This window comes from Coregonus clupeaformis, chromosome 16, assembly GCF_020615455.1.
Source record: "Coregonus clupeaformis isolate EN_2021a chromosome 16, ASM2061545v1, whole genome shotgun sequence".
Lineage (NCBI taxonomy): Eukaryota > Metazoa > Chordata > Actinopteri > Salmoniformes > Salmonidae > Coregonus > Coregonus clupeaformis.
Genome location: NC_059207.1, coordinates 8,035,235 through 8,179,413, shown reverse-complemented (window position 1 = coordinate 8,179,413; position 144,179 = coordinate 8,035,235). Strand labels below are relative to the sequence as shown.

The window sequence follows — 144,179 nt, the reverse complement described above, 5'->3', positions numbered from 1 at the left end:
TTGGGGATATATGGTTAAAACTAATGATGCTGTTGTTATGGTTACAAAGAAATGGTATTGAAATTCAGTTCTGTTAGATTCTGGCTCATACAGGAGTTAATGTAAATAATATAGTAGATATAATAGCAAAAAGAGCAGTGAAAAAGAATATTGTGGATTTACAGGTGCAGTTGGGTAGAGAGGAAATTAAAATATTGATTTGGAAAAATGGGTTAGATTGCTGGCAGAGACAATGGGATGAAAGTAGTAAGGGCAGACATTTTTATAGTACAAGGAAATCTGTACGGGAGACAGTGTCATAATGGGAACAGAAGGGAGGAGGTTATGCTGTGTAGGATGAGATTAGGGCATACAGGATTTAATTCATCTGAAATTCATCTGAAATTGAAATTGATAGGGAAACATGGTACTGGAATGTGTCATGGCTGTATGGTAGAGGAAACGGTTGAACACCTATTATTATTTTGTGAACTGTATGTTGTAGAAAGGGAGAGGTTGTTTGACAGGGTCAGAGAGGTTGTACGGGAATGGGGAGTGGGTGGTATTTTGGGTGGGGATGATGGGATAGTGAGGTTTGTAGGGAATTATTTTATTAGAAATGCAGGGTTAGTTAAGAGAATATAGGGATGTAGATAGGTCGTGACCGGCCTCACACTCCAGTACAGTAGTTGGCGGTGTATGCACCTACCAGTTGGTTGCGATTTGCCAAATAAAAGTTGAAGAAGAAGAAGACAATCCAGCAGACATTAGGCCCTCTATGGAATGACTTGGACACCCCTGGCCTACATGATGAGATTATTATGGACAAAACAGTACGATTATTTATATTTGTCGAACGGCAGCCAAGCATTGATCATCATGTCACCAGAATAAGACCCTCGATATTTATTGGAAAGGAGCATCAAGCTTATCACCTTGCCCTTTCACCACCCTGTGAAGTTCATCATAACTTATTTCATCTGTAGCCTAATAAACTGCATGCATTCCTGAGTCGTAGTGGGAGGACCACACAACATGTCATCCCGTGACTCCAAGTTTAGCCTACTTTGATATTATGGTTGTTATATCAATATTTGCTCGTAAAAGCGGTTCCACTAACATTTCTCGCATAATTAGTTTTACCAACACAAAAAGATCCCGCCTTGTCTAGCATATTTTGTTTTGTCGACATTTGGAAATGTCCATCAGGCCTGTTGTGAAGTTCTTTATCCAACGTACTTTACTCGCATAAAAACGTTGGATGGAAACCTGGTTAGTGGAGGGAAAGTGGACGAAAATGCGCTTGTATGAAATGACTCTCCTCCAATCACACGTCATCAGGCAAATGAAGTTTACAGAGTGGAATCCCTAAATGAATGTATAAAGTGATAAAACTAATTGAGCTAGTTGTGCAAGACATTTGATAGATAAAAGGATAAGTAGCATATCGTTTTTAAATGTTTGCATGCTTTTCTACTTCGAGAAACAGTAGCTGATTCAAAAGGGGTGTGGCAGATTTCAAAAATCTTCTGTAAAGGAGTCGGTTAGGATACGCTTGTGTTTCCTCGCCAAAAGGAGGCTACTAAATTAATTAACACACTCCTCGACCACCTATTGGTTTCAGGGTCACGGAGGAGAGAGCACGGACTTTTGCCCAAATGAGAAAACCCCAGGGAAGGAAGGCTCCAAGATGCTGCTCTTTTTTCCCTGCATGTCCTTCTTCTTCTGCTTCTTCTTCTGCTTCTTCTTCTTCTTCGTCTTCTTCTTCTTCTTCTTCTTCTTCTTCTTCTTCTTCTTCTTCTTCTTCTATGGTATTATGGCGGTCCGCAAACAAACGTAAGAGGTGCATGCCGCCACCTACTGTACAATTAATTATACTTGGTGATACAAAAAAACTATTAGCCCTAATAAAAAAACACCACCCCATTCCACTATTTAACCCTATCTAATCCTACATCAGGCCAACTGCCTGGGAGAACAGAACACTACCATTCAACACCCTCTGTAACTCTTCTGCAGTAAAATCTCGTAATCCCAAGTATTTCTCTGCAGCTGCCAGCACAACATCTATTTTCCATGACATACGTTCTATTTCTGTGGTACAGTTGATAACCAAGGCTATGAATGCTAAGAAGTCAGATTTACTGAAGCACATATTATTCCAGTCACTCTCTATTGGCCTCGGCCTACTCACAGGGATCCTCTCAGGATCCCTCGCCCTGGACCCATCTTCCTCTATTACTCTCTGCACTGCCTCAACATACAACACCTTCTGTATTACTCTGATCCTGGCAACCTCAACCTGTCTTTCTCTCACCGGACACTTCTGATCTCCAGCACCATGGGTACCGATACAATTAACACACACAACTTTTCCCACCGATACTACACATTCCTTTGCCTCATGCCCTCCTGCACACTTCTCACATCTAGGAATATCCCTCCTACACACTGCTGCTACATGACCATAAGCTTGGCACCTAAAACACTGTAATGGGTTCGGGACAACATCTCTCACGGGATCACTTGACACATCCTAACTTGACTTTGAAGACTCTGCATCAAAACTCAGCAGAACAGACAGTGTCTTCTCTTTTTCACCACGCTCTCCATCGGGTCTGCGTCGGACCAAACGGAGGGCATCACATACACCGGGAATCTTCCATTTCAGTTGATCCTCCTCAACACTTAACACTACTCCAGTTATCATTCCTTTCAATGGCGCCCTGCTCCGGAGAGCAAAGCAAGTCACACTTCTTGTCCCTAGGCATGTGGTTTGGAGCGCCCGCTCCCTCTGGACGGAAGAAATGTAAGAAATCATCACGAGTCCACTTGGAGTTACTTTCACCGACTCAACAGTCCCCAACCTCTTCTCCACCCAACCTGACATCACATATGGATCCGCCAGAAGGCAATGATACATTCTCTCCAAAAATGTCACTCCCACTGGGCCAGAATCCTCTTTATCATCATTGGGAAGAGGCTTGACCTAGGCCATCTTCACCACACCTGCCACCGCAGGCAATTCATCCTCACTCTTGTCAGATTAAGTGTTGTGATTTATCCAACGTCCTCTCTTTGAATGAGAGGTTCCCTCTCCAAGTGGTACAACTAACTCCTTTCTCCTTCCTCCTCAGTAAGCCCTTTAAACTAAATTCCTGTATCCCCTTCTCCCTCATACTGGATCTCAGTCTCTCTCTTTCCCTCTCATACTGCCCACACTGTATCAGTCTCTCTCTTTCCCTCTCATACTGCCCACACTGTCTCAGTCTCTCTCTTTCCCTCTCATACTGCCCACACTGTCTCAGTCTCTCTCTTTCCCTCTCATACTGCCCACACTGTATCAGTCTCTCTCTTTCCCTCTCATACTGCCCACACTGTATCAGTCCATGCTCCACTGTCTTTATTTCCTTGCAGTAATCACACCTTCCGGTTGGATGCTTTCCTGTCACTGCAAGGCTCCTCCTTCCTCCCTGCATGACTTGAGTGAAGCCAATGCAGCCGCCAGCCGCTAAGGGCGCAAGTATTTACAACACATCAACACAGGGAAGGAAGGCTCCAAGATGCTCCTCCCTCCTGAAACCAATGTAGCCCAGCTGGTAAGGGTACAAGTAGCTCAGAAGTAGCTCCTCATAAAGAATGATAGAGGCCTCTAGTGGCCAAAAGGCTGTGTTAGCATGGGCAGGGCCATTAAGGGCTTCCACCATTTTAATGTAGTCAACTGGGTGGGACTTCCAACTTCATTGGCTGAAGAGGAGGGATCAGCCAATCGTGAAGAAGAAGAAGGAAATTGACTACTTCAAAATGGAGATAGCCTCAATGGCGCTGCCCATGCTGTCATGGACGCTATAATGGCACGGATACAAAGATGAGTCCTCTATGTCTATGCTCCTCCTCCATCTCTCGCCTCCTCTTTCCTCCCCGCTCCTACTTCTTCCTCCCCGTGGGAGCTGAGTGAACCCAACGCTGCCGCTATGTGTGCCAGCAGCTCACTACACATCAACACAGGGAAGGAAGGCTCCAAGATGCTGCTACTCTCTCCCTGCGCAAGTCTTTCCTCTAATGACATTCTAATTCAATATTTGATTGCTCAATAAATTAAATTGAGAGACTGTAAAATACACAGAATTACAAAAACCTTTACATAGAGATTGACAGATTCATAGTTTTTAAACAGTAAATGACATACAATCCTGACAAAAATTATAAAGGAGACAGACTAACGTAACCAAGTTGACCAACACAATCAGTGACAGCACAAAAATCAGCCCCACCTTTAGTGGACAGCGGCCACATTACATAGTTTATTTTGATCATATCAGGATGGGGAATTAAGCACATACTGGCTGCATTTAGTAAAATAAAAATGCATTAGATTATTGCTGTTAATAAATAAAAGCTGCTCCCTGCTGAAGTTCCGGTAGTTAATACAAGAGTGCACTCTACTGGCCAAAAAGCTTACAGCACCTGGTATTTCCAGGCGGTCTCCAATCACAGCAGGCCCTACTAACCAGGCTCCAATTTCTGGCATATTCAGCCTGGTATGGCCGTAAACAAAGGGGCAACTCTTGGTACACTATATAAAGTCAATATGTTACCCACCACTTTGTAACACAGTTAGACTTATATTTCCAGGGCATATGCCTTTAAATTGGAATCTTTTGAAAACAGAAAGGGCATATGGAGGGTCGGACAATGATGGATGTGTAAACCTAGTAGTGGAAGCCTAAAGCGCAGCCTGAGACCTAGAAGTAGGCCTACTGTTGCCCCGGATCCAGAAATGCCTTGGTTTTTCTTGGTCAGTGGTAGACCTATTGATGATGCTTCTTGAGTGGGCCTATGCTGAGGGTTATGAGTTTGCGCCTCTGCTTTGCAGAACTTCCACTTTACCACAGATGGAATAATGTTTGTGCACACTGCACTGTCAGGCCTCATGCTATGACATTGTTTTCATAGGCCTATTATTATTTTTTATTTTTTTAGGCAAACAGTCTTCATGTAGGCCTAGCTAGTGTTCTTCAAGCCTGCCCCGAGGAATAGGGATGCAGGCTTTTGTTGCAGCATAAAGTTAACAAACCGGATTCAACTAAACAAAACAACGGATTCCCAACAACACAACACACTTCATTCCACCATCACCCATAACCAGGGGTGGAAATGGAAACAGGGATCTGGGAATGAAAACCCCTGGGAAATCATTCAAAGAGTGACATTTAGTGAAATAATTTTAACATAAAAAAATGCGCTGAATTCAAGGATTTTACATTGGAGGATTCCCAGATAGTTTCCCCCACTATTTACATCCCTGGCCATAACGTTTGCTTTTCTTGTCTCCTTTACCTTGCGACCTTTGATCTGAAAGGACACATTCCATGACTTTTAGTAGATGACTGCGAGGGACATGAGGTCAAACAGTGCCATAGTCATTATTTATGGCCAGAGATGCAGTTGAATAAAATAGATTGCAGGTTTGTTTGTGTAGTGCCACACAGTGGTGATTCCTTCAAACTTGGCATTTCGTTTTGGCGCCGATGGAGGTCACTTCGACGGCGGCACTTCCGGTCGGCATTTTGTTCTGCGAGAGGAGTCTCACCGCAACAATCGTCATATTTTTTTCCACATACAGGCGAAATTGGCCACAGTTTTATCCATGTCGGTTTAGACCGACAGAAACTCCACCGAACGAATGTTTCCCAATATACTTCCGTTCAAACATTTACCCGCGTATGACGGAAGAAAGAATCTGCCCAACCCAGATTATTGTTGACTGCTAGTTTAGCTGGACAGCTAACGTTAGCTGGCAAGTCAAGAACGGAGTTCTGTTGGAGGAGCAGCGAGAGAGAAGAAAGGGGGAGCTAGAGAGACACAGACCAGGACAACCTAGCGTAGCTAAAATCACAAGGTAAATGTAGATGTTGTAAACTATGAACAATGTTTGATGTTTATAAACCAATTCTCAAACAAAAGTCGCGTTGTTTGTTCACGGAGTTCGCTAGCTAGCTAGCTAACTGACGTAGCCAGTTAACGTTAGCTAGCGTCTCTTGTCATGTTTATCATTACAGCTTCCTAGCATGCTACTGTACGTTTTGCTCGTTGGGTAGGTAGGCCTCGAGCCCGAGTACTAGGTAGTTAACTAGCTAGCTATCGTTATACCCGAATGATCAAATCGCTTGTCTGGTAAGATAGTGAACTATGTCGAGATACTAGGCCAGCGCAACGGCCAAATGGTTAACAAACTAGCTAGTTAGCTAGTAAGGACTTTACTGATGTTATGTTTAGCTAACTAGCTAAATACGTTAGCTAAAGTTAGCGTAGTTGATAAACGTAGCGAATAACTAACTGCTAACCAAAATAGCACCGACTATCGTTTGCTAAATAGCTAGCAAACGTTAATCCGACCTGCCTCAAGTAAGGATAAATAGCTAACTAGTTAGCTAGGCTAACGTAATCTAACCCGATTATTTAATTGATTAGCTAGCTAGATAGTTGACTAACGATAGATCAACAACATTGAGTTGGATAATATTTTGGGGGTTGGTTAGCGTTAGAACAGAACGTTAACTTAGCTAGTTAGCTAACGTAAAATATGTTAAATACTGAGGATGATTTTATTTAGCCACTCAGACATGTTTTCAATGCGTAACGTTAGCTAACGTTACTCCTTTATAAAGTTCACCTTTGAAATGTGTGCAATTAGCTAGCTACTAGTAAGTTAGTTTGATAGCCAATGTTTGGTGAACATCAGCTAACGCGGTACTGTTAGCTAGTTATCTATCATTCATAAACATGACATATGAGCGAAAATATGTCCATTGATTTTGTTATAGTTTTCATGCATAACTAAAAATCCCCTTAAGTTTTTCAAGCACTATTGCGTGTTCACGTAATATTGATGATGACACCTCTTCCCCCCACCCCCCCATCACCACTGTGCATCTGTTCCTTTGTGCTCTGGTCTGTCAGTCTCCCAGCTGTCAGTAATATGGCAGGTTACTGATGACTGTCACACTGTGTGTGTAGGGAAGCTAGGAGCAAATAGTGTTTATTTTTAGTGTGATTTCAATATTACGCTATCAAAAATATTTGTTTCAGTCAAATCATGTCAGTATCTTCTTAGGCTTTACCAAACATTATTTTCTTAGAATAAATGTTTCGAGTTTGAAAACAAGCTTTCTAAATCCAAAATCCCTCAAGAAACAGTGTTGGACCAAATAAATAATATATTGAATTAAGTCAAGGAGGAGCCCAGAGATATTCCCTACTGTTATTGTGGATGAATCATGACAGATAGTTTGGTAGTGCAGCACAATCCTGGACTCCAGTAGATGTGACTTCAGTTCTAGATCTACTTATCGAAGTAAGAAAAAGCTTAATAGATTTAGCATAGTCTGTTTGTAAATAGACAAATCAGTGATGTGTTGCATTTGTTTTGGTCTGATGGGTTTCTCAGCTCTGGACTGTGAATGCTTTGATGAGTGGGTGGCATTATGACTCAACACCTGAGCTAACATTGGGCCATTCATTGAGCTGTTCTGTTGATAATGAGAAGGCCATGTGTTGTTGTGATTAGAATGTAGCCTATGACTGCAGTTTATTAGCAAACACAGCCAAAATTCCCACCAACACCACACTTAAAGATATAGATACATTTTACCACTATTAGTTTTAACATGAACTGCAACATAATGCCAAGTAGGAGTTTTGGAACTAGTTTTACATTTAAATCACTATAATTTTTAAGCTGCATTTTTCAATACATTTTTCTATAAAATGTTATTCCTATTTTTTCCCCCACAGACTTGAGGACTTCTTCCTGAAATGTCCTTGGTTTCAATCCAGACAGAACAGTGCCCTACAGAAAGGTATTTCAAATGGACTGCATTGATACGGGTTGGGAGTCATACGTGTGGTCTATTTCTCGTTTTGGGTTTAGGATTATGTTTTTCAGCCTCTCCTGTGTTTTGAAGTAGCCTACAGTGAATCCCTCTTGTCTTTTTCTCTACCAGGACAAAGGAGATGTGAGTACTGGTCTGGCGGCTGCGACGCTGAGCAACCTGTGTATCGCCACACTGCCCCGCCCCCACCTTCAGCATGAATGGGGATATGCCTCATGTTCCCATCACCACTCTCGCTGGGATTGCTAGCCTTACAGACTGTAAGTCCTCCTGCTCTATTTCACTTCCACATAGAATGTACCACAATATTAGTCATTTCCAGCTGAAACGGCATGTGATGAACGGTCTTCTTTCTCTGTTGCAGTGTTGAATCAGCTGCCCCTGCCGTCTCCTCTCCCAGCCACCACCACCAAAAGCCTGCTGTACAATGGGAGGATCGCAGAGGAGGTCAACTGCCTGCTGGCCTGCCGGGACGAGAACCTGGTCTCCCAGCTGGCCCACGGTCTTAACCAGGTTTCCACAGAGCACATGTGAGTATTCAACTCTGAGTCATTAATTGTTGAACGATGCACATATTTTGTCTGTTTTTCTGTGAGCACACGTTTGACATGACCCTCTGCCTTGCCCCCACAGAGAGCTGAAGGACAACCTGGGCAGTGATGAGCCAGAGGGCGACGTGCCGGCGCTGCTGCAGACAGTACTGTCCAGGAACCCTGGGATCTTCAGGGAGAAAAGTACGCACACACTTTGAAGGGCACTTTGTTTTGGAAACAAAGCTTACTCGAAACAAACTGAAGACAGCCAGCTGATATGGATTGAGTGAGCAAGGAAAGAAGACAAACCTTGCCCTCAATCTTAAAGTGAAAGGCTAATTGGGTGCTTGCTTCAGCTGTGCCATTTACTGTTAGGGGAAAGCTGTCTTTTTCGTATCTTTATTTTCTTCAACAAATCAATTTCCTCTTTCTAAATCGTTATGGACGCTGTCGATAGACTAATGGATTAAAGCTGCAATATGTCACTTTTTTGGGCGACCTGACCAAATTCACAGAAATGTGAGTTATAGATCTTCATTATCATTGAAAGCAAGTATTTCTATGCGTCGCGTTCTTAAATGTCAGTTTTCTGGCTTTTACTTTCAGTTTTGTACACCAGCTTGAAACAGCTGAAAATACAATGTTTTGGGTTATGGAAAATATATTTCACAGCAGTTTAGATGATACAGTGATTCTCTACAGTATACTTGATTGTTTCGTCACATTAACTGAAATTAGGCAAACTATTTGAATTTTAGGAACCAGGAAATGGCGGAATGATTTCTGCATAGTGCACCTTTCATTTACTATTCAAACTCACCCTTAGTAGCTGCTGGTTGTCGACGCTGGATGTACCAATCTGTAAGAGGAACTGGGTGTAGAAATGTTGCCTTTAGTATAGCTCATCAAGACCTTTTCTTCAGGGGCAATTTGCGTTTTATACCCAAAACCCTACACACTGACTGGACCATTGAGCTCTTAGTTCACGTTACTTGGATACTTAGAATTCAATCGTATTGTCTCAAATTAACTGGTGTCTTAACTATTTATTTGGGTTTATTTGTTGTCCTTTTTGTTTGCAGATATCTTGCAGCAGCCGATGATGCAACAATACAAACCAATACAGAATTCCATGCGTGGCAGTCCAGCCCAGTCAGCAAACTTTCAGCAGGCTTCAATGTCTCCCAATCCATCCAGGTGAGTGATGTCTCTATACATTGGCGATTGTTATCTTGGATCCTATTCCAATGGTTTTCCCCCCCAACATGCCACAGACCTCAGATATATCCTAGCAAATGACATTCAATAGAATCTGATGTTCGGGCATGTTTTAGGTTGTCTTCGGATAGCTAGCGAATATCTGGTCATAAAATACACTGGCACACCATCTGAACCTGATCTCCTGTCTCCTGTCTCCTGGTCTCCTGTCTCCCATGGCAGCCGGGGATTTGTCTCCCCACAATCGAGCTCAGGGAGTCGGTTCATCCCCCAGCAGAACAGCCCTGTGCCCAGCCCGTACACTCCCCAGAGCCCAGCCGGGTTCATGCAGTACACCCAACCGCCCAGCTACAATCAGCACCAACAGATACAGCAAGGTAAGCCTCCTGTGTGTGTTTGGGGGGATTAAACACCATTGTTCAGACAGTTGATTGTATGCTGTTAGTAAATGTGACTGTAAGCCACAATAAATGCACCGATAATTGATACACGAACAAAGAAGACTCAAAAATAGTTCATTTGAATGTAATTCCGTCATAACAACACGGTTGAGTGATTGAACTGTCGCTTGTGTACTGTAGTGTCTGTAGCCAGCCCCATGGTCCCCGGGGGCATGAGGAACATCCATGAGAGCAAGGGACAGATGACCAACGCTGCCCACCACCACCCAGACAGACAGGAGGACTACATGAGTATAGTCCACAGACTGGGGAACGAGGTACCGCCTGCACTAGATCCTGAATGAATAGTAATGGGGGCATCATTTTACCCCACATTTCTGACTAAATGTTAGAGGGCACTTTTATAGTCCACAAAAAAAAAAGAACTTCATACAGATTTCCTCATGAAGTCATGCCCTGTCACTCACTCTGTCGTCTTCATCTGCAGGAGAGTGACCCCTCCATGAGAAACGCCTCGTTCCCTCTGAGGTCGCCTCAGCCTGGGTGCTCGCCCGCGGGAAGCGAAGGAACCCCCAAAGGTACGCAGGGACAGGCTCCAACTCCTTCCTTGGCAGCCCAACTCCCTTTCATGCTATTTACCACACCTCCAGATTCTCAGTTGCGATGCCTGATGCCTTTTCTTGTTTCTTACAGCCGTGCACTCTTCATTTCAAATTTAATTGCATAAATGTGAGCAGGACATTATTTTCTTGTCTTGTTTGCCATAGCGTGTTTTTTCACCTGGGCTCACTTTGTCTTTTCAGCTGGCTCTAGGCCGCCACTCATCCATCAGTCTCCTCTGCCGTACGCGTCTCCCCGGGAAGGCCCTCCAGACCTGCTGCTGGAGTCTCCCGACCAGAGGAAGAAACAGCAGAAGAAGAAGCTGGGGGGCAAAGAGGACAAAGATGCGTACGACATCGTCACCTCGCCCTCCAAGGACACCACCAAGCTGACGCTGAAGCTGTCACGGGTCAAGTTGGAGGAGGAGGACCCCTCGGGTGAGCTGCTGCCAGTCATGATGGACCAGAATTCTGACCTAGAGGGCGAGCTTGCCTACCAGCAGGTCCCTGTGCTGCAGAACATGGGGGCCACTAAGGGGCAGGAGGGCCCCCTCTCATCGCCTTTTGATGAGGCGGAGCTGGACGCCCTGGCGGAGATTGAGAGGATAGAGCGTGAGTCAGCCAGTGAGAGGGAGCGCTGCTCCAAAGAGGTGCAGGATAAAGGTGTGTATACTACCAGAAACCCCCCACCCTCTAAAGTACTTTTATAGAGTAACAGTAGACCCTACATCTAATAGCTTTCAGAGATCTCTAAGAGGAGCTATCGCACCTTAAAATGCATGGGAGTGTATTTGTCAGTTTATTTGAGTATATTCAAATGCATTCCCAGTGTATTTCCAAATACATTCCAATATCAACTACTTGTCTTTTCAAATAAAATTATTTATTCTAGTTGACTTCGTCTCATAGATTTGCTTCAGTGCTATTTATCTAACTTCATGCACATTTCCTCCATTTGTTTCTGACTGTTCTGTTTGTTTCAAGTATTGTATTTCTGGGGATTTTGTAGTTTAATGGAGTTGTGTACCTGTGATTGTTCGTTTCCAGACAAGCCCCTGAAGAAGCGAAAGCAAGACTCGTTTCCACTGGAGCCCGGAGCAGGGGGCACCGCAGGCACCACCGGTGCGCCAGGCAGCGGAGGAGGGGGCAATGCAGGCAAACTGACCCCCCAGGAGGCTACAGCGGCAGGAAACGGAGCTAGCAGACCAGCCCTCATGGTCAGCATCGACCTGCAACAGGCGGGCCGGGCCGACGGCCAGCTTGACCCTTGCATGGCTGCTCCAATCCCGGCCCTGGAGGCCCAACGCTGGCCAGAGGAGCCTGCCGAGGGCCCTGCAGCCGAGGGATCCGACACGGCCGGGGTGCTCCGGTTCAAAGCTGACGATCGACCCGAGGTCATCAAGAACAGCATGGACAAACACGACAACCACCGTGAGCCGTCCAGGCACCGGCATGACGGAAAGCAAGACCGGCGCCCTGACACACCTAAGTCCTCGAGCAGAGAGCACGAGCGGGACCGAGACAGAGACCGGGAGAGGCGGCATAGGAATGAAGACAGGCGCTCGCCAGAGGAGCGCTACCGGCCGGACAGCCCCAGGGTCAAACAGGAGGGCAGAGGAGGTGGCTTTGACCCCAGCGGGCGGCCGCGCAGCGACAGACCCGGCTTCAGGTCTCCCAGCGGAGGAGAGGCGGCCAGAAACCGCCCAGACGGACACAAACAGCAACAGCCTGAGAGCAAGTCAGAAGAGTTCCCTGCTTACCTGCTGGGGGGGCAAGGGTCTGGGGGTCTGAAGAACTTTGTGATCCCCAAGATGAAGCGGGACGGCGGGGCTGTGGACGTGGCAGAAGGCTGGGGCCAACCCCGGGTCAAGCTGGAGCGGCTGGGGGTTCGGGGGCTAGTGGATCACATAAGTAAGAGGCCCAAGCCTGTGGTGGTGCTGCAGAAGCTCTCCTTTGATGAGGTGCAGAGGATCATCAGGGTCAAGGACCGGCACAGCTCCAAGTCTGGCAAGAACAGGCTCCTCTCAGGAAAGTCGGACAAAGGTAAGATGGCTGCACTAGTGCACTCATTCTCTCAATGTGATCACCATGTTTGAATATTTAAACTCTGATACAGGTGAATAATAACCTGTAGTCAACACATCTACTGGTTAAAGGAATTCAGACTTAGCTTTGAGGTTATTCAGGGAATTACTTGCACGTCGACGGGCTATGGCTTGTCCCCCTGCCAGCCTCTTCTACAATAAGACCCTATGACACCGTCTCCCTGCAGGTGGACTAGACCAGTCGGTGCTGAACGAGCTGCCTCCTGAGCTGCTGGCGGAGATGGAGTCCACCATGCCGCTGTGCGAGAGGGTGAAGATGAACAAGCGCAAGCGAAGCACGGTCAAAGAGAAGCCCAAGTACACCGAGGTCGACTCAGACGACGATTCCAACGGGGAATGTGAGTAAACTACAGACAATATAATGGCCCAGTCTCAGTCAGGTTTCTCAGTCAACAACACCCCTCTATATAGAATAGTCCATAGTGACTCTTGAGTAAGCTGTACTGAGTTGACGGTGTGTGTCTGTCTGTCCACAGCTGCCAGGAAGCGCCAGAGGAAGGACCGCGGGGACAAGGCCTGGGAGTATGAACCGGAGCGGGAGAGGAGGGGCTCTGGGGAGCATAGGCGGAGTGGGGGCAGGGGCTTCCAAGAGGGACGCAGAGGCTCGGGCAGCCGCTACCGGGACTCTTCTGATGAGGAGTCGCCCCCACCCAGCATGAGCGACAGTGAGTTTCCCTCTCTCTCCAACCTGCATTGACTGACTTATGACTGCCAGTTTAGCTATTTGTAATTCTTAAATACACTGTCCCATACGCTTGTGGAATACAGTAGGAGCTGTATTCTCCCATCATGCAGTGCGTAGTAGCTTATGATGACGCGCTGCAAAAGAAGTGAGCTGGGGCAGAGGGGAATAGGCGACGCGTTGTCTAGCTAGCTAGCTGGATTCACTGTAGCTAGGTAGCTAATACAATCCCCAGCTACCCGCTTCGGATAGCTAACTAGCTAGCTAGCGACGATGCTATCACCAGCCAAGCACTGCTAGCTAGTTAGCAAGTTGGACAGCATTACACATAGCCTACTACATGGCATAATATCTTTGTTGGTTTGCTAGAAGTAGCTATCTATTCCATCTCCTCATACTCGTATTAGAAATTGTATCCTTTTTATCACACTTGATACTCTTAATCGGATTTACTCGTGATCTGAAAAAATTTGGAAGTGCGCTTTTAAATCCCGGTAAAGCCTATTCCTCAAGTGCACGTTACTGCGCTATCACTCAGAGCGCATCGTTATGTTCCTTCACTCATTCACACACATTGTTCAAAGGTAAACGACCCCGACAGATGAAAATGCATATGATTTACTTACTTAGTCCTATTCCATTATAAACGAATAATAAAGACTAAAGGCTAATATAGAGCCTAATTCTTGGCTGGTTATTACAGCCTGCAATTATTCCAGACAGATTTAGATGAAGGTAGGCTAATTCTCTTGCCCCCATATATTTGTTTCACTTTCGAGAGGAGCCAAACTTTTCTCTCCCGACACGTATGCTACAACATTTGTACAATCAAAAAAATAAACGTTCTACATTTGTCATTTTATTTTCTAATGATCTGTCGCTTGGTAAACATGCCTGGGCGAGAATAAATAATAGCAAGCAAGCATGGGCTTGGATCACGGCATAACGACAGACGTCGTTAGCAATGGAGTAATTATACGGGCAGACAAAGTAGCCTAAACAACACCTAGACGGACCAAAACAACCATATTTTACATTTTACATTTTAGTCATTTAGCAGACGCTCTTATCCAGAGCGACTTACAGTTAGTGAATACATATTTTTTTAAATACTTGCCCCCCGTGGGAATCAAACCCACAACCCTGGCATTGCAAACGCCATGCTCTATCAACTGAACTACATCCCTGCCGGCCATTCCCTCCCCTACCCTGGACGACGCTGGGCCAATTGTGCGCCGCCCATGAGTCTCCCGGTCGCGGCCGGCTGCGACAGAGCCTGGATTCGAACCAGGATCTCTAGTGGCACAGTTAGCACTGCGATGCAGTGCCTTAGACCACTGCGCCACTCAGCAAAGTCCACGGGAAATAACTAGATTGAACAACAATAACTAGCTACGGATTCTGATTCACACACAATGTTTGGAGAAGGGCTGACTTGTGCCCTGAGACGAGTTACTGTGAGTGAAACAGAGTCTCGTGTCTCTGTTTGGGCAAATGAGAGCAGAGGGAGAGTGCCTTGTTCTAATCCAGTCGTTGCAGCAGGCTCAACCGATACCCCGCCCATTTTTTTTTACAGACGGAAGAACTAGCCAGTAGTTGTTTAGAGCACGCTGTTTGTGCACTGGCAGCTGAATATTACTTTTTTTCCGGTGACAGATAATTACAAAAAATACATGTCATAATCGCATTTGGAAAATGTTCCTTAACCGTTATGATACTCGTTTTGTCTGAGGTACTTTGCACTCCCCTACTATCTATGTTCCTCCTTGTTCTCCAGGCAGGCAGCTGTTTAGCACGGTGCTTGGCTTGTGCTAATTTGCCACATCATTTTAGTTGCAAGCAAGCCACATAGTCCAGCCAAAGGTAGCTAGCTAGCTACTGCCTATAAGCCCGCCCGCAAGTTTGTTGAAACGTGAAATATAGCCAGCTGTCCTTCTAGCGTCGAACTGATTTACACATTAACTACATTTTAATAACTTATAGACATTTCATGTTTACATTAGGTTGATCAAGGGACATAACTTGCTAACTGTAGGCTACATAGTTAGCTACTGTAGCTAGCTAGATTTATGACTAAGCTTAAACTTGTAGGTATGCGCTTCAGTGAACATAAAAAAATAACGTTTGTTCAGGATTTCTAAAGACATGACTCTGGAAAGAGAAAAAATGTTTGTACAACATTTGGACGCTGACGGTAACGTTACCTAGCTATCAGCCAGCCGCAGTCTAGGCTGACCGTGGCCCTGCCCAGAGAGAGAGAGAGCATTGCATTGCATTATAACGACGAAATGAAACGTTCATGTTCACAAAAATATTGTTTTCACATAAAATGATTTGCATTATTTACCATTGATAATCATAGGAATTGGTTTTGTCTGAATGGTTCTTTGATATGGTCAGAGCATTAACATTGTTGAGGGTCTTTTATTAACTAAATATTGTTTGAAATGAAATGATGCTCTTTCTATCTCTTTCAGTTGCCAGGCAGATGAAGAAAAAAGAGAAGCAGAAAAAGAGGAAAGCGTATGAGCCCAAGCTCACTCACGAGGGTAAATGTTCAGTTGTTTTCCATTTGATTGCTGCTATCATGCCATACGACGAGTAATGATGATGACAGATGACATTTACTTTCTGCCTTTCAGAACTGATGGACTCGTCCACATTCAAAAGATTCTCCTCCAGCGTTGACAACATCCTAGAGAATCTGGAGGATGTGGACTTCACGCAAATGGGTAAGTTACATCTATTTGCTGTTTCTCTGTTGTTAATCTAACTTAATGACCGTAGCCAGTTCCCTGAGTGTAGAGCGCTATATATTTTAACCCCCTCCTCTCTGATCCTCCATCATTAGACGACGATGAGATCCCACAGGAGCTGCTACTGGGTAAACAGCAGCTGAATGAGCTGGGCAGCGAGTCGGCCAAGATCAAGGCCATGGGCATCACCTGCAGGGTAGGCCTTTTCAACTTGGCATGTTCATGAATTCGTGGCCCTGTTCGAATACCTTTTCAAATGTATCTCTCTTCCTTGGATCTCTTCCTTGAAATCGATTGATTCACAGATACCGTCCGATAAGCTGGTGAAGGTACTGAATATCCTGGAGAAAAACATCCAGGATGGGGCCAGGCTCTCGACCCTCATGAACCACGTGAGTGTCTTCTGTGGTCCTCTGTAGCTCAACTGGTAGAGCACGGCGCTTGAAACGCCAAGGTAGTGGGTTCGATCCCCGGGACCACCCATACACACAAATGTATGCACGCATGACTGTAAGTCGCTTTGGATAAAAGCGTCTGCTAAATGGCTTATTATTATTATTATTATTATTCCCACACTACTACATTACTACTTTGGGGATCATTTGTTCTCCACTAGCGATAAGCCTATACTTTGTAGCCATTTTGTTGTGATCGGTGGAACTCTGCCCCTCTCTGCTCACACGCAGGACAACGACGAGGATGAGGAGAAGCTGTGGCGTGACCTCATCATGGAGCGTGTGACCAAGTCGGCCGACGCCTGCCTAACGGCCCTCAACATCATGACGTCCGCCCACATGCCCAAGGCGGTGTACATCGAGGATGTGATCGAGAGGGTCCTCCAGTACACCAAGTTCCACCTGCAGAACACCCTCTACCCCCAGTATGATCCTGTCTATCGGGTGGATCCTCATGGAGGTCAGCTATCTTTATAACCCCAATTACCCCACACATAACACACACACACACGTTCGTCTGAAACGCCATCACCAATTTCCTCACCCATTATGCCTTTCTCGTGACAACTACGTAGTCGTAGAGAATGTGTTTTGCTGTTCACAAACAGCCTGTGGGTGACATTGAATGGAATTGTTTTCCATTCGATTTTCGATCGCAAATCAGTCGTACATTTACGAGATGTACATTTGAACACCAGAGGATGAACACATGAAAATATGAATGAAAACACTTATTTCCGAAGTGGTCTATTATTGGAATGCAATTTGTTCAAGACGGCAACGCATCACACTCTCGTTCCCCGCAACAGGTGGCCTGCTGAGCTCCAAGGCCAAGCGGGCCAAATGCTCCACCCACAAGCAGCGGGTCATTGTCATGCTGTACAACAAGGTGTGCGACATGGTCAGCAACATCTCAGAGCTGCTGGAGATCCAGCTGCTCACCGACACCACCATCCTCCAGGTAGCTCCTCCTCTTTTCTCCTTTTTAGATCATTGCATTCATCAGTAACCCACATTACGACCTAGACATTAGGACCTCAGCAATAATGGTATTTTCTTGTTATTTCTCTTCTTTTCTTTTTCTCTTTCTCTCCGCTGGCTCCTCTCTCTCTCTCTCTCTCTCTCTCTCTCTCTCTCCCTCCCCGCTGGCTCCTCTCTCTCCCCTCTCTCTCTCCCTCTCTCTCTCCCTCTCTCTCTCCACTGGCTCCTCTCTCTCTCCTCTCTCTCCGCTGGCTCCTCTCTCTCTCTCCTCTCTCTCTCTCTCCTCTCTCTCTCCTCCTCTCTCTCTCCGCTGGCTCCTCTCTCTCTCTCTCTCTCTCTCTCCCCACTGGCTCCTCTCTCTCTCTCTCCCCGCTGGCTCCTCTCAATTCAATTCAATTCAATTCAATTGACTTTATTGACATGGCAAGTAAAATTACTTACATTGTCAAAGTATACATATAACAAAAATGGTGGGACCATCAGCAATAATAATAGTAGTAGTGGAAATGGGATTACCATTAACAGCAACTACAACAACAATATTAATGAGAATAACAATACATTAAAGCAATAGTAGTCGACCAATCTCAACATGACTGAGAAGACACATTACATGCTATGAAAGCCAAAACAAAACAGGAAATATTATTGACATTAAATTACACTTTTCACTGGCTGTCCCTCAGGTTGTGGCAGGAGGACACATATTTGGCTGCCAAAACTGCACATTTGGGTTTTTAACCCAATAAATATTAGATTTTTTCTTCCTCTTTTATAGTTTCAAATTCTTTGTACTGAATGATAATTTTGGGAAAGAAAGATTCTCTTAGGTCTGAGTATTTGTCACAGTGTAATAGGAAATGCAGCTCTGTCTCTACCTCTCCCCGGTAGTTTTCTCAGTTTTCTATCAGTCACAGTGGTCAGATAGTCTGCCACCATGTACTGTCTGTTTAGAGCCAAATAGCATTGAAGTTTACTTAGATTTTTTGTGGTGTCTTTCCAATAGGTGATATATTTTTCTTTTTGCTTTGTGATGATTTGGTTGGGCCAGATTTTCTGAGTGCTGTCCTGAGGCTCTATGAGGTTGGTTTTGGTTAGTGAACTGAGCCTCAGAACCAGCTGGCTGAGGGGACTCTTCTCTTGTTTCATCTCTTGACATAGTAGAGCTGTGTGATGGAATGTTTTGGGGTCACTTGTTTTTAGATGGTTGTAAAATTTGATGGCTCTTTTTTCTATTCGAATAAGGAGGGGGTATTGGCCCAATTCTGCTCTACATGCGTTATTTGGAGTTTTTCTTTGCACTTGCAATACAGTCTTGCAAAACTCTGCATGCAGTATTTCGATTGGATGTTTGTCCCATTTGGTAAATTCAGTATTAGAGAGCGGACCCCATACTTCGCTGCCATATAGAGCAATTGGTTCTATAACTGATTGGAAAATTTTGAGCCAGATTCTTATTGGAATTTCGATTTTAATATTCCTTTTAATGGCATAGAATGCTCTTCTTGCTTTGTCTCTCAGCTCATTCACAGCCATGTGAAAGCTACCTGTGTTGCTGATATTTAGTCCTAGATATGTGTAATTTTTGGTGTGTTCTAATAGAACTGTGTGCAAATAGAATTTATATTTGTCATCCTGATTTCCGGACCTTTTTTGGAATATCATTATATTCGTTTTTTTTAGATTAACGGTCAGGGCCCAGGTCTGACAGAATCTGTGCAGATGATCTAGATGCTGCTGTAACCCCTCCTTAGTCCTCTCTCTCTCTCTCTCTCTCTCTCTCTCCGCTGGCTCCTCTCTCTCTCGCTCTGCTGGCTTCTCTCTCTCTCCGCTGGCTCCTCTCTCTCTCTCTCTCTCCGCTGGCTCCTCTCTCTCGCTCTCTCTCCGCTGGCTTCTCTCTCAATTCAATTCAATTCAATTTAAGGGCTTTATTGGCATGGGAAACTTATGTTAACATTGCCAAAGCAAGTGAAATAGATAGTAAACAAAAGTGAAATAAACAATAAATATTAACAGTAAACATTACACTCAGAAGTTCCAAAAGAATAAAGACATTTCAAATGTCATATTATGTCTATATACAGTGTTGTAACAATGTGCAAATAGTTAAAGTACAAATATATAAACATAAATATGGGTCTCTCTCGCTCTCTCGCTCTTTCTCTCTCTCGCTCTGCTGGCTCCTCTCTCTCTCTCGCTCTGCTGGCTCCTCTCTCGCTCTGCTGGCTCCTCTCTCGCTCTGCTGGCTCCTCTCTCGCTCTGCTGGCTCCTCTCTCGCTCTGCTGGCTCCTCTCTCTCTCGCTCTGCTGGCTCCTCTCGCTCTCTCTCTCTCTGCTGGCTCTTCTCTCGCTCTGCTGGCTCCTCTCTCTCGCTCTGCTGGCTCCTCTCTCTCTCTCTCTCTCTCTCTCTCTCTCTCTCTCTCTCTCTCTCTCTCTCTCTCTCTCTCTCTCTCTCTCTCTCTCTCTCTCTCACTCTCTCTCTCTCTTTCCCCACTGGCTTCTCTCTCTCTCTCGCTCTGCTGGCTCCTCTCGCTCTCTCTCTCTCTCTCTGCTGGCTCTTCTCTCGCTCTGCTGGCTCCTCTCTCTCGCTCTGCTGGCTCCCCTCTCTCTCTCTCTCTCTCTCTCTCTCTCTCTCGTTCCCCACTGGCTTCTCTCTCTCTCTCGCTCTGCTGGCTCCTCTCGCTCTCTCTCTCTCTCTCTGCTGGCTCTTCTCTCGCTCTGCTGGCTCCTCTCTCTCGCTCTGGCTCTCTCTCTCTCTCTCTCTCTCTCTCTCTCTCTCTCTCTCGCTCTCTCTCTCTCTCGCTCTCTCTCTCTCTCTCTCTCTCTCTTTCCCCACTGGCTTCTCTCTCTCTCGCTCTGCTGGCTCCTCTCGCTCTCTCTCTCTCTGCTGGCTCTTCTCTCGCTCTGCTGGCTCCTCTCTCTCGCTCTGCTGGCTCCCCTCTCTCTCTCTCTCTCTCTCTCTCTCTCGTTCCCCCACTGGCTTCTCTCTCTCTCGCTCTGCTGGCTCCTCTCGCTCTCTCTCTCTCTCTGCTGGCTCTTCTCTCGCTCTGCTGGCTCCTCTCTCTCGCTCTGCTGGCTCCCCTCTCTCTCTCTCTCTCTCTCTCTCTCTCTCTCTCTCTCTCTCTCTCTCTCTCTCTCTCTCTCTCTCTCTCTCTCTCTCTCTCTCTCTCTCTCTCTCTCTCTCTCTCTCTCTCTCTCTCTCTCTCTCTTTCCCCACTGGCTTCTCTCTCCCCCCCACTGGCTTCTCTCTCTCTCTCCGCTGGCTCTTCTCTCTCTCGCTCCTCTCTCTCTCTCTCTCTCTCCCCGCTGGCTGCTCTCGCTCTCTCTCCCACCGCTGGCTCCTCTCTCTCTCCACTCTCGCTGTAATTCAAGGGCTTTATTGGCATGTTAAAATATACAGTACATTCAGAAAGTATTCAGGCCGCTTCCCTTTTTCAACATTTTGTTACTTTACAGCCTTATTATAAAATTGATTAAATTCATTTTTCCTCATCAATCTACACACAATACCCCATAATGACAAAGCAAAAACAGGTTTTTTGAAATTTTATTTAAAAAAAAAACAGAAATAACTTAATTACATAAATATTCAGACCCTTTGCTATGAGACTCGAAATTGAGCTCAGGTGCATCCTGTTTCCGTTGATAATCCTTGATGTTTCTACAACTTGATTGGAGTCCACCTGTGGTAAATTCAATTAATTGGACATGATTTGGAAAGGCACACACCTGTCTATATAAGGACCCACAGATGTCCTACAGGTCCCCTGTAGCTCAGTTGGTAGAGCATGGCGCTTGCAACGCCAGGGTTGTGGGTTCGTTTCCCACGGGGGGCCAGTATGAAAAATGTATGCACTCACTAACTGTAAGTCGCTCTGGATAAGAGCATCTGCTAAACGACTAAAATGTAAATGTAAATATTTAGAGTGCATGTCAGAGCAAAAAACAAGCCGTGATGTTGAAGGAATTGTCCGTAGAGCTCCGAGACTGGATTGCGTCGTGGCACAGATCTGGGAAAGGGTACCAAAACGATTCTGCAGCATTGAAGGTCCCCAAGAACACAGTGGCTTCCATCATTCTTAAATGGAAGAAGTTTGGAACCACCAATACTTTTCCTAGAGCTGGCCGCCCGGCCAAACTGAGCAATCAGGGGAGAAGGGCCTTGGTCAGGGAGGTGTCCAAGAACCCAATGGTCACTCTGACAGAGCTCCAGAGCTCTTCTGTGGAGATGGAAGAACCTTCCAGAAGGACAACCATCTCTGCAGCACTCCACCAATCAGGTCGTTATGGTAGAGTGGCCAGAAGGATGCCACTCCTCAACAAAAGCCACATGACAGCCCACTTGGAGTTTGCCAAAAGTCACTTAAAGGACGTCTGGAGGAAACCTGACATCATCCCTACGGTGAAGCATGGTGGTGGCAGCATCATTCTGTGGGGATTTCTTCAGCGGCAGGGACTGGGAGACTAGTCAGCATTTAGGGAAAGATGAACGGAGCGAAGTACAGAGATCCTTGATGAAATCCTGCTCCAGAGCGCTTAGGACCTCAGGCTGGGGGCGAATGTTTACCTTCCAACAGAACAACGACCCTAAGCACACAGCCAAGACAACGCTGGAGTGGCTTCGGACAAATCTCTGAATGTCCTTGAGTGGCCCAGACAGAGCCCGGACTTGAACCGGATCGAACATCTCTGGAGAGACCTGAAAATAGCTGTGCAGCAACGATCCCCATCCAACCTGACAGATCTTGAAAAGATCTGCAGAGAAGAATGGGTGAAACTCTCCAAATACAGGAGTAGTGTCATACCCAAGAAGACTTGAGGCTGTAATCGCTGCCAAAGGTGCTTCAACAAAGTACTGAGTAAAGGGTCTGAAAGTTTGTTATATTTCAGTTTTTTATTTTGTCTACAAACCTGTTTTTGCTTTGTCATTATGGGGTATTGTGTGTAGATTGATGAGGGGAAAAAACTATTTAATCCATTTTAGAATACGGCTGTAACGTAACAACATTTTGAAAAAGTAAAGGGGTCTGAATACTTTCTGAATGCACTGTATGTTTACATTGCTAAAGCAAGTGAAATAAACAACAAACAAAACAATCTATTTCTCTCTCTCCCTCCCTGTGCTAGATCTCCTCCATGGGCATCACCCCTTTCTTTGTGGAGAGTGTCAGTGAGCTGCAGCTATGTGCCATCAAGCTGGTGACAGCGGTAAGTGCTTGTTCCCTTCCAAGGCTGCAGAGTGAGACCGTTATTTAATTTGTTTTATTGGTCACATCGGTGCGAGCTGTAAATTCTAGCAGGTCATCTCACTCAAAACATCATTTTGTGGGTGGCTAAAAGCATGATTTGTTCAAACAAAGTGTTAGATCAGGGATTCCCAAACTCTGTCCTCGGGACTCCAAGGGGTGCACGTTTCGGTTTTTTTGCCCTAGCACTACACAGCTGATTCAAATAATCAACTAATCATCAAGCTTTGATCATTTGAATCAGCTTTGTAATGTTAGTGCAAAAAACCCAAAACGTGCACCACTTGGGGTCCAGTGGACCGAGTTTGAGAAACACTGTGTTAGATTGACCTTAACCTTGTCTTCTGTCCGTGGCTAGGTCTTCTCCCGCTATGAGAAGCACAGACAGCTGATTCTGGAAGAGATCTTCACCTCTCTGGCCAGACTGCCCACCAGCAAACGCAGTCTCCGCAACTTCAGGTAAATAGAACCATAACCAAGCCCATATAACATAGGAAGGAGAGGCACAACAAAATGTAATAAAAACATTCCCCACTGTGTCAAAACCGTTCCAGTTAAAGGGAATGTGTCTTGAAAGACTTGGGGTGTATTCACTAGGAACCAAACGGAAGCAAACAGGGTGGGACATACCTGAACTTGTCCAATAAACGCTAAAATGCTTCTGTTGCCAACTGTTTCCGTTGCAAAGTGTTTTGCTACGGTGTGCGCTAATGAATGCACCCCTGGTTTAATAAAGGTATAAAATCAACTAATAACTCTGACAAATGCTATTGGTTGTTTGGGAAGGCTGAACAGCAGCGACAGGGACGGCGAGCCCATGTACATCCAGATGGTTACAGCCCTGGTGCTGCAGCTCATTCAGTGCGTGGTGCACCTCCCCAACGACCGCGACGCCATGGAGGACGAGTACGACAGCAAGGTACGCAAAGAAATGGTGCACTGACCATTGTAAACTTAGAATATAACGAGCTCAGATAGTGATCTTGAGGTCGGAGAAGTTGGAGCTCTAGAGTGGGAGCTCTAGGATGATGCCCGAGTGTCCGACTTGGGTTTGAACGGTTGGATGACCGTTCAAACTGATTTTCGGAGTCGGAGCTTGTTTATTTTTGAGTTCCCAGTTGTCTTGAATGCACCAAAACACACAGCCGCCATCAAATGTCACGCCATAGAGTTAGAAAGAGGGCCCACTTCAATGGCACCACCCAGGTCAAACCGGACTTTGTGGGTAGTGTGCCCTCTATCCAACTCAAGTGAAGAGCATCCTTATTTTAACAATCCTCTGTGAATGTTTGATTTGTTCTAGGTAGATCAGGACTTGCTGATCACCAACAACTACGAGACGGCCATGAGGACGGCCCAGAACTTCCTCTCGGTGTTCCTCAAGAAGTAAGATTGTCTTTCATCTCCAGACAGTTTGCCCTCTCTTTGTTTATATTTGTTGTATCTCCTCATAACCCCATCAGCTGTGGTTAGTGTAACGTCCCCCTAACAGCCTCTCTCCCCCATCAGCTGTGGTTAGTGTAACGTCCCCCTAACAGCCTCTCTCCCCCATCAGCTGTGGTTAGTGTAACGTCCATCTAACAGCCTCTCTCCCCCATCAGCTGTGGTCAGTGTAACGTCCCCCTAACAGCCTCTCTCCCCCATCAGCTGTGGTTAGTGTAACGTCCCCTAACAGCCTCTCTCCCCCATCAGCTGTGGTTAGTGTAACGTCCATCTAACAGCCTCTCTCCCCCATCAGCTGTGGTCAGTGTAACGTCCCCCTAACAGCCTCTCTCCCCCATCAGCTGTGGTTAGTGTAACGTCCCCCTAACAGCCTCTCTCCCCCATCAGCTGTGGTCAGTGTAACGTCCACCTAACAGCCTCTCTCCCCCATCAGCTGTGGTTAGTGTAACGTCCCCCTAACAGCCTCTCTCCCCCATCAGCTGTGGTTAGTGTAACGTCCACCTAACAGCCTCTCTCCCCCATCTTTCTGTTTTTTTGTCGTGCCCAGGTGTGGCAGTAAGCAGGGGAGCGAGGAGGACTACAGGCCTCTGTTTGAGAACTTTGTCCAGGACCTGCTCTCCACGGTCAACAAGCCTGAGTGGCCAGCTGCCGAGCTACTGTTGAGCCTGCTAGGCAGACTGCTGGTGAGTCCTGGCTGCCTGTCTGCCTTGTCTGGCTGCCCCTCTGCCTTGTCTGGCTGCCCCTCTGCCTTGTCTGGCTGCCCCTCTGCCTTGTCTGGCTGTCATAGGTCATTCCATATTTATGCATTGCTCGATTCGTTAGGCAGAATCATATTTGTTGGTCTTGGAGTATTCATTCTGCTTTCCCTGTCAAAAGATGGTGTTTCCCTCGCAGTAACCCAAAACACAGTAATACTACTAAACTAGTCCAACTGTTTACTCCTCTTCTTGGTGCATCTACCTCATCAGAGTGGAGGCCCTAACCCCCCTCCTATCTCCCTCTCTCCATCCCTCCCTCTCCTCACCCCCTTCTCTCTCTGCCTCCCTCTCTCTCTCTAACCATCCCCCCCTCTCTCTCTCTCTCTCTCAGGTGCACCAGTTCAGTAACAAGCAGACGGAGATGGCCCTGAGGGTTGCCTCCCTGGACTACCTAGGCACGGTCGCCGCTCGCCTGCGCAAAGATGCCGTCACCAGCCAGATGGACCAGCGATCCATTGACCGCATCCTGAAAGAGGTGGGGAACAAAATGACTTCTATTTCTCAGAAAGATCAGAGGTGGGCACGAGTCAGAGGCGGAACAGGCAATGGAAAGCCCTGGAACATTTTATATTTATCTGTAATGTATCTTTCCCATTTAAATGTTTCCTTTTCCCACACAGACCCAAGGTGACGACGAGACCCAGCAACTGCAGAAAGCCCTTCTGGACTACATGGAGGAGAACACAGAGACAGACCCTTCACTATTGGTCAGTTTGTGTTCCACCACGCTCTTCTTTTCTAGTCATTTATTTTATTGGATGAACTTTGAGATTATTTTTGGATTGAAAGGTGCTTAACAAATGTAATGTAGTATTATTGAGTGAATTCCTTCTAACTGTGTACTTTGCCTTTGCCAGTTTGCCAGGAAGTTCTACATTGCCCAGTGGTTCCGCGACACCACCATAGAGACGGAGAAGGCCATGAAGAGCCAGAAACGGGACCGGGAAGAGGACTCGTCGGACGGTCCTGGCCACCACGCCAAGGACATCGAGACCATTGGGGAGGTCATGCAGCGGGCTGAGGCGCGCAAGAAGTTCCTCCGCAAGATCATCAAGACGGCCCCGTCCCAGTTCACCACCCTACGGTACTGCACATCTCTCTGTCTGTCTGTCTGTCTGTTCAGACTAGGCTTGGGCAGTATACTGTATTCACCATTACTATATACCGGGGTAATTGGATAGTTTTTTAAAAGTGAATACCTGCAGTCAACTTGTGTAATACATTAGGAGATAAAGCAGATTGCGTTCTTCATTTCTCCTGTCACATTATTTAACGTTTAGAGTATGTGAGCGGTTGGAAATCCCGCTCATGGAGCACCGCTCCGGCGCACCACGTCCTTTCCAACCGCTCCGCTAAAAACAAGAAAAAAATACCAAATTCGCTCCATTCATTAAAATCACAATTTAACCAAAACCCATCTATTTTTGTGACTACTTGGACCTATCATTTGGTTTTGAAGTATTGAAACCAAACCATATGGATTTGAACGAAAAGTATTTGAATAAACATGAAAAGGTGAACGTAAGAAGCGCTCATTTCAAACAGGCTACATGTCGTATTAAACAACATATAAACGCTTAGTAGGTCAGGGAGACAGACAATAGGCTGGCAGGGACATTAAGCACTCAGCATTTAAACAACATTTTGTTGTATTCAATCATTATAGTCCATAAATTGCGCAAATAGGCTGTGACTTACTTAGAATTAAATACAAATTTAAAATGAAAAATGACTTAGTGCCTTTGAATTCATTTTTAGAAACACGCGTTTGGCCAGTCTTTGGCTTCAGGTTCATGTGATGATGCTTGGAGAGAAGGCCAGCAGTGGAAAATATCCTCTCCACCCCTGCAGAGCCACTGGGGATCCTAAACACCCTTTGGGCCACTCTTGCCAGTCTGGGCATGGATGCGGAGTTGTTTTTGTATTTTTCTATAGATAGGCCTGAAGGTTTTTAGGCAAAATAGTCCAATCAAAACGTAAAGCTCCTTGAACGTGGGAATAAGCCAGGCCTATTGGGCCAAAATCAATTATGGCCTATTGTAAGATAATGGCCTAAAAATGAACAAAACTTTTTAGTTTATAAATACTTTGCTACAATGACAATGCATGCTGGGCCGGGCATGCCCTGAGCTCGTGAAGTGAGCGCTGCTGGAGTTGAGCCAGTCACGTGTTTGTTTGTAAATACAACCGGAGAAAGAGGGAGAAGGTGAGACCAGCTGTGTGTATGGTTTAACTGGCTAGTTATCTCAGTAAGTGTCTGAATTAATAAGAAGACGGGGCATCATATAGTGTCAGCTTTCTGCCGTGTTTGAGAAGTCAAAGCCCGTTGGATGAGTTATCTGTACAGCTGCCACTGCCATCTTGATTTCCTTTAGTTTTTTCTCCTCTCCGTTCTTGGCCCGTCTGCTCCTCCCCCCTCTTCTCCGAGCAGAGCAGGCAGGCCCGTTGCCCTAGCGACTCCAGACTACACACAGACGCAGCATGGAGACATTCTGCTCCAGAGCCAGTGCTGTTCTTCCGTCAGAAAAGCACGCTTCAAAACTTTATTCATTTGCACAATGTCTCTCGTTCACAAACTTGTAAATGTCCAAACTTGGGATGAGAGGAGGATGGTATGACGATATGAAAATCTGTATACCGCCCAACCCTAGTTCAGACCACCCTGTGAAATGGTGTTAATCTATCTAATTATATATCTATTATATTTCTACAATATCTATTGATTTATGGATATAATTCTATTTTGATGTGACCAACGCTCCTCTCTGGACCATCTTCATAACGCAGCTCTTGTACGGCCTGATGTGAAGGAATGGCCCCAGTGGTTGATGTAAATACTAAAGCTGTTTTCCCCAACCTCTTCTGTGTTGTCAGAATGAACTCGGACACGGTGGACTACGACGACTCCTGCCTCATCGTCCGCTACTTGGCCTCCATGAGGCCGTTCGCCCAGAGCTTTGATATTTACTTAACCCAGGCAAGGAACCCAGAAGCATGTTGCCTGTATTCATCTGTTGTATTGCTTTCTGTTTATCTACTTTATTTTGTGGTTTTACTGTAAAGTGTTGTGATTTTAAATGCACTTAAAATAATGTTTGATTTGACGCTGTTGAAGGAACTCCAGGCCCGTATTCAGAAAGCCTCTCAGAGTTGGAGTGTTGATCTAGTTTTGCCTTTTAGATCATACAATACAATTGTATGGATAGGGGGGGATCTGATCCTAGATCAGCAGTCCTTCTCTAAGATGCTCTGTCCTGCCAGGCAGTGAGTAACAATGAGCAACACCGTGGCTTTTCTCTGTCTCTCTCTCTCTCTCTCTCTCTCTCTCTCTCTCTCTCTCTCTCTCTCTCTCTCTCTCTCTCTCTCTCTCTCTCTCTCTCTCTCTCTCTCTCTCTCTCTCTCTCTCTCTCTCTCTCTCTCTCTGTCTCTCTGTCTCTCTGTCTCTCTCTGTCTCTCTCTGTCTCTCTGTCTCTCTGTCTCTCTCTCTGTCTCTCTCTGTCTCTCTCTGTCTCTCTCTGTCTCTCTCTCTCTCTCTCTCTCTCTCTCTCTCTCTGTCTCTCTCTCTCTGCTCTCTGTCTCTCTCTCTCTCTCTGTCTCTCTCTGTCTCTCTCTGTCTCTCTCTGTCTCTCTCTGTCTCTCTCTGTCTCTCTCTGTCTCTCTCTGTCTCTCTCTGTCTCTCTCTGTCTCTCTCTGTCTGTCTCTGTCTGTCTCTCTCTGTCTCTGTCTGTCTCTGTCTGTCTCTGTCTGTCTCTGTCTGTCTCTGTCTGTCTCTGTCTGTCTCTGTCTGTCTGTCTCTGTCTGTCTCTGTCTGTCTCTGTCTGTCTGTCTCTGTCTGTCTCTCTCTCTCTGTCTCTCTCTCTCTCTCTCTCTCTCTCTCTCTCTCTCTCTCTGTCTCTCTCTCTCTCTGTCTCTCTCTTTCTTTCTTTCTCTCTCTCTCTCTCTAGATCCTGCGAGTCCTGGGGGAGAGTGCAATCGCTGTCCGGACAAAAGCCATGAAATGTCTGTCAGAGGTGGTTTCTGTGGACCCCAGCATTCTTTCCAGGGTAGGAGTGTGTTGTGTGGCCAGCCTTGTCCTGTGGCAGTGTGTAAACAACAAAACGCAACGTGATACGTTTTTTGATTTTTAAAAACTTGACAGCTGACATGCACACTTTTTCGTCCATTACCAGTGGACGGATGAACAAAATACCAAAAAAAATGTGTACTGTTCCTTTAACCCTATCGTCCCCTGGCTGTGTGTGCAGTTGGACATGCAGCGCGGGGTGCATGGGCGTCTGATGGACAACTCCACCAGCGTTCGCGAGGCGGCTGTGGAGCTTCTGGGCCGCTTCGTGCTGAGCCGACCCCAGCTCACCGAGCAGTACTACGACATGCTTATCGAGAGGATACTGGTGAGTATCCCAACTAACACACACACCGTAACACAACGTCCCAAGTGTCCGAAAAAGCAATCTCAGCTGAAGAGTGTTGTTGCACTGGTGGCCATCAATCCATCGGGGAGTTCATTGATAGTTCACCTCATGTTCATGCACGTTTGTTGTTGTCTTCCACTGCCACCTATTGGCTAAATAAAAGCATTGCACCCACCGCTGGCGCTCAGTTAAAATGTACAGCCTTTACTTTTGAAAGTGTAGCCCATATACTTGAGATACGAGACGGTCAGTAAGTATCTGCCTTTCCTCTTCCTCAGGACACTGGCATCAGCGTGAGGAAGAGGGTGATTAAGATCCTGAGAGACATCTGTCTGGAGCAGCCCACTTTCAACAAGATCACAGAGATGTGCGTGAGGATGATCCGCCGGGTCAATGATGAGGAGGGCATTAAGGTACTCTTCTTAACGTTAGGGCACAGAGTTGATCTTGACCAGGAAAAACTACAGACCCTATTGTGTCTAGGCTTAAAGGTGTAATGTGTAGAAATATTTCAAAAATGTCAAACATTTCCAAATGTTTGTCTGATTTCAGTTTGTGACACAACATGCAATGTATTTATGTAGAGAATCATTATACCATCTAAAACGCTGTGAAATATTTTTTCACGCAGGATATTGTCTTTTTTTTTCAATAACCAAAAATATTGTATTTTCAAGCTGTTCGAGGCAAAGTAAAAAGAAGCAGTAACGGCTTTCGGAAGGGAAACATTAAAATATTGCACATATAATAGATCTACCGCTTATCAGACTTGCATTCAATGAGAATGACAGTTCTATAACTAACATTTCTATTCGAAATCAGTCGTACACAAAACTATATAAAGGACGTTTAACTGAGGTATTGTCCGCTAGTTGAGTAGTTGTGTATGCTGAGAAGAAGCTGACTACACAGTAGAACAGATGAGGTTATTAGTCACATGCACAGCATAAGAATTTCACTGTACCCTGCGATTACATCTGCGAAGATGTGAAATTCTTATGCTCCAAGCTCCAACAGTGCAGGTAAAACTAAAAGTGAACGAGACAATAATAATAATAATAATAATAATAATAATAAACCCACTTACCTCCTGTAAGGACTTGGAGCATCAGTGGCTCCGTGTGTGATGTATTGACTCAACTGTGATACTTGTCCCATTGACAGAAACTAGTCAACGAAACATTCCAGAAGCTGTGGTTCACCCCGACCCCGGCCCACGACAAAGACACTATGACCAGGAAGATTCTCAACATTACTGACGTGGTGAGTGCACGTCAACTCTGTTGTCATCAACCTAAACTCAAAAAAAAAAAAAATTAAGCACGCAGGAAGTTTATATATTAATGTATTATTTACATTTTAGTCATTTAGTAGATGTTCTGATTTATTATCCTACACCGACTGCATCTTGGATTGTGCAATCATTACCATGCTCAATGTGTTTTGCAGGTCGCGGCTTGCAAAGACACGGGCTACGATTGGTTCGAGCAACTCCTTCAAAACGTAAGTCTTTTTTTATTTTTTTCTTGTCGGAACGCCACCTTGTGTTGTATTCACCGAAAGGCGTCTCTCTCTCTCTGAGTGCTGTTGGGGCTACTAATCTCCTGCCTCCATGTCCTTCTGTTCCCTTCTCCTCTTCGTCAGCTGTTGAAGGTGGAGGAAGACGCTGCCTACAAACCGGCCAAGAAGGCTTGTGTGCAGCTTGTGGACAATCTGGTGGAGCACATCCTCAAATACGAGGAGTCTCTTGCAGGTAACTAGCCTCGGTCTTGTTTCGAATAGTTTTCCCCAGCCAATTCCGGAGGAGGCTTTAAAAGGATAGTTCACTCAAACTATCTAAGCACTCATAAACAAATCTGCAAAACATATCATCACAGTTTTTGCTTTGTGCTGAAAGTGCTCTCTATCTTGAGAACTTGACTGCTGACATGCACACTTTTTGGGGGGGATTTATGAACCAAATACTAAAAATATATAGTTTTTGAGTGAACTATCCCTTTAAACCAGGCCTCTCAAACTGGCAATTGTTTATGTAACGTGATTCTTGTCCCCTTTCAGAAAATAAAGGGGTGAACTCCACCCGCCTGGTGTCCTGCATCACCACCCTGTTCCTGTTCAGCAAGATCCGGGCGCAGCTCATCGTCAAACACGCCACGACCATGCAACCCTATCTGACCACCAAGTGCAATGTGAGATTATCCCAAAGAGCCCTCACGTGTCCCACCCAAAAAATAAAATCACGATGCACAACCTGCCAAATCAGAATCAGAATCACCTTTATATGCCAAGTACATTTGCATGTACCAAGAATTTGACCTGGTAAAATGGTGCTGACCATAACATACAGAATATATACAAAATAATTAAGAAATTATGTACATATAGTATATACAATAGAACAATTCCACATAATGAGAAATAATATAATGGTACTGGTTGAAATGAATGTTTTTGTTTGGATGGCACTGTGGTGTCATTGTAAAGTGTGCATTTCAGACTACAGTGTAAAGAAAGTCACCTCTAGTGTTGTGATTTGTATTGAGTATCAATAGCCAGGTTTCCATCCAATTGGCCACAGATTTTCATATGAATATTCTCAAATCTGCATAAAAACAATATGCCCATTTTCCCACCAGAGATGTGTTTCCATCAAATTGACGTGTTCCAGATAAAAGTCTTGAGCGTGATGACGTAGTGCACATAACAATACATTTTGCGGTTAAATTCCCATGTACAGAATACAAAATACAAGTTCAATGGGTTTCCATCGCATTTTCAACTCTGCTGATGGTTTTGTCACTAAACATTTTGCGTTTATATAGCGAATGCGCCCACTCTGGTCTTGGCACGTGCACTCTAGCCAACAGCTCATAGACACAGTGTGGGTATAGCCTACATGATGAGATTATTAAAAACGAGATTATTTTAATTTCTTTAAACCGCAGCCAACCATCGATCATCATGTCACCAGAATAAGACCCTCAATATTTATTGGAAAGGAGCACCAAGCTCATCACCTTGCCCTTTCACCACCCTGTGAAGTTCATCATCATTTATTTAATCTGTTGCCTAATAAACTGCATGCTTTCCTGAGTCGTAGTGGGAGGACCACACAACATATTGTCGCGTGACTCCAAAGTTTACTTTGATATGAGGGTTATTATATCAATATTTGTGCATAAAGGCGTTTCCACCGACATTTCTCGCATAGTTAATTTTACAGACACAAAAAAAGATCCCACCTTGTCTAGCATATTTTGTTTTGTAGACATTTGGAAAGTTTACCGACAAATGAGCTGTTTCCATCAGGCCTGTCGTGACATTTTTATTTATTTTTTTAATCCGACATACTTTACTGGCATAGAAAGGTTGGATTGAAACCTGAGTATTAATGCTGTGATGTGCTGTGATGTGATGCAGAACCCCAGCGACTTCATGGTGATCTGTAACGTGGCCAAGATCCTGGAGCTGGTGATCCCTCTGATGGAGCACCCCTCTGAGACCTTCCTCACCACCATCGAGGAAGACCTCATGAAGCTCATCATCAAATACGGCATGACGGTGCGTAGAGTCCTGGTGTTCTGGATCTAGGGTTGCTAAGTTCCCGTAACTTTCCCAAAATTCCTAGGTTTTCCAGAAATCGTGGTTGGACGATTCTTGATTGCTTGCTTAATCCCAACTGGGATTTCTGGGAATATTAGGGAAATTATTGGAATTTTGTAACTGGATCCCTGCCCTGCACATTGAAATGAGCTCAGGCTTTTACTAGGCTAAATGGCAGTGTTGTTGTTGCCAAACAGCTGAATAGATTTCCCCCCCCCCTCCTTCCGGCCTCTGCCAGGTTGTCCAACACTGTGTCAGCTGCCTCGGCGCCGTGGTCAACAAGGTGACCCACAACTATAAGTTTGTGTGGTCTTGCTTTAACAGATACTACGGTGAGTGTACACACACACACACACACACACACACACACACACACACACACACACCCATCTCCTGAGCTTACTCTTGGTGTGTTCAAGCTCTTTCTGTGTTGTGTTTCAACCACAACATGCTGGTGTTTTTGAATTTCATTTGATTTGACAATTCAAAAACCCAATTCAGCCACGCGTTGTGGATACAATGCATTTGAAATCAGCCAGAGTATCTAGTAGAACACATCCGTGTTGTGTTTTGTGAAGGTGCTCTGACCAAGCTGAAGACACAGCACCAGGAAGATCCCAACAGTACAGCTCTGGCTGCCAACAAGCCGGCCCTCCTGCGCTCCCTCTTCACCGTGGGAGCCCTGTGTCGCCACTTTGAGTTTGACATGGAGGAGTTCAAGGGCATCACCAAGGTAAAGGACTCCTTTTTAATTCAGACCACACTCTGGAACTCCAGTCATATGGGTGACGGTGGACATCCCAGCAAAAAGGATATATGTAAAATGTCTGGGAATAAGAACTGTACCTTTTTTACGCTCCTAACCTGGGTCGACTACATCAATCATTTATCTCTTCTTTTCCTCGTGCTGTTCTGTCCAGGTGGTGATCAAAGAGAAAGTGCTGGAGCTGCTGCTGTACTTTACTAAACATGAGGACGAGGAGGTGCAGTCCAAGGCCATCATCGGCTTAGGTAAAATATCACTTCCACTGCCCTGCCCCGTGGCCTGCTGTGTTGACCTTCTGATTCCTCCTCACCGCTTCTAATATTGTACCGGGGCCCAACGTTCTGTAGGCAAACATTGAAGAATGTGTAGAGTAGAGCTGACGTGATTCCTTATTCTACAACGTCGTGCCTTTCTGAACGCAGTCCTGCATGGTCGTAGCTCATGTTACCTGTCTTGTTCTGGGTTGATATGAATCCTAGGGGGGTATACACTAGAAAGAAAACGGCATGAAATGGGTAGGGACCTACCTGAATTTGTCCAATAAGAAGTGCTTGTTTCCTTTTTTTGTTGCAAACTGTTTTGCTACGGTGTGCACTAATGAACACACCCCTGGTCTTCCATCCTGTGCTCCCTCCCTCACAGGCTTCCTGGTGATCATGCACCCCAGCCAGATGTTTTCCCCGGAGGTGAAGACCCTGTACAACGGCATCCTGGCCGACAGGAGCACCTCGGTCAACCTGAAGATCCAGGTGCTGAAGAACTTGCAGACCTACCTGCAGGAGGAGGATTCTCGCATGCAGGAGGCTGACCAGCATTGTGAGTAACCAGTACCCACCGCCTGCTCCGAAGCCAACCAACCCACTCGCACACCCTCTTACTGCCTCACAGCCTTTGCATAGCTTGATCTGTGCAATCTGGAGTTCAAACAACAACACCAACAGACACACCCCGCCACTGTTTTTGGAGAACAGTTTAGGGATATTCCTAATCCTGTGCCGCACGTGTCAAACAGAGCCTTAAAGGTTTGGTAGCCGTCTTCTCTTTATTGTGTGTGTGCTGCTGTGCCTCCAGCCGTGGTGACTGTGTCTGTCTGTCTCCCGTCCTGCAGGGAAGAAGCTGTCCAAGCAGGAGGACCTGAAGGAGATGGGGGACATCTCGTCGGGCATGAGCAGCTCCATCATGCAGCTGTACCTCAAGCAAGTTCTGGAGGCCTTCTTCCACACCCAGTCCAGCGTGCGCCACTTTGCCCTCAACGTCATCGCGCTCACCCTCAACCAGGGCCTCATCCACCCCGTGCAGGTAAACAATGCTTGTTTGAAAAAAGAAAGCTTTTTGGCAGTCTATGACCACTCTGAAGTCCTATCCCCCTCGAGGCTACCGTTGAGGCTTTTTTCTTTACTGGGAGAACATGGGAATGAAGTGCCCATTCCATAGGATGTTTTCCTCATACCAGTGTGTTAGGACAGGGGGTGTTCAACCTTTTCTTGCCCAGGGTCCCCCTCCCAGGCAAACCGGCGACCCAGGGACTCATCATACGTTAGCAAAACCTTTTCATCAGGTGAATGATAATGGCAAGGAGAAGTAATCAACATTTTAAAAAATGAAAAGATTTGGTAGATAAATTATTTTGACCTCACCCACATTTATCATTGAAAGAGGAAGTGTAAACTCTGAGCCTATTAGCCAGAAAGGTAACTCCAAAAGCAACTGCTTGGAAGCAACTGCTAAGAGCAGCTGTTTAGCTGGTTAAACAAAGGTTAGCCTTACTGTATGTCCATGTCAAGAAAGCTTACCAATAGCCAGCGACACCGGCAGCACTGGTAGCCTATTTACAGGTAGCCTATTCACGGGTGCTTTTTCAGTGTAATTTGCTCAATATTAGGAGTTGAGAATTAAAGTTGACATCATTTAGAAATAATATATCCTCTTTTCTGCTGTAGATATGTAATTCAAACTTTGTTTATTCTGTTGTTGCTAGCGATATTCCTAAAAACACATTTTTTTTTTTTATAAAGTTTTATTTTTTGTATGTATATTTCTCGGACCCCCTTCAGTACCTAGGGATCCGCGGACCCACTGTTGAATATCTCTGTGCTAGGATGTTTTCCTCATACCAGTGTTTAAAAAAAAAAAATGTTTTATACAATTCGCAATTGTTTATACCGATCTAAAACGACACATAAGTCCGCAATGCTTTAGGCTAGAAACAAGCGGTAAAATGCCAGAGGAAGATGCAACTCTGATGCACATGGGAATATATTTGGTTTGTCTCTGACGTTCAGAAGCTGAGCTATGACCTGAAGTCGAGGAGTCAAAGAAATGTGACTTTGCTTGGGAAGTAATCTAATACAGTGTGACTTGCTATCAATTGTTTGAATCACTTTCTGTAAGATATGATGTATAATTAAATTGAGGGTTCATATAAATTATCATAATAAAACATATTTGGTAGCGAAATAATATTTGGGGAAATGGGGTCTTGAGTTTATTTTCTATTATTATCAAATAGCCTACCTAAAAGATGTCATGAGTCTTGTTGAATTACATAGAATTGCAGGAAATTAGGTTCAAAACAATACAGTGGGGGGAAAAAAGTATTTAGTCAGCCACCAATTGTGCAAGTTCTCCCACTTAAAAAGATGAGAGAGGTCTGTAATTTTCATCATAGGTACACGTCAACTATGACAGACAAAATGAGAAAAAAAAATCCAGAAAATCACATTGTAGGATTTTTTATGAATTTATTTGCAAATTATGGTGGAAAATAAGTATTTGGTCAATAACAAAAGTTTCTCAATACTTTGTTATATACCCTTTGTTGGCAATGACACAGGTCAAACGTTTTCTATAAGTCTTCACAAGGTTTTCACACACTGTTGCTGGTATTTTGGCCCATTCCTCCATGCAGATCTCCTCTAGAGCAGTGATGTTTTGGGGCTGTCGCTGGGCAACACGGACTTTCAACTCCCTCCAAAGATGTTCTATGGGGTTGAGATCTGGAGACTGGCAAGGCCACTCCAGGACCTTGAAATGCTTCTTACGAAGCCACTCCTTCGTTGCCCGGGTGGTGTGTTTGGGATCATTGTCATGCTGAAAGACCCAGCCACGTTTCATCTTCAATGCCCTTGGTGATGGAAGGAGGTTTTCACTCAAAATCTCACGATACATGGCCCCATTCATTCTTTCCTTTACACGGATCAGTCGTCCTGGTCCCTTTACAGAAAAACAGCCCCAAAGCATGATGTTTCCACCCCCATGCTTCACAGTAGGTATGGTGTTCTTTGGATGCAACTCAGCATTATTTGTCCTCCAAACACGACGAGTTGAGTTTTTCCCAAAAAGTTATATTTTGGTTTCATCTGACCATATGACATTCTCCCAATCCTCTTCTGGATCATCCAAATGCACTCTAGCAAACTTCAGACGGGCCTGGACATGTACTGGCTTAAGCAGGGGGACACGTCTGGCACTGCAGGATTTGAGTCCCTGGCGGCGTAGTGTGTTACTGATGGTAGACTTTGGTCCCAGCTCTCTGCAGGTCATTCACTAGGTCCCCCCGTGTGGTTCTGGGATTTTTGCTCACCGTTCTTGTGATCGTTTTGACCCCACGGGGTGAGATCTTGCGTGGAGCCCCAGATCGAGGGAGATTATCAGTGGTCTTGTATGTCTTCCATTTCCTAATAATTGCTCCCACAGTTGATATCTTCAAACCAAGCTGCTTACCTATTGCAGATTCAGTCTTCCCAGCCTGGTGCAGGTCTACAATGTTGTTTCTGGTGTCCTTTGACAGCTCTTTGGTCTTGGCCATAGTGGAGTTTGGAGTGTGACTGTTTGAGGTTGTGGACAGGTGTCTTTTTTTATACTGATAACAAGTTCAAACAGGTGCCATTAATACAGGTAATGAGTGGAGGACAGAGGAGCCTCTTAAAGAAGAAGTTACAGGTCTGTGAGAGCCAGAAATCTTGCTTGTTTGTAGGTGACCAAATACTTATTTTCCACCATAATTTGCAAATAAATTCATAAAAAATCCTACAATGTGATTATCTGGATTTTTTTTTCTCAATTTGTCTGTCATAGTTGACGTGTACCTATGATGAAAATTACAGGCCTCTCATCTTTTTAAGTGGGAGAACTTGCACAATTGGTGGCTGACTAAATACTTTTTTTCCCCACTGTATATTCCTAGGTCCCTCAAATTAAACAAAATCAAGCTGGTGTTGTATTTACTATAGGCTATCTCAATAAAAAAAAGTTTTTAAAGGAGGGGGTATTTTTCAGATGTGAAAAGGGGGCCCTGTTAGGATGTTTTCGTCTGACCCCACTTAGGATGTTTTCCTCTGACCCCACTTAGGATGTTTTCCTCTGACCCCACTTAGGATGTTTTCCTCTGACCCCACTTAGGATGTTTTCCTCAGACCCCACTTAGGATGTTTTCCTCAGACCCCACTTAGGATGTTTTCCGCAGACCCCACTTAGGATGTTTTCCGCAGACCCCACTTAGGATGTTTTCCGCAGACCCTACTTAGGATGTTTTCCGCAGACCCCACTTAGGATGTTTTCCTCTGAACCCACTTAGGATGTTTTCCGCAGACCCCACTTAGGATGTTTTCCTCTGAACCCACTTAGGATGTTTTCCTCAGACCCCACTTAGGATGTTTTCCGCAGACCCCACTTAGGATGTTTTCCTCAGACCCCACTTAGGATGTTTTCCTCAGACCCCACTTAGGATGTTTTCCTCAGACCCCACTTAGGATGTTTTCCTCAGACCCCACTTAGGATGTTTTTCTCAGACCCCACTTAGGATGTTTTCCTCAGACCCCACTTAGGATGTTTTCCTCATACCAGTGTGTCTTCTTTTCTCCAGTGTGTACCGTACCTCATCGCCATGGGAACAGACCCCGAGCCCAGTATGAGAAACAAAGCGGACCAGCAGTTGGTTGAGATCGACAAGAAGTACACCGGATTCATTCATGTGAGTCCATGCTCGAGAAACGGTAGCAAACGTTTCCCCATTTGTCCTCAAACTAACTCCTCCCTCACATTTCAAAGGTGGTTAACCCTGCGTTTGAACCCCTCACCGAGTGACCAAAGGATGCATCCCAAATGGCACCCTATTCCCTATATAGTGCACGACTTTTGACCAGAGCCCTATCGTCCTTGGTTAAAAGTCATATAGGGCGCCATTTGGGATGCAGACCCAAAAGGCTGGTGTTACCAGCTTTAGCTGACGACGTGTCTCCCCTCTACAGATGAAGGCAGTGGCTGGGATGAAGATGTCCTACCAGGTGCAGCAGGCCATCATGGCGTCCCGCAAGGGCATCATCCGGGGCTTCCGGCAGGACGAGACCACCTCGGCCCTCTGCGCCCACCTCTTCTCCATGGTCCGAGGGAACCGGCAGCACCGGCGAGCCTTCCTCATCTCCCTGCTCAACCTGTTTGACGACAGCTCCGTGAGTCTCCTCGTACCAAACCCCAACCCCGCCTCTTTATCAATCCACTTTTTGCTTGCTAGTTTGTATTATGTTTTCTTACTGAGTTGGCCAGGTCTCTCTTCTGATAGGCTTCCTGGGTAAATAAAGGTTAAAGAAAATAAAAAATACTATTGTTTCTAAGTCAAATGTTATTTGTCACGTGCAGAATACAACGGGTGTAGATATTACAGTGAAATGCTTGCTTACAAAGCCTTCCCAACTATGCAGAGTAAAACTATAATAGGAACAGGAAGAATAAAATACACCAGAATGGAGCTGTATACAGGAAGTACCAGTACCGGATCAATGTGGAGCTATATACAGGAAGTACCAGTACCGGATCAATGTGGAGCTATATACAGGAAGTACCAGTACCGGATCAATGTGGAGCTATATACAGGAAGTACCAGTACCGGATCAATGTGGAGCTATATACAGAAAGTACCAGTACCGGATCAATGTGGAGCTATATACAGGGAGTACCAGTACCAGATCAATGTGGAGCTATATACAGGGAGTACCAGTACCAGATCAATGTGGAGCTATATACAGGGAGTACCAGTACCAGATCAATGTGCAGAGGTACGAGTTATTTGAGGTAGATATGTACATGAAGGCAGGGTAAAGTCACTAGGCGTCAGGATAGATAATAATAAGGTATTTGAGGTAGATATGTCCATGAAGGCAGGGTAAAGTGACTAGGCATCAGGATAGATAATAATAAGGTATTTGAGGTAGATATGTACATGAAGGCAGGGTAAAGTCACTAGGCGTCAGGATAGATAATAATAAGGTATTTGAGGTAGATATGTCCATGAAGGCAGGGTAAAGTGACTAGGCATCAGGATAGATAATAATAAGGTATTGAGGTAGATATGTACATGAAGGCAGGGTAAAGTGACTAGGCATCAGGATAGATAATAATAAGGTATTGAGGTAGATATGTACATGAAGGCAGGGTAAAGTGACTAGGCATCAGGATAGATAATAAGAGTAACAATAAAGAAAAGAGAAGCAGCAGCATATGATGAGTGTGAAAGTGTGTTGTCGGTGTGTGTGTGTTGTCGGTGTGTTTGTGCGCGTTCTACTGACGGTTTGTGTCTCTTGTGCCCCTGCAGAAGACTGACGTGAACATGCTGCTGTTCATAGCAGACAACCTGGCCTGTTTCCCCTTCCAGAGCCAGGAGGAACCCCTCTTCATCATGCACCATATAGACATCACACTGTCTGTGTCCGGGAGCAACCTGCTGCAGACCTTCAAAGAGGTCAGACGCACACACGCACGCACACACACACACAAAAGCAAACACACAAACGCAAACCCTTGCACTCTTAACATGATCAAATATACTTGTCGAGACACACACACACACACAGTACCCATTCAGAATTCACACAAATAGGAAGTTTGTTTGTTGGCTATTCTTCATTTGTTGACAGATGCCCCGCTCTCATTCTCTCCCCAGTCTCTGTTGAAGGAGCCGCGGCGTCGCGAGCCCAAAGTTAAAAAGGAGCACCATTGGAAGAACGGCTCTGGCGGGGAGGAGGACGAGGACAAGGAGGAGAACTGTGACTCCCCCAGGAGCGATGAAAACTCGAACCCTGATGATGATGATGATGATGATGGTGAGGTGGTGCGGCGGCGGCCTAAGAAGTCCAAGAGGCCGGTGGTCGTGGAGGACCCCAGCTCTGAGTCGGATTTGGACCTGGAAGACCTGGACGTGGAAGATGTGGACCGGGTGATGCGGCGGCTGCCTGAGAACGCCACGCCGCTCCTGGAATTTGCCAACGCCTCACAGGGCATCCTGCTGCTCCTCGTGCTCAAACAGCACCTCAAGAACCTCTACAACTTCTCAGACAGGTGTATATAACATAACCTATAATAACAATTACAGGTGCCTCACACATGACATCCCTATTAAGGTTATAGGCAAACCTGGGTTCAAATACTATTCTAAATCCTTTCAAATACTCCTGTTTGGTTAAAGCAAATGATTTTGAATAGTATTTGAACCCAGTTCTGTTTAGATGCGCATTTAGGATGGTTCAAACATAAAGTGCTCAATCTCTCGAATGTATCGATGTTGAATTGATTGTCAACTGGCTATGACAAACACCTTTTGAACTCCCCTTGATCACTCATTTGATTGATTGATTGATGTGGCTATAGACTTAAGATAATTAATGCACAACTTACTCACTTTCTCCTTGTCTGCAGCAAAATCCAGAAGTACTCACCGACGGAGTCGGCCAAGGTGTACGACAAGGCGGTGAACAGGAAGACCAACGTCCACTTCAAGCCCCGACAGACCATCGACTTCCTGTCCAACAACTGGGCCAACGTGGTTCTCACTCACGACATCAAGAAGAGGATAGTCAAGCAGTACCTGGACGTGAGTGTTTACACACTGGCACCACCTGCATGTCCCAATCATGGAATTTTACTGCCACTACTTTCTAGCCAGTCATTTTGAGGTCCCTTTTCAACATTTTCAAGTCTTCACTACTTTGTAGCATCAATTTACGAATCGGAAGAAAATGCGCATTACGAAAGCAAACGTGCACATGGAATGACCCGATAATCCTCTGCCTCTCTTGTGTCCCACTAGTTCAAAACCCTGATGGAACACTTGGACCCAGATGAGGAGGACGAGGAAGGGGAGGCGGCACAGGCCAGCGCCAACATCCGAAACAAAGCCATAAACGCACTGCTGGGAGGGGCCGGCCACGGGCATCTTGCACCAGTAGAGTACGATGAGGATGACGAGAGTGACGGAGATGAGAGAATCCCTGGGGTGAGACCCACAGCCAAGCTTTTCCTTTACCAGCCTTTACCGCTAAATACAATAGTGCCTTCAGAAAGTATTCACACCCCTTGATTTATTCCACATTTTGTTGTTACAGCCTGAATTTAAAATGGATCACTGGCCTACACACAATACCCCATAATGTCAAAGTGAAATATGTATTTAGAAATGTTTACAAATTTAATTAAAATTGAAACGCTGAAATGTTTTGAGTCTAAGTATTCAACCGCTTTGTTATGGCAAGCCTAAATAATTCACATTTATAAAACAGGCATTGAATATCCCTTTGATGGCTGCATCATGTTATGGGTATGCTTGTAATTGTTAAGGACAGGTGAGTTTTTCAGGATAAATAAGAAACTGAATGGAGCTAAGCACAGGCACAATCCTAGAGGAAAACCTGGTTCAGTCTACTTTCCACCAGACACTGGGAGATTAATTCACCTTTCAGCAGGACAATAACCTAAAACACAAGGCCAAATCTACACAGGAGTTGCTGACCAAGAGGACAGTGAATGTTCCTGAGTGGCCGAGATATAATTTCGATTTAAATCTACTTAAAAATGTATGGCAAGACCTGAAAATGGTTTTCTAGCAATGATCAACAACCAATTTGACAGAGATTGAAGCATTTTGAAAAGAATAATGGGCAAATATTGCACAGTCCAGGTGTGGAAAGCTCGTGTGGAAAGCTCTTAGAGGCTTACCCAAAAAGACTCAAAGCTGTAATCGCTGCCAAAGGTGATTCTAACATGTATTGACTCGGGGTTGAATACTTATCTAATCAAGATATATTAGTGTTTTATTTTCATGAATGTTTTACAAATGTTAGAATTTTCCTTCCACTTTAACAGAGTATTTTGTATAGATTGTTGACAAAAAATGACAATGAAATCTCTTCTCTCCTCAGTCCTCTCGGCGGGCGAAACGTACAGGGGACCCCGGGAACCTGAACGAGAGCGTGGACTCTATGGACGTCATCGCCATCCATTGCCCCAAGCACAAGGACCGTCCGCAGCTCGCCCGGGTCATCCAGAAGATCAGCACAAGCTACAGCGTGCACTGGATGTCCGGCTCCTACTCTGGCCCCTGGGCCGATGCCAAGAAACGGGACGGACGCAAAACGGTGCCTTGGGTGGACACTATTAAGGAGTCTGACATCATTTACAAAAAAATCGCCTTGACCAGTAACCACAAACTGAGTAACAAAGTGGCGCAGACTTTACGGTCACTGTACGCTGCCAAGGAGGGGACTTCCAGTTAATGAACCCTGCATTTCTACTATCACATCCACCCACCGCCAAACCAGAGGGAAATGTTACTAAAACATTGTTGGAGGCTCCTTCGCTGTTGTGCAGCAGAATCTAGTTGTTTCATTTCTACTCCCACTGTATTATAGGTTTAACACAGAAAACTACAAATGTTTATATCTCAGAAAAAAAAACATCTGTAAAGAAAAAAAAATAGAGTAAAACCTTATGTGAATGTTGGAAATTAGTCCTTTTGATGGTCTTATTAAAGTGTTTTTTGAATTTAAACTAGTACCCGGTGGCTTTCTTTAGCTTAGATATTCTGAGATATGATTTTTGGTAACTTTTAATTGTCCATGCTGTACAATGGAAGTCTTCTGAGTATAATTTATTATATTTCAAACCAAGCATGCAGTATCTGTGGGCTACTTGCAGGATGATATTTTGTAAAGGTAGATTTTGTTGTTTAAGGTCACCCTAGTTGTAAGAGAACAATGGGATCCTAGTCCCTCTGGTGGAACAAATACTGCAATAAATTTTCTACTTCTCTTTGTCACTTGTCTTGTTAAAGTGTTAAATACTTATTGAATTGCTTGAAAACGAAACTTCTGGTCGTTCTTGTGTGCTGCTTGGAAGCCTTGAAAACGTAGCAAAACGCTTTTAAACTTGAACGCACTCCCCATCTGACCCATTGCGTTTTCCGTAGAAACCCATGTCGTCACCAACGTCCGTTGTGTTGAAAGTTTTTGGCGGATTTTTTGACTTTATTTAGCGAACGTTACGTAGGAACAGACGTTTCTAAACGGATTATTTTATATTTATAGAACATGGAAAGGTACGTATTTATTTGAAAGACGTCTCAATAGGTCGTTGCATCTAATTTATAGTTAGCAATAATTAATTGTAAATCCTCAGGCGAATTCTAAGAGACTAGCTAGCTAACGTTAGCTAGTTGGCTAAATTAGCTTTAGTTTATGCTTTACAAGTCTAGTTATTAATTGTATGTTGCCAAAGTGGAATGTCCTTAGTTAAACAATATAGCTAGCAAACGTTATCACAGGAAATAAATGAAGTAGCAAGTAACGTTATTTGCATGTGAAAGTGTCATGATGGTGTACATTTGCCCCACTGATGACTGATGTTACTTTGCGTTTTTGAGAATCACATTTTAAAATACCCAAATGCGAGACGACAGGATGATTTTGCGGGACAGTGTAGTGTTAATGTCACATACGCAAGTACAGTGAAATGCCTTTATTGTAAGCTTTAACCCCAATATTAAATTAATCACAATGTAATACACCATGTCTCAAACACGTATATTGTTAGGCATACCTAATTTAAAAATAGTATCACTGTCAATCGTGAATGATAATTATTCACGTTATATGGGAATTTGGATCTTCTTGAAACTATACTGAACAAAAATATAAACGCAACATGCAACCATTTCAAAGGTTTAACTGAGTTACAGTTCATAGAAGGAAATCAGTTAATTGAAATAAATTCATTAGGCCCTAATCTATGGATTTCACTTGACTGGGAAGGCCCACCAACTTGGGCGCCAGGTCCAACCACTGAGGAGCCAGGCCCAGCCAATCACAATGAGTTGTTCCACACAGACAAAAATACTCCTGAGGTTATCCTGGATGTGAAGAAGCCGGATGTGGAGGTCCTGGACTGGCATGAGGCCGGTTGGATGTACTGCCAAGTTCTCTAAAACAGCCTTGGAGGCGGCTTATGGTAGATAGAGAAATTAGCAATAAATTCTCTGGCAACAGCTCTGGTGGACATTCCTGCATACATCATGCCAATTGCACACTCCCTCAAAACTTGAGACATCTGTGCCATTGTGTTGTGTGACAAAACTGCACATTTTAGAGTGGCCTTTTATTGTCCCCAACACAAGGTCATGCTGTTTAATCATCTTATTGAGATGCCGTACCTGTCAGGTGGATGGATTATCTTGGCAAAGGAGAAATGCTCACAAGCAGGGATGTAAACAAATTTGTGCACAATTTTAGACAAATATTTTATATCAGCTCATGGAAAATGGGACCAACACTACATGTTGCGTTTATATATTTTTTCACTATATATCGCCTTCCTGTATTTAGTTTGAATCAAAGCACATTCTGGCCAGTGGCGCACACTGTTGAGTTTTGGCTGCATTATATTTATTTTTTTACTCTTCGGCTAGCGACTTAAAATCTCATAAGAAAAGAGGTGGTGTTTTTGGTGTAACAGTAACGCTATACTAAAAAATCGAATCAAATGTTTTTCGTCACATGCAACGAATACAACAAGTTTAGACCTTACAGTGAAATGCTTACTTACATGCCCCTAACCAAGAAAAATAAGTGTTAAATAAAAAATAGATAAGTAAAAAAAATAATGAAAGAGCAGCAGTAAAATAACAGTAGCGAGGCTATACGGGGGGGCAATGCAAATAGTCCGGGTAGCCGTTTGATTAGCTGTTCAGGAGTCTTATGGCTTGGGGGGGTAGAAGCTGTTAAGAAGCCTTTTGGTCTTAGACTTGGTGCTCCGGTACCGCCTGCCGTGTGGTAGCAGAGAGAACAGTCTATGACTAGGGTGGCTGGAGTCTTTGACCATTTTTAGGGCCTTCCTCTGACACTGCCTTGTATAGAGGTCCTGGATGGCAGGAAGCTTGGCCCCAGTGATGTACTGGGCCGTACGCGCTACCCTCTGTAGTGCCTTGTGGTCGGAGGCCTAGCAGTTGCCATACCAGGCAGTGATGTAGCCATTCAGGATGCTCTCGATGGTGCAGCTGTAGAACTTTTTGAGGATCCATGCCAAAACTTTTGGGAATAGGCTTTGTCCTGTCCTCTTAACGACTGTCTTGGTGTGTTTGGACCATGATAGTTTGTTGGTGACACCAAGGAACTTGAAGCTCTCAACCTGCTCCACTACAGCCCCGTCGATGAGAATGGGGGCATGCTCGGTCCTCTTCTTTTTCCTGTAGTCCACAATCATCTCCTTTGTCTTGAGCACATTGAGGGAGAGGTTGTTGTCCTGGCACCACACGGCCAGGTCTCTGACCTCCTCCCTATAGGCTGTCTCATCGTTGTCTGTGATCAGGCCTACCAATGTTGTGTTGTCGGCAAACTTAATGATGGTGTTGGAGTCGTGCCTGGCCATGCAGTCATGGGTGAACAGGGAGTACAGGAGGGGACTGAGCATGCACCCCTGAGGGCCCCCGTGTTGAGGATCAGCGTGGCAGATGTGTTGTTACCTACCCTTACCACCTGGGGGCAGCCCATCAGGATGTCCAGGATCCAGTTGCAGAGGGAGGTGTTTAGTCCCAGGGACAGCTTAGTGATGAGCTTTGAGGGCACTATGGTGTTGAACGCTGAGCTGTAGTCAATGCATAGCATTCTCACGTAGGTGTTCCTTTTGTCCAGGTGGGGAAGGGCAGTGTGGAGTGCAATAGAGATTGCATCATCTGTGGATCTGTTGGGGCGGTATGCAAATTGGAGTGGGTCTAGGGTTTCTGGGATAATGGTGTTGATGTGAGCCATGACCAGCCTTTCTAAGCACCTCATGGCTACAGATGTGAGTGCTACGGGTCTGTAGTGATTTAGGGAGGTTACCTTAGTGTTCTTGCGCAGAGGGACTATGGTGGTCTGCTTGAAACATGTTGGTATTACAGACTCAGTCAGGGACAGGTTGAAAATGTCAGTGAAGACACTTGCCAGTTGGTCAGTGCATGCTCGGAGTACACGTCCTGGTAATCTGTCTGGCCCTGCGGGCTTGTGAATGTTGACCTGTTTAAATGTCTTACTCACATCGGCTACGGAGAGCGTGATCACACAGTCGTCCGGAACAGCTGATGCTCTCATGCATGTTTCAGTGTTGCTTGTCTCGAAGCGAGCATAGAAGTAATTTAGCTTGTCTGGTAGGCTCGTGTCACTGGGCAGCTCACGGCTGTGCTTCCCTTTGCAGTCTATAATAGTTTGCTGGCCCTGCCACATCCAACGAGTGTCAGAGCCGGTGTAGTACGATTCAATCTTAGTCCTGTTTTGACGCTTTGCCTGTTTGATGGTTCGTCGGAGGGCATAGCGGGATTTCTTATATGCGTCCGGGTTAGAGTCATTTACATTTTACATTTACATAATTTAGCAGACGCTCTTATCCAGAGCGACTTACAAATTGGTGCATTCAACTTATGATAGCAAGTGGGACAACCACTTTTTTTTTTCTTTTTTTTTATGGGGGGAGGGGGGGTAGAAGGATTACTTTATACTATTCCAGGTATTCCTTAAAGAGGTAGGGTTTCAAGTGTCTCCGGAAGGTGGTCAGTGACTCCGCTGTCCTGGCGTCGTGGGGGAGCTTGTTACACCATTGGGGTGCCAGAGCAGCAAATAGCTTTGACTGGGCTGAGCGGGAACTGTGCTTCTGTAGAGGTAGGGGAGCTAGCAGGCCAGAGGTGGATGAACGTAGTGCCCTCGTTTGGGTGTAGTGTCTGATCAGAGCCTGAAGGTAAGGAGGTGCCGTTCCCCTCACAGCTCCGTAGGCAAGCACCATGGTCTTGTAGTAGATGCGAGCCTCAACTGGAAGCCAGTGGATTGTGCGGAGGAGCGGGGTGACATGAGAGAACTTGGGAAGGTCGAACACCAGACGGGCTGCGGCGTTGTGGATGAGTTGTAGGGGTTTAATGGCACAGGCAGGGAGCCCAGCCAACAGCGAGTTGCAGTAATCCAGACAGGAGATGACAAGTGCCTGGATTAGGACCTGTGCCGCTTTCTGTGTAAGGTAGGGTCGTACTCTGTGAATGTTGTAGAGCATGAACCTGCAGGATCGGGTCACCGCTTTGATGTTAGCAGAGAACGCCAAGGCTCTTTGCACTCTGGGAGGAGGACACAATGGAGTTGTCAACCGTGATGGCGAGATCATAGAGCGGGCAGTCCTTCCCAGGGAGGAAGAGCAGCTCCGTCTTGCCGAGGTTCAGCTTGAGGTGGTGATCCGACATCCACACTGATATGTCTGCCAGACATGCAGAGATGCGATTCGCCACCTGGTTATCAGAAGGGGGAAGGAGAAAATTAATTGTGTGTCATCTGCGTAGCAATGATAGGAGAGACCATGTGAGGATATGACAGAGCCAAGTGACTTGGTGTACAGAGAGAATAGGAAAGGGCCTAGAACTGAGCCCTGGGTGACACCAGTGGTGAGAGCACATGGTGCGGAGACAGATTCTCGCCACGCCACCTGGTAGGAGCGACCTGTCAGGTAGGACGCAATCCAAGAGTGAGCAGCACCGGAGAAGCCGAACTCGGAGAGGGTGGAGAGGAGGATCTGATGGTTCACAGTATCAAAGGCAGCGGATAGGTCTAGAAGGATAAGAGCAGAGGAGAGAGAGTTAGCTTTAGCAGTGCAGAGAGCCTCCGTGACACAGAGAAGAGCAGTCTCAGTTGAATGACCAGTCTTGAAACCTGACTGGTTTGGATCAAGAAGGTCATTCTGAGAGAGATAGCAGGAGAGTTGGCTAGAGACGGCAGGCTCAAGAGTTTTGGAGAGAAAAGAAAGAAGGGATACTGGTCTGTAGTTGTTGACATCGGAGGGATCGAGTGTAGGTTTTTTGAGGAGGGGTGCAACTCTCGCTCTCTTGAAGACGGAAGGGACATGGCCAGCGGTCAAGGATGAGTTGATGAGCGAGGTGAGGTAAGGGAGAAGGTCTCCGGAAATGGTCTGGAGAATAGAGGAGGGGATAGGGTCAAGCGGGCAGGTTGTTGGGCGGCCGGCCGTCACAAGTCGCAAGATTTCATCTGGAGAGAGAGGGGAGAAAGAAGTCAAAGCATAGGGTAGGGCAGTGTGAGCAGGACCAGCGGTGTCATTTGACTTAATAAATGAGGATCGGATGTCGTCAACCTTCTTTTCAAAATGGTTGACGAAGTCATCCACAGAGAGGGAGGAGGGAGGGGGAGGAGGAGGAGGATTCAGCAGGGAGGAGAAGGTGGCAAAGAGCTTCTTAGGGTTAGAGGCAGAGGCTTGAAATTTAGAGTGGTAGAAAGTGGCTTTAGCAGCGGAAACAGAGGAAGAAAATGTAGAGAGGAGGGAGTGAAAAGATGCCAGGTCCGCAGGGAGTCTAGTTTTCCTCCATTTCCGCTCGGCTGCCCGGAGCCCTCTTCTGTGAGTTTGCAATGAGTCGTCAAGCCACGGAGCAGGAGGGGAGGACCAAGCCGGCCGGGAGGATAGGGGACATAGAGAGTCCCTCTCCTTGAAAGCAGCAGCTCTACCCTTTAGCTCAGTGCGGATGTTGCCTGTAATCCATGGCTTCTGGTTGGGGTATGTACGGTCAATGTGGGGACGACGTCATCAATGCACTTATTGATGAAGCCAGTGACTGATGTGGTGTACTCCTCAATGCCATCGGAAGAATCCAGGAACATGTTCCAGTCTGTGCTAGCAAAACAGTCCTGTAGCTTAGCATCTGCGTCATCTGACCACTTTTTGATTGACCAAGTCACTGGTGCTTCCTGCTTTAGTTTTTGCTTGTAAGCAGGAATCAGGAGGATAGAATTATGGTCAGATTTGCCAAATGGAGGGCGAGGTAGAGCTTTGTATGCGTCTCTGTGTAAAGGTGGCCACAAAAAAACAGAACTCATCATCAGCGGCATTAGTGGCTCGTGGGTCTGTGTACCCTCCTTGCGAGCTAAAAGCACAATTTTGCCGTAGGTTGGAGGCACTTGTTTGCCGTTTTTAATATGATAACTGATGATGACCCAACCCGGGTCGGTAATTGGACCATGCTTACTACAAGTTTAGATAGCTGGCTGCTAGACTAACCTACCAATCTAAAAAAAAAAATGCTGACATGGGCTAATTGAGTGACTGCTGATGCACAACCACATTTAGAAATTGCACCTTGTGTATTCTATTATTCTAACTCTCAACAGTAAGTTGAGAACCCGACTGAGCCCCCCTCCCCCAAATAATATGATATATTTTTTATAAACTGGTCCTACAAAGGGGGGTCGCCAGTTGCCCATCCCTGATCTGAATCAATGTCATATGATTAATCAAAATTAAAATGATACAAATCTACAACTTCTATTGCCATTGCCAATATGTAAAAATAGCCTACATAAAGCCAACAAATAAAAACGTTGAAGAACTATTGTCATTCTCAGTGGATGTAAAAACAGACTTGTCCACTCCTACAATGACAACGGTAAGACTGTAATAATAATATATTGAAATCATTAACATAAATTACCATAACCAAACAAACATTGTAGATGATAAATGATGGTAATTAAGAGTAAATATGCTACTGGTGATACAGGTGTGCCACCCCCGCGGCCTCCACAATGGATTGGTCCACTCAGACAGGCGTGAATCAGACAGGTTCCATAACATTTTTTAAAAATCTATATTTGCCACTGCTGGACTAAAATAATCTCAGTCGACCAATCAGTCGACCGGTCGACTAAATGGGGTCAGCCCTAATACATTTTACGGACACAGTATATTTTACATGAGTTACCTTTGTAATTTTTAGTCCCACCCTTCAGCTCCACTCACCCCTTCCCATTTATCTCTGAACCACACGATCCAATTTCTATTTGCCATATATTTTTCAAATGTACTGTGATGTTTCACAAAGGTTCTGAACCTTTCTATTCTCATAGTGTCTACAGATTGTAAATTAAAGGAACATTTTTAATAAGAGTATTATTAATCGATTGACTATGGCTATCCTATCTATTTTTGCCAACTTTCTATTAACATTAATTGTAGTGAGATCTTTTTCTTTCAGGATATGAATAGGACATGATTGTTTGGTTGGGGGACAAAGGGCCAAAATGAGGGACGTGTGGTCACCCTAGTTAGTGGTGGTCCGCCCCACTTCCTGTTAGTATCCCCATCGTTCATTGTTCATGTGAAGACATTTGCAGTTAGCTGGCTGGTATACAAGTTGGGGAACATTTGCTAGACTATTTGAACATTAACTGGCCTGGCTATCCATGTATAGCCTACATGTATGTAGCTGGCTATGTCTTTTTATTCATTCTCTTTCACCAGATCCAGGATGAGCCGAGCATCCAGCAGTAGGCTCTCTGAGCTCCCTCAAAGAGTTGAAAGCAACAGAATGAGCATGGTTTATGCAACACCGCAGAGGTAAGTTGGCAAACGAACATAAATGTAAGTTGCTTTAACAGCCTGTCATACATTTCGGATATGTATTTGCTATTACAATGAGCATATCAATATTTGTTCACAGCAAACAACCATCCTTCGGAAAGTTGAACATTCCTAAGCCCCAATCTGTCTCATCCGAGAGAAGAACCAGCTTTTTTGGTAGTCGGTAAGTCCCTGCACTGAAGAAAAGACTGTTAAACACCTAGTTCTCTATCACTGTCACCATGCCAGACAAAGACTATTCCTGTTAGTGAAACTATATGATTGGGAGCCATTTCACACTGCCAGTCATTTTACACACAGCAAAGGCTAAATGCTCTAAATGGGTGGTTCCCAACTCCAGTCCTCGAGTTCTCCCAACAGTGCACATTTTTATTGTATTTACATGTTCACACAGCAGGCCTTAATGCTCTAATCAGTTTTGTTTTTCAAATCTGTTTTGACTGTCCAAACAGCAAGTTAAAAGTGACCAAATCGGTTTTGTGTGGGTTCAGACAGCCATCATTTGCTGACAATGGCTATGCTAGTTGTCATAGTAACAGTGGTTGTGTGCAGTGGTGTCGGCTGATTGGTGGTGGCGCTCATGCTTCCAATCACTAAGAAGTTATGTAGCAGGCTAAGGTGACAAGAATGCCTGCCATGGTTGTTTCCTAGTTGCTTTGAATGTTCAAAATCATAGTGTAAGAACACTTTTTTAAAGCCTCAAAGGACAAGGTGATCCAACTTTCAAAACAAGTCCTTTTTGGCTAGCCATGGCGTTCAACCAGCTAGTTAGGTAGCTGTTTAGCTTTCTAGCAATTTCACTAATTTGTTTGTAAAGAATTAAGCTAGTTAGCTACCACATGTTCTTGTCAAAACTGTCAACAGACTAGGTAGCAAATTACAAAATAACAGTCTAAAAACCACTTGAGGGCATGGTCAGGAATCAGATTTGTGGCTTGAAATGTCTAAATCCATGTGCTTTTTGGCTGTTCAGACTGCAGGAAAAATAACAGATTCTAATCAGATATGTCAAAAAAATTGTATTTGAATCACTTCAAACTCCCAATGTGAACAAGGCTTAAGTCGTACCATAAATGCTGATGAACTCCTTTCAGGACCAGTGGGGCTGGCATGGCTCGCAACAGCACCTTTGGAGCCTTTGGAGGTGCAGAGAAGATGAAGGATCCCCGGCCCTTACACGATAAGGCCTATGTTCAGCAGTGCATCAGACAGTTGTGTGAGGTATAGATGGACTCCTAATAGACACAGGTTTTTAAAACAGAATCTCACTGAACTTTTAAGTCTTTCAAGACCGGGCCCAATATTTATAAAGCATCTCTGAGTAGGAGTGCTGATCTAGGATCAGTGTTGTCACTTTTACATCCTCATGAATTAGATTATATGAACGGGGGGGGGTCTGATCCTAGATCAGAACTCCTTCACTGAGACACTTTGTACGGCCATTTCCCTTGTTCTCCTCCAGTTTCTGTCAGAGAAGGGCTTTCCAGGTTCAATGTCGGTCAAGTCTCTCCAGTCGCCCTCCACCAAGGAGTTCCTAAAGATCTTTGAGTTCATCTACTGCCTCCTGGACCCCACCTTCCAGATGCCCACCTCCAAAGTGGAGGAGGAGGTCCCCAGGATTCTCAAAGACTTGGGGTAAATGAGCTCATTCTGCCATACATGTGAAAAATGGTCTGTGTCCCAAATGGCATCCCTATGGGCCCTGGCCCAAAGTAGTGCACTATATAGAGAAGAGGGTGCTATTTGGGACACAGATATGATCATTTGCTGTTTGCATCTTGTTTTTGCACGCTGGCCCGTTCCTCGTTCTAGTATACAGACTGTATATTTCTGATTGCAGGTATCCATTTGCGCTCTCCAAAAGTTCCATGTACTCTGTTGGGGCACCACATACCTGGCCACAGGTCTTGGGGGCTGTTGTCTGGCTCATCGATACTGTGAAGGTGGGTATTAGTACAGCAGAATACTACCTAATCTCTAAACTCATTAATAACCTTACCTGTCTACATGAAGGTTTGAATAATGATTTCCATTAGTCGACAGCCATGGCGACCGCTAGTCTTACTGGGCTTCGACATTAACAAAATACTTTACAATTTACATACATTAAAAAACATGAACATGTGTGTGCATCTATCAGTTACACATACATGTCAGTACATACACACAAAGGTAGGTCACATGGGGGAGAGGCGTTGTGCTGTGATTTTATTTGTTTTTTGAAACCAGGTTTGTTGTTCACTTGCGCTGTATGAGATGGAAGGGAGTTCCATGCAATCATGGCTCTGTATAATACTGAATGTTTCCTTGAATTTGTTCTGGTTATTGTTTTACAGATCTTTTGCTGTATGAGTGAACAGGACCTGCTCTTTGCTGATTTCTCTGACGGAAGCACCGAGATTGAGGAGGGGGTTGAGTTCAACAAGGTACAGAGCCAATTTACTCACAACAAAACCATTTAGGATGTTAGGCCTCTATTTGACCCTGAACTTTCCCCTCCGTTTCTAGCTCTTTCTGGACTACACTGCTGAAACCTACAATAAGTTCATGCAAGGAGCGGATACGTTTGAAGAAGAGGATGCAGAGTATCTTGCTAAACTAAGTAAGCAGTGACGACAAAGTCATTATTTCTCATTGTTTTTAATTGTGAGTTGTGCCTTTTCCTTCCAAATGAACATATACAAATAACCATATAACCAGCAACAAGCGCATGAACGGCAACTTATTTCTACAGAGAGACTTTACAACGTTGACGAAGCGCTTCTCGCGTCCATGGAGGAGAAGTACAGGATGCTGAGGGATGAGGTTGAGCGACTGGAGAAAGAAAGCCAAACGGTTAGTCCTTTGAATCTAAGGACTATATATACAGTGAATTCGGAAAGGATTCAGACCACTTGACTTTTTCCACATTTTATTACGTTACAGCCTTCTTCTAAAATAGATTAAATAGTTTTTTTCCTCATCAATCTACACACAGTACCCCATAATGGCAAAGCAAACAGGTTTTTATATATTTTTGCAAATGTATTACAAATAAACTGAAATATCACATTTACATAAGTATTCAGACCCTTTACTCAGTACTTTGTTGAAGCACCTTTGGCAGCGATTACAGCCTCGAGTCTTCTTGGGTATGACGCTACAAGCATGACACACCTGTACAGTGGCGTGTATTACTATTCACCCCCCCCCCAAAGTCAATACTTTGTAGAGCCACCTTTTGCAGCAATTACAGCTGCAAGTCTCTTGGGGTATTACTCTATAAGCTTGGCACATCTAGCCACTGGGGTTTTTGCCCATTCTTCAAGGCAAAACTGCTCTCTGGAAGACTGAAACAGGTTTCCCTCAAGAATATCCCTGTATTTAGCACCATCCATCATTCCTTCAATTCTAACCAGTTTCCCAGTCCCTGCCCGATGATGTTCTCGGGGTGATGAGAGGTGTTGGGTTTGTGCCAGACATAGCGTTTTCCTTGATGGCAAAAAAGCTAAATTTTAGTCTCATCTGACCAGAGTAGCTTCTTCCATATGTTTGGGGAGTCTCCCACATGCCTTTTGGCGAACACCAAACGTGTTTGCTTGTTTTTTTCTTTAAGCAATGGCTTTTTTCTGGCCACTCTTCCGTGAAGCCCAGCTCTGTGGAGTGTACCGCTCAAAGTGGTCCTATGGACAGATACTCCAATCTCCGCTGTGGAGCTTTGCAGCTCCTTCAGGGTTATCTTTGGTCTCTTTGTTGCCTCTCTGATTAATGCCCTCCTTGCCTGGTCCGTGAGTTTTGGTGGGCGACCCTCTCTTGGCAGGTTTGTTGTGGTGCCATATTCTTTCCATGTTTGAATAATGGATTTAGTGGTGCTCCGTGGGATGTTCAAAGTTGAGGATATTGTTTTGTAACCCAACCCTGATCTGTACGTCTCCACAACTTTGTCCCTGACCTGTTTGGAGAGCTCCTTGGTCTTCATGGTGCTGCTTGCTTGGTTGTGCCCCTTGCTTAGTGGTGTTGCAGACACTGGGGCCTTTCAGAACAGGTGTATATATACTGAGATCATGTGACACGTAGATTGCACACAGGTGGACTTTATTTAACTAATTATGTGACTTCTGAAGGTAATTGGTTGCACCAGATCTTATTTAGGGGCTTCATAGCAAAGGGGTGAATACATATGCACACACCACTTTTCTGTTAATTATTTCTTATAATTTTTTTGAAACAAGTTATTTTTTTCATTTCACTTCACCAATTTGGACTATTTTGTGTATGTCCATTACATGGAATCCAAATAAAAATCTATTTAAATTACAGGTTGTAATGCAGCAAAATAGGAACAACGCCAAGGGGGATGAATAATTTTGCAAGCCACTGTATTTGGGAAGATTCTCCCATTCTTCTCTGCAGATCTTCTCAAGCTCTGTTAGGTTGGATGGGGAGTGTCACTGCACAGCTATTTTCAGGTCTCTCCAGAGATGTTCAATCGGGTTCATGTCCGGGCTCTGGCTGGGCCACTCAAGGACATTCAGAGACTTGTCCCGAAGCCACTCCTGCGTTGTCTTGGCTGTGTGCTTAGAGTTGTTGGCCTTTTGGAAGGTGAACCTTCACCCCATTCTGAGGTCCTGAGCGCTCTGGAGCAGATTTTCATCAAGGATCTCTCTGTACTTTTCTCCGTTCATCTTTCCCTCGGTCCTGACTAGTCTCCCAGTCCCTGCCGCTGTAAAACATCCCACAGCATCATGCTGCCACCACCATGCTTCACCGTAGGGATGTTGCCAGGTTTCCTCCAGATGTGACGCTTGGCATTCAGGCCAAAGAGTTGAATCTTGTTTTCATCAGACCAGAGAATCTTGTTTTTCATGGTCTGAGAGTCCTTTAGGTGCCTTTTGGCAAACTCCAAGCGGGCTGTCATGTGCCTTTTACTGAGGAGTGGCTTCCGTCTGGCCACTTTGCCATAAAGGCCTGATTGGTGGAGTGCTGCAGAGGTGGTGTCCTTCTGGTAGGTTCTCCCATCTCCTCAGAGGAACTTTGGAGCTCTGTCAGAGTGACTATCGGGTTCTTGGTCACCTCCCTGGCCGAGGCCCTTCTCCCCCGATTGCTCCGTTTGGCCGGGCGGCCGGCTCTAGGAAGAGTCTTGGTGGTTCCAAACTTCTTCCATTTAAGAATGATGGAGGCCACTGTGTTCTTGGCGACCTTCAGTGCTGCAGAAATGTTTTGGTGTCCTTCCTCAGATCTGTGCCTCGACACAGTCCTGTCTCGGAGCTCTACGGACAGTTCCTTCAACCTCATGGCTTGGTTTTTGCCCTGACATGCTCTGTGAACTGTGGGACCTTATATTGACAGGTGTGTGCCTTTCCAAATCATGTCCAATCAATGGAATTTACCACAGGTGGACTCCAATCAAGTTGTATAAACATCTCAAGGATGATCAATGGAAACAGGATGCACCTGAGCTCAATTTCGAGTCTCATAGCAAAGGGTCTGAGTACTTATGTCAATAAGGTATTTCTGTTTTTTATATTTAATAAATGTGCAAACATTTATAAAAAAATAATAAAAAAAAGCTTTTCTCTTTGTCATTATGGAGTATTGTGTGTAGATTGATTAGAAATAACGTTGTAACGTAACAAAATATGGAAAAGGTTAAGGGGTCTGAATACTTTCCGAATGCATTGTGTTCACATATTTGTCCATGTACTGCGCTGATTATTGAACACGCCTCACCTAGTTTAAGCAGTTGATGAGTCGTGAGAGTGCCAATTACATTTGAACGGAGCCGTTTGGTTCACTATATTTTGTAACCATTTTATTCCCTTTCGAGCAGGACCGATTGATGGTCAAAAGAACAGAGAAAGTCAAACTTCAGACAGACCTGCAGAAGCTGCAGAGTTATCGAAGTAACCTGGAGTCTTTCAAAGCCAACCTGGAGAACAAAGCCTCTGGATTGGCCGAGGAGCTGGAATCATCAGGTAAAACAACATTTCCAAGACCAATCATTGCTACTCTCGTGACGTGGCTGGGCTAGCGGTAATGCTGCGACCTTCAGGACTAATTTCTCTTTCTACAGTGTCTGCATATGTGGTCTACTACCATTTGACACAACATCTCTCTATCTGTCCCCACTGTCATCCTCTCATACTATCTGTTCAAATGAAATCTGAAAATCCCTTAAAATATACATTTTAAAATTACTGCTCTCCTGGAAATGCTGAAATGTTAACATATCCCCCACTGCCCTTTCTTGTCCTGTGTAGGACTGCAGGTGGAGACCCTAAAACAGGAGGAGTCCCGGCTCCAACACATCTTGTCCACCCAGAAGTTCACCCCCGCAGACATTGACAGGATCAACTGGGAGAAGAGGGAACTGCAGCAGACCATCAACAGCCTGAGCAAGAGCCTGGAGCAGGCCGAGCAGCACATGTGGAACGAGGAGATCACTCTGGCCAAGGTCAAAGAGACGGTAAGAGAATAGGATGCTGGCCTGATACGACTGCATTCTATACTCATCTGTTGACTAAATAAAGGTTAAATCATAAGTATTTTTAAAATGACTAGCTAGCTATGAGCCTGTGCTGAAACCGTCTTCTCAGTCTAAACCACTGCTAATGAAAAGAGCTATGACTGGGGGAAAAAATCTCCCTCTGTTTTAGGCCGAAGTGAAGCTAGCCGAGTACCACAAGCTTGCCCGCAAACTGAAGCTCATCCCTGTGTCTGCTGAAAACGCGTGCGGCCACGACTTTGAGATCAGGACCTCCACAGAATATGGACCGTCCACCATGGTTCAATGCAGAACTCAGATTCAAGTATGCCGATTTAGTTCTCATCGAACAATCGCTTTATTACAACAGGTGTGTGTCGTATTTGGACTCATTCTGTGGCTTGTTCTCTACAGCAACCACTGAGGAAACTGATCACTGATGTGGAAGAGGAGTGTAGTCGACTGACAGACATGAAACTAAGCCTGGAGGAGTCCATAGAACAGGTGCCGAGTCATTTCAGTGTGTTTCTTATAAGTCTGAAGGTTTTGTCCCATTTTTGGGGTGCTTTTTAACATGGACTCTTTCTCTTTCAGGTGAATTCCAATATTTCCGAAAAAGCAAATGACTTGAAACAACTCAGAGAGCAAATCCGCAGGCTCGACGAGCAGCTCGAACAAGACATGCAGGTGAGTGTTAGACTTTCAATAATACAAATGTTTGGTTATTGTATACAGAAACCCCTCTGAAATATTGTTACACACAGGCTAGTCATTTATTGGTAAGAAAGTGCTGTCAAACATGAATCATTGGTGTCATCATTGGTCCATCTAAGGTTTTCCTAGAGAGCTCATTATCTTATGAGGACCACAATGGAAACAACTTTTCTTGTTATCCTCAATTATTTTAACTGCATTGTATCCACATCCGCGGTTTAATAATTTGTCAATTAAATCAAATACAAAAAAGACTTCCTTCTCTCCATGGTGTGTGTTTGTAGGACATTGCCCATGAGGAGCAGAAGTGGTCTGCTGAGATGGAGTCTGTGGAGAACCACCGCAAGCTGCTGGAGAAGAAGGTGACCCTGGGCTATGACGAGGCTGTGGAGCAGCTGAAAGCTGCACAGCAACAGTGAGTAGTGCACCTCCTACCAATTCCTTTGGACCCAATCACAATGGTGAGGGGTACAGGGCTGAGTTGTACGTTTTATTGTCACGTGCACAAGTACAGTGAAATGCCTTTCTTGCAAGCTCTTTCCCAACATTGCAGTAATCAATATCAGTAGTAAAAACATTATACTAAAATAAAGTAGAGAAATAGAAATATGAATAACAGGAGAAAGTAAGTAAGCTACTGTATATCCAGGGTCAGTGCCAATACCATATTTCCAATGTGCAGGGATACTGGAGTGGTATTTATAGGGGTAAGGTGACTAGGCATCAGGATGTGTGTGTGTTGGGAGTGTGTAGAGGCCTGTGAGGTAGATAGATAGATAGTCTGTGTAGCCTTCTTGGTATCTCTTTAGCAGTCTTATGGCTTATGGAAGCTGTTGAGGAGCCTATTGGTGTCAGACCTGTTGCTCCAGTACCGCTTGCAGTGCGGTAGCAGAGAAGTCTATGGCTTGGATGGCTGGAGTCTTTAACACCACCTGGGATAGAGGTCCTGGATGGCATGGAGCTCAGCCCCAGTGATGTACTGGGCTGTCTGCTCCACCCTCTGTAGAGCCATGAGATCGAGGGCGGTGCAGTTGCCATACCAAGTGGTGATGCAGCCAATCAAGATGCTCTCAATGGTGCAGCTGTAGAACTTTTTGAGGATTTGAGGGCATATGCTATCTTCTCAACCTACTGAGGGGGAAGAGGCTGTCGTGCCTTCTTCACGACTGTGTGTGTGGACCATTTTAAGTCCTTAGTCATTTGGATCCAGAGGAACTTGAAGCTCTCGACCCGCTTCGCTATGGTGAGAGGTACAGGGCTAAGTCCCTTCGCTTGATGTGTGTATGGTTCCGGGATTGAAAGTTGAACCTATTTTAACCTTGAGCCGCTCAGCTGGACGTAGGGAGTAGCCATTTAGTGGACGTAGCCAATTAGTTAAGAGCAACTTCTTCCTCAATTTAAAAACAATTGCTTGATTGGTGCAATGCCACTGTTGTGTGTGTCATGTGAAACCCACAAAAGGGGGTTTACATACTTACGCAGGATCGCAGTGACATCATCAAAGGCAGACACTCCGCATTAAAAAGATGGATTGGGGGTTGACTAGCGTCCTGTCAAGGGGGTGTACTTTTACATCAAGCTGGCACACACTACAGAAACAGGAGATATGCTCCTGCCCTATGAGCCGTTCTGGATCGGACAATGCTACAATATTTGCGTATGGTATGTTCCGGGCTTAACAATTATTTCAGAACCACATGAAGTTTGTTCATAGCTAAAAATAGACCTCCCCCCACCACAGTATTTATGTCATTGTACTCCACAGGTACCATCTTGTCCTGCAAGAAACCAATGAGGAGCGGCGGACTGTGGTTAACAACCTTGCCAGTGTGTTCACCACGGCTGCCAACCACCTGTCCATTGTGGAGGTCAGTCTCCATATTGCCTCTAACCTGTCATTCACAAAGCAACAGGTCTCGTGCACATCTCGCCTTTATTTATGAATGTATTTTGTCCATTGCCATGATATTCCCTTTTACAATTACAACTTGATTTGACAATGACTGTCTGAGCCTGAATTTCACATTTTGATCATTTCCAGAAATTCTTGGAGGATCAACACAAGCGAGTAGACAGGGTGTACACGGAAGCCTTCCGGGAGGACGAGGTGGACATTCAGAAGTTGAAGGACATGATGGAGAGCTTCATCACTAAAGCAAACAGCTTGTAGTGCCACGCGTTACTATAAAAGCTGCCATGAGCTCTCTAACTCTTTACTTGGTTATTCAATTAATTCCATTGGAACAATCCCAGCGGGCAAAACTTGGTTTAATGACGTTGTTACAACAGAAACTAGTTGAAATTACGTTGTGACAACCAGAAACTAGTTGGAATGACATTGTGACAACAGAAACTAGTTGTAAGGACGTTGTGACAACCAGAAACTAGTTGGAATGACATTGTGACAACAGAAACTAGTTGTAAGGACGTTGTGACAACCAGAAACTAGTTGGAATGACGTTGTGACAACAGAAAGTAGTTGGAATGACATTGTGACAACAGAAACTAGTTGGAATGACGTTGTGACAACCAGAAACTAGTTGGAATGACGTTGTGACAACCATAAACTAGTTGTAAGGACGTTGTGACAACCAGAAACTAGTTGGAATGATGCCATTGACATTTTTTCAACCAGTTTTGCCTGTTGGGATGAGTGCAGCTTTTCTTCTCTTCTAAGTGACGTGTTTACTGACCACAGTGAGCATAACATCAGTTCCAAACGGCCGCGCCATCTTCTGCAGTTTCCCTGGTCACTGCTCTAAAGCATTGGGAACTTGTGAGACCAGATGGGCATGCAGACTGTATTGGGTGCTGGTAGAAATCATGGATCAAAATGAGTTTTACTTTGTTCAAGTACCCTTGGGTTAGGTAATGGACGAACTGTTGTTAAACCCCTTTTTGTAAAGTATTTTATTGTGGTGTTTCTCATCTGTTGAGCACTAGAGGGCAGTGTAAGGCTATATTTACAGTACAGCAGTTTCTGGTCAGCTGAAATATATATGGTTATTTGTTTTTCACTGCAGTTTGTGATGCTTTAAATAAAGTTATGTAGCCCCAATATTGCGATATTTGTTTGTTTTTGTCAGTCATGCTTATTCAGATATAGACACATGTTAACCACTCATACCAACAACAGTGTCCCACGATTCGATTCCCACGGGGGGGCCAGTATTAAAAAAAATGTATTCACTAACTGTAAGTCGCTCTGGATAAGAGCGTCTGCTAAATGACGTAAATGTAAATGTAAATGTCTCTTTAACTCAGCAACCTCACTTTCTTGCTCTCTCTCGAAGCAACGCCCACCTCTGCTAGTTCCCCGTCTAATCCAATCGCGTAAAACGTGGCCTCTTGTATGCCCAATCACATCAATCAGACGTATCCCCTGAATACGGAGGTGAGAACAAACTAGATTAACCAACTCAACTCCCAATATGAGAGGTCCACCAAAGTCCTTGTCAATTCTCTGACAGCCCAACAACATGTTATGGAGTGTTCACTGAGGATAGCTTGGGTTTTGGGAGAACACAAAACATTTTCAGACGCTGAGATGGTAAAGGGTGAAGTCGCTGACACCTTCCTTGAAAGTAAACAAAAAAGATGAGGTCAGGGAAAAGATCAAACAGATCCCACTGTCAGATTCCACAGCAATGAGGAGAACTGAAGTATATTAGCTGAAGATTTAACTTCACAACTTGACGAGGCCATTCAGAATGCATCATGCATTTCATTAGCTGTGGATGAATCAACAGATAACACTGATAATGCCCAGCTTCTGGTGTTTGTCAGATTTTGTAACGAAACAAAGGAATTCTGTGAGGAGCTGTTGGGCGTAACAAATCTAGAAGCGCACACACACGAGGAGAGGATGTCCATATCCTGCACCAGTGTCTCACAGTTCCTCTCACACCATTTGTGCTAAAGTTCAACACATTGGCAGGAGACAAAGTGTCATTTCTCTCTGTCATTGATGCAATGGCAAGGCCCAGAGTGACTTATACATGAGTATTGCATGGCCCACAGGGACGTTCTGTGCATTCAGATTATTATTTTTGTTCAACTCTCCTTTGTTCTCCAGATAACATGCACTTTATTTTATAAGAATAATACAAATAAACAAGTTCATTGAAGGCCCATGTACAATGGTTCAGAGTGCACTTTTTGCAGACAATTATGCAACCACTTTTGTTCTTCTGCAATGTTGCACGTTTACATTCTAAATAAGTAATCAATTCAAGTTCTTAATCTCATTTAATGTTTTTAATGTACATTTTATATAACAACATGTTTCCTAAGTCGTAGACGACTATGTTTGTTACTACGCTGTACCACAGCGCCGATAAAGGACGATGTCACTCCGGACCTTTGTCACCTAGGAAATTTGTGTCACTGGTCCTTCTCAAATATTAGTTGAGTACCAATGCATTACACGGTGTGAACTACGGCCTAAATAGTTTATTTTTTTTGCACTTGATTTGTACATACATTTACTTCTTCCTTTTAGACTCACACATACTCAGTCACAGACATACTCTAGGCTACACCACAGAATTAAATAGAACATTAGTATTATTTTGGGTTTCTATGGCCCATAGGATAAAGTAATCCTTCTACCCCCCCTTACCCCACCCCAAAGAAAGAAAAAAAAACATATTGTAAAGTGGTTATCCCACTGGCTATAAGGTGAATGCACCAATTTGTAAGTCGCTCTGGATAAGAGCGTCTGCTAAATGACTTAAATGTAAATGTAATACATGAGGTGTATTCACTAGAAACCAAGCAGTTTTTTGTTTCAAAACGTTTTGCTATGGTTTGCTACGGTGTGCACTAATGAATACAACCCTGGTCTCTGATACCTTTGCATGTGGTCATTTCTTCGTTGTCTGCAGACATCTCAAGAAGACCACACCACTGATGAGTCAATGATGTTAATCCCCCCCCTTACCCCGGTTAGCTATGTCTCTGAGCAAAGCACAAAAAATTAAACTAAGGAGTCATTCCCTGGCTGTAGTCTTCATTAAGCTACAGCACACAAGGACCTAACTCCACTTAACTATGGATTCTAGTGGGTTGTAGTAAATTCGGATTCCATTTTTGGTGGCACTAATATCACTTCATAACCAACTTTCTGCTTGAGAGTTACTGATGTTACATATTTGATTAAGGACTGTCTTGTGTGCACCGTCCTTTACCGCTCTGCAGTGGTATAAAGTACTTACAGTGCCTTGCAAAAGTATTTATCCCTTGCGTTTTTCCTATTTTGTTGCATTACACCTGTAATTTAAATTGATTTTTATTTGGATTTCATGTAATGGACATACACAAAATAGTCCAAATTGGTGAAGTGAAATTCAAAAAATAACTTGTTTCAAAAAATTCAAAAAAATAAATAACGGAAAAGTGGTGCATGCATATGTATTCACCCCTTTGTTATGAAGCCCCTAAATAAGATCTGGTGCAACCAATTACCTTCAGAAGTCACATAATTAGTTAAATAAAGTCCACCTGTGTGCAATCTATGTGTCACATGATGTCACATGATCTCAGTATATATACACCTGTTCTGAAAGGCCCCAGTGTCTGCAACACCACTAAGCAAGGGGCACAACCAAGCAAGCGGCACCATGAAGACCAAGGAGCTCTCCAAACAGGTCAGGGACAAAGTTGTGGAGAAGTACAGATCAGGGTTGGGTTATAAAAAAACATCCTCAACTTTGAACATCCCACAGAGCACCATTAAATCCATTATTCAAACATGGAAATAATATGGCACCACAACAAACCTGCCAAGAGAGGGCCGCCCACCAAAACTCACGGACCAGGCAAGAAGGGCATTAATCAGAGGCAACAGAGACCAAAGATAACCCTGAAGGAGCTGCAAAGCTCCACAGTGGAGATTGGAGTATCTGTCCATAGGAACACTTTAAGCCGTACACTTCACAGAGCTGGGCTTTATGGAAGAGTGGCCAGAAAAAAGCCATTGCTTAAAGAAAAAAATTAGCAAACACTTCTGGTGTTCGCCAAAAGGCATGTGGGAGACTCCTCAAACATATGGAAGAAGGTGCTCTGGTCAGATGAGACTAAAATTGAGCTTTTTGGCCATCAAGGAAAATGCTATGGCTGGCGCAAACCCAACACCTCTCATCACCCCGAGAACACCATCCCCATAGTGAAGCATGGTGGTGGCAGCATCATGCTGTAGGGATGTTTTTCATCAGCAGGGACTGTGAAATTTGTCAGAATTGAAGGAATGATGGATGGCACTAAATACAGGGAAATTCTTGAGGGAAACCTGTTTCAGTCTTCCAGAGATTTGAGACTAGGATGGAGGTTCACCTTCCAGCAGGGCAATTACCCTCAGCATACTGCTAAAGCAACACTCGAGTGGTTTAAGGGGAAACATTTAAATGTCTTGGAATGGCCTAGTCAAAGCCCAGACCTCAATCCAATTGAGAACCTGTGGTATGACTTAAAGATTGCCGTACACCAGCGGAACCCATCCAACTTGAAGGAGCTGGAGCAGTTTTGCAATGAAGAATGGGCAAAAATCCCAGTGGCTAGATGTGCCAAGCTTATAGAGACATACCCCAAGAGACTTGCAGCTGTAATTGCTGCAAAAGGTGGCTCTACAAAGTGTTGACTTTGGGGGGGTGAATAGTTATGCACGCTCAAGTTTTCTGTTTTATTGTTTTATTTCTTGTTTGTCTCACAATTTTTATTTATTTTGCATCTTCAAAGTGGTAGGCATATTTAAATCAAATGATACAAACCCCCCAAAAATCCATTTTAAATCCAGGTTGTAAGGCAACAAAATAGGAAAAATGCCAAGGGGGGGAGAATACTTTCGCAAGCCACTGTAAGTAAAAATACTTAAGTACTAAAGTAGTTTTTTGGGGTATGTGTACTATGGGGGAAAATTACAAACTCTGTTATCCACATGCGCTGTATGAGCCTTAAACCTGTACATTTCCACTGTCTGTTTCTCTCATGTAAGAAGAAGCCAGTGTTTTTCCTCCCTTGTTTCTGAGTAACGTAGTCGCGGGCCAAAAACAAAGGGCCGTCTGAGAGTGACCAGTTTTTGGTCCATCCTGTTCTTTTGGTATCTTTCAAGGACAGTATGTAATATTTTTCAAGCTCAAAATAATGTTTTAAGCTTTTTTACATGAACAAGGTCTAAAATCATGTTTTAGGCAAAATCCACAATGCAACTAGTTCAGCATATGACATGAGACACCGTTTCTGTATAATAAACGTGAAACATATTTTTTAACCATTTTGCATGAACAGGGTCTAAAATCATTGTTTTAGGACAGCTGTGTGGAGATATGAAGAGAACGGAGGCTAGTTTGAGCAGCAGCGACAATTCAATCAGCAGAAAGGAGTAACAAAACTGGCGTTATCACTCGTTTGTACACTATGTTCCCACCATGATCTCACACACCTGCTAAACTGCCACGTAGACAAAGGTTAAACAAGCTGAGACCCAGATTTGCTAATCTTATAATAAAAAGTTGTTGTTTTGAAGAATCTGCAGTCTCTCTTCCTTTTGATTAGAATTTCCACTAAATTACTTTACTATTTATATTTTTGACTACTTTTACTTCACTAAATTCCTAAATCAAATAATGTACTTTTTACTCCATACATTTTACCTGACAACCAAAAGTTCTCGTTACATTTTGAATGCTTAGCAGGACAGGGAAAATGTCAAATTCACACACTTATCAAGAGAACATCCCTGGTCATCCCTACTGCCTCTGATCTGGTTGACTCAAGAAACACACATGCTTCATTTGTAAATTATGTCTGAGTGTTGGAGTGTGCCCCTAGTTAAAAACAAGAAAATGGTGAAGTCTGGTGTGCTTGATGTAAGGAATTTGAAATTGTTTATACTTTTACTTTTGATACTTAAGTATATTTAAAACCAATTACTTTTACTCAAGTAGTATTTTAATGGGTGACTTTTACTTGAGTCATTTTCTATTAAGATATCTTTACTTTTACTGAAGTATGACAATTGGGTCTTTTTTCCACCACTGCCGCTCTGGTTAACGACGAGAAACTCATCAAAACACCAGGGATCTCAGTGAGTCATCCCACATGGCAAGCTGTTTCAGCTGCTGTATCTGGTGCCCATTGAGAAGCCAATTTAACATAAAGCCCAGGTCGGTGCCATTGTCTGAACAACATGGGATTGGGTTTCTAATCTGTTACGTATTTACCTGCCTGTGATGTGTTTCAGCAGGAGCAGCTTAATGTGAGGCTGTGTTCAGAAATGGACTGGCCATAGGGCAGACGAGCCGGTCCATCTGTAGGCCGGTAAAAATTAATCATTTTGCGCTAAAATTATAATTGTTTGGCTAATAATGGGGGCTTCAAGGAAAAAATGCCCCAGTATTTCACAAATGCCCAGGCCCAGTTCTGGTCCCAGTCCGTCCCTGACGGTATAGCTACCTTCTTTGAATGTTAATAATACAGCCTATTTTGTCGTCAGTAAAGGCCCATCGTACTGAGCTTTATACTAAACATGTAGTATTACCCAAGATATTATATTTCTTGTTCATATATATATATATATATATATATATTTCCTCCAATACATCTCATAGTACTGAAGGTTGAATATATGTTTTGCATAAGGTGCTATTGGTTGGTAAACAGTGCCATGTGCTGTTACAACTGTAGCCAACATTCCACATCCTGGAGGAAGGAAGGATGCTCTGGGATACACCCCTTGTTGTGTTCATCCTGGAGGAAGGAAGGATGCTCTGGGATACACCCCTTGTTGTGTTCATCCTGGAGGAAGGAAGGATGCTCTGGGATACACCCCTTGTTGTGTTCATCCTGGAGGAAGGAAGGATGCTCTGGGATACACCCCCTTGTTGTGTTCATCCTGGAGGAAGGAAGGATGCTCTGGGATACACCCCTTGTTGTGTTCATCCTGGAGGAAGGAAGGATGCTCTGGGATACACCCCTTGTTGTGTTCATCCTGGAGGAAGGAAGGATGCTCTGGGATACACCCCTTGTTGTGTTCATCCTGGAGGAAGGAAGGATGCTCTGGGGTACACCCCTTGTTGTGTTCATCCTGATGTTTCTGTGTTGCCATGCTTTGGGTAATGTCTGCTTCTGTAGTTGTTTACTGTTTAGTCACTGTCCAGTTGTGGTTCTGTCAATTCGATACTCTACCCAGTGTTTATAAGGATCGGTTCCGCATTACCGATGTTACTTTTTGGTTACTAAGGGGTCAATCAGTCACATTAAACATTTATTACACATTAAATATTTTTAGAAGAATAGTCGTTTTTGACAACACCACATCAGTTATGACATCAGGATAGTCAGGCCAGAATTCAGCAAATTTCTTTGGAAGTCACTGATGAATTCGATTAGGGATCCCTTCAATACAAGAATACTGCTTCAATAACGGATGACTACACATCCCATTACTTTATTCTTTATTCTTATCACCCTAGACTCTTTCCTTTTCTTGCTGAAGTACAGTAAGCAAGAAGTACATTCTGAGATTTCTCTGCTATGAGCAATCTGTTAAAGTCTATTTGGAGATACTCCTAAGTGCCTTTTAAATACATGGCTGTTCATTACTACACCTAGAATCATATTCATGTGAATAATGTCAAGACATGGAACTTCAATGTTGGGACTTTTTGACATTTCCTTTAAAATAACTTCTTCTGAAGCTATTTGAAAGCTTGACGGGTGAAACTGTAAACAGCACCTAGAGAACTACTTAGGCAGACGTAATGAGGAGAGATGAAGTGAGTATGAGTGGAGCCGTCCCGTGATGGATAACTCCCTTCACTATGGCTGCAGTCCAGCTCCTCCGAGAGGGCGGGGGGGGGCTCCTCTGAGATGGGGGGCTCCTCTGAGATGGGGGGGCTCCTCTGAGATGGGGTGGGCCCCAAGGCATGTGCTAATGTATTAATAGCGTTGAAAACATTCTTCAAACAAGGCCACAATTTAATTCTGCTTCTCTTGCTTTGTAACCTAGTATTCCCTAAGGTCACTTTATTTGGATAGTCCATCTGGAAATGCTCTACAGATGGTCATACTATCAACAAACTATCTGTTGATAAGCAACTGCTTGCTAAGGGTTAAGGTAAGGGTTAGAATAAGGGTTAAGTTTACGGTTAGGTTAAGGGTTAGTAGATTGTTTTTTGAGAATTCCTCCAGGGTGGGTGGGTGGCTGGCTGGCTAGCTGGCTGGCTGGCTGGCTGGCTGGCACAATAGCTCTTCAATCTCGTTTCGTCCCTAAATTACTTAAGAAAGTAATACTAAGTGTGTATAAGCTGTTAGTAGCCCCCATGTGCCTTAACCTAATAATTTGGTATCTTTCCCCCTCATAACTTAGCCTACTGTTCTGACTTGGTGGTGCACATTACGGATTGCCTCTTATCTGCTCATCGTTCCTGTCACGATCGTCGAACACAGAGGACCAAGGCGCAGCGTGGAATGCGAACATACTTTTAATTTGAATGATCACACGAACAAAACAACAAAACGATAACGTGACGTCCTTGGTTACAAACACTAACCATACACGGAACAAGATCCCACAACACACTGTGGAAAACAGGCTGCCTAAGTATGGTTCCCAATCAGAGACAACAAGCAACAGCTGATACACGTTGCCTCTGATTGAGAACCACACCGGCCAACATAGAAACAAATGAACTAGATAATCACCCTAGCACACAAAACACATAGAAACCACACACCCTGGCTCAACATAACAGAGTCCCAGAGCCAGGGCGTGACAGTTCCCTTATGCCATAGTTTGTACATCTCAATTGTCAGTAGAAACCACATTTGGTTAAGCAAGTCAGCCATATCAGCTCTGTTTTTTAAAAAGGCAATAAATGAGGCTGAATGTACTGTTTCGGTGCCAGACAAGGCTCCGCTGATAGCCAGTGGTAAGGATTCACTCCATGGTGCTGAAAAGAAAGCTCTGCTGCTGGGACAGCTTTATGTAGGGCCTAACAGTTTGTGGGCACCGTTTGTCACCATTATAGTGCAATTAATGTATTGTTTAGTGTTTTGAAGTGGCTTTGCTGGCATACATAAAACATTTTGGGGGGAGTTTGCCCCACCAAGATTTACATGCTAAAATTGCCACTGGTTAGGTGTCCTGTTCTTCTGAACTCTATGTCCAGATTTTTTGGAAACACTCAAATGTCTGTGTGAAAAGTGTTAATTTTATGCCTGTCTTGAACATGTTTCCTGTGTGTTGTAGACAGCGGTTCCAATTATGTCTCGGTGAATGTGTGTGATTAGGGTCTGAGCCAATGGCGGTCGGTGCTGTTTAAGATTGTTTATTTCAAGAGCATGGCATTTGCAGTGACACATGGACAGTGACACATCCAATACCGCCTTGCACACTCTTGCCTGCATCTAGCTGATCTAGGGTGTAATCATTAGTCCAACAGTTGCAAACAAGAGTTTCTATTGGACAAATTCAGGTATGTTTATCCCTATTTCGTTCCGTTTAAGAAACGTTTTTCAACAGAATCGGGGGAATGAATACACCCCTGATCACGCGTAAACACAGTTCACTTTCATAGCAGCCATGTTGTATTCCTTCTCGCATCTACGCGCTCTCCTCCTCTCACATTTTCCCTTCGCAATACACAACACATCAGCTGTATGTGACCAGGCGAAAAAAGCTTTCCAAACCATATCATATCCCCTACATCGTTGTCACCATATTAGCTAAAGTAACATCATAGTCAACATAGCTAATAGAACTAACGCGTTATTAAAACCATTACAATCATGAAGTAACGTTACAGTGTAGTCAGTAAGCAATAAATTAGTAAAACCACAAGCTTACTTTGACTTGGAAGAGTTCCAGTGTTGGATAGTCATACCCAGCTAGCTAACATAGCATCCCTCTGTTTGAGCAGGGTGTTTGAGTAGGTTAAACTAGCTAGATGTATTTGCTAGCTAAGTAAGTGAACCTGAAAAAAAAACTCTCTCTCGCGTGTCTTCATTTTGGAAGAAATTGATTTGTTCAAAACTGTTCAACTATTGTCTTTCTCTCTCTCTGAGTCAACTACTCACCACATTTTATGCACTGCAGTGCTAGCTAGCTGTAGCTTATGATTTCACCACTAGATTCATTCTCTGATCCTTTGATTGGGTGGACAACGTCAATTCCTGCTGCTAGAGCTTTGATAGGTTGGAGGACGTCCTCTGGAAGTTGTCATAATTACTGTGTAAGTCTATGGAAGGGGGTGAATGTTTTATGAAATTCACTAGAGGATTTGAAAGGGGGGTGTCCTGCTGGTCCAGTTCTGTGGCCTTCCGTATCCTGCTGGTCCAGTTCTCTGGCCTCCCTATCCTTCTGGTCCAGTTCTCTGGCCTCCGTATCCTGCTGGTCCTCTCAGAGGAGCTGGACTTCAGCCACGGTGAAGGGTGGAAGTTATCCAACACGGGACGGCTCAACTCATACTCACTTAATCTCTCCTAATTTTGTCTGCCAAAGTAGTTAAAAATGGACAGTAAACAACTACAGAAGCAGACATAACCCAAAGCATGGCAACACAGAAACATCAGGATGAACACAACAAGGAGTGTATCCCAGAGCATCCTTCCTTCCTCCAGGATGAACTCAACAAGGGGTGTATCCCAGAGCATCCTTCCTTCCTCCAGGATGAACACAACAAGGGAGGAAAAACACTGGCTTCTTCTTCCATGAGAGAAACAGACAGTGGAAATGTACAGGTTTAAGGCTCATACAGCGCATAGTACACGTACCCCAAAACACGACTTTAGTAGTACTTGAAAGTATTTTTACCAAAGTACTTTACACCACTGTAGAGCGGTAAAGGGTGGTACACACAGGACAGTCCTTAATCAAATATGTAACATCAGTAACTCTCAAGCTGAAAGTTGGTTATGGAGTTATATTAGTGCCACCAAAAATGGAATCTGAATTTACTACAACCCACTAGAATCGATAGTTAAATGGAGTTAACGGCATTGGTTCTTGTGTGCTGTAGTTTAATGAAGACAACAGCCAGGGACTGAGTTTTTATTTTGAGTGCTTTGCTCAGAGACATAGCTAACCAGGGTAAGGGGGGGGGGGGGGATTAACAGCATTGACTCATCAGTGGTGTGGTCTTCTTGAGATGTCTGCAGACAACATAAAAATGACCACATGCAAAGGTATCAGAGACCAGGGCTGTATTCATTAGTGCACACCGTAGAAAACCATTGCAAAACTTTTTGAAAGAAAAAACTGTTTGGTTTCTAGTGAATACACCTCATGTATAGGCCATAGAGACCCAAAATTAATACTAATGTTCTAGTTAATTCTGTGGTGTAGCCTAGAGTATGTCTGTGACTGAGTATGTGTGAGTCTAAAAGGAAGAAGTAAATGTATGTACAAATCAAGTGCAACAAAATAAACTATTTAGGCCGTAGTTCACACCGTGTAGTGCAGGGTACTCAACTAATATTTGAGAAGGACCAGTGACACACATTTCCTCGGTGACAAAGGTCCGGAGTGACATCGTCCTTTATCGGCGCTGTGGTACAGCGTAGTAACAAACATAGTCGTCTACGACTTAGGAAACATGTTGTTATATAAAATGTACATTAAAAACATTAAATGAGACTAAGAACTTGAATTGATTACTTATTTAGAATGTAAACGTGCAACATTGCAGAAGAACACAGTGGTTGCAAAATTGTCTGCAAAAAGTGCACTCTGAACCATTGTACATGGGCCTTCAATGAACTTGTTTATTTGTATTATTCTTATAAAATAAAGTGCATGTTATCTGGAGAACAAAGGAGAGTTGAACAAAAATAATAATCTGAATGCACAGAACGTCCCTGTGGGCCATGCAATACTCATGTATAAGTCACTCTGGGCCTTGCCATTGCATCAATGACAGAGAGAAATGACACTTTGTCTCCTGCCAATGTGTTGAACTTTAGCACAAATGGTGTGAGAGGAACTGTGAGACACTGGTGCAGGATATGGACATCCTCTCCTCGTGTGTGCGCTTCTAGATTTGTTACGCCCAACAGCTCCTCACAGAATTCCTTTGTTTCGTTACAAAATCTGACAAACACTAGAAGCTGGGCATTATCAGTGTTATCTGTTGATTCATCCACAGCTAATGAAATGCATGATGCATTCTGAATGGCCTCATCAAGTTGTGAAGTTAAATCTTCAGCTAATATACTTCAGTTCTCCTCATTGCTGTGGAATCTGACAGTGGGATCGGTTTGATCTTTTCCCTGACCTCATCTTTTTTGTTTACCTTCAAGGAAGGTGTCAGCGACTTCACCCTTTACCATCTCAGCGTCTGAAAATGTTTTGTGTTTTCCCAAAACCCAAGCTATCCTCAGTGAACACTCCATAACACGTTGTTGGGCTGTCAGGGAATTGACAAGGACTTTGGTGGACCTCTCATATTGGGAGTTGAGTTGGTTAATCTAGTTTGTTCTCACCTCCGTATTCAGGGGATACGTCTGATTGATGTGATTGGGCATACAAGAGGCCACGTTTTACGCGATTGGATTAGACGGGGAACTAGCAGAGGTGGGCGTTGCTTCGAGAGAGAGCAAGAAAGTGAGGTTGCTGAGTTAAAGAGACCGCTGCACCCGTTAGATTTATTAAAAAGCTGTCTAAAAACAATTGATTGACTTTTATATAACAACATGCAATGTTGTCCGGTCTGGACTGACCCTTCTCTGGGTCCGGACCAGGACCGCCAGTTGAGTTTGGCTGGTGTAGTGCATGGACTACAGACACTGTTGTTGGTATGAGTGGGTAACATGTGTCTATATCTGAATAAGCATGACTGACAAAAACAAACAAATATTGCAATATTGGGGCTACATAACTTTATTTAAAGCATCACAAACTGCAGTGAAAAACAAATAACCATAAATATTTCAGCTGACCAGAAACTGCTGTACTGTAAATCTAGCCTTACACTGCCCTCTAGTGCTCAACAGATGAGAATCACCACAATAAAATACTTTACAAAAAGGGGTTTAACAACAGTTCGTCCATTACCTAACCCAAGGGTACTTGAACAAAGTAAAACTCATATTGATCCATTATTTCTACCAGCACCCAATACAGTCTGCATGCCCATCTGGTCTCACAAGTTCCCAATGCTTTAGAGCAGTGACCAGGGAAACTGCAGAAGATGGCGCGGCCGTTTGGAACTGATGTTCTGCTCACTGTGGTCAGTAAAGACGTCACTTAGATGAGAAGAAAAGCTGCACTCATCCCAACAGGCAAAACTGGTTGAAAATATGTCAATGGCATCATTCCAACTAGTTTCTGGTTGTCACAACGTCCTTACAACTAGTTTATGGTTGTCACAACGTCATTTCAACTACTTTCTGTTGTCACAACGTCATTCCAACTAGTTTCTGGTTGTCACAACGTCCTTACAACTAGCTTCTGTTGTAACAACGTAATTTCAACTAGTTTCTGTTGTAACAACGTCATTAAACCAAGTTTTGCCCACTGGGATTGTTCCAATGGAATTAATTGAATAACCAAGTAAAGAGTTAGAGAGCTCATGGCAACTTTTATAGTAACGCGCGGCACTACAAGCTGTTTGCTTTAGTGATGAAGCTCTCCATCATGTCCTTCAACTTCTGAATGTCCACCTCGTCCTCCCGGAAGGCTTCCGTGTACACCCTGTCTACTCGCTTGTGTTGATCCTCCAAGAATTTCTGGAAATGATCAAAATGTGAAATTCAGGCTCAGACAGTCATTGTCAAATCAAGTTGTTATTGTAAAAGGGAATATCATGGCAATGGACAAAATACATTCATAAATAAAGGCGAGATGTGTACGAGGCCTGTTGCTTTGTGAACGACAGGTTAGAGGCAATATGGAGACTGACCTCCACAATGGACAGGTGGTTGGCAGCCGTGGTGAACACACTGGCAAGGTTGTGAACCACAGTCCGCCGCTCCTCATTGGTTTCTTGCAGGACAAGATGGTACCTGTGGAGTACAATGACATAAATACTGTGGTGGGGGGAGGTCTATTTTTAGCTGTGAACAAACTTCATGTGGTTCTGAAATAATTGTTAAGCCCGGAACATACCATACGCAAATATTGTAGCATTGTCCGACCCAGAACGGCTCATAGGGCAGGAGCATATACCAAATCAAATCAAATTTTATTTGCCACATACGCCGAATACAACAGGTGTAGACATTACCGTGAAATGCTTACTTACAGCCCTTAACCAACAAAACATTTATTTTTTAATAAAAAAGTAAAATAAAACAACAAAAAAGTGTTGAGAATTTTTTTTGCAGAAGTAAAATTAAAAAAGTAACTCTCCTGAGTGGCGCAGTGGTCTAAGGCACTGCATCGCAGTGCTAACTGTGCCACTAGAGATCCTGGTTCGAATCCAGGCTCTGTCGCAGCCGGCCGCGACCGGGAGACTCATGGGCGGCGCACAATTGGCCCAGCGTCGTCCAGGGTAGGGGAGGGAATGGCCGGCAGGGATGTAGCTCAGTTGATAGAGCATGGCGTTTGCAACGCCAGGGTTGTGGGTTCAATTCCCATGGGGGGCCAGTATAAAATAAAAATAAAATATGTATTCACTAACTGTAAGTCGCTCTGGATAAGAGCGTCTGCTAAATGACTAAAATGTAAATGTAAAATGTAAAATAAAATAACAGTAGGGAGGCTATATATACAGGGGGGGTACCGGTGCAGAGTCAATGTGCGGGGGCACCGGCTAGTTGAGGTAATATGTACATGTGGGTAGAGTTAAAGTGACTATGCATAAATAATTACCAGAGTAGCAGCAGTGTAAAAATATATGGTGGGGGGGCAGTGCAAATAGTCCGGGTAGCCATGATTAGCTGTTCAGGAGTCTTATGGCTTGGGGTAGAAGCTGTTGAGAAGCCTTTTGGACCTAGACTTGGTGCTCCGGTACCACTTGCCGTGCGGTACCAGAGAGAACAGTCTATGACTAGGGTGGCTGGAGTCTTTGACAATTTTGAGGGCCTTCCTCTGACACCGCCTGGTATAGAGGTCCTGGATGGCAGGAAGCTTGGCCCCAGTGATGTACTGGGCTGTACACACTACCCTCTGTAGTGCCTTGTTGTCAGATGCCAAGCAGTTGCCATACCAGGAAGTGATGCAACAAGTCAGGATGCTCTCGATGGTGCAGCTGTAGAACTTTTTGAGGATATGAGGACCCATGCCAAATCTTTTCAGTCTCCTGAGGGGGAATAGGCTTTGTCGTGCCCTCTTCACGACTGTCTTGGTGTGTTTGGACCATGATAGTTCGTTGGTGATGTGGACACCAGGAACTTGAGGCTCTCAACCTGTTCCACTACAGCCCCGTCGATGAGAATGGGGGCGTGCTCAGTCCTCTTTTTTTTCCTGTAGACCACAATCATCTCCTTTGTCTTGGTCACATTGAGGGAGAGGTTGTTATCCTGGCACCACACGGCCAGGTCTCTGACCTCCCTATAGGCTTGTCATCGTTGTCGGTGATCAGGCCTACCACTGTTGTGTCGTCGGCAAACGTAATGATGGTGTTGGAGTCGTGCCTGGCCATGCAGTCATGGGTGAACAGGGAGTACAGGAGGGAACTGAGCACGCACCCCTGAGGGGCCCCCGTGTTGAGGATCAGCGTGGCAGATGTGTTGTTACCTACCCTTACCAACTGGGGGCGGCCCGTCAGGAAGTCAGGATCCAGTTGCAGAGGGAGGTGTTTAGTCCCAGGATCCTTAGCTTAGTGATGAGCTTTGAGGGCACTATGGTGTTGAATGCTGAGCTGTAGTCAATGAATAGCATTCTCACGTAGGTGTTCCTTTTGTCCAGGTGGGGAAGGGCAGTGTGGAGTGCAATAGAGATTGCATCATCTGTGGATCTGTTGGGGCGGTATGCAAATTGGAGTGGGTCTAGGGTTTCTGGGATAATGGTGTTGATGTGAGCCATGACCAGCCTTTCTAAGCACTTCATGGCTACAGACGTGAGTGCTACAGGTCTGTAGTCATTTAGTCAGGTTACCTTAGTGTTCTTGGGCACAGGGACTATGGTGGTCTGCTTGAAACATGTTGGTATTACAGACTCAGTCAGGGACAGGTTGAAAATGTCAGTGAAGACACTTGCCAGTTGGTCAGCACATGCTCGGAGTACACGTCCTGGTAATCCGTCTGGCCCTGCGGGCTTGTGAATGTTGACCTGCTTAAAAGTCTTACTCACATCGGCTACGGAGAGCGTGATCACATAGTCATCCGGAAAAGCTGGTGCTCTCATGCATACTTCAGTGTTGCTTGCATTGAAGCGAGCATAGAAGTGGTTTAGCTTGTCTGTTAGGCTAGTGTCACTGGGCAGCTCGCGGCTGTGCTTCCCTTTGTAGTCTGTAATAGTTTTCAAGCCCTGCCATATCCGTTGAGTGCCTGAGCCGGTGTAGTACGATTCAATCTTAGTCCTGTATTGACTCTTTGTCTGTTTGATGGTTCATCGGAGGGCATAGCGGGATTTCTTATAAACGTCCGGGTTAGAGTCCCGCTCCTTGAAAGCGGCAGTTCTACCCTTTAGCTCAGTGCGGATGTTGCCTGTAATCCATGGCTTCTGGTTGGGGTATGTACGTACGGTCACTGTGGGGACGACGTCATCGATGCACTTATTGATGAAGCCAGTGAGTGATGTGGTGTACTCCTCAATGCTATCTGAAGAATCCAGGAACATGTTCCAGTCTGTGCTAGCAAAACAGTCCTGTAGCTTAACATCTGCGTCATCTGACCGCTTTTTCCATTAACCGAGTCACTGGTGCTTCCTGCTTTAGTTTTTGCTTATAAGCATGAATCAGGAGGATAGAGTTATGGTCAGATTTGCCAAATGGAGGGCGAGGGAGAGCTTTGTATGTGTCTCTGTGTGTGGAGTAAAGGTGGTCTAGAGTTTTTTTCCCTCTGGTTGCACATTTAACATGCTGGTACAAATTAGGTAGAACGGATTTAAGTTTCCCTGCATTAAAGTCCCCGGCCACTAGGAGCACTGCCTCTGGATGAGCGTTTTCCTGTTTACTTATGGCCTTATACAGCTCATTGAGTGCAGTCTAAATGCCAGCATTGGTTTGTGGTGGTAAATAGACAGCTATGAAAAATATAGATGAAAACTCTCTTGGTAAAGAGTGTGGTCTACAGCTTATCATAAGATACTCTACCTCAGGCGAGCAAAACCTCGAGACTTCCTTAGTATTTGATTTTGTGCACCAGCTGTTGTTTACAAATATACACAGACCGCCACCCCTTGTCTTACCGGAGTCAGCTGTTCTATCCTGCCGATGTAGCGTATATCCCGTCAGCTGAATGTTGTCCATGTCGTCGTTCAGCCACGACTCGGTGAAACATAAGATATTACAGTTTTTAATGTCCCGTTGGTGGGATAACCGTAATCTTAGGTTATCTAATTTATTTTCAAATGATTGAACATTGGCTAATAGGATTAATGGAAGAGGCAGTTTACTTGCTCACCGTCGGATCCTTACAAGGCACCCCGAACTACGTCCATGATATCTCTGTCTCTTTCTCCTGCGAATGACAGGGATTTGGGCCTTGTCGGGTGTCTGTAGGATATCCTTCGTGTCCGACTCGTTGAAGAAAAAATCTTCATCCAATACGAGGTGAGTAATCGCTGTCCTGATATCCAGAAGCTCTTTTTGGTTATAAGAGACGATGGCAGAAACTAGCCGGTGCCCCCGCACATTGACTCTGCACCGGTACCCCCCTGTATATAGCCTCCCTACTGTTATTTTATTTTACTGCTGCTCTTTAGTCATTTGCTTTTATTTTTTTTGCTTACCACTTTTTTTTTTTTTTTTTTTTACTTTGCATTGTTGGTTAAGGGCTTGTAAGTAAGCATTTCACTGTAATGTCTACACCTGTTGTATTCGGCGCATGTGGCAAATACAATTTGATTTGATTTGATCATTATGTACAGAATAAATTACAAATAATGCGAAAAAAACACACATAATAGTACAATTAGTTAGAGGGCTGTAAAACGGCAGCCATTTTCTCCGGCGCCAGTGTGTAGAAATCCTGTTTCTGTAGTGTGTGCCAGCTTGATGTAAAAGTACACCCCCTTGACAGGACGCTAGTCAACCCCCAATCCATCTTTTTAATGCGGAGTGTCTGCCTTTGATGATGTCACTGCGCTCCTGCGTAAGTATGTAAACCCCCTTAAGTGGGTTTCACATCACACACACACAACAGTGGCATTGCACCAAGCAAGCTATTGTTTTTAAATTGAGGAAGAAGTTGCTCTTAACTAAATGGCTACGTCCAGTAAATGGCTACTCCCTACGTCCAGCTGAGCGGCTCAAGGTTAAAAATAGGTTCAACTTTCAATCACGGAACCATGAACACATCAAGCGAAGGGACTTGTAACTTTAGCTTGTATCTTTAGCCCTGAACCTCTTACCATAGTGAAGCGGGTCGAGAGCTTCAAGTTCCTCTGGATCCAAATGACTAAGGACTTAAAATGGTCCACACACACAGTCGTGAAGAAGGCACGACAGCCTCTTCCCCCTCAGTAGGTTGAGAAGATAGCATATGACCTTAAATCCTCAAAAAGTTATACAACCGCACCATTGAGAGCATCTTGATTGGCTGCATCACCACTTGGTATGGCAACTGCACCGCCCTCGATCTCATGGCGCTACAGAGGATGGAGCAGACAGCCCAGTACATCACTGGGGCTGAGCTCCATGCCATCCAGGACCTCTATCCCAGGTGGTGTTAAAGACTCCAGCCATCCAAGCCATAGACTTCTCTGCTACCGCACTGCAAGCGGTACTGGAGCAACAGGTCTGACACCAATAGGCTCCTCAACAGCTTCCATAAGCCATAAGACTGCTAAAGAGATACCAAGAAGGCTACACAGACTATCTATCTATCTACCTCACAGGCCTCTACACACTCCCAACACACACACATCCTGATGCCTAGTCACCTTACCCCTATAAATACCACTCCAGTATCCCTGCACATTGGACATATGCTATTGGCACTGACCCTGGATATACAGTAGATTACTTACTTTCTCCTGTTATTCATATTTCTATTTCTCTACTTTATTTTAGTATAATATTTTTACTACTGATATTGATTACTGCAATGTTGGGAAAGAGCTTGCAAGAAAGGCATTTCACTGTACTTGTGCACGTGACAATAAAATGTACAACTCAGCCCTGTACCCCTCACCATTGTGATTGGGTCCAAAGGAATTGGTAGGAGGTGCACTACTCACTGTTGCTGTGCAGCTTTCAGCTGCTCCACAGCCTCGTCATAGCCCAGGGTCACCTTCTTCTCCAGCAGCTTGCGGTGGTTCTCCACAGACTCCATCTCAGCAGACCACTTCTGCTCCTCATGGGCAATGTCCTCACACACACACACCATGGAGAGAGGGAAGTCTTTTTTTGTATTTGATTTAATTGACAAATTATTAAACCGCGGATGTGGATACAATGCAGTTAAAATAATTGAGGATAACAAGAAAAGTTGTTTCCATTGTGGTCCTCATAAGATAATGAGCTCTCTAGGAAAACCTTAGATGGACCAATGATGACACCAATGATTCATTTTGACAGCACTTTCTTACCAATAAATGACTAGCCTGTGTGTAACAATATTTCAGAGGGCTTTCTGTATACAATAACCAAACATTTGTATTATTGAAAGTCTAACACTCACCTGCATGTCTTGTTCAAGCTGCTCGTCGAGCCTGCGGATTTGCTCTCTGAGTTGTTTCAAGTCATTTGCTTTTTCGGAAATATTGGAATTCACCTGAAAGAGAAAGAGTCCATGTTAAAAAGCACCCCAAAAATGGGACAAAACCTTCAGACTTATAAGAAACACACTGAAATGACACGGTACCTGTTCTATGGACTCCTCCAGGCTTAGTTTCATGTCTGTCAGTCGACTACACTCCTCTTCCACATCAGTGATCAGTTTCCTCAGTGGTTGCTGTAGAGAACAAGCCACAGAATTAGTCCAAATACGACACACACCTGTTGTAATACAGAGATTGTTCGATGAGAACTAAATCGGCATACTTGAATCTGAGTTCTGCATTGAACCATGGTGGACGGTCCATATTCTGTGGAGGTCCTGATCTCAAAGTCGTGGCCGCACGCGTTTTCAGCAGACACAGGGATGAGCTTCAGTTTGCGGGCAAGCTTGTGGTACTCGGCTAGCTTCACTTCGGCCTAAAACAGAGGGAGATTTTTTTCCCCTTTTCATTAGCAGTGGTTTAGACTGAGAAGACAGTTTCAGCACAGGCTGATCACCAGCTAGTCATTTTTAAAATACTTATCGAACCTTATTTATGTCACATTTATACATATGATTTAACCTTTATTTAGTCAACAGATGAGTATAGAATGCAGTCGTATCAGGCCAGCATCCTATTCTCTTACCGTCTCTTTGACCTTGGCCAGAGTGATCTCCTCGTTCCACATGTGCTGCTCGGCCTGCTCCAGGCTCTTGCTCAGGCTGTTGATGGTCTGCTGCAGTTCCCTCTTCTCCCAGTTGATCCTGTCAATGTCTGCGGGGGTGAACTTCTGGGTGGACAAGATGTGTTGGAGCCGGGACTCCTCCTGTTTTAGGGTCTCCACCTGCAGTCCTACACAGGACAAAAAAGGGCAGTGGGGGTTATGTTAACATTTCAGCATTTCCAGGAGAGCAGTAATTTTAAAATGTATATTTTAAGGGTTTTTCAGATTTTATTTGAACAGATAGTATGAGAGGATGACAGTGGGGACAGATAGAGAGATGTTGTGTCAAATGGTAGTAGACCACATATGCAGACACTGTAGAAAGAGAAATTAGTCCTGAAGGTCGCAGCATTACCGCTAGCCCAGCCACGTCACGAGAGTAGCAATGATTGGTCTTGGAAATGTTGTTTTACCTGATGATTCCAGCTCCTCGGCCAATCCAGAGGCTTTGTTCTCCAGGTTGGCTTTGAAAGACTCCAGGTTACTTCGATAACTCTGCAGTTTCTGCAGGTCTGTCTGAAGTTTGACTTTCTCTGTTCTTTTGACCATCAATCGGTCCTGCTCGAAAGGGAATAAAATGGTTACAAAATATAGTGAACCAAACGGCTCCGTTCAAATGTAATTGGCACTCTCACGACTCATCAACTGCTTAAACTAGGTGAGACGTGTTCAATAATCAGCGCAGTACATGGACAAATCTGTGAATAAAATGCATTCGGAAAGTATTCAGACCCCTTAACATTTTCCATATTTTGTTACGTTATTCAAAAATGTATTACAAATATTATTTTTTCTCATCAATACCCCATAATGACAACGAGAAAAGCGTTTTTTTTTATATACATTTTTGCACATTTATTAAATATAAAAAACAGAAATACCTTATTTACATAAGTATTCAGACACTTTGCTATGAGACTCGAAATTGAGCTCAGGTGCATCCTGTTTCCATTGAACATCCTTGAGATGTTTCTACCACTTGATTGGAGTCCACCTGTGGTAAATTCCATTGATTGGACATGATTTGGAAAGGCACACACCTGTCAATATAAGGTCCCACAGTTGACAGTGCATGTCAGGGCAAAAACCAAGCCATGAGGTTGAAGGAATTGTCTATAGAGCTCCGAGACAGGATTGTGTTGAGGCACAGACCTGGGGAAGGGTACCAAAAAATGTCTGCAGCATTGAAGGTCCCCAAGAACACAGTAGCCTCCATCATTCTTAAATGGAAGAAGGTTGGAACCACCAAATCAAATCACATTTTACTTGTCACATACACGTGTTTAGCAGTTGTTATTGCGGGTGTAGCGAAATGCTTGTGCTTCTAGCTCTGACAGTGCAGTAATATCTAACAAGTAATATCTAGCAATTTCACAACATATACCCAATACACACAAATCTAAGTAAGGAATTTAAGAATATATACATATGGACAAGCAATGACAGAGCGGCATGGACTAAGATACAGTAGAATATTATAGAATACAGTATATACCTATGAGATGAGTAGTGCAAGATATGTAAACATTATTAAAGTGACTAGTGTTCAATTTCTTAAAGTGGCCAGTGATTTCAATAGGCAGCAGCAGCCTCTAATGTGCTAGTGATGGCTATTTAACAGTGATGGCCTTGAGATGGAAGCTGTTTTTCATTCTCTCGGTCCTAGCTTTGATGCACCTGTACTGACCTCGCCTTCTGGATGATAGCGGGGTGAACAGGCAGTGGCTCGGGTGGTTGATGTCCTTGATCTTTTTGGCATTCCTGTGACATCGGTTGCTGTAGGTGTCCTGGAGGGTGGGTAGTTTGCCCCCGGTAATGCGTTCGGCAGACCGCACCACCCTCTGGAGAGCCCTGCGGTTGCGGGCGCTGCAGTTGCCGTACCAGGCGGTGATACAGCCGACAGGATGCTCTCAATCTTGCATCTGTAAAAGTTTGAGGGTTTTAGGTGCCAAGCCTCCTGAGGTTGAAGAGGCTCTGTTGCGCCTTCAACACACTGTCTGCGTGGGTGGATCATTTCAGGTTGTCAGTGGTGTACGCCAAGGAACTTGAAGCTTTCACCTTCTCCACTGCGGTCCCGTCGATGTGGATAGGGGGAGTGCACCCTCTGCTGTTTCCTGATCATCTCCTTTGTTTTGTTGATGTTGAGTGAGAGGTTATTTTCCTGGCACCACACTCCCAGAGCCCTCACCTCCCCCCTGTAGGCGGTCCGTCATTGTTGGTAATCAAGCCTACTACTGTTGTGTCGTCTGCAAACTTGATGATTGAGTTGGAGGCGTGCTTGGCCACGTAGTCATGGGTGAACAGGGAGTACAGGAGGGGGCTGAGCACACACCCTTGTGGGGCCCCAGTGTTGAGGATCAGCGAAGTGGAGATGTTGTTTCCTACCTTCACCACCTGGGGGGCGGCCCGTCAGGAAGTCCAGGACCCAGTTGCACAGGGCGGGGTTCAGACTGAGGGCCTCAAGCTTAATGATGAGCTTGGAGGGGACTATGGTGTTGAATGCTGAGCTATAGTCAAAGAACAGCATTCTTAAATAGGTATTCCTCTTGTCCAGATGGGATATGGCAGTGTGCAGTGTGATGGCGATTGCATCGTCTGAGGATCTATTGGGGCGGTAAGAAAATTGAAGTGGGTCTAGGGTGACAGATAAGGTAGAGGTGATATGATCCTTGACTAGTCTCTCAAAGCACTTCATGATGACAGAGGTGAGTGCTACGGGGCGATAGTCATTTAGTTCAGTTACCTTTGCTTTCTTGGGTACAGGAACAATGGTAGCCATCTTGAAGCATGTGGGAACAGCAGACTGTGAAAGGGAGACATTATCCTCAAAGCGGGCGAAGAAAGTGTTTAGCTTGTCTGGAAGCGAGACATCGGTGTTGGCGACGTGGCTGGTTTTCCTTTTGTAGTCCGTGATTGTCTGTAGACCCTGCCACATACATCTCGTGTCTGAGCCGTTGAATTGCGACTCCACTTTGTCTCTATACTGATGTTTTGCCAGTTTAATTGCCTTGCGGAGTGAGTAGCTACACTGTTTGTATTCTGCCATATTCCCAGTCACCTTGCCATGGTTAAATGCGGTGGTTCGCGCTTTCAGTTTTGCGCGAATGCTGCCATCTATCCACAGTTTCTGGTTAGGGTAGGTTTTAATAGTTAAAGTGGGCACAACATCTCCTATACACTTCCTGATAAACTCAGTCACCGTTTCAGTGTATTCGTCTAAATTATTTTCGCAAGCTACCCGGAACATATCCCAGTCCGCGTGATCAAAACAATCTTGAAGCGTGGATTCCGATTGGTCAGACCAGCGTTGAATAGTCCTTAGCACGGGTACTTCCTGTTTGAGTTTCTGCCTATAGGAAGGGAGGAGCAAAATGGAGTTGTGGTCAGATTTGCCGAAAGGAGGGCGGGGGAGGGCCTTATATCCATTCCGGAAGTTCGAATAGCAATGGTAGAGGATTTTAGCAGCCCTGTAACAACAGTCGATATGTTGATAGAACTTCGGCAGCCTAGTCCTCAAATTGCTTTGTTAAAATCCCTGGCTACAATAAATGCAGCCTCAGGATGTGTGGTTTCCAGTTTACATAAAGTCCAGTGAAGTTCTTTGAGGGCTGTCGTGGTATCGGCTTGAGGGGGGATATACACGGCCGTGACTATAACCATAGAAAATTATCTTGGGAGATAATACGGTCTGCATTTGATTGTGAGGTATTCAAGGTCGATTGAACAAAAGGACTTGATTTCCTTTATGTTACTACAATTACACCAGGAGTCGTTAATCATGAAACACACACCTCCGCCCTTCTGCTTCCCGGAGAGATATTTATTTCTGTCTGCGCAATAAACTGAGAACCCATCTGGCTGGACCGATTTCGACAGAATATCCCCCGAGAGCCATGTTTCCGTGAAACAAAGTATGTTACAGGCCCTGATGTCTCTCTGGAAAGAAATCATTGAGCTCTGAGCTCGTAGACTTTGTTATCCAAAGACTGAACATTAGCGAGTAGTATACTTGGAAGCGGTGGATGGTGTGCGCACCTCCTAAGTCGAACAAGCGGGCCGCTCCGAGTTCCTCTCCTCCGCCGGCAATGTTTTGGGTCAGCCGCTGGAATCAGTTCAATTGCCCTGGGGAGAGCAAACAAAGGATCTGCTTCGGGAAAGTCGTATTCCTGGTCGTAATGCTGGTGAGTTACCGCCGCTCTGATATCCAATCGTTTTTCCCGGCTGAATGTAATGCTACAAAACACTTTGAGCTAATAATGTAAAAAATAATACATAAAAAAACAAAATACCGCAAAGTTTCCAAAGAGCTCGTCGCGAGGCTGCCATCTTCGTCAGCGCCAAGTCTATAGAGCCGTCCGCCCGGCCAAACTGAGCGATCGGGGGAGAAGGGCCTTGGTCAGGGAGGTGACCAAGGACCCGACGGTCACTCTGACAGAGCTCCAGAGTTCCTCTGTGGAGATGGTACAACCTTCCAGAAGGACAATCATCTCTGCAGCACTCCACCAATCAGGCCTTTATGGTAGACAGAAGCCACTCCTCAGTAAAAGGCACATGACAGCCCACTTGGAGTTTGTCAAAAGGCACCTAAAAGGACTCTCAGACCATGAGAAACAAGATTCTCTGGTCTGATGAAACCAAGATTGAAATCTTTGGCCTGAATGCCAAGCGCTACATCGGCGGCAGGTAGCTTAGTGGGTAAGAGCGTTGTGCAAGTTACCGAAAGGTCACTGGTTCTAATCCCCGAGCCAACTAGGTGAAAAATCTGTCGATGTGCCCTTAAGCAAGGCACTTAACCCTAATTGCTCATGTAAGTCGCTCTGGATAAAAATGTGAATTTAATTAATTCATTTATTTAATCTGGAGGAAACCTGGCCCCATCCCTACGGTGAAGCACGGTGGTGGCAGCATCATGCTGTGGGGATGTTTTTCAGCGCAGGGACTGGGAGACTAGTCAGGATCGAGGGAAAGATGAACTGAGAAAGTACAGAGAGATCCTTGATGAAAATCTGCTCCAGAGCGCTCAGGACCTCAGAATGGGGTGAAGGTTCACTCTCTTATTTGTACATAGAGGTTATGGGGAGGGCCAGTGGGGTAAGTAACTGATTTTGACACAGGTCTAGGTAGTTGTGGTCAGCTAGTGAAGAGGTCCCTACGTAATCACGTCATGTAGGCTAGTCGTCTCCCTACTGAATTTGATTCGTGGGAAGATAACTTTCACTGCCGGAGGAGAGGAATGAGGGCCAAACTGTTCCTGATGGTGATGCTAACCCCGCCAGTTCAGCATCACCACCGGCACCTCAACTAGCTAGTAGGCCTACTAGCGAGTCACACTCAGCGGGAGACAGGGAGCTGGGGGAGGGGGACAGTGCATCCACCGACAAAGTGCTCGGAGCAGGTGCAATTTGCAGTTGAAGAACAAGCAAACGTATAACCCCTGTCTTGTCATGCAGAATTCAAAGTTGGGCTGTACAACATGCAAAAAGGTAGGGAGCTTGGGTCTAGAAACGACTGGAGGGATAAAACTAGCAAAAGAGGGGGTGGAATGTACAGTAAATTAACATCCTATGCACCAGGCAAAAAAATTAAAAACGAAGAGCTCTCAGAAAAAAGGGTTTTGAACATGCCTGAACCAAGGCGCATTTGGTGGCAGCAAGCCTTGTAGACAAGGCTAGAGAGGACACCCAGGTTAACACTCAAAATAAAAATAGACTCTACAGCCGGAGTCTTCGGAAGAGCCTTAGAAGGAGGCTAAACATCACAGCCACAGGCCCGCTCATGGCTTGGAGCAAGAAGTTGACTCTCAGGAGTTAAATGGACTTGACATGGGGAGAGTCATTGTGGGAGGTTTTGAAAACTAAAGGTAGGACATTTATTTCCTTTGCCTTCACAGCACAAGTTTGTAATCTGAATATGTGCTTAATATTATCACATAGGCAGGAGGCCTATATATTCTCATACGTGTGTTCTGCTGTAGCCTACATTGATTTATTTTATTTGAAGTTATATTCCTGAATTGTGATATTTGTTCTACTGCTACATTGACGTCTTGAAAAGTATATGAAATTCGGGTCTTGTAAGCCCCACAGCTGAGTATGCGTGCATATGGCGGGTGTTCAGCAGTGTTGTCAAAAAATGTTGCTGTACATTGATGTCTAGAAAATTAGGCTATAAGAAAGTCGGACTTGTGTAAGCCCCGCAGCTATACTCAAGTATGTGGGCATACTGCAATGACCTCTAAAAGGCTTTGAATTAATCAGCACCTTGGAGAGTGCTGTGTGTTTCACCACCATAGATAGTAGGCTACTTGGCTGCTACGTTGTGTTTGACACTTTTTTCTCTCAATGTGTTCCGGTACGTCAGAGTAATTTTTCCAACAATTGTTTACAGACAGATTATTTCACTGTATCACAATTCCAGTGGGTCAGAAGTTTACATACACCAAGTTGACTGTGCCTTTAAACAGCTTGGAATATTCCAGAAAATGATGTCATGGCTTTAGAAGCTTCTGATAGACTAATTGACATCATTTGAGTCAATTGGAGGTGTACCTGTGGATGTATTTCAAGGCCTACCTTCAAACTCAGTGCCTCTTTACTTGACATCATGGGAAAATCAAATGAAATCAGCCAAGACCTCAGAAAAAATATTGTAGACCTCCACAAGTCTGGTTCATCCTTGGGAGCAATTTCCAAATGCCTGAAGGTATCACGTTCATCTGTACAAACAATAGTACACAAGTATAAACACCATGGGACAACACAGCCGTCATACCGCTCAGGAAGGAGACGCGTTCTGTCTCTTAGAGATTAACGTACTTTGGTGCGAAAAGTGCAAATCAACCCCAGAACAACAGCAAAGGACCTTGTGAAGATGCTGGAGGAAACAGGTACAAAAGTATCTATATCCACAGTAAAACGAGTCCTATATCGACATAACCTGAAAGGCCACTCAGCAAGGAAGAAGCCACTGCTCCAAAACCGCCATAAAAAACCCAGACTACGGTTTGCAACTGCACATGGGGACAAAGATCGTACTTTTTGGAGAAATGTCCTCCGGTCTGATGAAACAAAAATAGAACTGTTTGGCCATAATGACCATCGTTATTTTTGGAGGAAAAAGGGGAACGCTTGCAAGACGAAGAACACCATCGCAACCGTGAAGCACGAGGGTGGCACCATCATGCTGTGGGGGTGCTTTGCTGCAGAAGGGACTGGTGCACTTCACAAAATAGATGGCATCATGAGGAAGGAAAATTATGTGGATATATTGAAGCAACATCTCAAGGACATCAGTCAGGAAGTTAAAGCTTGGTCGCAAATGGGTCTTCCAAATGGACAATGACCCCAAGCATACTTCCAAAGTTGTGGCAAAATGGCTTAAGGACAACAAAGTCAAGGTATTGGAGTGGCCATCACAAAGCCCTGACCTCAATCCTATAGAAAATTTGTGGGCAGAACTGAAAAAGTGTGTGCGAGCAAGGAGGCCTACAAACCTGACTCAGTTACACCAGATCTGTCAGGAGGAATGGGCCAAAATTCACCCAACTTATTGTGGGAAGCTTGTGGAAGGCTACCCGAAACCTTTGACCCAAGTTAAACAATTTAAAGGCAATGCGACCAAATACTAATTGAGTGTATGTAAACTTCTGACCCACTGGGAATGTGATGAAATAAATAAAAGCCGAAATAAATCACTCTACTATTATTCTGACATTTCACATTCTTAAAATAAAGTGGTGATCCTAACTGACCTAAGACAGGGAATTTTTACTAGGATTAAATGTCAGGAATTATGAAAAACTGAGTTTAAATGTGTTTGGCTAAGGTGTATGTAAACTTCCGACTTCAACTGTATGTAAGAATGCTGTTCATTGACTATAGCTCAGCATTCAACACCATAGTACCCTCCAAGCTCATCATTAAGCTCGAGGCCCTGGGTCTGAACCCCGCCCTGTGCAACTGGGTCCTGGACTTCCTGACGGGCCGCCCCCAGGTGGTGAAGGTAGGAAACAACATCTCCACTTCGCTGATCCTCAACACTGGGGCCCCACAAGGGTGCGTGCTCAGCCCCCTCCTGTACTCCCTGTTCACCCATGACTGCGTGGCCAAGCACGCCTCCAACTCAATCATCAAGTTTGCACACGACACAACAGTAGTAGGCTTGATTACCAACAATGACGAGACAGCATACAGGGAGGAGGTGAGGGCTCTGGGAGTTTGGTGCCAGGAAAATAACCTTTCACTCAACGTCAACAAAACAAAGGAGATGATCGTGGACTTCAGGAAACAGCAGAGGGTGCACCCCCCTATCCACATCGACGGGACCGCAGTGGAGAAGGTGAAAAGCGTCAAGTTCCTTGGCATACATATCAATGTTTGATTTGATTTGAAAATAGCTGTGCAGCGACGCTCCCCATCCAACCTAACAGAGCTTGAGTGGATCTCCAGAGAAAAATGGGAGAATCTCCCCAAATACAGGTGTGCCAAGATTGTAGCGTCATACCCAAGAAGACTCGAGGCTGTAATCACTGCCAAACGTGCATCAACAAAGTACTGAGTAAAGGGTCTGAATACTTACATAAATGTGATATTTCAGTTTATTTGTAATAAATGTGCTAAAATTTATAAAAACCTGTTTGCTTTGTCATTATGGGGTACTGTGTGTAGATTGATGAGGAAAAAAACTATTTAATCTATTTTAGAAGAAGGCTGTAACGTAATAAAATGTGGAAAAAGTCAAGTGGTCTGAATCCTTTCCGAATTCACTGTATATATAGTCCTTAGATTCAAAGGACTAACCGTTTGGCTTTCTTTCTCCAGTCGCTCAACCTCATCCCTCAGCATCCTGTACTTCTCCTCCATGGACGCGAGAAGCGCTTCGTCAACGTTGTAAAGTCTCTCTGTAGAAATAAGTTGCCGTTCATGCGCTTGTTGCTGGTTATATGGTTATTTGTATATGTTCATTTGGAAGGAAAAGGCACAACTCACAATTAAAAACAATGAGAAATAATGACTTTGTCGTCACTGCTTACTTAGTTTAGCAAGATACTCTGCATCCTCTTCTTCAAACGTATCCGCTCCTTGCATGAACTTATTGTAGGTTTCAGCAGTGTAGTCCAGAAAGAGCTAGAAACGGAGGGGAAAGTGCAGGATCAAATAGAGGCCTAACATCCTAAATGGTTTTGTTGTGAGTAAATTGGCTCTGTACCTTGTTGAACTCAACCCCCTCCTCAATCTCTGTGCTTCCGTCAGAGAAATCAGCAAATAGCAGGTCCTGTTCACTCATACAGCAAAATATCTGTAAAACAATAACCAGAACATTCAGTATTATACAGAGCCATGATTGCATGGAACTCCCTTCCATCTCATACAGCGCAAGTGAACAACAAACCTGGTTTCAAAAAACAAATAAAATCACAGCACAACGCCTCTCCCCCATGTGACCTACCTTTGTGTGTATGTACTGACATGTACAGTGGGGAAAACAAGTATTTGATACACTGCCGATTTTGCAGGTTTTCCTACTTACAAAGCATGTAGAGGTCTGTAATTTTTATCATAGGTACACTTCAACTGTGAGAGATGGAATCTAAAACAAAAATCCAGAAAATCACATTGTATGATTTAAGTAATTAATTTGCATTTTATTGCATGACATAAGTATTTGATCACCTACCAACCAGTAAGAATTCCAGCTCTCACAGACCTGTTAGTTTTTCTTTAAGAAGCCCTCCTGTTCTCCACTCATTACCTGTATTAACTGCACCTGTTTGAACTTGTTACCTGTATAAAAGACACCTGTCCACACACTCAATCAAACAGACTCCAACCTCTCCACAATGGCCAAGACCAGAGAGCTGTGTAAGGACATCAGGGATAAAATTGTAGACCTGCACAAGGCTGGGATGGGCTACAGGACAATAGGCAAGCAGCTTGGTGAGAAGGCATCAACTGTTGGCGCAATTATTAGAAAATCACCGTCAGTCTGGGGCTCCATGCAAGATCTCACCTCGTGGGGCATCAATGATCATGAGGAAGGTGAGGGATAAGCCCAGAACTACACGTCAGGACCTGGTCAATGACCTGAAGAGAGCTGGGACCACAGTCTCAAAGAAAACCATTAGTAACACACTACGCCGTCATGGATTAAAATCCTGCAGCGCACGCAAGGTCCCCCTGCTCAAGCCAGCGCATGTCCAGGCCCGTCTGAAATTTGCCAATGACCATCTGGATGATCCAGAGGAGGAATGGGAGAAGGTCATTACTCGCCGTGTTTGGAGGAAGAAGAAGGATGAGTACAACCCCAAGAACACCATCCCAACCGTGAAGCATGGAGGTGGAAACATCATTCTTTGGGGATGCTTTTCTGCAAAGGGGACAGGACGACTGCACCGTATTGAGGGGAGGATGGATGGGGCCATGTATCGCAAGATCTTGGCCAACAACCTCCTTCCTCAGTAAGAGCATTGAAGATGGGTCGTGGCTGGGTCTTCCAGCATGACAACGACCTGAAACACACAGCCAGAGCAACTAAGGAGTGGCTCCGTAAGAAGCATCTCAAGGTCCTGGAGTGGCCTAGCCAGTCTCCAGACCTGAACCCAGCGACAGCCCCGAAACCTGAAGAATCTGGAGAAGGTCTGTATGGAGGAGTGGGCCAAAATCCCTGCTGCAGTGTGTGCAAACCTGGTCAAGACCTACAGGCAACGTATGATCTCTGTAATTGCAAACAAAGGTTTCTGTACCAAATATTAAGTTCTGCTTCTCTGATGTATCAAATACTTACAGAGAGGGAAAAAAGTATTTGATGCCCTGCTGATTTTGTACATTTGCCCACGGACAAAGACATGATCAGTCTATAATTTTAATGGTAGGTTTATTTGAATAGTGAGAGACAGAATAACAACAAAAAAATCCAGAAAAACGCATGTCAAAAATGTTATAAATTGATTTGCATTTTAATGAGGGAAATAAGTATTTGACCCCTCTGCAAAACATGACTTAGTACTTGGTGGCAAAACCCTTGTTGGCAATCACAGAGGTCAGACGTTTGTTGTAGTTGGCCACCAGGTTTGCACACATCTCAGGAGGGATTTTGTCCCACTCCTCTTTGCAGATCTTCTCCAAGTCATTAAGGTTTCGAGGCTGACGTTAGGCAACTCGAACCTTCCGCTCCCTCCACAGATTTTCTATGGGATTAAGGTCTGGAGACTGGCTAGGCCACTCCAGGACCTTAATGTGCTTCTTCTTGAGCCACTCCTTTGTTGCCTTGGCCGTGTGTTTTGGGTCATTGTCATGCTGGAATACCCATCCACGACCCATTTTCAATGCCCTGGCTGAAGGAAGGAGGTTCTCACCCAAGATTTGACGGTACATGGCCCTGTCCATCTTCCCTTTGATGCGGTGATGTTGTCCTGTCCCCTTAGCAGAAAAACACCCCCAAAGCATAACGTTTCCACCTCCATGTTTGATGGTGGGGATGATGTTCTTGGGGTCATAGGCAGCATTCCTCCTCCTCTAAACACGGCGAGTTGAGTTGATGCCAAAGAGCTCGATTTTGGTCTCATCTGACCACAACACTTTCACCCAGTTCTCCTCTGAATCATTCAGATGTTCATTGGCAAACTTCAGACGGGCCTGTATATGTGCTTTCTTGAGAAGGGGGACCTTGTGGGCGCTGCAGGATTTCAGTCCTTCACGGCGTAGTGTGTTACCAATTGTTTTCTTGGTGACTATGGTCCCAGCTGCCTTGAGATCATTGACAAGATCCTCCCGTGTAGTTCTGGGCTGATTCCTCACTGTTCTCATGATCATTGCAACTCCACGAGGTGAGATATTGCATGGAGCCCCAGGCCAAGGGAGATTGACAGTTCTTTTGTGTATCTTCCATTTGCGAATAATCGCTCCAACTGTTGTCACCTTCTCACCAAGCTGCATGGCGATGGTCTTGTAGCCCATTCCAGCCTTGTGTAGGTCTACAATCTTGTCCTTGACATTATTGGAGAGCTCTTTGGTCTTGGCCATGGTGGAGAGTTTGGAATCTGATTGATTGATTGCTTCTGTGGACAGGTGTCTTTTATACAGGTAACAAACTGAGATTAGGAGCACTCCCTTTAAGAGTGTGCTCCTAATCTCAGCTCGTTACCTGTATAAAAGACAACTGGGAGCCAGAAATCTTTCTGATTGAGAGGGGGTCAAATACTTATTTCCCTCATTAAAATGCAAATCAATTTATAACATTTTTGACATGTGTTTTTCTGGATTTTGTTGTTGTTATTCTGTCTCTCACTGTTCAAATAAACCTACCATTAAAATTATAGACTGATCATTTCTTTGCCAGTCGGCAAACGTACAAAATCAGCAGGGGATCAAATACTTTTTTCCCTCACTGTATGTCATGCAATAAAATGCAAATTAATTACTTAATAATCATACAATGTGATTTTCTGGATTTTTGTTTTAGATTCCGTCTCTCACAGTTGAAGTGTACCTATTATAAAAATTACAGACTTCTACATGCTTTGTAAGTAGGAAAACCTGCAAAATCGGCAGTGTATCAAATACTTGTTCTCCCCACTGTATGTGTAACTGATAGATGCACACACATGTTAATGTTTTTAAATGTATGTAAATTGTAAAGTAGTTTGTTATGTCGAAGCCCAGTAAGACTAGCGGTCGCCATGGCTGTCGACTAATGGAAATCATTATTCAAACCTTCATGTAGACAGGTAAGGTTATTAATGAGTTTAGAGATCAGGTAGTATTCTGCTGTACTAATACCCACCTTCACAGTATCGATGAGCCAGACAACAGCCCCCAAGACCTGTGGCCAGGTATGTGGTGCCCCAACAGAGTACATGGAACTTTTGGAGAGCGCAAATGGATACCTGCAATCAGAAATATACAGTCAGTATACTAGAACGAGGAACGGGCCAGCGTGCAAAAACAAGATGCAAACAGCAAATGATCACATCTGTGTCCCAAATAGCACCCTCTTCTCTATATAGTGCACTACTTTGGGCCAGGGCCCATAGGGATGCCATTTGGGACACAGACCATTTTTCACATGTATGGCAGAATGAGCTCATTTACCCCAAGTCTTTGAGAATCCTGGGGACCTCCTCCTCCACTTTGGAGGTGGGCATCTGGAAGGTGGGGTCCAGGAGGCAGTAGATGAACTCAAAGATCTTTAGGAACTCCTTGGTGGAGGGCGACTGGAGAGACTTGACCGACATTGAACCTGGAAAGCCCTTCTCTGACAGAAACTGGAGGAGAACAAGGGAAATGGCCGTAGAAAGTGTCTCAGTGAAGGAGTTCTGATCTAGGATCAGACCCCCCCCCGTTCATATAATCTAATTCATGAGGATGTAAAAGTGACAAAACTGATCCTAGATCAGCACTCCTACTCAGAGATGCTTTATAAATATTGGGCCCGGTCTTGAAAGACTTAAAAGTTCAGTGAGATTCTGTTGTCTATTAGGAGTCCATCTATACCTCACACAACTGTCTGATGCACTGCTGAACATAGGCCTTATCGTGTAAGGGCCGGGGATCCTTCATCTTCTCTGCACCTCCAAAGGCTCCAAAGGTGCTGTTGCGAGCCATGCCAGCCCCACTGGTCCTGAAAGGAGTTCATCAGCATTTATGGTACGACTTAAGCCTTGTTCACATTGGGAGTTTGAAGTGACTCAAATACTATTTTTTTGGCATATCTGATTAGAATCTGTTATTTTTCCTGTAGTCTGAACAGCCAAAAAGCACATGGAATCAGACATTTCAAGCCACAAATATGATTCCTGACCATGCGACTTGTCTGAACGGTCAAATCATCTGATGTGTTTGCCATCAAGTGGTTTTTAGAGACTGTTATTTGGCATATCTTGTTATTTATAAAAATGTGCACTGTTGGGAGTACTCGAGGACTGGAGTTGGGAACCACCGATTTAGAGCATTTAGCCTTTGCTGTGTGTAAAATGACTGGCGGTGTGAAATGGCTCCCAATCATATAGTTTCACTAACAGGAATAGTCTTTGTCTGGCATGGTGACAGTGATAGAGAACTAGGTGTTTAACAGTCTTTTCTTCAGTGCAGGGACTTACCGACTACCAAAAAAGCTGGTTCTTCTCTCGGATGTGACTGACTGGGGCTTAGGAATGTTCAACTTTCCGAAGGATGGTTGTTTGCTGGGAACAAATATTGATATGCTCATTGTAATAGCAAATACATATCCGATATTTATGACAGGCTGTTAAAGCAACTTCCATTTATGTTCGTTTGCCAACTTACCTCTGCGGTGTTGCATAAACCATGCTCATTCTGTTGCTTTCAACTCTTTGAGGGAGCTCAGAGAGCCTACTGCTGGATGCTCGGCTCATCCTGGATCTGGTGAAAGAGAATGAATAAAATACATAGCCAGCTACATACATGTAGGCTATACATGGATAGCCAGGCCAGTTAATGTTCAAATAGTCTAGCAAATGTTCCCCAACTTGTATACCAGCCAGCTAACTGCAAATGTCTTCACATGAACAATGAAAGATGTGCGTACTAACAGGAAGTGGGGCGGACCACCACTAACTAGGGTGACCACATGTCCCTCATTTTGGCCCTTTGTCCCCCAACCAAACAATCATGTCCTATTCATATCCTGAAAGAAAAAGATCTCACTACAATTAATGTTAATAGAAAGTTAGCAAAAATAGATAAGATCTTGCTACCATGGAAAGGAAAATACGTGTCTATTTCTGGAAAAAAATCACCCTGATTAACTCTTTAGTTACAGTGAGGGAAAAAAGTATTTGATCCCCTGCTGATTTTGTACGTTTGCCCACTGACAAATAAATTATCAGTCTATAATTTTAATGGTAGGTTTATTTGAACAGTGAGAGACAGAATAACAACAACACAATCCAGAAAAACGCATGTCAAAAATGTTATAAATTGATTTGCATTTTAATGAGGGAAATAAGTATTTGACCCCCTCTCAATCAGAAAGATTTCTGGCTCCCAGGTGTCTTTTATACAGGTAACGAGCTGAGATTAGGAGCACACTCTTAAAGGGAGTGCTCCTAATCTCAGTTTGTTACCTGTGTAAAAGACACCTGTCCACAGAAGCAATCAATCAGATTCCAAACTCTCCATCATGGCCAAGACCAAAGAGCTCTCCAAGGATGTCAGGGACAAGATTGTAGACCTACACAAGGCTGGAATGGGCTACAAGACCATCGCCAAGAAGCTTGGTGAGAAGGTGACAACAGTTGGTGCTATTATTCGCAAATGGAAGAAACACAAAAGAACTGTCAATCTCCCTCGGCCTGGGGCTCCATGCAAGGTCTCAACTCGTGGAGTTGCAATTATCATGAGAACGGTGAGGAATCAGCGCAGAACTACACGGTAGGATCTTGTCAATGATCTCAAGGCAGCTGGGACCATAGTCACCAAGAAAACAATTGGTAACACACTACGCCGTGAAGGACTGAAATCCTGCAGCGCCCGCAAGGTCCCCCTGCTCAAGAAAGCACATATACAGGCCCGTCTGAAGTTTGCCAATGAACATCTGAATGATTCAGAGGAGAACTGGGTGAAAGTGTTGTGGTCAGATGAGACCAAAATCGAGCTCTTTGGCATCAACTCAACTCGCCGTGTTTGGAGGAGGAGGAATGCTGCCTATGACCCCAAGAACACCATCCCCACCGTCAAACATGGAGGTGGAAACATTATGCTTTGGGAGTGTTTTTCTGCTAAGGGGACAGGACAACTTCACCGCATCAAAGGGACGATGGACGGGGCCATGTACCGTCAAATCTTGGGTGAGAACCTCCTTCCCTCAGCCAGGGCATTGACAATGGGTCGTGGATGGGTATTCCAGCATGACAATGACCCAAAACACATGTCCAAGGCAACAAAGGAGTGGCTCAAGAAGAAGCACATTAAGGTCCTGGAGTGGCCTAGCCAGTCTCCAGACCTTAATTGCATAAAAAATCTGTGGAGGGAGCTGAAGATTCGAGTTGCCAAACGTCAGCCTCGAAACCTTAATGACTTGGAGAAGATCTGCAAAGAGGAGTGGGACAAAATCCCTCCTGAGATGTGTGCAAACCTGGTGGCCAACTACAACAAACGTCTGACCTCTGTGATTGCCAACAAGGGTTTTGCCACCAAGTACTAAGTCATGTTTTGCAGAGGGGTCAAATACTTATTTCCCTCATTAAAATGCAAATCAATTTATAACATTTTTGACATATGTTTTTGTGGATTTTGTTGTTGTTATTCTGTCTCTCACTGTTCAAATAATCCTACCATTAAAATTATAGACTGATCATTTCTTTGTCAGTGGGCAAACGTACAAAATCAGCAGGGGATCAAATACTTTTTTCCCTCACTGTATATTTAATTTTAATATGCCACTTAGCAGATGCTTTTATCGTGCATAAAAACGTTTTTGTGTATGGGTGGTCCCGGGGATCGAACCCACTACCCTGGCGTTACAAGCACCGTGCTCTACCAGCTGAGCTACAGAGGACCACAGTATCCAAGTTTACCTATTTGCTTATGGCTTTTGCCTACACCTAGCAACGTGTTAAAAAACAACAACATCGAAGCAAAAAATATTCAATTTCATTTGGAACGGCAAGCCAGACAAAATTAACTGGGCCTATATATATATATATATATATACAGTGCCTTTGGAAAGTATTCAGTCCCCTTGACTTTTTCCACATTTTGTTACGTTATAGCCTTATTCTAAAATTGATTAAATAAAAAAATGTCCTCAGCAATCTACACACAATACCCCATAATGACAAAGCGAAAACAGTTTATTTTATTTTAGCAAATGTATTAAAAATACAAAACCAAGCCATGAGGTCGAAGGAATTGTCTATAGAGCTCCGAGACAGGATTGTGTCGAGACACAGATCTGGGGAATGGTACCAAAACATTTCTGCAGCATTGAAGGTCCCCAAAAACACAGTGGCCTCCATCACTCTTAAATGGAACAAGTTTGGAACCACCAAGACTCTTCTTAGAGCTGGCCGCCCGGCCAAACTGAGCAATCGGGGGAGAAGGGCCTTGGTCAGGGAGGTGACCAAGAACCCGATAGTCACTCTGACAGAGCTCTAGAGTTCACTGTGGAGATGGGAGAACCTTCCAGAAGGACAACCATCTCTGCAGCACTCCATCAATCAGGCCTTTAAGGTAGAGTGGCCAGACGGAAACCACTCCTCAGTAAAAGGCACATGACAGCCCGCTTGGAGTTTGCCAAAAGGCACCTAAAGGCTCTGATAATGAGAAACAAGATTCTCTGGTCTGATGAAACCAAGATTGAACTCTTTGGCCTGAATACCAAGCGTCACATCTGGAGGAAACCTGGCACCATCCCTATGGTGAAGCATGGTGGTGGCAGCATCATGCTGTGGGATGTTCTACAGCGGCAGGGACTGGGAGACTAGTCAGGATCGAGGCAAAGATGAACAGAGCAAAGTACAGAGAGATCCTTGATGAAAATCTGCTCCAGAGCGCTCAGGAACTCAGACTGGGGCGAAGGTTCACCTTCCAACAGGACAACGACCCTAAGCACACAGCAAAGACAACGCAGGAGTAGCTTCGGGACAAGTCTCTGAATGTCCTTGAGTGGACCAGCCAGAGCCTGGACTTGAACCCGATCAAACATCTCTGGAGGGACCTGAAAATAGCTGTGCAGCAACACTCCACATCTAACCTGACAGAGCTTGAGAGGATCTGCAGAGAAGAATGGGAGAATCTCCCCAAATACAGGTGTGCCAAGCTTGTAGCATCATACCCAATAAGACTCAAGGCTGTATTCGCTGCCAAAGGTGCTTCAACAAAGTACTGAGTAAAGGGTCTGAATAATTATGTAAATGTGATTTCAGTTTATATTTTATAAATGTTATAAACCTGTTTTTGCTTTGTCATTATTGGGTATTGTGTGTAGATTGATTAAAAAATAACTATCATTTTTAGAATAAGGCTGTAATGTAAAAAATGTGGGAAAAGTCAAGGGGTATGAATACTTTCCGAAGACACTGTATATAGTGAACTAAAATATAAACGCAACATGTAGTGTTGGTCCCATTTTTCATGAGCTGAAATAAAAGATCTGACATTTTCCATACACACAAAGAGCTTGTCTCAAATGTTGTGCACAAATTTGTTTACATCCCTGTTAGTGAGCATTTCTCCTTTGCCAAGATAATCCATCCACCTGACAGGTGTGGCATATCAAGAAGTTGATTAAACAGTATGATCATTACACAGGTGCACCTTGTGCTGGGGACAATAAAAGGTCACTCTAAAATGTGCAGTTTTGTCACAATGCCACAGATGTCTCAAGTTTTGAGGGAGCGTGCAACTGGCATGCTGTTTGCAGGAATGTCCAACAGAGCAGTTGCCAGAGAATGTAATCTTAATTTCTGTACCATGTCGTTTTAGAGAATTTGGCAGTACATCCAACCGGCCTTACAACCGCAGACCACGTGTAACCACGCAAGTCCAGGACCTCCACATCCGGCTTCTTCACCTGCGGGATTGTCTCAGGAGGGGGAGAGGGGGGGGTGCTGAGGAGTATTTCTGTCTGTGTGGAACAACTCATTCTGATTGGCTGGGCCTGGCTCCCCAGTGGGTGGACCTGGCTCCCAGGTTGGTGGGCCCATGCCCTCCCAGGCCCCCCCATGGCTGCACCCCTGCCCAGTCATGTGAAATCCATAGATTAGGGCTTAATGAATTTATTTCAATTGACTGATTTCCTATGAACTGTAACGCAGTAAAATCGTCGAAATTGTTGCATGTTGCGTTTATATTTTTGTTCAGTATAGTTTGTTAACACCCTCTGCTCACGAAACAGTAATTCAAGAAGATCTAAATGCATATTCCCATGAAACTGATTGCGCTCAAATGATTGGCATGCAGACCCAGTTTGGACATTTCGCTGGTAAAACGTGAAGAATTATCATTCACGATTGACAGTGATGATGCCATGGCCTATTTTGAAATTAGGTATGCCTAACAATATATATGTGTGTTTGAGACAACTTAGTGTCTTGAGACAATATGTGTTGGCATTGGCAGACGTTGCAATTGGAGGATACATTTTATTTTATGCAGATTCTACAATTATATTTAATAGGCTACATCTGTCAGTACCAACGTTAAGAGATGACATTATTTACATGTGTATTGCTCTCCAGCACCTAAACAATGTGCACTACAACACCATGAGCAGGAGGGGGATTTGCGTGTGTGTGAGGGGGAGGCTTACACTGTAGGCTACAGTGTAGGTTACATGCCATGACTGCTAAATAGCTACACTTACTATTTGAATTGACCTCTGTATTTTATTCTTCTTTTTGCACCTTCACAGGGCCCTACACATTACGCACACTGATACTCCCAACACAACACTCACTCCATCATTTGCTCACACACATAATTATTCTACAATGTAAAAAATAAAAAATAAAAAAAAATAATCCTTGAATGTGTAGGTGTGTCCAAACTCTTGACTGGTAGTGTACATACAATCATCATATATACTGCTACTACTCTGTTTATATATAGTACCTGTCACCTACTCATTCAAGGGTTTTTCTGTATTTTTACTCATTTGCCATGAGTGTGAAAAGCTGTCATCAAGGCAAAGGGTAGCTACTTTGAAGAATCTCAAATATAAAATATACTTTTTTGGCTACTACATGATTCCATATGTGTTATTTCATAGTTTTGATGTCTTCACTTCATTATTCTACAATGTAGAAAAAACCCTGGAATGAGTAGGTGTGTCCAAACTTGACTGGTAACGTTACTGATGCCTAATCAACTTAATGTTACCACTTTACATATCTACCTCTAACGAGCCAGTATCCATCCCTAAAATTGTAAACAGTGTAGATATATTTTTATATATCGTGTGTTTTTGTTCCACCTTGTTATTTTTTGTATTACATTGTTATCGATTATTACATTGTTGGGGTTACAGCTTACAAGAAAAGCATTTCACTGTACTTTTGCATGTGACATTAAAACTATACATTTCCTGTGATATAACGTTAGCTAGCTATATTGTTTAAAGAATTTCATTCCACTGGGGCAACATCCAATTACTAACTACTATTAGACTTGTAAAGCATAAGCTAAAGCTAATTTAGCCAACTAGTTAACGTTAGCTAGCTAGTCTTTTAGAATTCGCCTGAGGTATTACAATTAAATATTGCTAGCTATAAATTAAATTCAACAACCTATTGAGAAGTATTTCAAACAAATACGTACCTTTCCATTTTCGATAACCTTAAAATAATCCGTTTAGAAACTTCTGTTTCTACGTAGCTAATTAGCTAACAGGTCAAAATATCCGCCAAAAACTTTAAACACAACGGACGTTCTTCTTCGGTGCGGTTTATCGGCGGTTGGCATCCAACGTTATGGTGCATTACCGCCACCTACTGTACTGGAATGTGGGCCAGAGACAGGGAGAAACTACGTCCTACCTGCCAGCCCCGTTTCTTTAAAAAAATATAACAATATCTTTGAGACTATATCTAATGAAGTTCTACTCAATATACTCTTTAAACTAATTTAATGTATCCCCTTCTCCCTCATACTAGATCTCCTCCTCTCTCTTTCCCTCTGATACTGCCCACACTGTAGCAATACATGCTCAACGGTCTCTGTTTCCTGGCAATAATCACACTTTCCTGTTGGATGCTTTCCTATCAATAATAATAATAATAATAAGCCATTTAGCAGACGCTTTTATCCAAAGCGACTTACAGTCATGCGTGCATACATTTTTGTGTATGGGTGGTCCCGGGGATCGAACCCACTACCTTGGCGTTACAAGCGCTGTGCTCTACCAGCTGAGCAGTCTTATTCCACCCTTAATCTTATAAAAATAGCCTCCTCTCTTCTGTCCCTTCCTGCCGTCCTCCCCGAATTTCCTCTGTACTTGAAATAAATGCCTGCCCTTAATATCTACATTCCACTGCTCCTGCCATCTCTGCACCATCACTTTCCATATCAGCCTTTTTGCCTCTGCCTTGCTCATTGAAACTACAACATCAACAACCCCACTACTACAGTGGGGGAAAAAAGTATTTAGTCAGCCACCAATTGTGCATGTTCTCCCACTTAAAAAGATGAGAGAGGCCTGTAATGTTCATCATAGGTACACGTCAACTATGACAGACAAATTGAGATTTTTTTCTCTCCAGAAAATCACATTGTAGGATTTTTTATGAATTTATTTGCAAATTATGGTGGAAAATAAGTATTTGGTCACCTACAAACAAGCAAGATTTCTGGCTCTCACAGACCTGTAACTTCTTCTTTAAGAGGCTCCTCTGTCCTCCACTTGTTACCTGTATTAATGGCACCTGTTTGAACTTGTTATCAGTATAAAAGACACCTGTCCACAACCTCAAATAGTCACACTCCAAACTCCACTATGGCCAAGACCAAAGAGCTGTCAAAGGACACCAGAAACAAAATTGTAGACCTGAACCAGGCTGGGAAGACTGAATCTGCAATAGGTAAGCGGCTTGGTTTGAAGAAATCAACTGTGGGAGCAATTATTAGGAAATGGAAGACATACAAGACCACTGATAATCTCCCTCGATCTTGGGCTCCACGCAAGATCTCACCCCGTGGAGCAAAATGATCACAAGAATGGTGAGCAAAAATCCCAGAACCACACGGGGGGGACCTAGTGAATGACCTGCAGAGAGCTGGGACCAAAGTAACAAAGCCTACCATCAGTAACACACTACGCCGCCAGGGACTAAAATCCTGCAGTGCCAGACGTGTCCCCTAGCTTAAGCCAGTACATGTCCAGGCCCGTCTGAAGTTTGCTAGAGTGCCTTTGGATGATCCAGAAGAGGATTGGGAGAATGTCATATGGTCAGATGAAACCAAAATATAACTTTTTGGTAAAAACTCAACTCGTCATGTTTGGAGGACAAAGAATGCTGAGTTGCATCCAAAGAACACCATACCTACTGTGCAGCATGGGGGTGGAAACATCATGCTTTGGGGCTGTTTTTCTGCAAAGGGACCAGGACGACTGATCCGTGTAAAGGAAAGAATGAATGGGGCCATGTATCGTGAGATTTTGAGTGAAAACCTCCTTCCATCAGCAAGGGCATTGAATATGAAACGTGGCTGGGTCTTTCAGCATGACAATGATCCCAAACACACCGCCCGGGCAACGAAGGAGTGGCTTCGTAAGAAGCATTTCAAGGTCCTGGAGTGGCCTAGCCAGTCTCCAGATCTCAACCCCATAGAAAAACTTTGGAGGGAGTTGAAAGTCTTTGTTGCCCAGCGACAGCCCCAAAACATCACTGCTCTAGAGGAGATCTGCATGGAGGAATGGGCCAAAATACCAGCAACAGTGTGTGAAAATCTTGTGAAGACTTACAGAAAACGTTTGACCTGTGTCATTGCCAACAAAGGGTATATAACAAAGTATTGAGAAACTTTTGTTATTGACCAAATACTTATTTTCCACCATAATTTGCAAATAAATTCATAAAAAATCCTACAATGTGATTTTCTGGATTTCTTTTTCTCATTTTGTCTGTCATAGTTGACGTGTACCTATGGGCCATGGATGCCATGGATTTGTAGTACCTCATAAAGCAGGTCTTGTCTGCTACGTGAGCTAAAGGACTGAAGATAACAAACTATAGTTTTGGCAAGTCGGTTAGGAAGTTTACATACACTTAGTTTGGAGTCATTAAAGCTAGTTTTTCAACCACTCCACAAATGTCTTGTTAACAAACTATAGTTTTGGCAAGTCGGTTAGGACATCTACTTCGTGCATGACACAAGTAATTTTTCCAACAATTGTTTACAGACAGATTATTTCACTTATAACATTTTACATTTACATTTTAGTCATTTAGCAGACGCTCTTATCCAGAGCGACGTACAGTTAGTGAATACATTTTTTTTTTTTATACTGGCCCCCCGTGGGAATCGAACCCACAACCCTGGCGTTGCAAACGCCATGCTCTATCAACTGAGCTACATCCCTGCCGGCCATTCCCTCCCCTACCCTGGACAACGCTGGGCCAATTGTGCGCCGCCCATGAGTCTCCCGGTCGCGGCCGGCTGCGACAGAGCCTGGATTCGAACCAGGATCTCTAGTGGCACAGTTAGCACTGCGATGCAGTGCCTTAGACCACTGCACCACTCAGGAGCCTATTATAATTCACTGTATCACAATTCCAGTGGGTCAGAAGTTTACATACACTAAGTTGACTGTGCCTTTAAACAGCTTGGAAAATTCCAGAAAATGATGTCATGGCTTTAGAAGCTTCTGATAGACTAATTGACATCATTTGAGTCAATCGGAGGTGTACCTGTGGATGTATTTCAAGGCCTACCTTCAAACTCAGTGCCTCTTTGCTTGACATCATGGGAAAATCAAAAGAAATCAGCCAAGACCTCAGAAAACAAATTGTAGACCTCCACAAGTCTGGTTCATCCTTGGGAGCAATTTCCAAACGCCTGACGGTACCACGTTCATCTGTACAAACAATAGTACGCAAGTATAAACACCATGGGACCACACAGCCGTCATATCGCTCAGGAAGGAGACGCATTCTGTCTCCTAGAGATGAACGTACATTGATGCGAAAAGTGCAAATCAATCCCAGAACAACAGCAAAGGACCTTGTGAAGATGCTGGAGGAAACAGGTACAAAAGTATCTATATCCACAGTAAAACAAGTCCTATATCGACATAACCTGAAAGGCCGCTCAGCAAGGAAGAAGCCACTGCTCCAAAACCGCCATAAAAAAGCCAGACTACGGTTTGCAACTGCACATGGGGACAAAGATTGTACTTTTTGGAGAAATGTCCTCTGGTCTGATGAAACAAAAATAGAACTGTTTGGCCATAATGACCATCGTTATGTTTGGAGGAAAAAGGGGGTTGCTTGCAAGCCGAAGAACACCATCCCAACCGTGACACACTGGGTGGCAGCATCATGCTGTGGGGGTGCTTTGCTGCAGGAGGGACTGGTGCACTTCACAAAATAGATGGCATCATGAGGAAGGAAAATTATGTGGATATATTGAAGCAACATCTCAAGACGTCAGTCAGGAAGTTAAAGCTTGGTCGCAAATGGGTCTTCCAAATGGACAATGACCCCAAGCATACTTCCAAAGTTGTGGCAAAATGGCTTAAGGACAACAAAGTCAAGGTATTGGAGTGGCCATCACAAAGCCCTGACCTCAATCCTATACAACATTTGTGGGCAGAACTGAAAAAGTGTGTGCGAGCAAGGAGGCCTACAAACCTGACTCAGTTACACTGTATTAAATGTATTTGGCTAAGGTGTATGTAAACTTCCGACTTCAACTGTACTTGTGCGGGGCTTACACAAGTCAGAATTTCTCATAGCCACATTTTCTAGACATCAATGTACAGCAACATTTTTAGATGACACTGCAGAACACCCGCCATATGCACACATACTCAGCTGTGGGTCTTACAAGACCCGAATTTCATATAATTTTCAACACATCAATGTAGCAGTAGAACAAATATCACAATACAGGAATATAACTTCTAATAAAATAAATCAATGTAGGCTACAGCAGAACACACATATGAGAATATATAGGCCTCCTGCCTATGTGATAATATTAAGCACATATTCAGATTACAAACTTGTTCTGTGCTGTGAAGGCAAAGGAAATAAATGTCCTACCTTTAGTTTTCAAAACCTCCCACAATGACTCTCCCCATGTCAAGTCCATTTAACTCCTGAGAGTCAACTTCTTGCTCCAAGCCATGAGCGGGCCTGTGGCTGTGATGTTTAGCCTCCTTCTAAGGCTCTTCCGAAGACTCCGGCTGTAGAGTCTATTTTTATTTTGAGTGTTAACCTGGGTGTCCTCTCTAGCCTTGTCTACAAGGCTTGCTGCCACCAAATGCGCCTTGGTTCAGGCATGTTCAAAAACCTTTTTCCTGAGGGCTCTTTGTTGTTGTTTTTTTTGTTTTTTTACGTCTGATGCATAGGATGTTAATTTCCTGTACATTCCACATACTCTTTTGCTAGTTTTATCCCTCCAGTCGTTTCTAGACCCAATCTCACTACCTTTTTGCATGTTGTACAGCCCAACTGAATTCTGCATGACAAATCAGGAATTATACGTTTGCTGTTCTTGAACTGATGAAAATTATAGGCCTCTCTCATCTTTTTAAGTGGGAGAACTTGCACAATTGGTGGCTGACTAAATACTTTTTTCCCCCACTGTATGTGCTTGTTAGCCAGTACACCAACCAACTGCCTCGTTCCCCTCCACCGCCACATGGGCTGGGACCCAAGTATATATTTTCTGTATACTCATCTGTCTAATCCTGCCATGGATTTGTAGTACCTCATAAAGCAGGTCTTGTCTGCTACGTGAGCTAAAGGACTGAAGATAACAAACTATAGTTTTGGCAAGTCGGTTAGGAAGTTTACATACACTTAGTTTGGAGTCATTAAAGCTAGTTTTTCAACCACTCCACAAATGTCTTGTTAACAAACTATAGTTTTGGCAAGTCGGTTAGGACATCTACTTCGTGCATGACACAAGTAATTTTTCCAACAATTGTTTACAGACAGATTATGACACGGGGTGGCAGCATCATGCTGTGGGGGTGCTTTGCTGCAGGAGGGACTGGTGCACTTCACAAAATAGATGGCATCATGAGGAAGGAAAATTATGTGGATATATTGAAGCAACATCTCAAGACGTCAGTCAGGAAGTTAAAGCTTGGTCGCAAATGGGTCTTCCAAATGGACAATGACCCCAAGCATACTTCCAAAGTTGTGGCAAAATGGCTTAAGGACAACAAAGTCAAGGTATTGGAGTGGCCATCACAAAGCCCTGACCTCAATCCTATACAACATTTGTGGGCAGAACTGAAAAAGTGTGTGCGAGCAAGGAGGCCTACAAACCTGACTCAGTTACACCAGCTCTGTCAGGAGGAATGGGCCAAAATTCACCCAATTTATTGTGGGAAGCTTGTGGAAGGCTACCCAAAACGTTTTACCCAAATGAAACAATTTAAAGGCAATACTACCAAATACTAATTGACTGTATGTAAACTTCTGACCCACTGGGAATGTGATGAAAGGAATAAAAGCTGAAATAAATCATTCTCTCTACTATTATTCTGACATTTCACATTCTTAAAATAAAGTGATGATCCTACCTGACCTAAAACAGGGAATTTTTACTAGGATTAAATGTCAGGAATTGTGGAAAACTGAGTTTAAATGTATTTGGCTAAGGTGTATGTAAACTTCTGACTTCAACTGTACTTGTGCGGGGCTTACACAAGTCAGAATTTCTCATAGCCACATTTTCTAGACATCAATGTACAGCAACATTTTTAGATGACACTGCAGAACACCCGCCATATGCACACATACTCAGCTGTGGGTCTTACAAGACCCGAATTTCATATAATTTTCAACACATCAATGTAGCAGTAGAACAAATATCACAATACAGGAATATAACTTCTAATAAAATAAATCAATGTAGGCTACAGCAGAACACACATATGAGAATATATAGGCCTCCTGCCTATGTGATAATATTAAGCACATATTCAGATTACAAACTTGTTCTGTGCTGTGAAGGCAAAGGAAATAAATGTCCTACCTTTAGTTTTCAAAACCTCCCACAATGACTCTCCCCATGTCAAGTCCATTTAACTCCTGAGAGTCAACTTCTTGCTCCAAGCCATGAGCGGGCCTGTGGCTGTGATGTTTAGCCTCCTTCTAAGGCTCTTCCGAAGACTCCGGCTGTAGAGTCTATTTTTATTTTGAGTGTTAACCTGGGTGTCCTCTCTAGCCTTGTCTACAAGGCTTGCTGCCACCAAATGCGCCTTGGTTCAGGCATGTTCAAAACCTTTTTCCTGAGGGCTCTTTGTTGTTGTTTTTTTGTTTTTTTTACGTCTGATGCATAGGATGTTAATTTCCTGTACATTCCACATACTCTTTTGCTAGTTTTATCCCTCCAGTCGTTTCTAGACCCAATCTCACTACCTTTTTGCATGTTGTACAGCCCAACTGAATTCTGCATGACAAATCAGGAATTATACGTTTGCTGTTCTTGAACTGATGAAAATTATAGGCCTCTCTCATCTTTTTAAGTGGGAGAACTTGCACAATTGGTGGCTGACTAAATACTTTTTCCCCCACTGTATGTGCTTGTTAGCCAGTACACCAACCAACTGCCTCGTTCCCCTCCACCGCCACATGGGCTGGGACCCAAGTATATATTTTCTGTATACTCATCTGTCTAATCCTGCCATGGATTTGTAGTACCTCATAAAGCAGGTCTTGTCTGCTACGTGAGCTAAAGGACTGAAGATAACAAACTATAGTTTTGGCAAGTCGGTTAGGAAGTTTACATACACTTAGTTTGGAGTCATTAAAGCTAGTTTTTCAACCACTCCACAAATGTCTTGTTAACAAACTATAGTTTTGGCAAGTCGGTTAGGACATCTACTTCGTGCATGACACAAGTAATTTTTCCAACAATTGTTTACAGACAGATTATGACACACGGGGTGGCAGCATCATGCTGTGGGGGTGCTTTGCTGCAGGAGGGACTGGTGCACTTCACAAAATAGATGGCATCATGAGGAAGGAAAATTATGTGGATATATTGAAGCAACATCTCAAGACGTCAGTCAGGAAGTTAAAGCTTGGTCGCAAATGGGTCTTCCAAATGGACAATGACCCCAAGCATACTTCCAAAGTTGTGGCAAAATGGCTTAAGGACAACAAAGTCAAGGTATTGGAGTGGCCATCACAAAGCCCTGACCTCAATCCTATACAACATTTGTGGGCAGAACTGAAAAAGTGTGTGCGAGCAAGGAGGCCTACAAACCTGACTCAGTTACACCAGCTCTGTCAGGAGGAATGGGCCAAAATTCACCCAATTTATTGTGGGAAGCTTGTGGAAGGCTACCCAAAACGTTTTACCCAAATGAAACAATTTAAAGGCAATACTACCAAATACTAATTGACTGTATGTAAACTTCTGACCCACTGGGAATGTGATGAAAGGAATAAAAGCTTAAATAAATCATTCTCTCTACTATTATTCTGACATTTCACATTCTTAAAATAAAGTGATGATCCTACCTGACCTAAAACAGGGAATTTTTACTAGGATTAAATGTCAGGAATTGTGGAAAACTGAGTTTAAATGTATTTGGCTAAGGTGTATGTAAACTTCCGACTTCAACTGTACTTGTGCGGGGCTTACACAAGTCAGAATTTCTCATAGCCACATTTTCTAGACATCAATGTACAGCAACATTTTTAGATGACACTGCAGAACACCCGCCATATGCACACATACTCAGCTGTGGGTCTTACAAGACCCGAATTTCATATAATTTTCAACACATCAATGTAGCAGTAGAACAAATATCACAATACAGGAATATAACTTCTAATAAAATAAATCAATGTAGGCTACAGCAGAACACACATATGAGAATATATAGGCCTCCTGCCTATGTGATAATATTAAGCACATATTCAGATTACAAACTTGTTCTGTGCTGTGAAGGCAAAGGAAATAAATGTCCTACCTTTAGTTTTCAAAACCTCCCACAATGACTCTCCCCATGTCAAGTCCATTTAACTCCTGAGAGTCAACTTCTTGCTCCAAGCCATGAGCGGGCCTGTGGCTGTGATGTTTAGCCTCCTTCTAAGGCTCTTCCGAAGACTCCGGCTGTAGAGTCTATTTTTATTTTGAGTGTTAACCTGGGTGTCCTCTCTAGCCTTGTCTACAAGGCTTGCTGCCACCAAATGCGCCTTGGTTCAGGCATGTTCAAAAACCTTTTTCCTGAGGGCTCTTTGTTGTTCTTTTTTTTGTTTTTTTTACGTCTGATGCATAGGATGTTAATTTCCTGTACATTCCACATACTCTTTTGCTAGTTTTATCCCTCCAGTCGTTTCTAGACCCAATCTCACTACCTTTTTGCATGTTGTACAGCCCAACTGAATTCTGCATGACAAATCAGGAATTATACGTTTGCTGTTCTTGAACTGATGAAAATTATAGGCCTCTCTCATCTTTTTAAGTGGGAGAACTTGCACAATTGGTGGCTGACTAAATACTTTTTTCCCCCACTGTATGTGCTTGTTAGCCAGTACACCAACCAACTGCCTCGTTCCCCTCCACCGCCACATGGGCTGGGACCCAAGTATATATTTTCTGTATACTCATCTGTCTAATCCTGCCATGGATTTGTAGTACCTCATAAAGCAGGTCTTGTCTGCTACGTGAGCTAAAGGACTGAAGATAACAAACTATAGTTTTGGCAAGTCGGTTAGGAAGTTTACATACACTTAGTTTGGAGTCATTAAAGCTAGTTTTTCAACCACTCCACAAATGTCTTGTTAACAAACTATAGTTTTGGCAAGTCGGTTAGGACATCTACTTCGTGCATGACACAAGTAATTTTTCCAACAATTGTTTACAGACAGATTATGACACACGGGGTGGCAGCATCATGCTGTGGGGGTGCTTTGCTGCAGGAGGGACTGGTGCACTTCACAAAATAGATGGCATCATGAGGAAGGAAAATTATGTGGATATATTGAAGCAACATCTCAAGACGTCAGTCAGGAAGTTAAAGCTTGGTCGCAAATGGGTCTTCCAAATGGACAATGACCCCAAGCATACTTCCAAAGTTGTGGCAAAATGGCTTAAGGACAACAAAGTCAAGGTATTGGAGTGGCCATCACAAAGCCCTGACCTCAACCCTATACAACATTTGTGGGCAGAACTGAAAAAGTGTGTGCGAGCAAGGAGGCCTACAAACCTGACTCAGTTACACCAGCTCTGTCAGGAGGAATGGGCCAAAATTCACCCAACTTATTGTGGGAAGCTTGTGGAAGGCTACCCAAAACGTTTTACCCAAATGAAACAATTTAAAGGCAATACTACCAAATACTAATTGAGTGTATGTAAACTTCTGACCCACTGGGAATGTGATGAAAGGAATAAAAGCTGAAATAAATCATTCTCTCTACTATTATTCTGACATTTCACATTCTTAAAATAAAGTGATGATCCTACCTGACCTAAGACAGGGAATTTTTACTAGGATTAAATGTCAGGAATTGTGGAAAACTGAGTTTAAATGTATTTGGCTAAGGTGTATGTAAACTTCCGACTTCAACTGTACTTGTGCGGGGCTTACACAAGTCAGAATTTCTCATAGCCACATTTTCTAGACATCAATGTACAGCAACATTTTTAGATGACACTGCAGAACACCCGCCATATGCACACATACTCAGCTGTGGGTCTTACAAGACCCGAATTTCATATAATTTTCAACACATCAATGTAGCAGTAGAACAAATATCACAATACAGGAATATAACTTCTAATAAAATAAATCAATGTAGGCTACAGCAGAACACACATATGAGAATATATAGGCCTCCTGCCTATGTGATAATATTAAGCACATATTCAGATTACAAACTTGTTCTGTGCTGTGAAGGCAAAGGAAATAAATGTCCTACCTTTAGTTTTCAAAACCTCCCACAATGACTCTCCCCATGTCAAGTCCATTTAACTCCTGAGAGTCAACTTCTTGCTCCAAGCCATGAGCGGGCCTGTGGCTGTGATGTTTAGCCTCCTTCTAAGGCTCTTCCGAAGACTCCGGCTGTAGAGTCTATTTTTATTTTGAGTGTTAACCTGGGTGTCCTCTCTAGCCTTGTCTACAAGGCTTGCTGCCACCAAATGCGCCTTGGTTCAGGCATGTTCAAAAACCTTTTTCCTGAGGGCTCTTTGTTGTTGTTTTTTTTTGTTTTTTTACGTCTGATGCATAGGATGTTAATTTCCTGTACATTCCACATACTCTTTTGCTAGTTTTATCCCTCCAGTCGTTTCTAGACCCAATCTCACTACCTTTTTGCATGTTATACAGCCCAACTGAATTCTGCATGACAAATCAGGAATTATACGTTTGCTGTTCTTGAACTGCAAATTGCACCTGGTCCGAGCACTTCGTCGGTGGATGCACTGCCCTCCCGCAGTTCCCCTACTCCCTCTCAGGCTGAGTCTGACTCGCTAGTAGGCCTACTAGCTAGTTGAGGTGCCGGTGGTGATGCTGAACTGGCCGGATTAGCATCACCATCAGGAACAGTTTGCCCCTAACCCTCTCCTCCTGCACTGACAGTTCTCTGTGTCACGTTCGTCGAACAGAGATGAGGACCAAGGCGCAGCGTTGCAGGCAAACATACTCTTTATTAGAGACACGATCAAAAACAACAAAACGAAAACGTGACAGTTCACGGTCTAACACAACAGACTCGAAACAAGATCCCACAAACTCTGTGGGGAAACAGGCTGCTAAAGTATGGTTCTCAATCAGAGACAACAAGCAACAGCTGAATCACGTTGCCTCTGATTGAGAACCACACTGGCCAACATAGAACCACAATACCAGAATGTGAAACCTAGAACAACACACATAGACTTTACACACCCTGGCTCAACATATTAGAGTCCCCAGAGCCAGGGCGTGACACTCTGGCTCGTTCTGGGATCAATTCACCATGTTTCTCTGGATTTTTGGACTTGAAAAATGTCAAACTCGATTGCCTTTTCTTTTTAAATGTTTTATTTGGCTTTCCCACGAATCAAATTCAGTAGGGATACGACTAGACAAGGCTACGTGACGTGATTACCACTACCAAGACCTGTGTCAAGATCAGTTACTTATACCATTGGCCCTCCCCATAACCTCTATGTACAAATAAGAGAGCAGGTCTGGAATCAGTGTGGCAGGATAGTATGATTACATAGAAGGATCGCCACGCTTTACATGATGGGTCTTTCTGGGGGGTGGGAGAAATAACGAGGAGGCAACTTGATTTAATGCTGATCGCTTTTATTAGAACGTCTACAGTGCTAACAGTGAAATAATTAATAAATCATGCCGCTAGAGGTACCGGATGTGGGCAAATAGGTGCTTGAACATACAAAGTCAAATCTGAGATGTGACAGGATCCGGCTCAAATTAAGCACTGGATAGCTTTTTTAACCTTGAGCCGCTCAGCTGGACGTAGGGAGTAGCCATTTAGTGGACGTAGCCATTTAGTTAAGAGCAACTTCCTCATCAATTTAAAAACAATAGCTTGATTGGTGCAATGCCACTGTTGTGTGTGTCATGTGAAACCCATTTAAGGGGGGTTACATAATTAACAGGAGCGCAGTGACATCAACAAAGCCAGACACAACGCATTAAAAAGATGGATTGGGGGTTGACTAGCGTCCTGTCAAGGGGGTGTACTTTTACATCAAGCTGGCACACACTAAAGAAACAGGAGATATGCTCCTGCCCTATGAGCCGTTCTGGGTCGGACAATGCTACAATATTTGCGTATGGTATGTTCCGGGCTTAACAATTATTTCAGAACCACATGAAGTTTGTTCATAGCTAAAAATAGACCTCACCCCACCACAGTATTTATGTCATTGTACTTGTTAGAAATTGCGTAATTCAAATCTGGTATTGGAATAAGAATCAAGAGATCTTCAATCCAAGCTTAATTTATTATATGCAAAATGTATGTATGATAAGTATGAAGGTTCGTATATACGGGTCCACTGAAATACCACGCAGGGCACTCAGAGAACTGAACCATTGTTTACAGGTACTTTCTCAAATACTCTGACAGAGAGTTCCCACCTCTTCTGTTGGCCAATCAGAGTAAAGGACTGAGTGTGGTTTAGACTTTACTCAGCCAATCCGTTGGCGCACGGGTTAGTCCCACCCCTTGGCGCTCCACCCCTTGGCGCTCCACCGTTCCCAGGCATAAATTGCTATCATAATAACCTGTGGAGTCAGCACCCAAAAGACACCCCTCCAATCTGTACTCCATGTACCCACGTTCAAGGACGGTTTCACAGACAACAAAGAGAGAGTGTTCGTATCTGTAAGAAATACAAGTCTTATCTGTCCTACCCCTAACGTTCCTTACATGAATCACAGCCTGTTATGTGAAACAATTTATATCAGTATAGTACAAACCTATGCTCCTCATTAATGCATTCCTTCTAAGTTATTCATCACATACAGATCCAATTATGAGAAAAATAGAACCCAACAATCCCCCTTTTGACACCCTCTAGGGTGTCACTCATTAAAATACAATACAAACAAAAATAAACACTTTTATTAATAGACAATTTGATAATAAAAGGCCTTCAGTCCTTCCATCTACACCCAACTTGCAAACGGTTGGCTACCAGTCACCCAGGAACTTCAAACCTTCACATAAGGAAAGACAAACATCCACAATGGTTAGCTTGATTAATAAAGCATAAAACACAAACAGGGAAGTACATTTTTGCCCCCTTTAGACACCCTCTAGAGTGTCACTCCACCAAGCCTGGTAGGTCATATCCTTAATTCCTTAGGTCGGAGTCCGGGATTGGGCCGTATCTCACCATCTGTTTGGAAACCACCTTCTCCATCTCCTTTTCTCACCAACCCTCAGACACAGGGAATAAGACAACATCCACAAAGAACAAGTATACCCATAGAAGCTATAACTTCACCCAGAATAGTTACAATAATAGTTTTCCATTTACCAAATATGTTATCAAACCAACCGTTTATGGAGCTATCAATACCAGAGTTCTCAACCAGTTCGTTCACCAGCGTGGTGAGTCCCTCAAGCGCTTTGGTCACGGACCCGTCCGGTGCTGTGTTGTTTGGGGATGAAAGTACAGCACATAGATCCAAACAGAACACAAACCCCGTCCCGCTCAGCCAAAAGCATATCTAAAGCTATTCTATTCTGCCATGTCATTAAGCTAGTTGGTGCTGTCTGCTCAGCCAATCCCTTTATTGCATCACGAGTGTGGTTTATACATATTTTGCTGGTTATATTAAATATAATTTATCCAATCTACATTTTTATTAATTGTTGACCACCAGAAAATACTTGATTCAAACCCAGCTGCGATCTGATTCCTAGCTTTGAATTGTTCTGGAACCCCTCGAGGTACTCCTATCCCATCAATATATATATCCTTTCATCAAAGGATCCTGGGAGGAGGTCCTACTTTCTACGTGACAACTCACCAGTCTCTGACACGTTTGATTGTTTACATATGTAGGTGAGTTCACAATCAGTTATCACCACACAACCATCAGATGTCAGCACGGGCCTGGTTTTGGTTCCTAAAATCCTCTGGCTGCAACAAAGAGGAGAGATTAGTCATGGTCTCTTTTAGTTGTGATATTCTCTGTGTGGGAGCAGGTGCTAATATGCCCTACTCTGTATCCTATCTTACTAGTCCTAAAAAACAATTAGAATCCCCTGAGACTTCAAACGTAGGCAACCTAGGTTGGAATGACTTTGGGGGTCTACAGATAGTTCAAGTTACTACAAGACTCTTTCATCACATTCCCAGGTGGCTTGCATGGAGGATAAACCTGACAGAGAGTTAAAGCCTGTCAAGGGGAACGGAGTAGTTGTCAACCTTGGTTTGGCTGTCCTACAGGCATAACAGTCCTCTTTAGACCGTATACTGAATCCATTCCAACCACAGGTTAAAATCTATTTACTCCGTCTCCATCTGTACTACTTCCTTCAGGTCTATAGTTTGCACTGTCTCACTACCTCCCTCAGAGAGGTTTACTCTATAGGGTGCCCCAGTTGAAGAAGATATCTTACTTGTCAGGTCTGTAATCTGTTTTAGCATAATTCAGACTTTCAGACAGTACCTACCCTTATATGAGCCGCACTGCCATTTCTGATAATTCCCTACTTTCACAATACTACACCTGTCCCTAAACTGTGTATGGAGATTGACATATCCCCCCCGCTTGGTATAAGCAACTACATAGTCCCAGGATGTACATGGTGACATACATATGGCGATGTCCTTCCCTAAAGTCCCTAGTATTTCCCCTTTCCCTACGTCTAGCTGTCTCCTATGCCTTTTCAAATTGTGTTAGGTTAACTACCACTTCTGGCTGAAACAGGAGGGTCCGTGTGTGTTAGGAATATGGCCCCCACAATCAGACAGCTACCTACCGTCGGGAGACCTGTGAATCCCCACCCTCGCCCTGAGAACATGTCAGACGCCAGAGGCCAACCCATTGCTTTACCTTCTATCGAACTCACACAGGGATGATCAGACAGGGTAAGGGAATCTTCGTTAAGGAGCCAACCCCCGAGCCCTAGTGGTGATCGGTTCTTTCTCCTAACTCTGTGTTTGTTCGTCAGGTGTAGCTGGGTTTACCTTTTTGCAGTGAGTGACATGCACCCAGATGGATCTCTCAGCTATTCTGCTGGCAAAGGCAGTACTTGGTAGGGCCCTTCCTGCCAGGCCTGCTTCAGTCTCCTGGTTAGATAGAGTGGGTCACCTTCTCCTTTAGTTCACCTGTGGGGCACAAAACCTCTGACATACAGGTGTGGTTAATACATTATCATCACACATGCATGTTCAGCTCTCAATTTCTAATCCTTTTTATTTTTTTTGTATTTTGTCCTCTCCTTCGTATACATTTATTATTTAATCCAACCATCCCCCTTTTTGACACATGATTTGGCCATGTGTCAATATTACCACCTACCTAAACAATCACTTTAGTTAATATTGGTAATTCATTATCCAATTGCCATTCCTCCACTCTCTCTTCTGTTATTTTATGGTTCAAATCAAATATATTATTACCAAATTATAATCTTCTTCACAATTTTCACAGTACTATAAATTACCCTCAACTTAGTAAAATAAACTATCTTAAAGTCCTCCTCTCATGCCTTTAGAATTTACTAGTGTGGATGATTAATTATCACCAGAAGGTTAAAACAGAATTCAGAGGCAATTGAAATTATTGAATGAACTGTTGCATCCCATAGTATACCCAACAATACAGATATCCCCAGTCTTAACCCATCAATAATTGTTTGTATCAATCTAATTCCTCATAACTAATCCATAAAACCACTCAAAATTCCTCGAGTATACAATGATTATTTAATTGATTACCCTAACTCTGCTACATGTGATCTCATCTCAAATGATCCATTAAAAATTATTTGTTCAACCCCCTAGGAAAATCAGTCCCCCCTGTAAATGTCATATTTGAGTTTTTAGCCAATACAATCACGGTTACATCAAATGTTCCCTCATTTAATGGTATTTTCTTCCTAATATAACTTCCCTAAATATCATCCCCTGCCTTTACTCTACTGTCCTTCTATCATTACTGGATCAATGATAATAACTGTAATAACTATCAATAATAATTGTAATAACTATTTCACATTAAATTGTGTCTTTTTTCTGATAATGTTATAATTGTAGCCTATTCCATCACTTTAGTTTAAAATATAAGTTTGTTTTATGTAACAATTCCAGAACCCACCACAGGCTGGCGCTATTCCCCCATCACAACAGCCAATGTCACTTCCATCCACGTAACCAAAATACATTATCGTTCTAAATTGTACCAAAAATTTATATTTTCCCGCTAACCCATTTCAGTTCGCTATTCAATTTATTTAACTGTTCTCTCTGATTATGCCCTAATTAATAAAACAAATACTTGCTATCGTTGATAAGCACACATTTAATATTGTTCCTACCATCTGAACTGTACTGTCTCTCACCCTCCCCTTGCTCCTTCGGGGAAAGCGCATGGTAACCTTATAACATATTTTCATAGACCTTTCTAGAATACTTCTATTTAAGCTATCTAATTCAACCTTTCACATTTCTCAATCCACATAGTAATCTAGGTATATAGCCCCACTGCGAAAGCTTTACTCACTGTCCCTACCTGTTTTCGAACCAGGAACCCTTTACATACATCGCCAGGCACTCCACACCATCTACGATTCTCTCAAAGTAAATACTTTCACGTCGCACAATCAGCTGCGTCATCACCCCCGTCTAGCCAGCCCTTCCGTCTCAAACACCCTAGTAGCAAAAATAAAACACACTCTCTAACAGCGTTCTGCATTTACCTCTATCATCGGGTTTAAGAACTAACGTAACAACATTAACCATTCTCTATTGCTGTAGTAACGTCTTGTTTGGTTCAGTTTATTTATTACGGGGTGTCCATAATACTATAATAATACATAATCGAATTCCCCTCATGCATACAGATTTCACCTTATGCCATTGAAATGCCAAATAAACCATAATAGTTCAATGGAGCCCCCTATTGGCTCTCCCCTACCTATACATTACTTCCATAACCACATTAGTCATGGTCCGATTAGCCATTAAACCTTATCACATGATCAAACAATGCCACAACCTTAAACTCATATGGGGCGGCAGGCAGCTTAGTGATCAATAGTGCCGCGCCAACAACCGAGAGGTCGCCGGTTCCAATCCCCGAGCCGACCAGGCGAAAAATCTGCCGATGTGCCCTCGAGCAAGGCACTCAACCCCAATCGCTTCTGCAAGTCGCTCTGGACAAGAGCGTCTGCCAAATCACCAAAAATGCAAATGTAAATATTGTCTACTTTCTCACCCATCTCATCCCTCGTCAGAAACCCACATGCACCTCTCAAATAATCACCCCGTGGTGTTCCCAGCCAACTCCCAGTCTGTCCTGGCTCCAAAAGCCACACTTTCGCTCTCTCCAGGCCCTCCCCTCGCAACTCTCTCTCCAGTGTTCAGTGGGAATAGGCTCTTTTGAAGAGCTGTTTTTCGTTTTAGTGTTCCTAATATTCTGCCGTTATCTAAAGTACTTTAGTCTATTTATTTAAATCAAATCATTCCCACCTAATTAGTTAAAGTTGGTGCATATTTATATTTCAACGATAAACCGAATTATTTCAGTCTAATTGTTTAACCAGTATTTTGCAGGGTCAAACATCAAACGCCACAGTTCAATCATATCAGCTCAAACGTTTCAGTTCAGTCACACTAGTCATTTATCACTTTAGCTTTATGTTCCCAATTGTTATTAACGGGTTATATGGTTTAAGCAACCACAAACCCAACAGTTATTCCCAAATTATACAGTTTGGACAGCCACAGACGTTTTAATTCCCAATTAGTTTTCTATCAAGGTATACAGGTTTATCATTCACACTCTCATGCATACGATAACACTCGCACTGTCTAACTTTTAAAGTACCTCCTATGAGTCTCTCAGTCATAGCGTCGCACTGTCTAATCTATTTTAAAGTACCTCCTATGAGCCTCAGTCATAGCGTCGCACTGTCTAATCTATTTTAAAGTACCTCCTATGAGCCTCAGTCATAGCGTCGTACTGTCTAATCTATTTTAAAGTACCTCCTATGAGCCTTAGTCATAGCTCGCACTCCCATGGGTTTAACCATCACAATTATCAAACATTTGCATAGTATATTATGAAATCGAAGTAGTATACTGTAATTGTTATTTATAGTACAATAGGGTTCACTTACATCAAACAGGTGTTTCACAAAATTAATTTGGATAAAGCCAATATGCAGAACTTTAGTTATTTAACAATGGGTGTCTGCTTACCTGTGTTTTTAGAAGCCCGGGCACTTTGTGAAACACACAGTTCGAAGACAGTGATGTCCAATAGGCTGGATGGATCCCAGCGAAGGTCCGCTACCAGATCACAGTCGGAGGTCACCAATTGTTAGAAATTGCGTAATTCAAATCTGGTATTGGAATAAGAATCAAGAGATCTTCAATCCAAGCTTAATTTATTATATGCAAAATGTATGTATGATAAGTATGAAGGTTCGTATATACGGGTCCACTGAAATACCACGCAGGGCACTCAGAGAACTGAACCATTGTTTACAGGTACTTTCTCAAATACTCTGACAGAGAGTTCCCACCTATTCTGTTGGCCAATCAGAGTAAAGGACTGAGTGTGGTTTAGACTTTACTCAGCCAATCCGTTGGCGCACGGGTTAGTCCCACCCCTTGGCGCTCCACCCCTTGGCGCTCCACCGTTCCCAGGCATAAGTTGCTATCATAATAACCTGTGGAGTCAGCACCCAAAAGACACCCCTCCAATCTGTACTCCATGTACCCACGTTCAAGGACGGTTTCACAGACAACAAAGAGAGAGTGTTCGTATCTGTAAGAAATACAAGTCTTATCTGTCCTACCCCTAACGTTCCTTACATGAATCACAGCCTGTTATGTGAAACAATTTATATCAGTATAGTACAAACCTATGCTCCTCATTAATGCATTCCTTCTAAGTTATTCATCACATACAGATCCAATTATGAGAAAAATAGAACCCAACATACTCCATAGGTACCATCTTGTCCTGCAAGAAACCAACGAGGAGCGGCGGACTGTGGTTAACAACCTTGCCAGTGTGTTCACCACGGCTGCCAACCACCTGTCCATTGTGGAGGTCAGTCTCCATATTGCCTCTAACCTGTCGTTCACAAAGCAACAGGTCTCGTGCACATCTCGCCTTTATTTATGAATGTATTTTGTCCATTGCCATGATATTCCCTTTTACAATAACAACTTGATTTGACAATGACTGTCTGAGCCTGAATTTCACATTTTGATCATTTCCAGAAATTCTTGGAGGATCAACACAAGCGAGTAGACAGGGTGTACACGGAAGCCTTCCGGGAGGATGAGGTGGACATTCAGAAGTTGAAGGACATGATGGAGAGCTTCATCACTAAAGCAAACAGCTTGTAGTGCCGCGCGTTACTATAAAAGCTGCCACGAGCTCTCTAACTCTTTACTTGGTTATTCAATTAATTCCATTGGAACAATCCCAGCGGGCAAAACTTGGTTTAATGACGTTGTTACAACAGAAACTAGTTGAAATGATGTTGTGACAACCAGAAACTAGTTGTAATGACGTTGTGACAACCATAAACTAGTTGTAATGACGTTGTGACAACAGAAAGTAGTTCAAATGACGTTGTGACAACCAGAAACTAGTTGGAATGATGCCATTGACATTTTTTCAACCAATTTTGCCTGTTGGAATGAGTGCAGCTTTTCTTCTCTTCTAAGTGACGTCTTTACTGACCACAGTGAGCATAACATCAGTTCCAAACGGCCGCGCCATCTTCTGCGGTTTCCCTGGTCACTGCTCTAAAGCATTGGGAACTTGTGAGACCAGATGGGCATGCAGACTGTATTGGGTGCTGGTAGAAATCATGTGTCAATATGAGTTTTACTTTGTTCAAGTACCCTTGGGTTAGGTAATGGACGAACTGTTGTTAAACCCCTTTTTGTAAAGTATTTTATTGTTGTGTTTCTCATCTGTTGAGCACTAGAGGGCAGTGTAAGGCTATATTTACAGTACAGCAGTTTCTGGTCAGCTGAAATATTTATGGTTATTTGTTTTTCACTGCAGTTTGTGAGGCTTTAAATAAAGTTATGTAGCCCCAATATTGCTATATTTGTTTGTTTTTGCCAGTCATGCTTATTCAGATATAGACACATGTTACCCACTCATACCAACCATAGTGTCTGTAGTCCATGCACTACACGGTGTGAACTACGGCCTAAATCGTTTATTTTGTTGCACTTGATTTGTACATACATTTACTTCTTCCTTTTAGACTCACACATACTCAGTCACAGACATACTCTAGGCTACACCACAGAAATAACTAGAACATTAGTATTATTTTGGGTCTCTATGGCCTACACTTGAGGTGTATTCACTAGAAACCAAGCAGTTTTTTGTTGCAAAACGTTTTGCTATGGTTTGCTACGGTGTGCACTAATGAATACAACCCTGGTCTCTGATACCTTTGCATGTGGTAATTTCTTTGTTGTCTGCAGACATCTCAAGAAGACCACGCCGCTGATGATGAGTCAATGCTGTTAAGCCCCCCTTACCCCGGTTAGCTATGCCTCTGAGTTGATTTTGTTAATATGTTCTTAACTCTATTTCTTGAACTGCATTGTTAGTTAAGGGTTTGTAGGTAAGCATTTCACGGTAAGGTCTACACCTGTTGTACTCGGCGCATGAGACAAATAACATTTGATTTGATTTGAGCAGCGCACTCTTAAAAATAAAACAAATGCTCCGGTGTGTTAGAAATACCAGAGCCTATTTCTGGTCCCAGTCCGTCCCTGGCTGTAGTCTTCATTAAGCTACAGCACACAAGGACCTAACTCCACTTAACTATGGATTCTAGTTGGTTGTAGTAAATTCAGATTCCATTTTTTGTGGCACTAATATCACTCCATAACCAACTTTATGCTTGAGAATTACTGATACGTATTTGATTAAAGACTGTCCTGTGTGCACCATCCTTTACCGCTCTGCAGTGGTGTGAAGTACTTAAGTAAAAATACTTTCAAGTACTACTTAAGTCGTTTTTTGGGGTATGTGTACTTTACTTTACTTATATTTTTGACAACTTTTACTTCATTCTTGAAGAAAATAATGTACTTCTTACTACATACATTTTCCCTGACAACCAAAAGTAGTCGATACATTGCTACATTTACTTATGATACTTAAGTATATTTAAAACCAATTACTTTCACTCAAGTAGTATTTTACTGGGTGACTTTTACTTGAGTCATTTTCTATTAAGATATCTTTACTTTTACACAAGTATGAAATTTGGGTCGTTTTTCCACCACTGCCGCTCTGGTTAACGACGTGAAATAGCTACCTTCTTCGAATGTTAATATTACAGCTTATTTTGTCGTTAGTATAGGCCTGTCGTACTGAGCTTTATACTAAACAGTATTATCCAAGATATGATGTTTCTTGTGGAAAAAGTGTGGAAAAAGTCAAGGGGTCTATATACTTTCCGAATGCACTGTATACGGTGTATATACAGCGCATTCAGAAAGTATTCAGACCCCTTGACTTTAACCACATTTTGTTACGTTACAGATGTATTCTAAAATTGATTAAATTGTCGTCCCCCCCCCCCCCCCCCATCAATCTACACACAATACCCCATAATGACAAAGCAAAAACTGTTTTTTAAGAAATGTTTGCAATTTTATAAAAAATAAGAAACAGAAATATCACATTTACATAAGTATTCAGCCTTTACTCAGTACTTACAGCCTCGAGTCTTCTTGGGTATGACGCTACAAGCTTGGCACACCTGTATTTGGGGAGTTTCTCCCATTCTTCTCTGCAGATCCTTTCAAGCTCTGTCAGGTTGGATGGGGAGCGTCGCTGCACAGCTATTTTCAGGTCTCTCCAAAGATGTTCGATCGGGATCAAGTTCGAGCTCTGGCTGGGCCACTCAAGGACAATAAGAGACTTGTTCCGAAGCCACTGCTGCGTTGTCTTGGCTGTGTGCTTAGGGTCGTTGTCCTGTTGGAAGGTGAACCTTCGCCCCAGTCTGAGGTCCTGAGTGCTCTGGATCAGGTTTGTACTTTGCTCCGTTCATCTTTGACTCGATCCTGACTAGTCTCCCAGTCCCTGCCGCTGAAAAACATCCCCACAGCATGATGCTGCCACCACCATGCTTCACCGTAAAGATGAAGCAAGGTTTCCACCAGACGTAATGCTTGGCATTCAGGCCAAAGAGTTCAATCTTGGTTTCATCAGACCAGAGAATCTTGTTTCCCATGGTCTGAGAGTGTTTAGGTGCCTTTTGGCAAACTCCAAGTGGGCTGTCATGTGCTTTTTACTGAGGAGTGGCTTCCGTCTGGCCACTCTACCATAAAGGCCTGATTGATGGAGAGCTGCAGAGATGTTTGTCCTTCTGGAAGGTTCTCCCATCTCCACAGAGGAACTCCGGAGCTCTGTCAGAGTGACCATCGGGTTCTTGGTCACCTCCCTGACCAAGACCCTTCTCCCCCAATTGCTCAGTTTGGCCCGGCGACCAGCTCTAGGAAGAGTCTTGGTGGTTCCAAACTTCTTCCATTGAAGAATGATGGAGGCCACTGTGTTCTTGGGGACCTTCAATGCTGCAGAAATGTTTTGGTACCCTTCCCCAGATCTGTGCCTCAACACTATCCTGTCTTGGAGCTCTAAGGACAATTCCTTCATCCTCATGGCTTGATTTTTGCTCTTACATGCACTGTCAACTGTGGGACCTTATATAGACAGGTGTGTGCCTTTCCAAATCATGTCCAATCAATTGAATTTACCACATGTGGACTCCAATCAAGGTATAGAAACTTCTCAAGGATGATCAATGGAAACAGGATGCACCTGAGCTCAATTTCCAGTCTCATAGCAAAGGGTCTGAATACTTATGTAAGAAGGTATTTCTGTTTCTTATTTTAAATACATTTGCAAACAATTCTAAAAGCCTGTTTTCACTTTGTCATTATGGGGTATTGTGTGCAGATTGATGAGGAAAAAAATGGATTTAATCCTTTTGAGAATAAGGCTGTAACGTAACTACACATCCCATGACTTTATTCTTTATTCTTATCACCCTAGACTCTTTCCTTTTCTTGCTGAAGTACAGTAAGCAAGAAGTACATTCTGAGATTTCTCTGCTATGAGCAATCTGTTAAAGTCTATTTGGAGATACTCCTAAGTGCCTTTTAAATACATGGCTGTTCATTACTACACCTAGAATCATACTCATGTGAATAATGTCAAGACATGGAACTTCAATGTTGGGACCTTTTGACATTTCCTTTAAAATAACTTATTCTGAAGCTATTTGAAAGCTTGACGGGTGAAACTGTAAACAGCACCTAGAGAACTACTTAGGCAGACGTAATGAGGAGAGATGAAGTGAGTATGAGTGGAGCCGTCCCGTGATGGATAACTCCCTTCACTATGGCTGCAGTCCAGCTCCTCCGAGAGGGGGGGCTCCTCTGAGATGGGGGGGCTCCTCTGAGAGGGGGGTGGGCCCCAAGGCATGTGCTAATGTGTTAATAGCGGTGAAAACATTCTTCCAACAAGCCCACAATTTAATTCTGCTTCTCTTGCTTTGTAACCTAGTATTCCCTAAGGTCACTTTATTTGGATAGTCCATCTGGAAATGCTCTACAGATAATTTGTTGATAGTATGACCATCTGTTGATAAGCAACTGCTTGCTAAGGGTTAAGGTAAGGGTTAGAATAAGGGTTAAGGTTAAGGTAAGGGTTAAGTTTACGGTTAGGTTAAGGGTTAGGGTTAGTAGATTGTTTTTTGAAATGTTACTGGTAGTCTGTAGATGGTCTGTAGAGCGTTACCGTCCCTAATCACAAGCCTTTTCTAGCTGTATAGGACTGTAGATTTCCAGACTAAATCTGTCCTCATACCCTAATACTGGATGTAAGAGATTTAGTTTATGTCCGTTGTGAGTGAAAAAACAAATCACTTGAAGAATACTTCCACAATTGGCCCAGCGTCGTCCGGGTTTGGCCGTTGTAGGCCGTCATTGCAAATAAGAATTTGATCTTAACTGACTTGCCTAGTTAAATAAAGGTAAAAAAGTGTTCTCACTATATGGTCTGTCTGTCTGTGATCGTATAGAAGTTGTCAGGGCAGATGTTAAGTGTACTGTGAGGACACCGTAGGTGTGTAAGACTTCTTCCCAGTCACCCGCTAAGTTGTTTAAGGCATGTAAAAGGTCACGGGTCAGATTGGATTCAGCGGCCCCTGCCCTGTTGCCCCATTCAGTAAAATATCGGTAAAGGCTTCACTCACATTACAGTAACCTATTGCATTTAAAACAGACAGTGCCACTATGCCTAGTTTGCCTCTATTTGACACTGGTACAATAGCTCTTCAATCCCCCCCTAAAAAGACCTCACACAGATCCACCTGGAAGACCCCCGCTATGGTTGAGTTAGAGGTGAAAGAGAAAACACCTTCTCACTGAACCCTCTCGGGGCTGCCAACAGCACAGCACTCTCACTGCATGATGCATTAGCCTCGACCTCTCTTCCCTGGGTCATTAGAGCCAAAGACATGGCACATTAACTATTAATATGCTCTATGTTGCTGACCTCAACCAGGGAAGTCAATAGCACAGCTACGGTGAATGTGCTTCCATGTAGCTTTTTCTCCAGAGACACAGAGAGCAGCCAGGGATCTGTCCCTTCCTCTTAAGCACCGTGAACAAAGAGACACACACAGGGAGCTTCATGACGTCATCCATTTGCTATTTCGGCATGAGTTATCTGTGGTTTTCAACAGGTACTATGTCATGTTTATGACAGGCATCCCAGTATGTGTTAATGTTGTATGTTGTTAGGAGTAATGGTCTCCCCCCCTGTCTGTACCCCGACAGACAGAAGTGATGTGTTCTACAGATGGACAGGAAAACACTCTGAATTCTTCTTAACCTGCCTCTGTGCGGACACAACCCTGAGTGATTGTCGCTCTCTTTTATAACCCATTGTCAAAGGAACGTTTTGTCTTGCTGAAATTTGTCTTAGATTATGAACCGCTCGGACATTTTTATATCCATTTCAGTATCTATCTATACTTGTCTGATGAGTCACTCTGTTGTTTCACTATTTAGTTCAATTTGCGTGGTTAGGTGTCTTGTTCTTCTGAACTCTATGTCCAGATTGTTTGGAAACGCTCTCTCAAATGTCTGTGTGAATAGAAGCGTTAATTTTATGCCTGTCTTGAACATTGTTTCCTGCGTGTTGTAGACAGCGGTTCCCTTTATGTCTCAGTGAATGTGCGTGATTATGGTCTGAGCCTGACCCTGTCTGGAACAAAACAAGTGATGAATGACACCTCTGAATCCTGTGGAGTTTTCCATTCATTTTAATTACAAGTTGGTGTAAGGTCAGAGGAAGGGTGTCAGATCCGGAGATAACATTACAGCAGTTGTCGCTTGCTGACTAGATGTACGAATCAGACAAAGTTAAACTTGACCCCATCTTAAGTGTCTAATAGTGATATTTTGTCATTTGTATTCTGAACAACTGGGCCTCAGGGTTTATGCTGTACTGTGCTGCTGTAGATGAGACCCTATGAAAAAGGTATTTATTGATGTATCAATTATGGGTCATTCCATGTCAAATTAACACATGAAAGAGTTTTTGACACTCACCATCACCATGAGATGAAAATATAAATTTTGATCACAAAATAAAAACACGAAATAGTGGGATGCCATGGCTTGTTGATTTGACATGGAATGACTCCGTTGTCTGTTAGTCAGAGGCCACTGGCCATATTAGTGTATGTTGTCTGTTGGTTAAAGACCCATATTAGTGTATGTTGTCTGTTGGTTAAAGACCCGAATTAGTGTATGTTGTCTGTTGGTTAAAGACCCATATTAGTGTCTGTTGTCTGTTGGTTAAAGACCCATATTAGTGTATGTTGTCTGTTGGTTAATGACCCATATTGGTGTATGTTGTCTGTTGGTTAAAGACCCATATTAGTGTATGTTGTCTGTTGGTTAAAGACCCATATTAGTGTATGTTGTCTGTTGGTTAAAGACCCATATTAGTGTATGTTGTCTGTTGATTAAAGACCCATATTAGTGTATGTTGTCTGTTGGTTAATGACCCATATTGGTATGTGTTGTCTGTTGGTTAATGACCCATATTGGTGTATGTTGTCTGTTGGTTAAAGACCCATATTAGTGTATGTTGTCTGTTGGTTAAAGACCCAAATTGGTGTATGTTGTCTGTTGGTTAAAGACCCATATTAGTGTATGTTGTCTGTTGGTTAAAGACCCATATTGGTGTATGTTGTCTGTTGGTTAAAGACCCATATTAGTGTATGTTGTCTGTTGGTTAAAGACCCATATTAGTGTATGTTGTCTGTTGGTTAAAGACCCATATTAGTGTATGTTGTCTGTTGGTTAATGACCCATATTGGTGTATGTTGTCTGTTGGTTAATGACCCATATTGGTGTATGTTGTCTGTTGGTTAAAGACCCATATTAGTGTATGTTGTCTGTTGGTTAAATACCCAAATTGGTGTATGTTGTCTGTTGGTTAAAGACCCATATTCGTGTATGTTGTCTGTTGGTTAAAGACCCATATTGGTGTATGTTGTCTGTTGGTTAAAGACCCATATTGGTGTATGTTGTCTGTTGGTTAAAGACCCATATTGGTCTATGTTGTCTGTTGGTTAAAGACCCATATTAGTGTATGCTGTCTGTTGGTTAAAGACCCATATTGGTTTATTTTGTCTGTTGGTTAAAGACCCATATTAGTGTATGTTGTCTGTTGGTTAAAGACCCATATTAGTGTATGTTGTCTGTTGGTTAAAGACCCATATTAGTGTATGTTGTCTGTTGGTTAAAGACCCAAATTAGTGTATGTTGTCTGTTGGTTAAAGACCCATATTAGTGTATGTTGTCTGTTGGTTAAAGACCCAAATTGGTGTATGTTGTATGTTGGTTAAATACCCATATTAGTGTATGTTGTCTGTTAGTTAAAGACCCATATTAGTGTATGTTGTCTGTTGGTTAAAGACCCATATTAGTGTATGTTGTCTGTTGGTTAAAGACCCATATTAGTGTATGTTGTCTGTTGGTTAAAGACCCATATTAGTGTATGTTGTCTGTTGGTTAAAGACACAAATTGCTGTATGTTGTCTGTTGGTTAAAGACCCATATTAGTGTATGCTGTCTGTTGGTTAAAGACCCATATTGGTTTATTTTGTCTGTTGGTTAAAGTCCCATATTAGTGTATGTTGTCTGTTGGTTAAAGACCCATATTGGTGTATGTTGTCTGTTGGTTAAAGACCCATATTAGTGTATGTTGTCTGTTGGTTAAAGACCCATATTAGTGTATGTTGTCTGTTGGTTAAAGACCCATATTAGTGTATGTTGTCTGTTGGTTAAAGACCCAAATTGGTGTATGTTGTCTGTTGGTTAAAGACCCATATTAGTGTATGTTGTCTGTTGGTTAAAGACCCAAATTGGTGTATGTTGTATGTTGGTTAAAGACCCATATTAGTGTATGTTGTCTGTTAGTTAAAGACCCATATTAGTGTATGTTGTATGTTGGTTAAAGACCCATATTAGTGTATGTTGTCTGTTGGTTAAAGACCCATATTAGTGTATGTTGTCTGTTGGTTAAAGACACAAATTGCTGTATGTTGTCTGTTGGTTAAAGACCCATATTAGTGTATGTTGTCTGTTGGTTAAAGACCCATATTAGTGTATACTTTCTGTTGGTTAAAGACCCATATTAGTGTATGTTGTCTGTTGGTTAATGACCCATATTGGTGTATGTTGTATGTTGGTTAAAGACCCATATTAGTGTATGTTGTCTGTTGGTTAAATACCCATATTGGTGTATGTTGTCTGTTGGTTAAAGACCCATATTAGTGTATGTTGTCTGTTGGTTAAAGACCCATATTAGTGTATGTTGTCTGTTGGTTAAAGACCCAAATTGGTGTATGTTGTCTGTTGGTTAAAGACCCATATTAGTGTATGTTGTCTGTTGGTTAATGACCCATATTGGTGTATGTTGTCTGTTGGTTAAAGACCCATATTAGTGTATGTTGTCTGTTGGTTAATGACCCATATTGGTCTATGTTGTCTGTTGGTTAAAGACCCATATTAGTGTATGCTGTCTGTTGGTTAAAGACCCATATTGGTTTATTTTGTCTGTTGGTTAAAGTCCCATATTAGTGTATGTTGTCTGTTGGTTAAAGACCCATATTGGTGTATGGTGTCTGTTGGTTAAAGACCCATATTAGTGTATGTTGTCTGTTGGTTAAAGACCCATATTAGTGTATGTTGTCTGTTGGTTAAAGACCCATATTAGTGTATGTTGTCTGTTGGTTAAAGACCCAAATTGGTGTATGTTGTCTGTTGGTTAAAGACCCATATTAGTGTATACTGTCTGTTGGTTAAAGACCCATATTAGTGTATGTTGTCTGTTGGTTAATGACCCATATTGGTGTATGTTGTATGTTGGTTAAAGACCCATATTAGTTTATGTTGTCTGTTGGTTAAATACCCATATTGGTGTATGTTGTCTGTTGGTTAAAGACCCATATTAGTGTATGTTGTCTGTTGGTTAATGACCCATATTGGTGTATGTTGTCTGTTGGTTAAAGACCCATATTAGTGTATGTTGTCTGTTGGTTAATGACCCATATTGGTGTATGTTGTCTGTTGGTTAAAGACCCATATTAGTGTATGCTGTCTGTTGGTTAAAGACCCATATTGGTTTATTTTGTCTGTTGGTTAAAGTCCCATATTAGTGTATGTTGTCTGTTGGTTAAAGACCCATATTGGTGTATGTTGTCTGTTGGTTAAAGACCCATATTAGTGTATGTTGTCTGTTGGTTAAAGACCCATATTAGTGTATGTTGTCTGTTGGTTAAAGACCCATATTAGTGTATGTTGTCTGTTGGTTAAAGACCCAAATTGGTGTATGTTGTCTGTTGGTTAAAGACCCATATTAGTGTATACTGTCTGTTGGTTAAAGACCCATATTAGTGTATGTTGTCTGTTGGTTAATGACCCATATTGGTGTATGTTGTATGTTGGTTAAAGACCCATATTAGTTTATGTTGTCTGTTGGTTAAATACCCATATTGGTGTATGTTGTCTGTTGGTTAAAGACCCATATTAGTGTATGTTGTCTGTTGGTTAAAGACCCATATTAGGGTATGTTGTCTGTTGGTTAAAGACCCAAATTGGTGTATGTTGTCTGTTGGTTAAAGACCCATATTAGTGTATGTTGTCTGTTGGTTAATGACCCATATTGGTGTATGTTGTCTGTTGGTTAAAGACCCATATTAGTGTATGTTGTCTGTTGGTTAATGACCCATATTGGTCTATGTTGTCTGTTGGTTAAAGACCCATATTAGTGTATGCTGTCTGTTGGTTAAAGACCCACATTGGTTTATTTTGTCTGTTGGTTAAAGTCCCATATTAGTGTATGTTGTCTGTTGGTTAAAGACCCATATTGGTGTATGTTGTCTGTTGGTTAAATACCCATATTAGTGTATGTTGTCTGTTGGTTAAATACCCATATTGGTGTATGTTGTCTGTTGGTTAAAGACCCATATTAGTGTATGTTGTCTGTTGGTTAAAGACCCATATTAGTGTATGTTGTCTGTTGGTTAAAGACCCAAATTGGTGTATGTTGTCTGTTGGTTAAAGACCCATATTAGTGTATGTTGTCTGTTGGTTAATGACCCATATTGGTGTATGTTGTCTGTCGGTTAAAGACCCATATTAGTGTATGTTGTCTGTTGGTTAATGACCCATATTGGTTATGTTGTCTGTTGGTTAAAGACCCATATTAGTGTATGCTGTCTGTTGGTTAAAGACCCATATTAGTTTATTTTGTCTGTTGGTTAAAGTCCCATATTAGTGTATGTTGTCTGTTGGTTAAAGACCCATATTAGTGTATGTTGTCTGTTGGTTAAAGACCCATATTAGTGTATGTTGTCTGTTGGTTAAAGACCCAAATTGGTGTATGTTGTCTGTTGGTTAAAGACCCATATTAGTGTATGTTGTCTGTTTGTTATAGACCCAAATTGGTGTATGTTGTATGTTGGTTAAAGACCCATATTAGTGTATGTTGTCTGTTAGTTAAAGACCCATATTAGTGTATGTTGTCTGTTGGTTAAAGACCCATATTAGTGTATGTTGTCTGTTGGTTAAAGACCCATATTAGTGTATGTTGTCTGTTGGTTAAAGACCCATATTAGTGTATGTTGTCTGTTGGTTAAAGACACAAATTGCTGTATGTTGTCTGTTGGTTAAAGACCCATATTAGTGTATGTTGTCTGTTGGTTAAAGACCCATATTAGTGTATACTTTCTGTTGGTTAAATACCCATATTAGTGTATGTTGTCTGTTGGTTAATGACCCATATTGGTGTATGTTGTATGTTGGTTAAAGACCCATATTAGTGTATGTTGTCTGTTGGTTAAATACCCATATTGGTGTATGTTGTCTGTTGGTTAAAGACACATATTGGTCTATGTTGTCTGTTGGTTAAAGACCCATATTAGTGTATGCTGTCTGTTGGTTAAAGACCCATATTGGTTTATTTTGTCTGTTGGTTAAAGTCCCATATTAGTGTATGTTGTCTGTTGGTTAAAGACCCATATTAGTGTATGTTGTCTGTTGGTTAAAGACCCATATTAGTGTATGTTGTCTGTTGGTTAAAGACCCAAATTGGTGTATGTTGTATGTTGGTTAAAGACCCATATTAGTGTATGTTGTCTGTTAGTTAAATACCCATATTAGTGTATGTTGTCTGTTGGTTAAAGACCCATATTAGTGTATGTTGTCTGTTGGTTAAAGACCCATATTAGTGTATGTTGTCTGTTGGTTAAAGACCCATATTAGTGTATGTTGTCTGTTGGTTAAAGACACAAATTGCTGTATGTTGTCTGTTGGTTAAAGACCCATATTAGTGTATGTTGTCTGTTGGTTAAAGACCCATATTAGTGTATACTTTCTGTTGGTTAAAGACCCATATTAGTGTATGTTGTCTGTTGGTTAATGACCCATATTGGTGTATGTTGTATGTTGGTTAAAGACCCATATTAGTGTATGTTGTCTGTTGGTTAAATACCCATATTGGTGTATGTTGTCTGTTGGTTAAAGATCCATATTAGTGTATGTTGTCTGTTGGTTAAAGACCCATATTAGTGTATGTTGTCTGTTGGTTAAAGACCCAAATTGGTGTATGTTGTCTGTTGGTTAAAGACCCATATTAGTGTATGTTGTCTGTTGGTTAATGACCCATATTGGTGTATGTTGTCTGTTGGTTAAAGACCCATATTAGTGTATGTTGTCTGTTGGTTAATGACCCATATTGGTCTATGTTGTCTGTTGGTTAAAGACCCATATTAGTGTATGCTGTCTGTTGGTTAAAGACCCATATTGGTTTATTTTGTCTGTTGGTTAAAGTCCCATATTAGTGTATGTTGTCTGTTGGTTAAAGACCCATATTGGTGTATGTTGTCTGTTGGTTAAATACCCATATTAGTGTATGTTGTCTGTTGGTTAAAGACCCATATTAGTGTATGTTGTCTGTTGGTTAAAGACCCATATTAGTGTATGTTGTCTGTTGGTTAAAGACCCAAATTGGTGTATGTTGTCTGTTGGTTAAAGACCCATATTAGTGTATGTTGTCTGTTGGTTAATGACCCATATTGGTGTATGTTGTCTGTTGGTTAAAGACCCATATTAGTGTATGTTGTCTGTTGGTTAAAGACACAAATTGGTGTATGTTGTCTGTTGGTTAAAGACCCATATTAGAGTATGTTGTCTGTTGGTTAAAGACCCATATTAGTGTATACTTTCTGTTGGTTAAAGACCCATATTAGTGTATGTTGTCTGTTGGTTAATGACCCATATTGGTGTATGTTGTATGTTGGTTAAAGACCCATATTAGTGTATGTTGTCTGTTGGTTAAATACCCATATTGGTGTATGTTGTCTGTTGGTTAAATACCCATATTAGTGTATGTTGTCTGTTGGTTAAAGACCCATATTAGTGTATGTTGTCTGTTGGTTAAAGACCCAAATTGGTGTATGTTGTCTGTTGGTTAAAGACCCATATTAGTGTATGTTGTCTGTTGGTTAATGACCCATATTGGTGTATGTTGTCTGTTGGTTAAAGACCCATATTAGTGTATGTTGTCTGTTGGTTAATGACCCATATTGGTCTATGTTGTCTGTTGGTTAAAGACCCATATTGGTTTATTTTGTCTGTTGGTTAAAGTCCCATATTAGTGTATGTTGTCTGTTGGTTAAAGACCCATATTGGTGTATGTTGTCTGTTGGTTAAATACCCATATTAGTGTATGTTGTCTGTTGGTTAATGACCCATATTGGTCTATGTTGTCTGTTGGTTAAAGACCCATATTAGTGTATGTTGTCTGTTGGTTAAAGACCCATATTGGTTTATTTTGTCTGTTGGTTAAAGTCCCATATTAGTGTATGTTGTCTGTTGGTTAAAGACCCATATTGGTGTATGTTGTCTGTTGGTTAAAGACCCATATTAGTGTATGTTGTCTGTTTGTTAAAGACCCAAATTGGTGTATGTTGTATGTTGGTTAAAGACCCATATTAGTGTATGTTGTCTGTTAGTTAAAGACCCATATTAGTGTATGTTGTCTGTTGGTTAAAGACCCATATTAGTGTATGTTGTCTGTTGGTTAAAGACCCATATTAGTGTATGTTGTCTGTTGGTTAAAGACCCATATTAGTGTATGTTGTCTGTTGGTTAAAGACACAAATTGCTGTATGTTGTCTGTTGGTTAAAGACCCATATTAGTGTATGTTGTCTGTTGGTTAAAGACCCATATTAGTGTATACTTTCTGTTGGTTAAAGACCCATATTAGTGTATGTTGTCTGTTGGTTAATGACCCATATTGGTGTATGTTGTATGTTGGTTAAAGACCCATATTAGTGTATGTTGTCTGTTGGTTAAATACCCATATTGGTGTATGTTGTCTGTTGGTTAAAGACACATATTGGTCTATGTTGTCTGTTGGTTAAAGACCCATATTAGTGTATGCTGTCTGTTGGTTAAAGACCCATATTGGTTTATTTTGTCTGTTGGTTAAAGTCCCATATTAGTGTATGTTATCTGTTGGTTAAAGACCCATATTACTGTATGTTGTCTGTTGGTTAAAGACCCATATTAGTGTATGTTGTCTGTTGGTTAAAGACACAAATTGGTGTATGTTGTCTGTTGGTTAAAGACCCATATTAGTGTATGTTGTCTGTTGGTTAAAGACCCAAATTGGTGTATGTTGTATGTTGGTTAAAGACCCATATTAGTGTATGTTGTCTGTTAGTTAAATACCCATATTAGTGTATGTTGTCTGTTGGTTAAAGACCCATATTAGTGTATGTTGTCTGTTGGTTAAAGACCCATATTAGTGTATGTTGTCTGTTGGTTAAAGACCCATATTAGTGTATGTTGTCTGTTGGTTAAAGACACAAATTGCTGTATGTTGTCTGTTGGTTAAAGACCCATATTAGTGTATGTTGTCTGTTGGTTAAAGACCCATATTAGTGTATACTTTCTGTTGGTTAAAGACCCATATTAGTGTATGTTGTCTGTTGGTTAATGACCCATATTGGTGTATGTTGTATGTTGGTTAAAGACCCATATTAGTGTATGTTGTCTGTTGGTTAAATACCCATATTGGTGTATGTTGTCTGTTGGTTAAAGACCCATATTAGTGTATGTTGTCTGTTGGTTAAAGACCCATATTAGTGTATGTTGTCTGTTGGTTAAAGACCCAAATTGGTGTATGTTGTCTGTTGGTTAAAGACCCATATTAGTGTATGTTGTCTGTTGGTTAATGACCCATATTGGTGTATGTTGTCTGTTGGTTAAAGACCCATATTAGTGTATGTTGTCTGTTGGTTAATGACCCATATTGGTCTATGTTGTCTGTTGGTTAAAGACCCATATTAGTGTATGCTGTCTGTTGGTTAAAGACCCATATTGGTTTATTTTGTCTGTTGGTTAAAGTCCCATATTAGTGTATGTTGTCTGTTGGTTAAAGACCCATATTGGTGTATGTTGTCTGTTGGTTAAAGACCCATATTAGTGTATGTTGTCTGTTGGTTAAAGACCCATATTAGTGTATGTTGTCTGTTGGTTAAAGACCCATATTAGTGTATGTTGTCTGTTGGTTAAAGACCCAAATTGGTGTATGTTGTCTGTTGGTTAAAGACCCATATTAGTGTATGTTGTCTGTTGGTTAATGACCCATATTGGTGTATGTTGTCTGTTGGTTAAAGACCCATATTAGTGTATGTTGTCTGTTGGTTAAAGACACAAATTGGTGTATGTTGTCTGTTGGTTAAAGACCCATATTAGAGTATGTTGTCTGTTGGTTAAAGACCCATATTAGTGTATACTTTCTGTTGGTTAAAGACCCATATTAGTGTATGTTGTCTGTTGGTTAATGACCCATATTGGTGTATGTTGTATGTTGGTTAAAGACCCATATTAGTGTATGTTGTCTGTTGGTTAAATACCCATATTGGTGTATGTTGTCTGTTGGTTAAAGACCCATATTAGTGTATGTTGTCTGTTGGTTAAAGACACAAATTGCTGTATGTTGTCTGTTGGTTAAAGACCCATATTAGTGTATGTTGTCTGTTGGTTAAAGACCCATATTAGTGTATACTTTCTGTTGGTTAAAGACCCATATTAGTGTATGTTGTCTGTTGGTTAATGACCCATATTGGTGTATGTTGTATGTTGGTTAAAGACCCATATTAGTGTATGTTGTCTGTTGGTTAAATACCCATATTGGTGTATGTTGTCTGTTGGTTAAAGACCCATATTAGTGTATGTTGTCTGTTGGTTAAAGACCCATATTAGTGTATGTTGTCTGTTGGTTAAAGACCCAAATTGGTGTATGTTGTCTGTTGGTTAAAGACCCATATTAGTGTATGTTGTCTGTTGGTTAATGACCCATATTGGTGTATGTTGTCTGTTGGTTAAAGACCCATATTAGTGTATGTTGTCTGTTGGTTAATGACCCATATTGGTCTATGTTGTCTGTTGGTTAAAGACCCATATTAGTGTATGCTGTCTGTTGGTTAAAGACCCATATTGGTTTATTTTGTCTGTTGGTTAAAGTCCCATATTAGTGTATGTTGTCTGTTGGTTAAAGACCCATATTGGTGTATGTTGTCTGTTGGTTAAAGACCCATATTAGTGTATGTTGTCTGTTGGTTAAAGACCCATATTAGTGTATGTTGTCTGTTGGTTAAAGACCCATATTAGTGTATGTTGTCTGTTGGTTAAAGACCCAAATTGGTGTATGTTGTCTGTTGGTTAAAGACCCATATTAGTGTATGTTGTCTGTTGGTTAATGACCCATATTGGTGTATGTTGTCTGTTGGTTAAAGACCCATATTAGTGTATGTTGTCTGTTGGTTAAAGACACAAATTGGTGTATGTTGTCTGTTGGTTAAAGACCCATATTAGAGTATGTTGTCTGTTGGTTAAAGACCCATATTAGTGTATACTTTCTGTTGGTTAAAGACCCATATTAGTGTATGTTGTCTGTTGGTTAATGACCCATATTGGTGTATGTTGTATGTTGGTTAAAGACCCATATTAGTGTATGTTGTCTGTTGGTTAAAGACCCATATTGGTGTATGTTGTCTGTTGGTTAAAGACCCATATTAGTGTATGTTGTCTGTTGGTTAAAGACCCATATTAGTGTATGTTGTCTGTTGGTTAAAGACCCAAATTGGTGTATGTTGTCTGTTGGTTAAAGACCCATATTAGTGTATGTTGTCTGTTGGTTAATGACCCATATTGGTGTATGTTGTCTGTTGGTTAAAGACCCATATTAGTGTATGTTGTCTGTTGGTTAATGACCCATATTGGTCTATGTTGTCTGTTGGTTAAAGACCCATATTGGTTTATTTTGTCTGTTGGTTAAAGTCCCATATTAGTGTATGTTGTCTGTTGGTTAAAGACCCATATTGGTGTATGTTGTCTGTTGGTTAAAGACCCATATTAGTGTATGTTGTCTGTTGGTTAATGACCCATATTGGTCTATGTTGTCTGTTGGTTAAAGACCCATATTAGTGTATGTTGTCTGTTGGTTAAAGACCCAAATTGGTGTATGTTGTCTGTTGGTTAAAGACCCATATTAGTGTATGTTGTCTGTTGGTTAATGACCCATATTGGTGTATGTTGTCTGTTGGTTAAAGACCCATATTAGTGTATGTTGTCTGTTGGTTAAAGACACAAATTGGTGTATGTTGTCTGTTGGTTAAAGACCCATATTAGAGTATGTTGTCTGTTGGTTAAAGACCCATATTAGTGTATACTTTCTGTTGGTTAAAGACCCATATTAGTGTATGTTGTCTGTTGGTTAATGACCCATATTGGTGTATGTTGTATGTTGGTTAAAGACCCATATTAGTGTATGTTGTCTGTTGGTTAAATACCCATATTGGTGTATGTTGTCTGTTGGTTAAAGACCCATATTAGTGTATGTTGTCTGTTGGTTAAAGACCCATATTAGTGTATGTTGTCTGTTGGTTAAAGACCCAAATTGGTGTATGTTGTCTGTTGGTTAAAGACCCATATTAGTGTATGTTGTCTGTTGGTTAATGACCCATATTGGTGTATGTTGTCTGTTGGTTAAAGACCCATATTAGTGTATGTTGTCTGTTGGTTAATGACCCATATTGGTCTATGTTGTCTGTTGGTTAAAGACCCATATTAGTGTATGTTGTCTGTTGGTTAAAGACCCATATTGGTTTATTTTGTCTGTTGGTTAAAGTCCCATATTAGTGTATGTTGTCTGTTGGTTAAAGACCCATATTGGTGTATGTTGTCTGTTGGTTAAAGACCCATATTAGTGTATGTTGTCTGTTGGTTAAAGACCCATATTAGTGTATGTTGTCTGTTGGTTAAAGACCCATATTAGTGTATGTTGTCTGTTGGTTAAAGACCCAAATTGGTGTATGTTGTCTGTTGGTTAAAGACCCATATTAGTGTATGTTGTCTGTTGGTTAAAGACCCAAATTGGTGTATGTTGTATGTTGGTTAAAGACCCATATTAGTGTATGTTGTCTGTTAGTTAAAGACCCATATTAGTGTATGTTGTCTGTTGGTTAAAGACCCATATTAGTGTATGTTGTCTGTTGGTTAAAGACCCATATTAGTGTATGTTGTCTGTTGGTTAAAGACCCATATTAGTGTATACTGTCTGTTGGTTAAAGACCCATATTAGTGTATGTTGTCTGTTGGTTAATGACCCATATTGGTGTATGTTGTATGTTGGTTAAAGACCCATATTCGTGTATGTTGTCTGTTGGTTAATGACCCATATTGGTGTATTTTGTCTGTTGGTTAAATACCCATATTAGTGTATGTTGTCTGTTGGTTAATGACCCATATTGGTGTATGTTGTCTGTTGGTTAAAGACCCATATTAGTGTATGTTGTCTGTTGGTTAAAGACACAAATTGGTGTATGTTGTCTGTTGGTTAAAGACCCATATTAGTGTATGTTGTCTGTTGGTTAAAGACCCATATTAGTGTATACTGTCTGTTGGTTAAAGACCCATATTAGTGTATGTTGTCTGTTGGTTAATGACCCATATTGGTGTATGTTGTATGTTGGTTAAAGACCCATATTAGTGTATGTTGTCTGTTGGTTAAATACCCATATTGGTGTATGTTGTCTGTTGGTTAAAGACCCATATTAGTGTATGTTGTCTGTTGGTTAAAGACCCATATTAGTGTATGTTGTCTGTTGGTTAAAGACCCAAATTGGTGTATGTTGTCTGTTGGTTAAAGACCCATATTAGTGTATGTTGTCTGTTGGTTAATGACCCATATTGGTGTATGTTGTCTGTTGGTTAAAGACCCATATTAGTGTATGTTGTCTGTTGGTTAATGACCCATATTGGTCTATGTTGTCTGTTGGTTAAAGACCCATATTAGTGTATGCTGTCTGTTGGTTAAAGACCCATATTGGTTTATTTTGTCTGTTGGTTAAAGTCCCATATTAGTGTATGTTGTCTGTTGGTTAAAGACCCATATTGGTGTATGTTGTCTGTTGGTTAAATACCCATATTAGTGTATGTTGTCTGTTGGTTAAAGACCCATATTAGTGTATGTTGTCTGTTGGTTAAAGACCCATATTAGTGTATGTTGTCTGTTGGTTAATGTCCCATATTGGTGTATGTTGTCTGTTGGTTAAAGACCCATATTAGTGTATGTTGTCTGTTGGTTAATGACCCATATTGGTGTATGTTGTCTGTTGGTTAAAGACCCATATTAGTGTATGTTGTCTGTTGGTTAAAGACCCATATTAGTGTATGTTGTCTGTTGGTTAAAGACCCATATTAGTGTATGTTGTCTGTGGTTAAAGACCCATATTAGTGTATGTTGTCTGTTGGTTAAAGACCCATGTTAGTGTATGTTGTCTGTTGGTTAATGACCCATATTGGTGTATGTTGTCTGTTGGTTAAAGACCCATATTAGTGTATGTTGTCTGTTGGTTAAATACCCATATTGGTGTATGTTGTCTGTTGGTTAAAGACCCATATTAGTGTATGTTGTCTGTTGGTTAAAGACCCATATTAGTGTATGTTGTCTGTTGGTTAAAGACCCAAATTGGTGTATGTTGTCTGTTGGTTAAAGACCCATATTAGTGTATGTTGTCTGTTGGTTAATGACCCATATTGGTGTATGTTGTCTGTTGGTTAAAGACCCATATTAGTGTATGTTGTCTGTTGGTTAATGACCCATATTGGTCTATGTTGTCTGTTGGTTAAAGACCCATATTAGTGTATGCTGTCTGTTGGTTAAAGACCCATATTGGTTTATTTTGTCTGTTGGTTAAAGTCCCATATTAGTGTATGTTGTCTGTTGGTTAAAGACCCATATTGGTGTATGTTGTCTGTTGGTTAAAGACCCATATTAGTGTATGTTGTCTGTTGGTTAAAGACCCATATTAGTGTATGTTGTCTGTTGGTTAAAGACCCATATTAGTGTATGTTGTCTGTTGGTTAAAGACCCAAATTGGTGTATGTTGTCTGTTGGTTAAAGACCCATATTAGTGTATACTGTCTGTTGGTTAATGACCCATATTGGTGTATGTTGTCTGTTGGTTAAAGACCCATATTAGTGTATGTTGTCTGTTGGTTAAAGACACAAATTGCTGTATGTTGTCTGTTGGTTAAAGACCCATATTAGAGTATGTTGTCTGTTGGTTAAAGACCCATATTAGTGTATGTTGTCTGTTGGTTAATGACCCATATTGGTGTATGTTGTATGTTGGTTAAAGACCCATATTAGTGTATGTTGTCTGTTGGTTAAATACCCATATTGGTGTATGTTGTCTGTTGGTTAAAGACCCATATTAGTGTATGTTGTCTGTTGGTTAAAGACCCATATTAGTGTATGTTGTCTGTTGGTTAAAGACCCAAATTGGTGTATGTTGTCTGTTGGTTAAAGACCCATATTAGTGTATGTTGTCTGTTGGTTAATGACCCATATTGGTGTATGTTGTCTGTTGGTTAAAGACCCATATTAGTGTATGTTGTCTGTTGGTTAATGACCCATATTGGTCTATGTTGTCTGTTGGTTAAAGACCCATATTAGTGTATGTTGTCTGTTGGTTAAAGACCCATATTGGTTTATTTTGTCTGTTGGTTAAAGTCCCATATTAGTGTATGTTGTCTGTTGGTTAATGACCCATATTGGTGTATGTTGTCTGTTGGTTAAATACCCATATTAGTGTATGTTGTCTGTTGGTTAATGACCCATATTGGTGTATGTTGTCTGTTGGTTAATGACCCATATTGGTGTATGTTGTCTGTTGGTTAAATACCCATATTAGTGTATGTTGTCTGTTGGTTAATGACCCATATTGGTGTATGTTGTCTGTTGGTTAAAGACCCATATTAGTGTATGTTGTCTGTTGGTTAAAGACACAAATTGGTGTATGTTGTCTGTTGGTTAAAGACCCATATTAGTGTATGTTGTCTGTTGGTTAAAGACCCATATTAGTGTATACTGTCTGTTGGTTAAAGACCCATATTAGTGTATGTTGTCTGTTGGTTAATGACCCATATTGGTGTATGTTGTATGTTGGTTAAAGACCCATATTAGTGTATGTTGTCTGTTGGTTAAAGACCCAAATTGGTGTATGTTGTCTGTTGGTTAAAGACCCATATTAGTGTATGTTGTCTGTTGGTTAAAGACCCATATTAGTGTATGTTGTCTGTTGGTTAAAGACCCAAATTGGTGTATGTTGTCTGTTGGTTAAAGACCCATATTAGTGTATGTTGTCTGTTGGTTAATGACCCATATTGGTGTATGTTGTCTGTTGGTTAAAGACCCATATTAGTGTATGTTGTCTGTTGGTTAATGACCCATATTGGTCTATGTTGTCTGTTGGTTAAAGACCCATATTAGTGTATGCTGTCTGTTGGTTAAAGACCCATATTGGTTTATTTTGTCTGTTGGTTAAAGTCCCATATTAGTGTATGTTGTCTGTTGGTTAAAGACCCATATTGGTGTATGTTGTCTGTTGGTTAAATAACCATATTAGTGTATGTTGTCTGTTGGTTAAAGACCCATATTAGTGTATGTTGTCTGTTGGTTAAAGACCCATATTAGTGTATGTTGTCTGTTGGTTAATGTCCCATATTGGTGTATGTTGTCTGTTGGTTAAAGACCCATATTAGTGTATGTTGTCTGTTGGTTAATGACCCATATTGGTGTATGTTGTCTGTTGGTTAAAGACCCATATTAGTGTATGTTGTCTGTTGGTTAAAGACCCATATTAGTGTATGTTGTCTGTTGGTTAAAGACCCATATTAGTGTATGTTGTCTGTGGTTAAAGACCCATATTAGTGTATGTTGTCTGTTGGTTAAAGACCCATATTAGTGTATGTTGTCTGTTGGTTAATGACCCATATTGGTGTATGTTGTCTGTTGGTTAAAGACCCATATTAGTGTATGTTGTCTGTTGGTTAATGACCCATATTGGTGTATGTTGTCTGTTGGTTAAATACCCATATTAGTGTATGTTGTCTGTTGGTTAAAGACCCATATTAGTGTATGTTGTCTGTTGGTTAAAGACACAAATTGCTGTATGTTGTCTGTTGGTTAAAGACCCATATTAGAGTATGTTGTCTGTTGGTTAAAGACCCATATTAGTGTATACTTTCTGTTGGTTAAAGACCCATATTAGTGTATGTTGTCTGTTGGTTAATGACCCATATTGGTGTATGTTGTATGTTGGTTAAAGACCCATATTAGTGTATGTTGTCTGTTGGTTAAATACCCATATTGGTGTATGTTGTCTGTTGGTTAAAGACCCATATTAGTGTATGTTGTCTGTTGGTTAAAGACCCATATTAGTGTATGTTGTCTGTTGGTTAAAGACCCAAATTGGTGTATGTTGTCTGTTGGTTAAAGACCCATATTAGTGTATGTTGTCTGTTGGTTAATGACCCATATTGGTGTATGTTGTCTGTTGGTTAAAGACCCATATTAGTGTATGTTGTCTGTTGGTTAATGACCCATATTGGTCTATGTTGTCTGTTGGTTAAAGACCCATATTAGTGTATGTTGTCTGTTGGTTAAAGACCCATATTGGTTTATTTTGTCTGTTGGTTAAAGTCCCATATTAGTGTATGTTGTCTGTTGGTTAAAGACCCATATTGGTGTATGTTGTCTGTTGGTTAAAGACCCATATTAGTGTATGTTGTCTGTTGGTTAAAGACCCATATTAGTGTATGTTGTCTGTTGGTTAAAGACCCATATTAGTGTATGTTGTCTGTTGGTTAAAGACCCAAATTGGTGTATGTTGTCTGTTGGTTAAAGACCCATATTAGTGTATGTTGTCTGTTGGTTAAAGACCCAAATTGGTGTATGTTGTATGTTGGTTAAAGACCCATATTAGTGTATGTTGTCTGTTAGTTAAAGACCCATATTAGTGTATGTTGTCTGTTGGTTAAAGACCCATATTAGTGTATGTTGTCTGTTGGTTAAAGACCCATATTAGTGTATGTTGTCTGTTGGTTAAAGACCCATATTAGTGTATACTGTCTGTTGGTTAAAGACCCATATTAGTGTATGTTGTCTGTTGGTTAATGACCCATATTGGTGTATGTTGTATGTTGGTTAAAGACCCATATTAGTGTATGTTGTCTGTTGGTTAATGACCCATATTGGTGTATGTTGTCTGTTGGTTAAATACCCATATTAGTGTATGTTGTCTGTTGGTTAATGACCCATATTGGTGTATGTTGTCTGTTGGTTAAAGACCCATATTAGTGTATGTTGTCTGTTGGTTAAAGACACAAATTGGTGTATGTTGTCTGTTGGTTAAAGACCCATATTAGTGTATGTTGTCTGTTGGTTAAAGACCCATATTAGTGTATACTGTCTGTTGGTTAAAGACCCATATTAGTGTATGTTGTCTGTTGGTTAATGACCCATATTGGTGTATGTTGTATGTTGGTTAAAGACCCATATTAGTGTATGTTGTCTGTTGGTTAAATACCCATATTGGTGTATGTTGTCTGTTGGTTAAAGACCCATATTAGTGTATGTTGTCTGTTGGTTAAAGACCCAT

At 42.9% G+C, this 144,179-nt stretch overlaps 4 protein-coding genes across 5 annotated transcripts; 3 read left to right on the top strand and 1 right to left on the bottom strand.

Annotated features, from left to right (window-relative positions):
- Positions 1–5,518: 5,518 nt before the first annotated feature.
- On the top strand, positions 5,519–43,915 carry nipbla (NIPBL cohesin loading factor a). Its single transcript, XM_041900202.2, has 48 exons — positions 5,519–5,881; positions 7,777–7,841; positions 7,986–8,134; positions 8,239–8,404; positions 8,508–8,608; positions 9,490–9,604; positions 9,848–10,002; positions 10,207–10,343; positions 10,514–10,604; positions 10,830–11,288; positions 11,673–12,668; positions 12,898–13,068; positions 13,207–13,395; positions 15,890–15,961; positions 16,055–16,144; positions 16,264–16,364; positions 16,474–16,560; positions 16,855–17,083; positions 17,433–17,584; positions 22,731–22,811; positions 23,208–23,308; positions 23,636–23,768; positions 24,153–24,235; positions 24,840–24,975; positions 25,382–25,525; positions 25,671–25,757; positions 25,908–26,134; positions 27,925–28,027; positions 28,995–29,093; positions 29,295–29,441; positions 29,741–29,875; positions 30,627–30,725; positions 30,912–30,965; positions 31,107–31,215; positions 31,521–31,651; positions 32,883–33,023; positions 33,304–33,397; positions 33,644–33,798; positions 33,986–34,076; positions 34,474–34,647; positions 34,940–35,130; positions 38,696–38,803; positions 39,081–39,281; positions 40,421–40,567; positions 40,769–41,163; positions 41,521–41,695; positions 41,912–42,097; positions 43,020–43,915. Exons 3-48 carry the CDS (start codon positions 8,071–8,073, stop codon positions 43,371–43,373), a joined length of 7,656 nt encoding a protein of 2,551 aa, XP_041756136.1. The 5' UTR covers positions 5,519–5,881; positions 7,777–7,841; positions 7,986–8,070; the 3' UTR covers positions 43,374–43,915.
- A 164-nt stretch (positions 43,916–44,079) lies between these two features.
- LOC121584372 (kinetochore protein NDC80 homolog) lies at positions 44,080–61,753 on the top strand. The gene is made up of 17 exons (XM_041900203.2): positions 44,080–44,194; positions 51,406–51,501; positions 51,605–51,688; positions 52,620–52,746; positions 52,988–53,160; positions 53,366–53,468; positions 53,862–53,951; positions 54,034–54,127; positions 54,260–54,360; positions 57,335–57,479; positions 57,765–57,970; positions 58,161–58,313; positions 58,403–58,492; positions 58,583–58,675; positions 58,987–59,117; positions 60,468–60,570; positions 60,744–61,753. The coding sequence occupies exons 1-17, from the start codon at positions 44,187–44,189 to the stop codon at positions 60,870–60,872; spliced, it is 1,926 nt and encodes a 641-aa protein (XP_041756137.1). The 5' UTR covers positions 44,080–44,186; the 3' UTR covers positions 60,873–61,753.
- Positions 61,754–73,561: 11,808 nt separating this feature from the next.
- Positions 73,562–106,050, bottom strand: LOC121584373 (kinetochore protein NDC80 homolog). Of its 2 annotated transcripts, none has more exons than XM_045225864.1 (17): positions 105,950–106,050; positions 95,511–95,606; positions 95,324–95,407; positions 94,719–94,845; positions 94,317–94,489; positions 94,009–94,111; positions 90,436–90,525; positions 90,260–90,353; positions 90,027–90,127; positions 81,642–81,786; positions 81,151–81,356; positions 80,788–80,940; positions 80,609–80,698; positions 80,426–80,518; positions 79,983–80,113; positions 74,599–74,701; positions 73,562–74,425 (listed from the first exon to the last, which is right to left on the bottom strand). In XM_045225864.1, the coding sequence occupies exons 2-17, from the start codon at positions 95,597–95,599 to the stop codon at positions 74,297–74,299; spliced, it is 1,911 nt and encodes a 636-aa protein (XP_045081799.1). In that variant the 5' UTR covers positions 95,600–95,606; positions 105,950–106,050; the 3' UTR covers positions 73,562–74,296. The 2 variants fall into 2 exon arrangements, with proteins under 2 accessions (XP_045081799.1, XP_041756138.2); XM_041900204.2 differs by lacking the exon at positions 105,950–106,050 and adding an exon at positions 101,505–101,621.
- Positions 106,051–120,498: 14,448 nt separating this feature from the next.
- LOC121584271 (kinetochore protein NDC80 homolog) lies at positions 120,499–121,062 on the top strand. Its single transcript, XM_041900098.1, has 2 exons — positions 120,499–120,633; positions 120,807–121,062. Exons 1-2 carry the CDS (start codon positions 120,499–120,501, stop codon positions 120,933–120,935), a joined length of 264 nt encoding a protein of 87 aa, XP_041756032.1. The 3' UTR covers positions 120,936–121,062.
- Positions 121,063–144,179: the final 23,117 nt, after the last annotated feature.

What these genes read in the sequence shown, in the direction of transcription:
- nipbla (XM_041900202.2), top strand. Translation starts at nt 8,071, where the DNA reads ATGAATGGGGATATGCCTCATGTTCCCATCACCACTCTCGCTGGGATT. An exon ending in GATTGCTAGCCTTACAGACT is followed by an intron (nt 8,135 to 8,238) that starts GTAAGTCCTCCT and finishes TCTCTGTTGCAG; the next exon opens with TGTTGAATCAGCTGCCCCTG. An exon ending in AAGCGAAGGAACCCCCAAAG is followed by an intron (nt 10,605 to 10,829) that starts GTACGCAGGGAC and finishes TTGTCTTTTCAG; the next exon opens with CTGGCTCTAGGCCGCCACTC.
- LOC121584372 (XM_041900203.2), top strand. An exon ending in GTTTATGCAACACCGCAGAG is followed by an intron (nt 51,502 to 51,604) that starts GTAAGTTGGCAA and finishes ATTTGTTCACAG; the next exon opens with CAAACAACCATCCTTCGGAA. An exon ending in AGGGGGTTGAGTTCAACAAG is followed by an intron (nt 53,952 to 54,033) that starts GTACAGAGCCAA and finishes CTCCGTTTCTAG; the next exon opens with CTCTTTCTGGACTACACTGC.
- LOC121584373 (XM_041900204.2), bottom strand. An exon ending in TGGAGAAAGAAAGCCAAACG is followed by an intron (nt 81,787 to 90,026) that starts GTTAGTCCTTTG and finishes CCTTTCGAGCAG; the next exon opens with GACCGATTGATGGTCAAAAG. An exon ending in CTGAAAGCTGCACAGCAACA is followed by an intron (nt 74,702 to 79,982) that starts GTGAGTAGTGCA and finishes TGTACTCCACAG; the next exon opens with GTACCATCTTGTCCTGCAAG.
- LOC121584271 (XM_041900098.1), top strand. Translation starts at nt 120,499, where the DNA reads ATGAGAAAAATAGAACCCAACATACTCCATAGGTACCATCTTGTCCTG. An exon ending in ACCACCTGTCCATTGTGGAG is followed by an intron (nt 120,634 to 120,806) that starts GTCAGTCTCCAT and finishes GATCATTTCCAG; the next exon opens with AAATTCTTGGAGGATCAACA.